Genomic DNA, 103,575 nt, shown 5'->3' on the forward strand with positions numbered 1-103,575 from the left:
GAATGTCAATGGTACAAACAAAACCTTTTTGCAATTCGGCTTATAACTTTTGTAAAGTTAAATCTTGTGTAATTGAAAACTTTCCCCCACAACATCCGCTGGTGTGTCGATGCATTAAACACTCTGAAACAACTTGATTATTGTTTTTTTAATCTCAGTTTATCTCAGTGGATAAAGAGTTGACGATTTCCAGTCAGTAATTTAACTCTGGTTTCCATTCCGGGATGTTTTATATCCAGCTCCTCCTCCTCCTGCTCAGTTTCATTCTGAGTTGCTCACCTGTACTTTCCAGGTTAGCTTCGATATGGAAACATGTTTGCTGCCTCGGCATGTTTACCATTAAACAAAGTAACCGCACAGGGAGAGGAAGAATATCTCGCACTGGAATCGCTTCGCCCAGGATCGAAAGGTACTTTGGAAGGGTTTAGATTTGGATTGAGCAAAGTTGCGTCCCGGGGGTCCAGATACTGCAACAACCCGATTTAACTCCAGGTAACAGAATGAAATGGGAATTGTTTCAGGTCAGTTCTTTTCCAGGGATCCACACCTTAAATATATTCGGCTCTTGACGAAATATCATCTGCCTGGAACGTGGCTGCTGTCTGATCTGCTGGATATTGGAGTGTTAAAAGTTACTGGGGCGGCTTCGCTTTATTTATGGAGAGCAAAGTTCGTGTTTGTCGATTTCTGCTCCTGAAGTCTGCCGGCTTTCTGCAGAGAATCCCCGACAGGGCAGGAGACCATTCGGCCCGTCGACTCTCTACCGACCCTCTGAAAGAGCACCCACGCTATCTCCATAACCCCACCTAACCTGCACACTAAGGCCAATTTAGCCTGGCCAATCCACCTGACCTGCACCATCTTTGTGGGAGGAAACCGGAGCGCCCGGAGGAAATCCACACAGACACGGGGAGAACGTGCAGACTCCGCACAGTCACCCAAGGTCGGGACCAAACCCGGGTCCCTGGCGCTACAAGGCAGCGGTGCTAACCACTGTGCCACCCATTCTCCAGTATATTGTATTTTCATGAAATTCTTGTTTTCAAATCCAATCATACTGGAATTCAGTACGCCCTCCCCCTCCCTCCCCCAGCACTGTTTCCTCTGGAATTCCCCCAAGGGTCTATTCTCCCCCCCCCACCCTAGTTCTGACCGCGGCACCCAGTTCTACCTCAAACATCTTTCAACCCAGGGTAGCGCGGTGGCAGTGGTTAGCACTGCTGCGTCACGGCGCTGAGGTCCCATGTTCAATCCCGGCTCTGGGTCACTGTCCGTGTGGAGTTTGCACATTCTCCCCGTGTCTGCGTGGGTCCCACCCCTACAACCAAAAGATGCGCAGGGTAGGAGGATTGTCCACGCTAAATTGCCCCTTAATTGGAAAAAATGAATTGGGTACTCTAAATTTATACAAAAAAAAAATCTATCAACCCTCCCGTGGAATCCGATCTGTCACGTTGCTTTTCCCGCATCCAGTTTTGAATGATCAGGAATATCCTCCCTCTTGTGAAGACCTAACCTGTTATGTCCTGACTCTGCTACAGGCCCCATTCTCCAATATCAATTACATCACTCTCCCTCTGGGGCTGAAGAACCAGTCTGTTGGCAACCTCAGCTTTCGAATTGTCCTTGAGCTGTGGAAACTTGTGTGACCTGTACCCAAAACCGTGTGCGGCGCACCCCGGGATTCTCCGTCTCGCCAGCCGGCCAATGGGGAAATCCCTGGGCTGCCGGCGCAACGGAGAATCCCGACAGCAGAGAATCCAGTTCATTACCCTTGCTTCTCTCTTCTTGCTGACTGCCTGACCTACTGAGTCTTTGCAACATGTTGTTTTTGTTTCAGTTTTCCAGCACCTACCTGCAGTGTTTTGCTTGGGCGTCAATAGAAAACAAATGTTTATTTCTGAGACGAGATGGATAGGATAAACTGACCTGAACTTAATTCTGTGGATAATATTGCATTCTGAGACTCCTGTTTGCTATAATGGTGCAGGGTTTGGGGGAGACCGCATCTGGATCACTGTGTGTAGTTTTGGTGCCCACATTTAAGAAAGGATATGCTTGCACTGGGAGGTGGTACAGTGAAGGTTCACGAGGTTGGTCTCTGGAATAATGGGAACAGCTTGTGATGAGAGGCTTAGTAAATTGGGTTTATGGTCTCTTGGGCTCAGAAGAATGAGAGGCAATCTCATTGAGACCCTCATAATTCGGACCCACATAATTTGGAAGGGGGTTTGATAGGGTGGGCGCTGAGAGATTGTTTCCGCTGGTCAGGGAATCTAAAACAAGGGGGGGGGGATCAGTCCTAAGATAAGCTTCGATTCCCCGCTGAGTCACTGCCTCTGCGGAGTCTGCACAAATCTGCTTGGGTTTCCTCCGGGTGCTCCGGTTTCCTCCCACAGTCCAAAGACGTGCAGGTTAGGTGGATTGGCCATGATAAATTGCCCTTAGTGACCAAAAAGGATGCGCCCATGTTGGGACTGAGATGGGAAATGACGTCAAAGGGCTGTGAATCTTTGGGATACTCTACTCCCAGAAGGTTGTGAATGCTCAATCATTGAACATATTTAAGGCTGGGATCACACTGATTTTTAATACCTCAGGGAATTAAGGGGAGATGGCAGGAAAGTGGAGTCGATCAGCTATAATCGTATTGAATGGCGAAGTAGGCTCAATGGGCCTTGTGCTCTACTCCTGCTATTTCCTGTTCTTATGTTACACACAGTAGAAGGTGCCAGTATTAATCCACTTATATTTTTTGTTCCTCAATCAATTCCTCTAAATGGAACTATAGGCGAGTTTGATGATGGATCCGACCTTGGCATTTCTGAGTGGCATGGGATCCCATGTCTCCCCCCGTGTCAGGAACTGGCTGGCTTTACTCTTCATCATGCGTCTCTTTGCCATTATCATCACTGCAGAAACCATCTGGGAAGATGACATGCAGGACCTCAGCTGTAATTCCACCCAGGTGGGCTGTCGCCAGCAATGTTACACCGAACTTTCACCTCTGTCACCCTTCACCTTGTTCACACTGCAAATCGTGTTCCTTTTCACCCTGTCGACGACAAACTTTTTGTACAACAGACACAGCCTGAGGCAGGCGCAAGATAACTTTATTCAAGCAGCTAACAAGACCAGTTGGAAAATCAGATTCCTCAATATGCTTGCCAAAGTACTGACGGAAGGAATCTTCCTTTTTTTGCAGCACATGCTGTACCCAGGTTTACTGAGACAGCACGAGTTTAGATGTGATATAACTCCCTGTGAGGAGGCAGTGGTCTGCATTATGCTGAAAAGCCAGCAGAAAGATGCCTTTGTGATTTTTATGTACACTTGTTCGTTTGCTTCTGTGTTGATCGAGGTAATAGAGATCTATTCTTCAGTAGGAAAAGTTGGACTTTTTAAAGATGCATATGAAATATAGTGTGTGTATTATTTTTTAAATTACTTTATACAATTGCATGCTGTCTACAGATTTTATATTTGAATAGTGAGCATAATTTATAGAAATGCTGTACATAAGAGCCACTGAAATCTGCTACGAACAGCTTTTTAAAGTTAATTCAAGGCTTAAATTCTCATAGGTATCAAGTCGATTGAGACAATGATTTAACTAAAAACAGTTCAATACAATCTGATAGCTAAGTTGCCTGTTGCTGATGTTTTACCAGATAAGAAGTCTGGGAAGTGTGTTTAGTTGGAACTTAATGAGAATTCAGATAATTCTCGGCCCAGGCTGTGTCATAGAATTTACAGTAAGAAGTCTTACAACACCAGGTTAAAGTCCAACAGGTTTGTTTCGATGTCACTAGCATTCGGAGCGCTGCTCCTTCCTCAGGTGAATGAAGAGGTATGTTCCAGAAACACATATATAGACAGATTCAAAGATGCCAGACAATGCTCCCGAAAATACACAAGGCCAACAAACCAGGCCGTCCTATCGTTTCAGGCAATGGGACCCTGTGTGAGAACCTCTCTGGCTACATCGAGGGCATCTTGAAACCCATCGTACAAGGCACGCCCAGCTTCTGTCGCGACACGACGGACTTCCTACAGAAACTCAGCACCCATGGACCAGTTGAACCAGGAACATTCGTCGTCACAATGGACATCTCGGCACTCTATACCAGCATCCCCCATGACGACGGCATTGCTGCAACAGCCTCAGTACTCAACACCGGCAACTGCCAATCTCCAGACGCAATTCTGCAACTCATCCGCTTCATTCTGGATCACAACGTTTTCACCTTCGACAACAAGTTCTTCATCCAGACGCACGGAACTGCCATGGGGACCAAATTCGCACCCCAATATGCCAACATCTTCATGCACAAGTTTGAACAAGACCTACTCACCGCACAGGACCTTCAACCGACATTATACACCAGATACATCGATGACATTTTTTTCCTTTGGACCCACGGCGAAGAATCACTGAAACGACTACACGATGACATCAATAAGTTCCATCCAACCATCAGACTCACCATGGACTACTCTCCAAAATCAGTTGCATTCTTGGACACACTTGTCTCCATCAAGGACGGTCACCTCAGCACTTCGCTTTACCGCAAACCCACGGATAACCTCACGATGCTCCACTTCTCCAGCTTCCACCCTAAACACATTAAAGAAGCCATCCCCTATGGACAAGCTCTCTGTATATACAGGATCTGCACCGACAAGGAGGAGCGTGACAGACATCTACAGACGTTGAAAGATGCTCTCGTACGAACGGGATATGGCGCTCGACTCATCGATCGACAGTTCCAACGCGCCACAGCAAAAAACCGCACCGACCTCCTCAGAAGACAAACATGGGACACAACTGACAGAGTACCCTTCGTCGTCCAGTACTTTCCCGGAGCGGAGAAACTACGACATCTTCTTCACAGCCTTCAACACGTCATCGATGAAGATGAACATCTTGCCAAGGTCATCCCCACACTCCCACTACTTGCCTTCAAACAACCGCGCAACCTCAAACAAACCATTGTTTGCAGCAAACTACCCAGCCTTCAGAACAGTGACCACGACACCACACAACCCTGCCATCGCAATCTCTGAAAGACGTGCCAGATCATCGACATGGATACCACCATTACACGTGAGAACACCACCCACCAGGTACGCGGTACATACTCGTGCGACTCGGCCAACGTTGTCTACCTCATACGCTGCAGGAAAGGATGTCCCGAAGCGTGGTACATTGGCGAGACCATGCAGACGCTGCGACAACAAATGAACGGACATCGCGCGACAATCACCAGGCAGGAATGTTCCCTTCCAGTCGGGGAACACTTCAGCAGTCAAGGGCATTCAGCCTCTGATCTCCGGGTAAGCGTTCTCCAAGGCGGCCTTCAGGACGCACGACAACGCAGAATCGCCGAGCAGAAACTTATAGCCAAGTTCCGCACACATGAGTGCGGCCTCAACCGGGACCTGGGATTCATGTTGCATTACATTCATCCCCCACCATCTGGCCTGCGAAATCCTACCAACTGTCCCGGCTTGACACAATTCACACCTCTTTACCCTGAGGTTACCCCATCTCTGGATCTGTAAAGATTTAATCACCTGCTAATGCTCACATTCCAAGCATTGTCTGGCATCTTTGAATCTGTCTATATATATGTTTCTGGAACATACCTCTTCATTCACCTGAGGAAGGAGCAGCGCTACGAAAGCTAGTGACATCGAAACAAACCTGTTGGACTTTAACCTGGTGTTGTAAGACTTCTTACTGTGCTCACCCCAGTCCAACGCCGGCATCTCCACATCATAGAATTTACAGTGCAGAAGGAGGCCATTCGGCCCATCGAGTCTGCACTGGCCCTTGGAAAGAGCATCACACCTAATATATTTGGACGCCAAGGGCCATGACAGTTAATTGCATGTGAAGGATTCAGATTGGGTAGTGTATTAGGGTAGAATCTTGTACTTAGAAATAATGGTTGCAGTAATTGGTGGCAATGAATGGAAAAGCGATTGGTGGAATGATCAGCCAGTAGGATAACAGCTATGGCAGCAATAAAAGCTGACAAAGGGTACAAAAGTGACAGGGGTCCATTCATTGAAATGATGCACAATTTCTCTGCCGTATCACCATATTTCGTATTGTTCCTTTCAAACACCCATCCAGTCTCCTGCAAAAGAACTGTCTCTCAATTTTCACTTTTGATAAATTTGATGTTTTACTAAACGTGTGTGTGCATAGATATAATACTTTTATCACAGCAAAGCAGCTCCACAAGCTTCAGAGTATTATCTATTAAAAGTTAGCGCCTAACCACATAAAAGGAAATAGGACATACTAACATCTGGGGGGCGGGGGGGGCAAAGTTGGGAGAGCTGTCCCACAGACTAGTTAAGCAGCAGCCAAACGGTCATATTCACAGAATCATATCTTACAATGTCCCAGAGACCACCAACACCATCCCCAGGTCTGTCCTGTCCCTGCCCTCAGCCAGGACAGACGCAGCACAGGTGGCAGCAGTGGTATATGGTCGGGAGGGAGTTGCCCTCTAAGTCCTCAGCATTGATCCCGGACCCTATGAAGTCTCTTGGCAGCAGGTCAAACATGGGCGAGGAAACCTCCTGCTGATTACCATGTACCACTGCCCACCCCCATCACCTCCGCTGATGAATCGGTACTTCTCCGTGATGAACACCAATTGGAGGAAGCATTGAGAGTGCAAGAATGTACTCTGGTTCGATCCCGGCTCTGGGTCACTGTCAGTGTGGAGTTTGCACATTCTCCCCGTGTTTGCGTGGGTTTCGCCCCCACAACCCAAAGATGTGCAGGCTAGGTGGATTGGCCACGCTAAATTGCCCCTTAATTGGAAAAAATGAATTGGGTGCTCTAAATTTTTTAAAACTCAAGACGGCATCCATGAGGTGCTGTGGGCCATTAGCAGTTGAATAATTGCGCTCAACCACAACCTCTAACCTCATGGACTGGTATATCCCCAACTCTATCATTATCACCAAGCCAGGGGGTCAATGAAGGGTGCAGGAAAGCAGACCAGGAGCACCAGGCATACCTAAAGGATGTGCTCACTTGGTGGAGCTTGAAAATTGCGTGCCAAACATTATAAGCAGCACGTGATGGACAGAGCTAAGCGATCCCACAACCAACGGATCAGATCTAGTACCACACACATCCAGCCGTGAATGGTGGCTGAAAATTGGAAGAGGCTCCACAAATATCCCGGCTCTGGGTCACTGTCCGTGTGGAGTTTGCACATTCTCCCCGTGTTTGCGTGGGTTTCGCCCCCTCAACCCAAAGATGTGCAGGGTAGGTGGATTGGCCACGCTAAATTGCCCCTTAATTGGAAAAAATGAATTGAGTACTCGGAACACTTGAACCAGAGGGGCACCAATATCCTGGGAGGAAATTTGCTACAGCTCTTCGGGGGGGGTTTAAACTAATTGGGCAGGGGGATGGGAACTGATTTGTAGTCCAGGAGATAGTGTTGCTGGAGTTCAGGAAGTTGATGGTAGTGCAGTACTGAGGTTGGTACCAAGGTCACAAGAGTGGACCTGCAGACATGAAGGTGGTTTGAAGTGTGTCTACTTCAATGCGAGGAACATCTGGGGCGGGATTCTCCGGCCCCCCTCCGGGTCTGAGAATCGCCCGGGGGGGGGGGGGGGGGGGGCGGCGTGAATCCCGCCCCCGCCGACATCTCCGGCACCGAAAATTCGGCAGCGGCGGGAATCGCACCGCGCTGATTGGCGGGCCCCGCCCCCGGCGATTCTCCGGTCCCCGATGGGCCGAAGTCCCGCTGCTGTTATGCCAGTCCCGCCGGCGTGAATCAAACCACCTACCTTCCCGGCGGGGCTGCCGGGGTCCTGGGGGGGGGAGGAGCGCAGGGCGATCTGGCCCTGGGGGTGCCCCCACAGTGGCCTGGCCCCTGATCGGGGCCCACCGATCCGCGGGCGGGCCTGTGCCGCGGGGGCACTCTTTTCCTTCCACCTCGGCCACAGCCTCCGTGATGGCCGAGGCGGAAGTGACACCCCCCCCCCCTGCGCATGCGTGGGGATGACGTCAGCAGCCGCTGACGCTCCCGCTCATGCGCGGACTTCCGCCGCCCGGCGTAGTCCCTTCGGCCCTGGCGCCAAAGGCATTTCCCACCGTCCGGCGACGCGCCAACCACTCTGGCGCGGGCCTAGCCCCTCAAGGTGAAGGCTTGGCCCCTAAAGGTGCAGAGAAATCCACACCTTTGGGGCGGCCCGACGCCGGAGTGGTTTCTGCCACTCCATCCCGCCGGGACCCCCCGCCCCGCCGGGTAGGTGAGAATCCCGGCCCAGGAATAATGTTGGTGAGCTTGAAGCATGGATTGGTACCTGGGAGTACGATGTTGTGGCCATTACGGAGGCGTGGATAGTGTTGCTCTTTTTAACCTTAGTCTATTTGCTCTGTTTACGTCACCTTTGCTCATGAGTCGCCAGGTATCTTTATGATACCGCCACGTGGTTCAAGTTCAGGTTATGATTAATAATACAGCACACCGCTTAGTAAGGATTAAAACGACGGTCATTTATTATATGCAAGAAGCAATATTAATACACTAATAATACTTTCTATATAATAAACCTATCACTACCGGCCAATACTTAACTTAGGAAGAGCCCACCAGGTCAGGGAAACGAATGGCTTGTCCAATCAAATCTGGCCCGCGGGATTCAAAAGGTTGCTACAGGTCGGTGGCTAGGTGTCTCTACCGGATAGCGATCGTTGGATTCAAACTTACACTTGCCGGTGGCTGGTCTTGCGAAGGTCTCGAGCAGGCGAAGAGGAGAGAGAGAGCGATCTGAACTTGGACCTTTACTTTTATAGGGCCCAGGGGCTTCCCGCCTCCCGTGGCGGCCCTTGACCCTGAGTCCCAAGTGATTGGATTCTGTCCCCAATCTCTGGGGTCGATGTGTCCAATGGTGAGGCGATTCCTCGATCGGGGGGTGGTCGCTCACCTGTCTTTGTTTCGGCCACTGCAGGCGCCGACAGGTCTGGCCCGGTATTCAATTGCTAATATGTTGCAATTGTTCCCGGGGATGGCCGATTTCACTGTGGATGTCTGAGTAGATTAGGTGTAAACAGTCCTGAATGCAACTGCGGATACCTGGGTTGATGGGCTGTTGATAGCCCTGAGTATCGATCTGGGCTACGTTCCCAGAGCTGAATATGCAAACCTGTCTGCAGCTGCCTGCTTGTGTCTTCTTGGCTGCTTTTCCCAGCAGTCTTTCGGGTTAGCCATTTTAAACTGGGTTTTGGCCAGATTAATCGGAACGCAGCCATTTTACATGGCTACAATAGCACAGGGGCAGGAATGGTTGTTGGAGGTTCCGGGGTTTAGATGTTTCAGTAAGATTAGGGAAGATGGTAAAAGAGGTGGAGGAGTAGCATTGTTAATCAAGGATAGTATAATGGCTGCAGAAAGGCAGTTTAAGGAGGATCTGTCTACTGAGGTTGTGTGGGCTGAAGTTAGAAATAGGAAAGGAGCGGTCACTTTGTTAGGAGTTTTCTATAGGCCCCCAAACAGTAACAGAGATGTGGAGGAAAAGATTGCAATGCAGATTTTGGATAGGTGCGGTAGTCACAGGGTAGGGTGACTTTAACTTTCCAAATATTGATTGGAACCGCTATAATTCGAATAGTTTGGATGGGGCTGTTTTTATCCAGTGTGTGCAGTAGGGTTTCCTCACACAATATGTGGATAGACCGACAAGCGGCGGGACCACATTGGATTTGGTACTGGGTAATGAACCGGGCCAAGTGTTAGATTTGGTTGTGGGAGAGCACTTTGGAGATAGTGACCACAATTCGGTGACTTTTACTATAGCAATGGAGAGGGATAGGAACATACGGCAGGGCAAGGTTTATAACTGGGGGAAGGGTAATTAAGATGCAATGTGTTAGAAATTTTGAGAAGCCTGAGGAAAGACAAGTCCCTTGGTCCTATTGCTATATCCTGATGGGACATATCCTTGGATTCTTTGGGAGGCGAGGGATGAGATTGCAGAGCCTTTGGCTTTGATCTTCATGTCCTCACTGTCTACTGGAATAGTGCCAGAAGACCGGAGAGAGGCGAATGTTGTTCCCTTGTTCAAGAAAGGGAATAGGTATAACCCTGGGAATTATAGGCCGTTTAGTCTCACTTTGGTCATGGGTAAATTATTGGAAAGGCTCCTGAGGGATAGGGTTTATGATCATTTGGAAAGAAACAGCTTAATCCAGGATAGTAAGCACGGATTTCTATGGGGTAGGTCTTGCCTCACAAGTTTGATTGTATTCTTTGAGGAGGTAACTAAGTACATAGATGAAGGTAGAGCAGTTGATGTTGTATACATGGATTTTAGTAAAGTGTTTGATAAGGTGCCCCATGGTCGGCTCATGCAGAAAGGAGCATGGCATAGTAACTGGCTATCACATAGAAGACAGAGGGTGGTGGTAAATTTTCATCCTGAAGCCCAGTCACCAGCAGTGTACCACAGGGATCAGTGCTGGGTCCTCTGCTATTTGTGATTTTTATCAATGACTTGGATGATGGAGTTGGAAGGTTGGGTTAGTAAATTTGCTGATAACACCAAGATTGGTGGAGTAGTGGATAATGTGGAGGGCTGTTGTAGGCTGCCAAGACATTGATAGGATGCAGAGCTGGGCTGAAAAGTGGCAGATGGAGTTTAACCCTGGTAAGTCTGAAGTGATTCATTTTGGTAGGACAAATTTGAATGCGGATTACAGGGTTAACGGCAGGGTTCTGAAGAAGGTGGAGGAGCAGAGATATCTCGGAGTTCATGTCCATAGATCTCTGAAAGTTGCCACCCAAGTGGATAGTCGTGAAGAAAGCCTAGTGTGTTAGCATTTATTAACAGGGAGATTGAGTTTAAGAGCAGTGAGGTTATGCTGCAACTGTACAAGACCTTGGTTGGACCACATTTGGAGTATTGTGTGCAGTTCTGGTCACCTCATTATAGGAAGAATGTGGAAGCATTGGGAAGAGTGCAAAGGAGGTTTACCAGGATGCTGCCTGGATTGGAGTGTAGGTCTTATGAGGAAAGATTGAGGGAGCTAGGGCTTTTCTCATTGGAGCGAAGGAGGATGAGAGGTGACTTAATTAAGGTGTATAAAATGATGAGGGAAAGATAGAGTGGACGTTCAGCGACTTTTTCCTCGGGTGGATGTAGCTGTTACAAGGGGGCATAACTAGAAGGTTCATGGTGGAAGATATAGGAGGGATGTCAGAGGTAGGTTCTTTCCTCAGAGTGATTGGGGCGTGGAACGCACTCCCAGCTATGGTAGTGGAGTCAGACGCTTTAGGAACTTTCAAGCGGTTATTGGATAGGCATATGGAGTCACTAGAATGATTGGGAGTAGGTTGATTTGATCTTAGTTTCAGACTAGTTCAGCACATTGTGGGCCGAGGGCCTGTACAGTACAGTTCTATGAACATCGTTAATGTCGAAACTGGTGTTGGAAAGCCAAGAGTTCAAATTTATAAATGTTGCCAGTGTACCGTCGCAAAGTCTTGGACTGTCAGTGAACCATGGCTAATTCAGACAATTCTGGAAAGGGTTTAGAGAGAGAAGGATCCAAGAGGCCACCAGTATATGTTTCTACTTTTATTTATCAGAATATCAGCTGCAGGAGTACGATGGTAAAGGCAGTTCAGGAAATGTATCATCCCAACTTCTCACCTAAAGTAGAAAAATGGTGATATGAAGAATAGGCACATTTGCCCCAACTCCACCCCCCCCCCCCAAAGAAAAAGATATTCACATCCACTCTTGGGAATGTCATCAACCTTTGGGGTATCTAAGTTAATGTCCCTTCTGGAAAAAGTTGCAAGAAGTTTTTAAAAAGTTGGAAAAAAGAAAATACCATTTAGCACACACTTCACCCAACTGTTTAGGTCTATGCTCAGCCTACTGCTGTCACATTGAGACCTCCCTTGATGCAGAGCCCTTTTGTACATTGCTTTTCAATCGCTCTCAATTTTCCCCTACTCAAGCCAAATGTCGATATGCAGGAGGCAGGAATTCTGACGCTGATGTCAGCACACCCACCCAATCAAAATCCAACCGCTACTGATGTGGTCCCTAAAGCTGGACAGAATTGGTCTACTGCTCAACACACCCACAGTGAAGCAGAGAGATCATCCACCTGATCCACTTTGTACATATGCCCAAAATGACCGATATGGACATAAATCAGGCCACACGGCCCCTCAATCCTGTTCCACGATTCCATAAGATAATGACTGATCTGATTGAGATCCCAACTCCACATTGCTGCCTGCTCCCTGTACCTTTGACTCCCTTGCCTGTCAAGAATTTCATGTAGCCTTAAAGACATTAAATGACCTTGCTTCCACCACGCTGGGGAAGAAAATTCCAACACGGACAAAAAATAATTCTCCTCATCTGTCTTAAACTGCGACTCCAAGTTCAAGTCTCTCTCCCACAAGGGAAAAGATCCTCTCAGCATGCACCCTGTCAAGTCCCCTCAGAATCACCTCTCCCTCTTCCGAACTCTGAATGGACACAAAGCCCAACCTTTCCTCACCAGTTAACCCTCTCATTCCAGGAATCAGTCGAGCGAACCTTCTCTAAACTGCTTGAAATGCAATTATGTCCTTTCAGAAATATGGAGACTAAAGAATTGCTTCACAGCTCCTGGGTCCCAGGTTCGATTCCGGCTTGGGTCACTGTCTGTGCGGAGTCTGCACATCCCCCCCGTGTGTGCGTGGGTTTCCTCCGGGTGCTCCGGTTTCCTCCCACAGTCCAAAGATGTGCAGGTTAGGTGGATTAGCCATGATAAATTGCCCTTAGTGTCGGGTGGGGTTACTGAGTTATGGGGATAGGGTGGAGGTGTTGACCTGGGGTAGGGTGCTCTTTCCAAGAGCCGGTACACTCGATGGGTCGAATGGCCTCCTTCTGCACTGTAAATTCTATGATGAAGCGCTACACTGTGCTTGATGTGGCCTCAGCAATACCCTATACAACTGGAGCAAAACTTCTCTTTTACATTCCATTCCCCTTGCAATAAATGACGATTGATTGATATTTATTGTCACATATACCAAAGTACAGTTCCATTTGCTTTCCTAATCACTTGCTGTACCTGCACACTCACCTTTTATAATTCACTTACCAGGACACCCAGATCCCTCTGCAATCTCTTCCTATTTAAATATTAAGCGGCTTTTCTAATCTTCTTGGGAAGGTGGACGAGTTCACATTTTCTCACTTGTTTAACCTATCTATTTCCCTTTGCCCTCTTCACAACTTACTTTCCTACCTAGGTCATCAGCAAATATAGCAGCCCTGGATGACAGGATCAAATGTTATCATTTAAGACACACATGTAGGCAGGAATGTGTGAAGAGGACATAAGAAGTCTGCAAAGGGATATAGATAGTTTTCTTAAATTGACAGCACCCAATTCATTTTTTCCAATTAAGGGACAACTTAGCAGAACCAATCCACTTACCCTGCACATTTTTGGGTTGTGGGGGCAAAACCCATACAAACACGGGGAGAATATGCAAACTCCGCATGGACAGTAACCCTATGCTGGGATTGAACCAAGGACGCGAGGCAGCAGTGCTATCCACTGCGCCACCGTTCTGGCCTGGGGGGGGGGGGGGGGGGGGGGTGGGGGGGGGGGGGGGAGATAGTTAAGTGAGTGGGCATAAATTTGGGAGATGGAACATGGTAAATTATGAAATTGAAAGGTGTTTCAGAACAAGTTAAATATTGCAAGTTGCCCTGAAGTTCTCAAATAAGGATCTAAAAGTTCAAGACAAAACGTACATATTATCTGAATTATTGCAACAAATCGATGCAGAGGGCAATCTTGGCAATGCATGATAAATAGATTCATACATAAAACCTTCAGCCTCTTGCACAATTTTGCAAGAGAACTGGGAAAGCTAATAAATTGTTTATAAGCAGAGTCAAATTGTACTGGAACCAATTTTATTTACACATTTCAATTGTAAACGGTCTACTTCAGAGGGATGAACCTGGAGGAGTGAGTGGCACCGATACCAGGTCTGCCGTGTTTGACAGGCTTGTAGGTGATGGAGAATTCCCCAAGGTAATGGCCAATCATTTCAGGCTGAAAAAGAAAAGTCATAAAATTAACCAAAGAATTCCATGCATGGTGAATTAATCTCTGCAATTCTAACAGGGAGTGCAAGATGCAGCAGGACCGACATAACATTCAACGTTCTTTCCGTTAAAAAGGGGTCAATCCGGACAAGGGGAAAACTGGTTCATTAATGTACTAAATAATAGTTGTGATTTGCAAACATTCCTTTACCTCGTCAATATCCAACAAACCCAAATTAAACTGTTGCTCATGATCTCCCCCACTTTCCTGGAGAATACCCAAGTTATAATTACATCAACTTCAGAAATAAGATGGCAGGCTCCATGAGCTAGACACTGGATAGAAATGTAAAAACTAGTCAATACGTTAGTCATTTGTGACAAATATAAAGCCACACAAATTAGGTAAAGAATTACAGTCATAATTAGGCAGTGTTTAGTTAGGTGACTGCAACAAACCTCTGCTGGACTAATGAAGGTGGAACTTGCTTTACAGCCCACCTGCTCTGCCTGACATTTTACCAGTTGTGAAACTTTCCCTTTAACTATTACCTGTAGTACAGGAGAAATTGCTTTCAGCACAGGGTGCATTTTACACTGGAACATAAATATTCCTTTGCCAATAAAGGAATTGGGTCTTTTGTTCAGCACCCCAGATGCTGGCCAATATCACTCAATCCATATCAGCTTAAAATTGTTCAAGATACTCAGCGATTAAAATAAACCGCCAGTGACTAGCTTTAAAATTCGAGTGGGGCTGCAAATTTAAATGAAATGACGACAATGTCATGCCACCTTCACTTCCAATAAACACAACATGGGCCTCACTCACCAGTTCCTAAACCTACTGCACAACTGAGGTTTGCGTGGAGTTTTATATCTTTGTGACAATTAAACTGTCCTATTTTCAGCTGTAAAACACACATTGCTTTACTAAATCGCTACCCAGCAGGCTGCTTTACCACCCAAATGAGTCATGAGGAAAAGTTTTATTCTGTAATACCCATCGCTGGTGTTAAAAGCCACTTATTCGCACTCCACACTAATTGCAACTGGCGAAGATGTAACTGGCAAAGATCAAGGGGGATTCAATTCCTATTTTTTTTTGTAGGCAAGATGCAACTCCTACACATTGCATGACCCAGTGGCTGAGTGGAGAAGTACACCAGTAACAGCTCTACAGTGGTAACTTTGCCCATGCTGCAACTCTGCAAAAATGGTCAGTTCCATCTAAGGACCTCTCCCCGTCACAGCAAAAGAATACTAAATCACAGAAACAGGGCAGCCATCTTGTCAAGCATGCATCTATGATTGTTCTCACCAAGACACTCGCCATACTTTATTACCACCAATTATTTTTTTTCCCCCTTTTAAAGCACATGTTATAATAATGGCTTGTGCATTCTGACATTGGTCAGATTTGTCTTTCCATGATCAGATTTCTATATTTGTGCGATATTTCTACTGGTTCATACCAATAAAAATATGTTTCACGTGAATGCTCTGTCACTTTTCTTTAATGAGATGCATGGTCAAAGCTATGCAGAAATCTCCACAGCTTCCATTGGCTCTGAAACATTTTCATGTGGTATATGACACTTTTTTGAAAACACTCGGGTAGGCGGACGAGTGCCTTGGGTAAAGTCAGGCACGGCATCTACAAACAATAATTGGTTCGAGAGACTCGCAAGGACAACATTTATTTGCCCATTCAGAGTTATCCTTCACCGTGAATCGCAGCAGCTTAAAGATTCTTCCATCGTGAGTTCCAGGATTTTGACCGGGCAATAATCAAGGAACTGTAACCCAAGCCTGCAAAGTGACCAATGGGGTGACGATGGTGCTCCCATGTGTCTGCACTGCTGTCCTTGTCCTTCTGGGCGGCAGAGACAGACAATACACAGTGTAGCCAGTCCACCAGCAGTGGGAGGGAATGAGTGTTTAGATACATTTTGGCATAGGCATATTAGAGATTTTGACATTAGAAATGTCTAATTTGATCTGCTTCAATTTACGCAGGCAGCCATTTTGTGGGATCAGAGTTCCTCAACCTAATAATTTAGTCTTGCTGTAATATTGGGTGAAGTGCACAAGGTGGCCAGAGTTTAGTAGCCAAGTATCTTAAATGAACTGCAACCATTTTCAGGCTCCTTGAGGAACCATTTGTGCTGAAGGTTATCGAGGATACACAATACCTGAGCCAACTATAAATGGCGGCCACAGAGGGAGCAAATTGATTGGCCAGTTTAAAAAAAAAAAATCAACCACATTGGAAAATGGAAATATCAATTCAGAAATCTTAGTACAAAATATTTTTGGCGCTGTGGGTATTTTTCAGTTTCTGGTGCCAGTAATCAGGAGTGTGCAGCAAGAACCTTAGGCTTCAGGCTATGGCTCTCTGCTGTCATCAGAAGACCTGAAGGTTAAGTGGATTGGCCATGTTAAATTGCCCTTAGTGTCCAAAACGGTTAGCAGGGGTTATTGGGTTAGGATGGAAGCGAGGGCTTAAGTGGGTCGGCGCAGACTCGATGGGCCGAATGGCCTCCTTCTGCACTGTATGCTTTATGTTCACGTCAACAAAGCAAACATTTACTTCCCTCCCCTACCCCCACTATTTTATGCGATGTGGATACCACCGGCAAGGCCAGCATATGTTGCCCATCCCCAACTGGTACAACTGATTGCTTGACAGGCCTGTTCAGAGGCCAAGTAACAGGTAATCACATTGCTGTGGATGTGGAGTCATGTGTGGGCCAGACCAAGCAAGGACAGGAGATTTCTTTCCCTAAAAGAACATTAATGACCCAAATGGGCTTTGATAACAAATGACGATGGTTTTATGGTCACCACTGCTGTAATTAGCCTTCAATTCCAGATCTTTATTAACTAATCTACTGTATGAATTGTACCAGATACCATGGTGGAATTCAAACCGATTTCCCAAAGCATAATCCCAGACCTCTGACATTACCATTATGTCACTATCACCACATTTGCCACCTCAAGTAACCACTGCAAGTCTGTACATAATTCCGGCATCATTGCCACATTGTTTATATGGCCAGGAAATACAGGAACATATTCAGTTGTTTTCTACGCTAGGCTGCTCATCCTCCCATTTCAATAACTAGCCAATAGGGTATATTTAATATCACAGGTAGACTCTGGATTTGATGAGTGCTTCCTTTTTGTGCATCTTTGTGGCGTTTTCTGATCTCACCTCAAGTAGCTTCCCAGAAGGCTTCACCGTTTGGAGAAATACTTGAAATTGTGGAAAAAGGGCATGGTATGAATTGGATAGCTCCCCAAGGAAGTGGCAATGGTTTGATGGACCAAATGACCTCGAAGGCACAGGCACCAAAGGCCAAACAACCTCATTCTGTGCTGGAGCACTCCATGATTACAACATCCTCCCCCAGTGGCAATGCCCAAGGTTAAATTCTATGATGATCTATGATGTTACAACTGCACATCCCCAATTATTGGTACCAGAAGCTGAAATACACCCACATCATATTCTTAAAAAGTCATGGAAGAGATGCATGCCGACAAAGTTTTTTTTCTTGCACTCACCAGGTCAAACTAACAATAACTTGTCAACCAAGCAGCACCCTTTTCTCCTGTAGTGTAAATTGGCGTGATCATTTGAAATTTGATATTCTTGCATTTGTCCCAAGTGAAAGTCAAAAATCTTCGATTTCTCTTTTCAGCAAGTAAAACATTCTCACTCTGAGATTTCTGAGTGGGTGCTTTCATCTTCCAATACAATGTCAATTAATGCAGCACAAGATCATATGAATATTAAAAAAGTTACTCATCACAGGCAAATCCACGTACCTTGATTTCAACCTGGTTAAAGGCTTTGCCATTGTACACACCAACCATGCTGCCAACCATCTCTGGAAGGATAACCATATCCCGAAGGTGAGTTTTGACAACTTCTGGTTTCTCCATTGGCGGAGCTTCCTTTTTGGCCTTGCGCAGCCTCTTCAGGAGAGACTGCTGTTTGCGACGCAGGCCTCTGTTCACGCGCCTGCGCTGGCGGGCACAATACAACTGCATCAGCTGTTCGCTGCAAACAAGAACAGAAGTTCAGACTGTCGCAATTGCAGACTATAGGCTCACTAAAACAGAACGGGGGCTCCGTGTAATTTGCAATTGGATTAGGCACTTCTGGTTACTTCATCATTTTAAAATTCACTAACACCAAACTAAATAACACCTTCGTATTAAATATATGTTATGCTTCTAACCGAGAGCCAAGATCAGATGGCAGCATTAATTGGAAAGAAATAAAATTGTTGGTTCAAGCCCCAGTTCAGAGAATGTGATCTCAACACTTCAGTGCAGTACTGAGGAACTGTTTTGATGGGAGTCAGCATCAATTGTTTATTCTATTAATCCCCAGTCTTTGAGAGAAAAAAGTTCCCATGGTGCTGTCTCAAAGAGGAGCTGGGGTGCTTTCCCCAGTAACCTGGCCACTATTTATCCCTCAATCAACATCAACATCTGCATCAATGGTGCTGAGGTGGAGATGGTTGACAGCTTCAAGTTCCTAGTTGTGCACATCCCCAACCATCTATCCACGTCCACCCATTTCAACACTACCACCAACAAAGCACAATAGTGCTTGTACTTCCTCAGGAAACTAAGGCATGTCCACATTGACTGTTATCAATTTTCACAATACATCATAGAAAGCATCCTATCTGGCTTCTTCACAATCTGGTATGGCAACTGCTCGGCCCAAGACCGCAAGAAACTACAGAGAGCCATGAACACAACCCAGTCCATCACACAAAATTGCCTCCCAACCATTGACTCAGTCTACACCTCCCGTTGCCTTGGGAAAGCGGGCAGCATAATCAAACACTCCTCCCACCCAGGTTATTCTCACTTCCATTGGGCACAAGATACAAAAGTCTGAGAACCCGGGTCACTGGCAGTGGAGTATGTATATTCTCCATGCTTACAACCCAAAGATGTGCAGGGTCAGTGAATTGGCCACACTATGATGCTCCTTAATTGGAAAAAAAGAACTTTAAAAAGTCCCAAACCAAATTTTCAAACCAGCAAAAAAAAAAATCACAGCCCATTCTGAACACCAAAAACAGGGAACATTGCATGGCCAGAGGTCACTCTACATAAATCTGGCACAACAGAAATAACTTATTTAACACTTACTAGGACATATCCAGGAGCTGATCTAGGTCAACACCTCTGTAGGTAAATTTCCTGAAAGTCCTCTTCTTCTTCTGCTCTACTTGGTCAGCCTGTGTTTAGAAAATATAAAATTTCAACATAGAGCAACCACGACTAAGGAAACTTACAGAGGTCTCACCCTAATTTAAGGGAACATGTATTGGTGGATCATTGAATAAGTAAATGGCGAATGAAGCCTTGTTAATAAAAAAAAGTGATCAAACTATCAGCTTTCACATTTTTCTGTTGAAAATTCTTGATGCTCCATCACAGCAGCACAGTAGTTAGCACTGTTGCCTCACAGCACCTGGTCCCAGGTCCGATTCACCACTGGGTCACTGTCTGTGCGGAGTCTGCACGTTTTACCCACATCTGCATGGGTTTCCTCCAGTGTCCTCTCACAGTCCAGGGACGTGCAGGTTAGGTGGGGATAGGGCGGGGGAGCGGCCTAGGCAGGGTGTTCGCTCAGAGGGCCAGTGCAGACTCAATGGGCTGAATGGCCTCATTCTGCACTGTGGGGATTCTGTGGAAAGACAGCTCCTTGTGTAAAGAGGTCTTACAATCAGTTCTAATTTGTTGGCAATTCTCTGAGGTTGGCAACTAGGTCTGACATCAAAGTCAGTGCAAGCACCAACCCTAGCCTTCCCCCCTCGCCGGGTATGAAGGCAGCCGGACCCATTTTTAAAATAAGCCTCTTCCTGAAGTCAGGGAGTGACCGCTGCAGCCGCACATCACACATTGATTAATACGCCTGAGGCCCGCCCACACCGGCAGCCGGCCCCATTGATGCAAAACTGAAAGTTAAAAAGACAATAATCAGTGAAGATGGCCACTGAGACTCCGGTCTGCAGGATCATCGGCTACAGGGCAGCCCTGAGGTTATTATCAGACCGGATGGCCAATGATTGTCCTGGACTCTCCCCGCGCCGCCATCGACAAACACTCACCATCTTGAGGCGCTCTCACCGGAAAGGACCGATCGGCACTTCCGCTGCGCCAAATATCGCGGGATTTGGCCCTGGAGAGGGGGAGGGGGCACTACGCATGAGCGCACTCACTGGCCCAGGACCAAGACTCTCAACGCCCCCTCCCCCCCCAACACACACACACACACACAAATGGAGCAGTGACAATCAGGGCTGCCAACTGTCATTAAATGTGTTCCTCCTTCTGCACTGTAAATTCTATGACTTGCCACGAGTCGGCCAACACCTCGATCCCACTGGCACACAACCATCCTGCCAATTGGAAAGCAAAAAGACTCATTACCCAATTGCACCATGCTCAATTGTTGGACGCATTGACTTCCCAGCCCAACGCCCCAACACCACCATCACCCCCCCCGCCCCCCCCCCAGCCCACAACCACCATAGCCCCACACATAGCCACCACCCCCACCCCCCCCAGCCCACCACCACCAACCCCTGCCCATCACCCCCCCACCCATCACCATCACCCCCCGCCCATCACACCCCGCCCACCACCACCAACCCCTGCCTATCACCCCCCGCCCATCACCATCACCCCCGCTCACCACCACCACATCCACCCCCCAGCCCACCACCACCATAGCCCCACCCACCACCACCCCCAACCCCTGCCCACCACCCCCCGCCCACCACCACCCCCCCACCCATCACCCCCGCCCACCACCACCACATCCCCCCCAGCCCACCACCACCATAGCCCCACCCACCACCACCAACCCCTGCCCATCACCCCCGCACCCATCACCATCACCCCCCGCCCATCACCCCCCACCCATCACCCCCCGCCCATCACCGTCACCCCCTGCACACCACCATCACCCCCGCCCATCACCCCCCGCCCATCACCATCACCCCCCGCCCACCACCACCATCCCCGCCCATCACCCCCCGCCCACCACCATCACGCCCCCGCCCACCACCACCATCCCCGCCCATCACCCCCCCGCCCATCACAATCACCCCCCGCCCACCACCATCACCCCCCGCCCACCACCACCATCCCCAGTGCACCACCACCGTTCCCCACCACCCCCCGCCCACCACCATCACCCCCCCGCCCACCACCATCACCCCGCCCACCACCACCAACCCCTGCCCACCAACACCACCACCCCCCCGCCCATCACCACCATCACCCCCCCCGCCCACCACCACCACCCCCAGTGCACCACCACCGTTCCCCCCCACCGTTCCCCACCACCCCCCGCCCACCACCATCACCCCCCCGCCCACCACCATCACCCCGCCCACCACCACCAACCCCTGCCCACCAACACCACCACCCCCCCGCCCATCACCACCATCACCCCCCCCGCCCACCACCACCACCCCCAGTGCACCACCACCGTTCCCCCCCACCCACCACCACCACCCCCCGCCCACCACCATCACCCCCCCACCCACCACCATCACCCCGCCCACCACCACCAACCCCTGCCCACCAACACCATCACCCCCCCGCCCACCACCACCACCCCCCGTGCACCACCACCGTTCCCCCCCCCGCCCACCACTACCATAGGCCCGCCCACCACCATCAACCACAGCCCATCACCCCCCCACCCACCATCATCACCCCCCCACCCATCACCACCATCACCCCCCCCGCCCACCACCATCATCCCCCCTCGCCCACCACCACCGTTCCCCCCCCCCGCTCACCACCATCGCCCCTCCCCCGCTCACCACCACCGTCCTCCCTGCCATCCACTATCTCCGCTCCCCCCCCCCCCCCCCTCCCCCCCCCCCCCCCCCACCCGACTTTCAATATTTTCAAATATTTTTGTATCCAGGGTAGTGGGAGGCACATGGCATAATGGTTAGCATTGCTGCCTCACGGCGCTGAGGAACCGGGTTCGAATCCCGGCCCGGGGTCACTGTCCGTGTGGAGTTTGCACATTCCCCCCGTGTCTGCGTGGGTTTCACCCCCACAACCCAAAGATGTGCAGGTTAGGTGGATTGGCCACGCTAAATTGCTCCTTAATTGGAAAAATTTATAATTGGGTACTCTACATTTTTATTTTTAAAATTTGTATCAGAGTTCTTTCAATTTCACAAACAGCACAACAAATCCTCAAAACTGGTCCTGTGCAATATATGTGTGTATTTTTAAAGCATTTTTATTCAAAATTTTGAACGTTTTTACAATTTGAAAACACAAATCCTCCCAACACATTAAACCCCCCACCCCCTGATACCTCCCCCCTTCCTCCCTCCCCCCTGCCCCACCCTCAGCAGTCAACGGTAACAAACTCTTCAAAATGCAAAATAAACAAACCCCAACTATTGTAGAACCCAGCCCCCCCACCCCCGCTGAGTGCAAATTTCACTTTCTCCAGGGCGAAGCTCCCCCCCGCCATGCCAAGGCACAGCATGGAGCAGCTGACCTCCACTCCAACAAGACCATCCTGCGAGCAATCAGCGAGAAGGCTAAAACATCTGTCCCTGTACCCGCCTGCAGCTCTGGCCGGTCCGACACCCCAAATATGGCTTCCAGGAGACATCAACATTCAGAACCCCCGAGATTGTGCTGAAAACTGTCCTCCAAAACCTTTCCAGCTTCAGGCAGGACCAAAGCATCTTCAAGCTCACAAACCGCCATCCCAGAAACAGATCCTTCATCTCCGTAATCCCTTTCTCTTCCCATCCCCGGAACCCACATCCATCCTCCCGGGCTCAAACCAGTGATTTCCATTGCCCGGCATCCCCCCCCCCCCCCCCACCCCCCCCCCACCCCCGCCCCCGGCCCCGCTCCCAGCCACCACCACCGGACTCACCGAATACTTCCCGCCCGCAAAGATCGATGGGAAATTTGGCCAAGCCTGAGCACAGACAGGCTGCAGCCTGCAAATATACAAAAGCTGCAGCTCAGACTTATGCAGAAACTAACACAGGAGAAATGCCATTGATAGGTCTTCCCGGGACAATGGGCTCCAGGTAGAAACTGACAATAAGTGGCAGACTCAGCGGCGCCCGCTTTCCTTATTTGGGAAGGCCGACGTGCCTCGGACAGACCGGGACCCGCCCGTCCATCAAGGTGCCCGCCCCAACTGGTCAAGATCGATCAGGGTAATGGTATGGACCACAGCCCCACCACCGGGGTGGTCACAGTCATTGTGATCCTCATCGCCATAGCGGCTCTCGGTGCCTTGATCCTGGGCTGCTGGTGCTACCTGCGGCTGCAACGAATAGGCCAGTCGGAAGACGAGGAGAGCATTGTGGGAGAGGGCGAGACCAAAGAACCGTTTCTGCTGGTGCAGTACTCTGCGAAAGGGCCGCGGGTGGAGCGGAAAGCCAAGCTGACCGCTAACGGGACGGAAGGCCATGGCTAACTCTCAGTTACCATTCCCCATTCCAGCTTCTGTCATTTGGACTTTAAAAAAAAAGAGACATATGTAGGATAATCATTCATACTGTGAAGGGTCTCTGTTCAAGCTGCTTATTAAAAAGAAATAGCAAAATTAGCAGAAGAGGACACGGACTAGCCAGCAGTCTGTTGATCTGCAACTGCATGTTATCACGGAAGATCAAGACTAGCCATTCCAAATTCTTGTTTATTTTGCAGCATTTCCTACTTGAATTCTAATCCCTTTTAAATGAGCCTATATTGATGATGGAGCACCGACTGTACGTATCATCCCTACTGAACCTGTGGATCTCTGGAACAAAATGTGCATAGAGCAGTATGAAATTTTAGTTTTCTGCATTGTACGGGATAGTATTACATACTAAAGTGCAAAATGAACTGCTGTAAATGTTTATCTTTTTAGTGCTATTCTATTGTTGAGTCTAGGTTGCAATGTTGGGGGGGGGGGGGAGGAAAGAGAGATACGGAACTACGGTAGAAAGTTTTTCTTGTAAAAATTATAGTCTGACACTACTGTCGCTGATCATTTATCTAATGACACAGCTATTTCAACTGGCTATTTATCTGAAGTTACGTCGCCTCAAATTAAATCCTGCGTTAGCTTTTTAAAAAACAAAACCGTAAGGGCTAAGGAATTAAAAAAAAAAAAATTTAAAAAAAAAAGGGCAGCATGGTCGGCACGGGCTTGGAGGGCCGAAGGGCCTGTTCCTGTGCTGTACATTTCTTTGTTCTTTGTTGTTCTTTGTAATCGAGACCTGATCGATCCATTGGACCTTCACCTGGGACCGCCCAAAAGAGCGCGAAAGCTCAAGGGATAAAAGGTGCGGCATAGCCCACCACCCGCTCTCTCGACTGCAGCCTTCCAGACGACAGCTTCTCGCAGCCAACAACAGTGAATCCATCACCAGCCAAGAAGAGAACCATCCACGCCATCCACAGAGGCACCAGAACAGAGGACACAGACAACCAGCTACAAGAACTCCAGCACTGCCAGACTACCAGATCCCAGATGAGGCCATATCTGCTCTGTACTTGCCATTCACCTGGAAGTTAAGTTAAGGTCGTTTTAGTGTATTAGTTTACAGTCCAATGTGCATGAACATCTGATTGATTAGTATTAACCTTGTGTGTGTATTAATGAACTATTATTGGAGGTGCACAAGGCACTCCACAAGAAATGGCAGGAATGGTTCAAGGAGATGGAGAATCGGTCGAGGCGGAAGAATCTGCGGATCCTGGGACTCCCGGAGGGGCTGGCGGGGTCGGACGTGGGGGCCTATGTGGTCACCATGTTAAACTCGCTGATGGGAGCGGGGTCCTTCCAGGGGCCTCCGGAGCTGGAAGGGGCCCATAGAGTGCTGGCGAGGAGGCCCAAGGCTAACGTGCCGCCGCGGGCGGTGCTGGTGCGGTTTCATCGGTTCGCTGATCGGGAGTGCATGCTCAGATGGGCCAAGGTGGGTTGCTGCTGGTATGGTCAAGGGGGAGCTGGAGCGAGTAGAGGGGGTTGGGAATGGGTCTGCTGCCGTGGGGAACGGTCCGGGCATGGGGTGCGGGCGCGTGGCTGGCTGAGGAAGGGTTTTGGCTAGTCGGCGGGGGAGAGGGGCGGGTAGCCCCCTGATCCGGCTGATAACCTGGAATGTAAGGGGACTGAACGGGCCGGTCAAGCGGGCCCGGGTGTTCGCGCACCTGAAGGGGCTGAAGGCGGATGTGGTCATGCTCCAGGAGACACACCTGAAGGTGGCAGACCAGGTAAGATTGAGGAAGGGGTGGGTAAGTCAGGTGTTTCATTTGGGGCTGGATGTCAACAATCAGGGGGTGGCGATCTTGGTGGGAAAGAGGGTGACGTTTGAGGCGTCGAGCATTGTGACAGACAATGGCGGCAGGTACGTAATGGTAAGTGGTAAGCTGCAAGGGGAGAGGGTGGTGCTGGTCAATGTGTATGCTCCGAACTGGGACGATGCGGGTTTTATGCGGCGCATGTTGGGTCGGATCCCGGACTTGGAAGTAGGGGGCCTGATAATGGGGGGGGGGGACTTTAACACGGTGTTGGATCCGGCACTGGATCGCTCCAGGTATAGGACGGGTAGGAAGCCGGCGGCGGCCAAAGTGCTGAGGGGGTTTATGGACCAGCTGGGAGGGGTGGACCCTTGGACATTTGCAAGGCCGGGGGCGAGGGAATTTTCATTCTTCTCACATGTTCATAAGGCCTATTCCCGCATCGACTTTTTTATTATGAGCAGGACACTGATAGCGAGAGTAGAGGATACCGAGTACTCGGCGAAAGCCATTTCGGATCACGCCCTGCATTGGGTCGACCTAGAGCTGGGGGAGGAGAGAGACCAGCGCCCGTTGTGGCGCTTGGAGGAGGGGCAGTTGGCGGACGAGGAGGTGAGCGAGCGGGTCCGAGGAAGCATAGAGAGATATCTGGAGGCCAACAATAACGGGGAGGTCCGAGTGGGGATGGTCTGGGAGGCGTTGAAGGCGGTGGTTAGGGGGGAGCTGATCTCCATTAGGGCCCACAAGGAAAGGAGAGAGCAGAAAGAGAGGGAGAGGCTGGTGGGGGAGATGGTGAGGGTAGAAAGGAGGTATGCGGAGGTGCCTGAGGAGCGACTGTTGAGGGAGAGGCGTAGCCTCTAGGCCGAATTCAACCTGTTGACCACCAGGAAGACGCAGTGGAGGAAGGCCCAGGGGGCGATTTATGAATATGGGGAAAAGGCAAGTCGGATGCTGGCGCATCAGCTTCGGAAGCGGGCGCAGCTAGGGAGATTGAGTGAGTTAAGGATAGGGGAGGGAGTGTGGTGCGGAGTGGGGTTGGCATCAATGGGGTCTTCAGGGACTTTTATGAGGAACTGTATCGGTCCGAGCCCCCACTGGAGGAGGGAGGGATGGGCCTCTTTCTGGACCAATTGAGGTTCCCGAAGGGGAGGAGGAACTGGTGGTAGGATTAGGGGCCCCGATTGGGCTGGAGGAGCTGGTCAAAGGGATAGGGAGCATGCAGGTGGGGAAGGCTCAACATGGGGAAGAGGGGAGAGGCTACCCTCAAAATTTGGGGGCAGTGGAAGTAGCACAGGAAGGAATGGGGGCCTCAGTGTGGACTTCAATACAGGGGAACCACCGGTTTGTCCCAGGGAGAATAGATGGAGGGTTTTCGGGGTGGCACAGGGTAGGGATAAGAAGGTTGGGGGACCTGTTTGTGGATGGGAAGTTCGCGAGCCTGGGTGAGCTGGAGAAGAAGTATGGGCTCCCCCCTGGGGAACACCTTTAGCTATCTACAGGTAAGGGCGTTTGCCAGGCGGCAAGTGGTGGAATTCCCGCTGCTGCTGTCACGCATGGTACAGGACAGGGTGCTCTCGGGGGGGTGGGTTGGAGAGGGGAAGATCTCAGCAACTTACCAGGTGATGCAGGAGGAGGAGGAGGCCTCAGTGGTAGAGTTGAAAGGTAAGTGGGAGGAGGAGTTGGGGGAGGAGATCGAGGAGGGGATGTGGGCAGATGCCCTTGGGAGGGTGAACTCTTCATCTCCGTGCGCGAGGCTCAGCCTCAGACAGTTTAAGGTGCTGCACAGGGCACATATGACCGGGACAAGGATGAGCCGGTTTTTTGGGGGTGAGGACATGGGGGGGTGTCAGGTGCTAAGGGAGCCCAGCAAACCACACCCATATGTTCTGGGCATGCCCAGTGCTGGAGGAGCTTTGGAAGGGCGTAGCAAGGACGGTGTCGAGGGTGGAAGGATCCAGGGTCAAACCGGGCTGGGGGCTCACAATATTTGGGGTCGCAGAGGAGCCGGGAGTCCAGGAGGCTAAAGAGGCCGGCATTCTGGCCTTTGCGTCCCTGGTAGCCCGGCGAAGGATTCTTCTTCAGTGGAAGGATGCGAGGTCCCCAACCGTGGAATCCTGGATCAACGATATGGCGGGGTTTATTAAATTGGAGAGGGTGAAATTTGCCTTAGTGGGATCGGTGCAAGGGTTTTTCAGGCGGTGGCAACCGTTCTTGGACTTCCTGGCAGAACGGTAGACAATGGTCAGCAGCAGCAGCAACCCGGGAGGGGGCTCTATTTTATGTTTGTTTGGCCTGACTGGGGGATCTGAGGGGGTGTATATATTTGCTATGTGCTAATTCGGGGTGTTAATTTATTATTTATGTATAGGGGGGAGGGGGGCGCGGGGTTGTTTTATTTTGCTCTGTATTTAATTCTATTGGGTTCCTTTTTCATTGTGTTGTTGATATGAAAACGTCAATAAAAATTATTTTTAAAAATTAAATAAAATAAACTATTATTGTATTTAACAACTTGTGTTTTCATCTGTCCACCGTATACAGGTTAAGCACACACTGTGGTTTGGAAGGCACAACACCCACAAAGCCCCCACCTCCCTATTCCATCCCTGAACCTTCTCTGCCTTCATCGCCCAATAATAATACATCAGATTCGGGAAGCCTAACACCTTCCCCGCCTGCCAGCCCCTCTGCAGTATCACTTTCCTTATTCTCGCATACAGTGCAATATAAAGTGCTTCTGCGTACACGATTACGGAAAAAGCCAGGAGAATGCCAACATAGTTGGTTCCGCTTAATCATTAAACCCGGTGCCTCCAAAGATCCAATAAAAATAAACAACAAACGGATAAGGCCAGAGGATGGGGCAAAACAGGACAAGGCCCATGTAAACATTGTAATATAATGCACACCACCACACATAGCGAGTTGAAGAGGGCGCGCATGGAAAATGCTGCAGGAGCAAGTCAAACATGACAGAACCTATAAATTTGAGATAAGGGCGGCACGGCAGCACAGTGGTTAGCACTGTTGCTTCACTGTGCCAGGCACCCCGGGTTCGATTTCCGACTTTGGTTAGCACTGCTGCCCCACAGCTCCAGGAACCCGGATTCAATTCCCGCCTCGGGTGACTGTCTGTGTGGAGTTTGCACTTTCTCCCCGTGTCTGAGTGGGTTTCCTCCGGGTGCCCCAGTTTCCTCCCAGTCTAAAGATGTGCAGGTTAGGTGGATTGGTGTGCTAAATTGCTCCTTAGTGTCCAAAAGGTTAGGTGGGGTTACTGCATTATGGGGATAGGGTAGAGGTCTGGACTTACATAGAGTGCTCTAAGGGCTGATGCAGACTCGATGGGCTGAATGGCCTCCTTCTACACTATGATTGTGACTAATAAAGATTATTATTATTATTATGCTTTTTGGATTTAGAACGGAGTTAGGAACTCCATACGTTCCATGATAATGTTATGCTAATTCTGAATTGAAGGATATTTATCACTAATCCAGGAGCAAAGGATGTTCTTCCGTGCCAATAAAGTTAGGATATTGTACAACCAGTTTTTCATTAGCACCAATAACTCTCCTATCTGAGAGTACCAGAATTAGGAATAAAGAGTCAAATTCTAAGGCAGTGCCGAATATCTCCTCAAGCTCTTTAAGTGCACCAGACCATTAGAATTTAATTTTGACTCAGGACCACACAGAGGGTATGTAGTCTCCCTCGACCCCGTTGCACATTTGGCACAAGTTAAAAGGAGGGTCAAACCTGTGTCTCAAGCTTGGTATCATAGAATCCTGACAGTGTAGAAGAAGACCACCGAGTCGGCACCGACCCTCTGAAAGAGCACCACACCTAGGCCCACTCCCCCACCCTATCCCTGTAACCCCACCTAATCTTTATTTCATAGAATTTACAGTGCAGAAGGAGGCCATTCGGCCCATCGAGTCTGCACCGGCTCTTGGAAAGAGCACCCTACCCAAGGTCAACACCTCCAACCTATCCCCCATAACCCAGTAGCCCCACCCAACACTAAGGGCAATTTTGGACACTAAGGGCAATTTATCACGGCCAATTCACCTAACCTGCACATCTTTGGACTGTGGGAGGAAACCGGAGCATCCGGAGGAAGCCCACGCACACACGGGGAGGATGTGCAGACTCCGCAGAGACAGTGACCCAAGCCGGAATCGAACTTTGGACCCTGGAGCTGCGAAGCAATTGTGCTAGCCACAATGCTACCGTGCTGCCCACAAATCCCTGGACGCCAAGGGATAATTTAGCACGGCCTACCCACCAAACCTGCACATCTTTGGGCTGTGGGAGGAAACCGGAGCACCCGGGGGAAACCCATGCATATAAAGGGAGGATGTGCAAACTCCACACAGACAGTGACCCAAGGCCGGAATTGTACCCGGGTCTCTGGTGCTGTGAGGCAGCAGTGCTAACCACTGTGCTGCCCTATTACATGTAGACAGTATGACAGCGTAATATTTTGAACTGAGTCTCCTTTGTTCTATTACAGACTGAATGTTTATTGGCATTTTCCTATATTAGCCCAGATCTCCACATCAATACTGACTGAAAAATCCTTTTCCCCAGACTGCAGTGTTTTTAACATACTCACACAGGATCGAGAACACAAAGTGTCCTAAAACATGCTGATTAATTGCTTAGGTTCCGCAGAGATCAGGATCTTTTCCACCAGGGAGACAGAAGCGTTAAGGTGCATAGTTGTCTTATTAAGGATGAAGTCTCTAAGTTGCAGATATTTTTTAAAGGAGTATCTCGTGATATCAAATTGTTTTCTGAAACGTTAGACACTTTGAGCAGTTTATACGGAAACCCGTTTACCCAAGAACTCTTACTCATGAGATGAACAAAGGACACGAGTGGATTCGTGCTTCAATCTGATTTTATTGCAGAATCTTATTATCCAAATTCTATTAACAAAAACAACTCTTCATCTTCAATAGAACCTTTCAGCACTGTACTGTCGATCTGAGACCCTGATACTACCTGTGCAGTTGAGCTTGGCCAGTCTGGCCCCGCTGGATTTGGCTTTGTCCCCACTGAGCTCTGCCTATTCTGATAACCTTGCCTCTGAATTCCTTCGCGAAGGTTGGTCTCACCATCTTCCATCATCGGCGTGTCTTCTCTAGGTGGGTCGAGCCCTCGCGGAGGTGGAGTCTTCGCCAGGGGTGGTCTCCAGATGTGCCTTCTTTGATATACCCTCTCCTCTCTTTCGTCCCCTTCTGGAAAGTTCTTTGGCTGCCAGCCAATAAGGTTGTTGGAAAGGGGGGGGGAAAGGGGGGGAAAGGGGGGTCACAGTACCCAACGGGACTGGCAATTCCATATCTGGAAGACGGCAGGAACTCCCTAGGGATCCATCCTCAGCTGCACGGACTACATGTAGCCCATTCCATATATGGTAACTGAGGTGCCGATGAGTCTGATACCGGCAAATAGATCAAATAATGTCCTTATTTGGTCACGGTCAAGCACCTCCGATCCCTCTGAGGGGCTTTGACAAAGGGTCATCTGGACTCAAAACGTTAACTCTTTTCTCTGCCTACAGTTGCTGCCAGACCTGCTGAGATTTTCCAGCATTTCCCCATTCGGATCTGATCCCTGCTTCCAAGACAAATCCAGACCTGCCCTTGCTGACCTCTGACCAGTGTCTGTGTTCACTTGGCCTGTCCAAATTCCCATCAGGCTTGGCAGCTCAAGCTATTGGCTGCTGTTTAATTTAGATTGTCCAATTCTGTATCTGGCCTAGCTTTCCAGGCCATTGGCCACTTGACCTCCTCTTGATCCAATGAGCATCAGCGAATAGGATCACACAACCGTGACCAAGCTCCCCTGCAGGCCAATGCCGGGGTCCCAGGCAGACCGTCTAAATCCCTAACATTGCACTACTGCACTTAATGCCCGTAATACTGACATAAAACTGTAAAACATTCCCTCACCTTAAGTACAAAAATACATGATCAAAATACAAAAGAAACCAAGCCGTACAAAATTTTCAAAATACATTACCAATTACAAAAATAACCAATCCATAGAAAATTCCAACACATTTAAATACAAAATTAATTTTAGTAAATAAATACATAGCCAAAGTAAGGTTATTTCTATGCCTTAATAGTCCCTTCAGTTCTGGCCTACTTAGCATTGTTTCCATGTTTAATTGTTGAGTGAGTTTAACTGTGAATATGGTTAGATAAATTAAGGTGAATAGGATGAATAGAGCTCGGTGTGAAAGGCTGCGGTATATCCATACATTCATGCCCCAGTTCCAGAACTCCTCCCACTAAGTGGTGACTTTGATCTCTTCAATTTTATTTCCCTAGTCTGCTGTACTACCTTGGTGAGAGTTCTGTGGACGTTGGCTAACTGTGTCTGGATTTTTTGTAGCTTCTCCGGTAGGGGTTTAATGCCAGCGTCGTATTTCTGAAAACCTTCTCCTAGGGTCTTCTGGAGTTTATCACTCGCATTAACAAGTGTCTGTTCCCTCCTATGTATGTCAATCAATCCAATCAGGCCTATCCTGGCTGGTAGCACAAGTGGATGGCACTGTGGCTACCCAGCGCCAGGGTCCCAGGTTCGATTCCCGGCGTGGGTCACTGTCTGTGCCGAGTCTGCACATTCTCCCCGTGTCTGCGTGGGTTTCCTCCGGGTGCTCCGGTTTCCTCTCACAGACCAAAGACATGCAGGTTAGGTGGATTGGCCATGATAAAATTGCCCTTAGTGGCCAAAAAGGTTAGGAGGGGCTATTGGGTTACGGGGATAGGGTGGAAGTGAGGGCTTAAGTGGGTCGGTGCAGACTCGATGGGGTAAATGGCCTCCTCCTTCTGCACTGTATGTTCTATGTATGTGAGGCCTATTGCCTCACAACAAGATGATGTTGGTAACATTGCATGTTGACGCCCGGTACTGATATTCAATAATAACAATCAATAATTATTAGTGTCACAAGTAGGCTTAGTTTGCACCATCAAAGAAGGTATAGGGGTCTTTAGCTGGTTCAAAGATAGGGATCTTTTTGGCTATCTCTGCCAATTGTGCTACAGTGAACGGGGTGGTCTATGTGATGTTGCCGTTATTCTGACCATCTCAACGGCTGGTGGTGAATGGATTCATTGGGGCGGGAGAAGGTTTGGGGCGGGGGGGGGGGGTTGCCAGGAAGGGAGTGGAGGGTCCCCACTCATCATCGCGCTGGCCTGTCTATGGGCTTTCTCCTCTATGTCTTCCCAGTGATCACCATCCCCTCCTGCTTCTATTGTACCCAAGGCACACATTTTCTGAATGGAAAGTTGGAATTGAAGTTTATCAATCTCGCACTGGCACTCTGAGTGATCTACAGCACGGGCCATAATCTCTTTACCTACCTGCTGCAGGACCATAGACCACTACTTGCAGATTACTACACTTCCCAATAAGCTTGGCCAGTTTCCTGAGCTGCGTCACAATCCCAGATCGCACGCTGTTCCTGCCGGTATATTTTCTCGCATAGGGCTTGGGACATCCACATGTGCAGCAGGCTCGCCGGGCTCATCTGTTATATCATATTTCTCGTTATTTTCTCTATCGCCTCTCTTACGCTCTTATCCCTCGCGTTTTAAATTCTCTGCTTCTTTTCCTCTTAATTGTTCCATGCAATAGTTGTCACGATAGCGCTTACCTCATTCTTTGTGCACCTTTTCCCAACATTTATAGATTCATTGAATTTACAATGCAGGAGGCCATTCGGCCCATCGAGTCTGCACCGGCCCTTGGAAGTAGTAGTACTGGCTGAGTGCAGTATTCAACCCACTTAGGCCACTTCTTTTTTAAGTATTTCCTCAGGGTTTCCACCCATTTTGGGCAACTTGCCTATTTTTTTCTTCTCGGGATCGACCAATGGGTACGGGAAGTAACCGGGTTAGGGGTCCGGCTTGCGCTGAATTCCCGCCCAGTCCCTCCGAGCCAGTGCACAAGGGGTATGCAAGAACCCCTCAGGGCTGACTCGCAGTGTTTTAAAGTCATTGAGTCTCAAATATCAAATAAAGACAGATTCTGAGAACGAGGTGCCTGTACAGTTCCACCATGGCTGACTCATTGTTCGTGGCAGCATCGGTTTAATGCCAATCAGGCACAGAGCGAGCTCCTTTTGCAAAGATGGTTTCCTATTAGGGGCTGGTTTAGCTCACTGGGCTAAATCGCTGGCTTTTAAAGCAGACCAAGGCAGGCCAGCAGCACGGTTCAATTCCCGAACCAGCCTCCCCGAACAGGCGTCGGAATGTGGCGACTAGGGGCTTTTCACAGTAACTTCATTTGAAGCCGACTTGTGACAATAAGCGATTTTCATTTCATTTCATTTTCATTTCGTGCCAGGCAGCCACTCATTGGCCATCCGTTGAATATGCTGGGCAGAATTGCTCCATGGCCCTGCCAGCAAGCAGGGGACCATGATCTTCAGCTGGTGCCCGCCATAATGGATCAGGAAACCTGCTGCAGGCCGGCTTGAAACTGATTTGCGTCCCGCGCACGGCATGCAGGTGAAGGCCCGACTGCAGTCTCCCACCTCCGCCCGGTTTTCTGCGGTGCCAGCGGTAGAACACGCCGGCCCAGGACATGGCGCCCAGAAGTCAGGATTCACCTGAACAATGCCCGGGGCTGCCTCCAGAGTTCAGGATGAGGGTCATCAGCATTCCTGGACCCCGGAACACCACAGGAGTTTGGGGGGGCAGCATCAACAGGCGGATCTGCATTGAGGTGGTCCATCGTCCAGCCTCAGAGTGTTCCTGGAGGTGCATCTTCCTTCTTCAATGGTGGGTCAGTGAAGTTGGGCACCCTCTGCAGCCCTGCCGAGTCCGACACCCCAAAAATGGCCACCAATGGACAAGGCTCCAGATCAGTGCTAAGAATCGCTGACATAGTGCTGAAGAGAGCGACCCAAAGGTTTGCCATCCACAGACACGACCAGAACATGTGGGTGTAATTAGAGGGCCCATGGGAACACCGCGCACGCCCATCCTCCACTTCATCAAAGAATCCCTTCAGCCGAGCCTCAGTTAGCTGAGCCCTGTGTACCACCTTAAACTGGATCGGACTGAGCCGTGCGCAGGAGATGGAATGCACCCTACAAAGGGCCACATTCCACACATCCTCATCCAGAATGGGCTCCAGCTCCTCCTCCCACTTCACCCTCACCCAGTCCAGCAGCGTAGCTTTCATTGACATGATCTGGCCATAAATATTTGAAATGCGCCCCCCGCCCCCCCCTCAGACCATGCCAACAATAGGACTCGTGCCGGCAGAGAGGGTTGCGGCACTACGGGAAATGTAGGACAAGCCTTACGGACAAAATCATGTAACTGATAATATCGGAATAAGTGTGCCCCTGACAAGTTGAAATTTCGCCAAGAACCTCTCCCAACTGGCAAACCATCCGTCCATGAGCAGGCCCCCAAAGGACCCAGGCCCTTTCCTCCCCACTACTTAAACCCATCACATCCAACCCCAACAGCACAAACAAATGGTTACTGTATATGGGGGCCAGCAACGATATGGTGCTTAGCTTTTAATGCTGCTTAAGCTGCCTCCATCCCTTTTTTAAAATAATGTTGTTTTCCAATTAAGGGGCAATTTTAGCGTGGCCAATCCACCTGCCCTGCACATCTTTGGGTTGTGGGAGTGAAAACTCCACACGGACAGTGACAAGGGTCCTCGGCGCTGTGAGGCAGCCGTGCTAATCACTGTCCCATTACGTAGAGATCAACACTGGGTTCGTGGAATACCTCGTTGGCAGAACAGGAGTGAAGCCTTAACCAAAACCCTCAAACTCAAACCTTTACATGAGCTCACCTCCACCACCCACTGCACCCCCACTATAGAGTCTGACTTCCCCCCCCCCCCCCCCCCCCCCCCCACCACACCCGCAGTGCCTTCTCAATATTGGCCACCCAAGGGGATTTCCGGTTGCGGCTATGCCTAGGTAGGTCGCATGGTCGGCAGCTCCCACCGATAATGGACTTTTGGGCCCTTTTAAGGAGCTCCAGCGGCACTTGGACGACGATTCCCGGTGTGGGAAGGAAACGGTGAGCGGTCCCCCAGCGCTGTATGGGGTAGACCAGAAGTGGGGCGGTCAAAAAAGTGGCTTTAGAGAAGAGAGGAGAACGGGCGCGAAAAAACAAGATGGCGGCGGGCGGGGATCAGGCGGCGTGGGCCCAGTGGTCCCGGGAGCAGCATGAGTTTTTAAGAAGCTGCTTTGCGGAATTGAAGGCTGAGATGTTGGCCGCTATGAAGGCGGCGATTGAAAGGCTGTTGGAGACCCAGAAGATGCAGGGGACGGCGATCAAGGAGGTGCAGCAGAAGGCCTCTGATAATGAGGACGAGATTCTGGGCCTGGCGGTCAGAGTGGAAGCGCAGCACAAAAAATGGCAGAAGCTGGCGGACCAGGAGAATAGGTCGAGGAGGAAGAACCTGCGGATTCTGGGTCTCCCTGAAGGCGTGGAGGAGTCAGATGCTGGGGCATATGTGACCACGATGCTGGGTACGCTGATGGGCGCCAGGGCCTTCCCGAGGCCCCTGGAGCTGGATGGGGCGCACAGAGTCCTGGCAAGGAGGCCGAGGGCGAACGAGCCGCCGAGGGCTATGGTGGTGAGGTTCCACCGCTTCACCGACAGGGAGTGTGTCCTGCGATGGGCGAAGGAGCGGCGCAGCAGGTGGGAGAACACCAAGATCCGGATTTATCAGGACCGGAGTGCAGAGCTGGCCGGCGAGGCTGTGGGTCACATACCCTGGACCGACAGGGGGTGGGGAGGGAGCGCGGTTTTTTCCCGCGAAATGGTGGGGGCGGTACCTGAAGCGGGGCGTGGTACTGTGTTCGATGTCCACATTGGATAATACGGGGTGTAGGCGGGGGGGGGGGGGGGGGCTTTCTCTACCCCACTTAGGTGGGGGGAAGACTGGAGATTTGGATGGAGAATCCACAGGGGGATTGGAGGTAGAGGCGGGAGTGGCTGGGGTCAGCATGAGTCAGCTGACTTACGGGAGTGCAATGGGAGGGGGCAGGGGGGTTAAGCAGTTGCTTGGCCGGGGGAGGGGGGGGGGGGGGTACTGGGTTGCTGCTGTGCTGACTGAGGGGGAATTGATGGTAAGAGGGAGAGTCGGGGCGGGGAGCCTCTGCCTGGGGGGCTGGAGGCGCGGGCACGTGGCTGGCCTAAAATAGGAGATGGCTAGTTGGCGGGGGCCGATCCGGCTGATCACGTGGAACGTGAGAGGCCTGAATGGGCCGGTCAAGAGGGCCCGGGTGTTTTCACACTTAAAGGGGCTAAAGGCAGACGTAGCCATGGTACAGGAAACACACGCGGATCAAACCAGGCTGAGGAAGGGATGGGTGGGACAGGTTTTTCACTCAGGGCTGGATCTTGGTGAGTAAAGGGGTGGCATTTGAGGCGGTGGGTATTGTGGCAGATAAGGGGGGCCGTTATGCTATGGTGAGTGACAGGCTGCAGGGGGCCCGGGTGGTGTCAGTGAATGTGTATGCTCCGAACTGGGACGATGCAGGGTTCATGAAACAGATGCTGAGCCGGATTCCGGATCTGGAGTCATGTAGTTTGGTAATGGAGGGGGGGGTACGTTAATACGGTCCTGGACCCGACATTGGATCGGGTAAGAGGCCGGCAGCGGCCAAGGTCCTGAGGGGGTTCATGGACCAGATGGGCGGAGTGGATCCATGGAGATTTGCCAGGCCAAGGACGAAGGAGTTTTCCTTCTTCGCCCATGCACACAAGGCTTACTCGCGGATAGACTTTTTTGTGGTGAGCAGGGAGCTAATCCCGAGAGTGGAGGGGGCGGAGTACTCGGCCATTGCGATCTCGGACCATGCCCCGCATTGGGTGGATCTGGGGAAGGGGGAGGAGAGAGGCCAACGCCCTCTGTGGAGAATGGACGTGGGACTGCTGGCGGACAAGGAGGTCTGTGGGTGGGTTCGGGGGTGCATCCAAAGATATGTGGAGGCCAATGATAATGGGGAGGTTTCGGTGAGTGTGGTCTGGGAGGCGCTGAAGGCAGTGGTCAGGGGGGAGCTAATCTCAATCAGGGTCCACAGGGAGAAGAGGGAGAGGGAGAGGTTGGTGGGGGAGATACTGAGGGTGGATATGAGGTATGCGGAATCCCCCGAGGAGGGGTTGTTGAAGGAGCGCCGGAGCCTTCAAACGGAGTTTGACTTGCTAACCACAGGTAAGGCTGAGGCCCAGTTGAGGAAGGTACAGGGAGCAGTGTATGAGTATGGGGAGAATTCATAGAATTTACAGTGCAGAAGGAGGCCATTCGGCCCATCGAGTCTGCACCGGCTCTTGGAAAGAGCACCCTACCCAAGGTCAACACCTCCACCCTATCCCCATAACCCAGTAACCCCACCCAACACTAAGGGCAATTTTGGACACTAAGGGCAATTTATGGGCACTAAGGGCAATTTGGACACTAAGGGCCCTTAGTGTTGGGGTGGGGTTACTGGGTTATGGGGAGACCTGCAGCACCTGCTAAAATGTTAGGGAGACTGGTGGAGGTGTTGACCAAGGGTGGGGTGCTCTTTCCAAGAGCCGGTGCAGACTCGATGGGCCGAATGGCCTCCTTCTGCACTGTAAATTCTAATTCTAATTATCATGGCCAATCCACCTAAACTGCACATCTTTGGACTGTGGGAGGAAACCGGAGCACCCGGAGGAAACCCACGCACACACGGGGAAGACGTGCAGACTCCGCACAGACAGTGGCCCAAGCCGGAATCGAACCTGGGACCCTGGAGCTGTGAAGCAATTGTGCTATCCACAATGCTACCGTGCTGCCCAATGGCTTTTTGTCACAAGTAGGCTTCAAACAAAGTTACTGTGCAAAGCCCCTAGTCGCCACATTCCGGCGCCTGTTCGGGGAGGCTGGTACGGGAATTGAACCGTGCTGCTGGCCTGCCATGGTCTGCTTTCAAAGCCAGCGATTTAGCCCAGTGTGCTAAACCAACCCCTATGGAGAAGGCAAGTCGGATGCTGGCGCATCAGCTGCGGAAGAGGGAGGCGACTAGGGAGATTGGGGGAATTAGAAATGGTGGGGGGGGGGGGAACATGGTTCTGAGCTCAGCTAAGATAAACGAGGTTTTTAAGGACTTTTATGGTCAATTATACGAGTCAGGACCCCCGGAGAGGGGTGGGGGGGATGAGGTAGTTCCTGGACCAACTGAGGTTTCCAAAGGTAAAGGGCGGGTAGAGGGATTGGGGGCTCCGATTGAGATGGAGGAACTAATTAAGGGGTTGGGGAGTATGCAGGCGGGCAAGGCCCCGGGGCCGGATGGGTTTCCCGTAGAGTTCTATAGGGAATTCTCGGAGCTGTTGGGCCCGTTGCTGTTGAGAAGTTTTAACGAGGCTAAGGAAAAGGGAATCCTTCCCCGACAATGTCGCAGGCTCTGATCTCGCTTATCCTCAAGCGTGATAAGGACCCGCTGCAATGTGGCTCCGATAGGCCGATTTCGCTCCTTAATGTGGATGCTAAGCTGTTGGCCAAGATCTTGGCTACTAGGATTGAGGAGTGTGTCCCAGGAGTGATTCACGAGGATTGGACAGGGTTTGTGAAGGGCAGGCAGCTGAATACGAATATGCGGAGGCTTCTGAATGTGATCATGATGCCCTCGGAGGGTTGAGATGCAGAAGTGGTAGCAGCAATGGACGCGGAGAAAGCCTTTGACCGGGTGGAGTGGGAGTACCTGTGGGAGGTGTTAGGCAGATTTGGGTTTGGGGAGGAATTCATAAGGTGGGTCAAATGATTGTATCAGGCCCCGGTAGCGAGTGTTTCGACAAACCGGCGGCGGTCGGGATACTTTAGACTATATCGTGGAAAGAGGCAGGGGTACCCCTTGTCCCCCCTGCTGTTTGCCCTGGCAATTGAGCCGCTGGCCATGGCGTTGAGGGAGTCCAGAAACTGGGGGGGGGTTGGTGCACCGTGTTTCACTATATGCGGATGACCTGCTTCTGTACATTGCGGATGCGGTGGAGGGGATGGGGGAGGTCATGCGGATACTTAGGGAGTTTGGGAACTTCTCGGGACACAAGCTAAATGTGGGAAAAAGCTAGCTTTTTGTGGTGCATGCGAGGGGCCAGGAAAAGAAGTTGGGGGAGCTACCGCTCAAGATGGTGGAGAAGAGCTTTCGGTACTTGGGCATCCAGGTGGCCAAGAGCTGGGGGGTCTTGCACAAGCTCAACTTAGCACGGCTGGTGGGTCAGATGGAGGAGGACTTTAGGAGGTGGGATATGCTGCCACTCTCCCTGGCGGGCAGGGTGCAGTCCGTAAAGATGACGGTCCTCCCTAGGTTCTTGTTAGTCTTCCAGTGCCTGCCCATTCTCATCCCCAAGTCCATTTTCAAACGGGTAAATAGTATTATGGGATTTGGGTGGGCAAAAAAGGCCCCGCGGGTTAAGAGCGCAGTTTTTGGAGCGCAGTCCGGGGGGGGGAGTGACGTCCTGTACGGGTACTAGCCTGGGGGCACTGGTGACGGCACCGTTGCCGCTTCCGACGAAACGGTATACCACGAGCCCGGTGGTGGCGGCGGCACTGAGGATTTGGGGGCAGTGGAGACGGCACAGAGGGAGGTAGGGACCTCAGTTTGGACCCCGATACGGAACAACCACAGGTTCGTTCCAGGTAGGATAGACGGCGGGTTCCTAAGCTGGCACAGGGCGAGAATCAAAAGGATGGGGGACTTGTTCATTGATGGGACGTTTGCCAGTCTGAGGGCGCTGGAGAAATTTGGGTTGCCCCCAGGGAACACTTTTAGGTACATGCAGGTTCGGGCGTTTGTGAAAAAGGTGGGGGAAATTCCCGCTGCTACCTGCCCGGAGGATACAGGACAGGGTAGTCTCGGGGGTGTGGGTGGGGGATGGCAAAGTATCGGACATATACCAGGAGCTGCAGGAGGCGGAGGAAGCCTCGGTGGAGGAGCTGATTGGCAAGTGGGAGGAGGAGCCGGGTGAGGAGCTGGATGAGGGCCTGTGGGCTGACGCCCTGGGCAGGGTTAATTCCTCCTCATCTTGCGCCAGGCTGAGCCTGATTCAGTTTAAGGTGGTGCACCGGGCACATGACAGGGGCGAGAATGAGTAAGTTCTTTGGGGTGGACAGGTGTGTGAGGTGTCCAGGGAGCCCAGCAAATCATGTCCATATGTTTTGGACATGCCCAGCACTTACGGAATTTTGGAAAGGCTTTGCAAAGGCTATGTCCAAGGTTGATTTCATTTTATTTTTAAGGGGCAAATGCCCCACCTTGTTTTGTTTGTTAAATAGTTAATTTGTTAGAGGGTTAAGTTGTTTTTGTTGGCATATTGTTTTGTTCTCTTTGCTTTATATTTTCTTTTGTAGTGGTTTGTGGAAATTATTGAAACATTTTGAATAAAAACATTTTTAAAAATATATATATATTGGCCACCAATAATAAAGAGGAAAATTGGATGTCAGGCCCCCATGCTGCCGGTCCCTCTGAATGTACCCTCTCTATGAATTCTTGGTGACTTACCTGCTCAAACAAAAGTCACCAACTTATTCACCTGGGCAAAAAACTGGGCATTGGAACAGAAATAGGAACCTTGGTAGAACATTCATCTTAATTGTCTGGACCCTGCCCACCAGAGGCAGCAGAAGGGTATCCCACCTCTCTAAATCAGACCTCACCCTACTCACCAACCTTGTATAATGTAACCCATGAAGCATGGGCCAATTATGTGTCACTCAGCTACCCAGATACCGGAATCTACCTCTGGCAAGATTAAAAGGCAATACCCATTGGCTCCCCGCCCTGGGGAGGGAGTTAACCGGAAAATATTCACTCTTTTCCAGGTTCAACCTGTGGCCTGAAAAGGAGCCAAAAGCTCCTCAGTAACTTCATAATTCTGTCCGTAGAGGAGACTGGGTCCGTAACATACAAGGGCAGGTCATCTGCATATAGGCACACCCTATGCTCCCTCCTCCCCGTTCATTTGTCCGGAGACCTCAGCACTATAGCTAAGGGTTCTACTGTTAGTGTGAACTGGAGCAGCGATAATGGGCACCCCTACCTTTTACCCCTATTCACTAGAAATTACTCCAAACTCAACACATTAGGGCGTACGCTGGCCATAGGGGCTTTATACACCGCCAAACCCACAAGATAAACTTCTGCCCAAATCCGAATCTCCAGGGACCTCAAAAAGGTGCACCCAATCCACCCTGTTGAATGCTTTCTCAGCATCCATAGCCATTATCACCTCTGGTTCTGGGCTGGGGAAGTGGACAGGACAACATTCAGGATCCAGCATTTATTAGCCGATAGCTGTCGACCATTCTGTCATGAGAATGTCACTTTAGAAATGTTTGTCTGCTCAAGTTACTGCACTGATGTCAGAGTGTGGGTGGAGCTGAGCTCTGGGTCTGCTTTTTAGTTTCACCTTGAGAAAAGCTTGGGTGTGTCTGTGTTTTTTGGTTTCGTTTTAGTGTTGGAGCTGCAGCCATCCAAAGGTGTAATGTTGTTCTCTCTGCCATGTAAAGACTATCTCTTGATCATTTGGTGAATTCAGGGTGTTAACTGTTCTCAGTAGTGAATTTAAACCTGATGTGCTTCTGTTAAAAGTTTTTTTTAATGTCTTATGGATGTTAAAGGAAAGTAAGGATTACTTAGTGTTGTATTCTTTGGGGTTGTATTTGAATTGATGGTTGCTAAGATGTTCACGGTGTTTTAAAAGGGTTAACTTGAGTTCATAGAATAAACATTGTTTTGCGTTAAAAATTACTGTTAGATGTCTGCTGCACCACACCTGTAGAGTGGGCCGTGTGCTCCCTTTGCCACTATCTAGTAAAAATCGTGGGTCAGGTGAACTCCATGATACACTTTGGGGTTCTCTAAACCCTGGCCAATAACAATTCACAAAGCCTGTCTGGCACCCAGCAATTACCTCTGGGACATAGGTACCAGAGGTATCTGGAACCTTACATTCACGTTCTAAAGAGAGATGGGCCTATATTCCTACGAAAGTGTATCAGGCAATGAGAGACATTGAACATATCCACTATCATTGAAACCCACTGGTCTATAGATTTCTGATAAAACTCGACAGGAAACCCATCAGGGCGAGGGGCCTTCACTATTTGCATCAGCCCAATGCCGCTCAGCTTCCATCTTCTTCCTACTTTCTGCATCACTAAGAAGGGCAACTTTGCCTTGTCCGAACCATACCCCAGGGGCTCTGACCTATAATGATCCCTATAGAAAGCGCCAAACGCCACATTAACCTCCCACGGAGCGGAAGCTGCTGCTTCCTAGTTGCCAGCAACTCTGGACTAGCGCCCTCCGAATAACGGTGATCCGTTTCCAATATCGTCCCCAATCAGTCGTGCCGATCCGCTCGCATTGGTCCGATTTATAAGAGATTACCTTCCCTCTTACCACCAATTTAAGGGCCTCCTAGTGGGAAGGAGAGACCGAGTTGTTCCTGTCAAACCCAATATAGTCCTTGATCAGACATGCGCTCACAGAACACCTTTTCCACTAGTAGTGCCACAGCTAACCTCCATTACAAGTGCTGAATGGGATCAGTCTCCAGAACCAAGTCCACAAAATGTGGAGCATGGTCAGATTACAATCGCCAAATATCCCGCACTTTAAACTCACGGATGCAGGAATCCCTCCAATATAAAAAAGTCAACCCTTGAGCATATTTCATGCTCATGGGAAAAACACGACTACTCCATACTGCTTGGGTGTAAAAATATCCACTGCTCCGGCCCCCCACTCCATCTGCACCACAGCATTCATGTGAAGAGGGCTAAAATACAACACCAGGGATGTACTTCTGACGCTGTATAAGGTTCTGGATTTGGAGTATTATGAACAGTTTTGGGTCCCGTATCCAAGGAAGGATGTGCTGGCCTTGGAAAGGGTCTAGAGGGTCACAAGAATGATCCCTGGAATGAACAGCTTGTCGTATGAGGAACGGTTGAGGACTCTGGGTCTATACTCATTGGAGTTTAGAAGGATGAGGGGGTGTCTTTTTGAAACTTACAGGATACAGCGAGGCCTGGATAGAGTGGATGTGGAGAGGATGTTTCCACAAAGGAAATGCTAGAACCAGAGGACACCATCTCAGACTAAAGGGACGATCCTTTAAAAGAGAGATGAAGAAGAATTTATTCAGCCAGAGGGTGGTGAATCTGTGGAACACTTTGTCGCAGAAAGCTGTGGAGGCCACATCATTGTCTTTAAGACAGAGATAGATAGGTTCTTGATTAATAAAGGGGATCGGGGGTTACGGGGAGACGGCAGGAGAATGGGGATGTGAAAAATATCAGGCATGATTGAATGGCGGAGCAGACTCAATGAGCCGAGTAGCCTAATTCTGCTCCTATGCCTTATGGTCTTATAAAGGCCGAGAGGCCTTCGCCACCCAAGAGAGCCAGACGTGGATCTAGATCGGTCCATTTTGAACTTCAGTAACACAATTGACGTCCCCTCCCAGAACCTACATGTCTAGATCAGGGATAGAAGCCAGCATTTTTCTACTAAACACATCATCACAGGTGGGGGCATAGTCATTAACCAGAACGACACATGTACCTGCCAGAGACCCACTAACCACCACATACCTGCCATTTGCATGCACCATGACCGTTGTGCCGACAGGGGAATCTGTTCGTTAACTAAGATTGCCACACCTGGGGGGCAGCACGGTGGCTCAATGGTTAGCACTGCTGCCTCACGGTGCCAAGGAGCATGGTTCGATCGCGGCCCCAGGTCACTGTCCATGTGGAATTTTCACATTCTCCCCATGTCTACATGGGTCTCACCCCCAATGCCAATCCTCATATCCCAATTTCCAACCAAATGGAATTTCCAACAGGAGTCCTATATCGACCCAGCCCATCTTCCATCCATCAGCTCCCCCCTCCAACAAACATACCCCTTTCATCATAAAAAATACCCCATCAACCCCACAAAGAGAAACTAATTTTATCAACAAATATCAACAGCTATATACACACACAAGATATCCCAACAACCAACACACAGAAATCAAAAAACCCATACAGTCTTCAACTAGACCCAAGACCGTGGTTTTTACATCCACTTCCTCCAGTGCCTTGAATAGTCCTTGGACTGTTACCCGCAACCTCACTGGGTACATAAGGAAAACTCCCTTATACAGAATGGCCGTAACCTTATTAAAGGTCACCCTTTAAAACAAACTCACTTAAAATCGCAACAAAGGGGCAGCACGGTGGCTAGCACTGCAGTCTCAAGGCCCCAGGTTAGATCCCGGCCCTGGGACACTCTTCGTGTGGAGTTTGCACATTCTCCCTGTGTTTGCGTGGGTCTCGCCTCCACAACCCAAAGATGTGCAGGATAGGTGAATTGAACACGCTAAATTGCCCCTTAATTGGAAAAAATGAATTGGGTACTCTTAATTTAAAAATAAAACGCAACAAAAATAAATAAATATTTTTTTAAAATTAAAGGTTCCTCCCAATTCAGCCCTTGCGTCCTGATAAATCCTCACCTTCCCACTTCGATTCACCGCACTCTGGCCAACTTTAGGACCCTCTCCTTCTCCCGAAAGCTGTGGAATCGAATGGTTGCTTGGTGTTTAATTTGGCCGAGGCATCTTTACCGCCTAGACAGTATCACCAGGTTTCACCCAGACAGGGGCAGTGATTCCTTCATTGATTTACGCACTCTCCGACACCAACTTCCAATGCTTGTTGAAATGCTTTTCAAACTCCTTTTGTGAGCACTCCCAAGAGCATGTCTGCTGTTGGCAGGGCGGCCGAAGTTGGCAACGCTGCTGTTGCCCTTTCCTCTGCCGAGGAGCTGCGCGAAGCCCCCCCGGGTCCGCTGAAGAATTGTTCATTGTGGGTTTCTTGCTTCCATTCCCCTTTGGCATGTATTAGGTGCGGGAAACCTGTTGTACCGATCCAGAGTGCTTTCCTGCAAAAATCGCCCAAAAAGCAGTAAAAAAAAACGCAGACCTGGGCAGAGCTACCTAATGAGCGATCTTTCCCTCACATGCAGCTGCAACGAGATGGAGGCATTCAGGGAAGCAATTGCAAAATTTGGGGGTCTATACATTTGGTGGTATGGCCACCAATGATGAAGTGAATGGAATCACAAAAGCACAGCTGGAGGAACGGGTTTCGTCAAATCAAAGCAGTCAGGCCAGGAGACACTACAGATTATCACTCCACAGGGTTGAGTAAACTGGACTTGAATCTGGTGCACAAATTAAGGTTTCAGAAGATAATTTGAAACAGGGACAAAGACAGGGAATACTTGAGATGGTCCTGAACCAGAAAGCCGAGGCTGCCAATAGCTTGACAATGGCCAGGGAGAACACTAGAAGCACTGTTTGACAGTAATATCTTTGGCCCTCCCACTAAAAGGAGGAAATGCAGCTAATCCAAGATTGGAAGTCGAACAAGCAGTCTGAAAATAGTGGAGCTGAAAAGTGATGAGAATATACAGATTTAATCAATGTCTTTCATAACCTCAAAGACCAAATACTTTACAGTCATTGCTTCTTTTGACAGCAATATCGTACGGTAGGAGACAAACCAGGCACACAGCTAACTCCCATAAATAATGTGATGACCAGATAGTCAGTTTCAGTATTGATGGTGTGGCCACTCCTGTTCTTCAAAGCAGTGACATTGGACATTTTATGGCCACTTGAGAAGGCAGGAAGGGGCCAACATGTGATCCTTGCAGCATTAGCCCAGGCATTTTCCAGCAGGCGTCAATCACCCGGTCCAAATTTTCCCTCATATCAACCCCTGGGAATTAAACATTCAAGTTGTGGCAATGTTTCATTATAGGTGAAATTACAGCGAGTAGGGAGTATTAATGAGGTTCAACTGTCCCATACATGATCTAGCTTTGTGGCATGCTATTGGGTTGCACGGTGGCACAGTGGTTAGCACTACTGCCTTACAGCTCCAGTGACCTGGGTTCAATTCCGGCCTCAGATGACGGTGTGTGGAGTTTGCACTTTCTCCCCGTGTCTGCGTGGGTTTCCTCCAGGTGCTCTGGTTTCCTCCCACAGTAGGGTGCTCTTTCCAAGGGCCAGTGCAAACTCGATGGGCTGAATGGCCCTCTTCTGCACTGTAAATTATACGATTCTATGCATTCCTTAAACAGCACCACCTAAAAACAGGCAAGATAAAAGGGTTTGAGATTCTAAAACTGTACTTTGCTGTACAATAATGGAATGATATGCTCAATGCAGAACAGCAGCTACACCTTCAAAAGTAATGCACTGACTGAAGCATGTTGGGACAGGTGTCCCACAAGAGCAGGTTTTTCACTTTACTCAGCATTTAATTTAATTTTTGTGGGCAACAAGGAGGCGCAGTGGTTAGTACTGCTGCCTCACAGCACCGAGGTCCCAGGTTCAAACTCTGCTTTGCGTCACTGTCCGTGTGGAGTTTGCACATCCTACCCACGATTGCATGGGTTTTGCCCCCACAACCCAAAGATGTGCAGGCAGGCTAGGTGGATTGGCCACGCTAAATTGACCCTTAATTGGAAAAAAATGAATTGGGCACTCAAGATTTTAAAAAATATATCATGTGGATAATATGGCATTCTCAGATTCCTGTTTGCTATAATGGTACAGGGTTTTCGTGAGGCCGCATCTGGATCAGTGTGTGCAATTTAGGTGCCCACATTTAAGAAAGGATATGCTTGCACTGGGAGGCGGTAATAGTGAAGGTTCACAAGGTTGGTCTCGTGAATAATGGGAACAGCTTGTGGAGAGGCTGAGTAAATTGGGTTTATATTCTCTTAGGCTCAGAAGAATGAGAGACAATCTCATTGAGACCCTCATAATTTGGAAGGGGATTTGATAGGGTGGATGCTGAGAGATGGGCGACACAGTAACACAGTGGTTAGCACTGTTTCTTCACAACACCAGGGTCCCAGGTTCGATTTCTGGCTTGGGTCACTGTGCAAACTCCGCACATTCTCCCCGTGTTTGTGTGGGTTTCGTCCCCACAACCCAAAGATGTTCAGGGTAGGTGGATTGGCCACGCTAAATTGCCCCTTAATAGGAAGAAATTAATTGGGTACTCTAAAGGTATAAACATTTTAAAAAGAGAAAAAAATTTGATTTTTGTATGGGTGGCATGGCGGTGCAGTGGTTAGCACTGTCGCCTCACATCACCGAGGACCCGGCTTCGATCACAGCCCTGGGTCGCTGTCCGTGGAGTTTGCACATTCTCCCCGTCTGCGTGAGCAGAATTTGGATCATACAGCAACTCCAGCTGGAGTACCACACCCAAGGATAGAATGAGACCATACTAACTGCCAATACCCAAAGTCAAGGCCAACACAGTAATAGCTACTTTATGAAAGAACCAACATCCATAAACTTATTCCCATCTTGGAATTAATGCATTCGCTGGACAAAGCCACTGGTTCACAACAACTTAAGTAAAAGCTTCAGAACAAAACCAAAAACAGATACAGGGTCAGGTGGGCTCTGTTGACAAGCCATGTCCTTATTTCTATTGAGCTCAGATACAGTAATTTAAATATCATAAAATCAAGCACTTGAACTATTTGCAGCTACATATCACACATAGGATCATTATTGAAAGACGCACATGAATCAGTCAGAGACGAGATCATTTAAACGAAATGTGCTCTCTTTATTTAAACCAGGGGTCATCTGTCTTTATTTTGCAGTTTATTCTACAGCCATTCTCAAGGGAAATCTACATCTTAAATTAAAAAATAAGTCAGATGTAAATAGTACAAAATTTCTCCTAAAAATTGCAACGTCTGTGTTCAAATGTTTCAATTTTAAACATAAAAGTATACTAGGGTAAAACAAAGGCTCAGAGTAAGGAACAAATAAAAAAAACGAAATCAAGAGTTATATGGTACAGCAGAGTATTTCTCCTAAACCTTGCAACACTCGGAGCACAAAGAGGTAATTTGTGCTGTTGGGAAGGAGAATAAATTCAAAAAAAATGCAGTCCAAAGCCCACAGCGTATCCTTCAAACTCCTTTTAAATTTTTTTTGTTGTTTTTGTTATTTAATCAAGTGATTGTCACAAAAGAGTCACAAAATTAAGGAATTTCTGGCCAAGTTTACACCAGAATATACTCCTTTATTTTTTTTCCCTGCCATGGTTTTAACGCCTGTAAGGGTGGAACCCCTGAGCATTGTGGTTCTGACCGCGGGCAAATCCACCCGGTGCGGATGGCGGAGCCCCCGGAGGTGCTGGTGCTGAGGGTCCTCCATATGAGGGAGCTGGCTGATTTGGATCCGAGAAACCTGGGGCTTGGCCAAAACCACTCATATCTTGCCCATAACCTATTGAACAAATAGAACAGAAAAGTTATGACTGTTCAAGGCAAAAATGCAAAAGTCACCATTAACTTTACAGAAAGCAACTTGTGAAAAATCAAATTTAGTTTTGCAAAATTAGATCATCCTTGTACCAGCACAACAAATGCTCAACTGATTTAGCACTATTCTCCCATTTAAAAAAAAACTAAGTGAGCAAGGACTACATCCTATTTAAGCTACTCATCTTTGTTGAAGCAAGGCAGTTCAAAGTCTATGCAACACCTACCTGCTGCACTATATCCCTGCTCAGCCTGACCGTAAGTCTGAGAAGGACGCGTGGGTCCGTAGCCTGAAGAATCCTGAGGATAGTTACCCATGCCTATTAGGGAGATGAGGAAACCAGGATGACTACCCCAGTAAGCCTGAGCCTGCTTCAATCCACGGCATAGATGCATCAGGTCACCAGTGGTATATGGATGCACAGAAATGCCAGTGAAATAGAAATACATTTAAGCAGATGTTTGGTCAATTTGTTATTCTATATCGGTAAATTGTGGCAACAAACTATCAATATATAAAATTAAAACAAACTGTCTACATTAGGAATAGGGATTGTGCCCATGGACAAGTACCGTGAATATCGTACAGCCTGTAGAAAAGGTACTGAGCTGCACAGTGTATTTGGGTTTCGGGAGATACACATGCACCCTATAACATTGATTAAATGAGCAGAGATCATTTTAGTGAATTACATGCTACTTCCAAATGAGAAAAAAAATAAAATCTGAATGCACCACCAGATAAAGCAAATACTACAGCATCTTTTTTTCAAGGACTCAAATTATATAAATTTTTAAAATTCATGCTTTTAAAACTCAACATTACTACCAAATATAACCAAAGTTGACAACTGAATATTGTCATTTGTAATTGCCAATTTAACGGAGTCTTTTTCACAAGATTGAAGCCCTTGATAATATTGCCACTTGTAATTGCCAATTTAACATGGAGTCTTTTCCATAAGGTTGTAACCATTTTTTTTTTTAATGGCCCAAGTTTCAATTCATCCAGATCCTGGAAATCTTACAGCAGTTTTCCACCTCAAAAATGAAATCTGGCTGAAGTAGTCACTCTGCTTACTCGGAGACTAGAAGTCAGATTTTACATCTGGAACAAAAAGCATAGAGCTGCATTTAGGCAGGCAGGCATGAGAGGAAGCAGATGGACCCAGGGTAAGATTTAGATCAAGAACAGTAGAGATCAACAGCTGGGTTAGAAACTCTGACGTTCAAAGTTGCAACTTTTAAGAGGGTGGCAAAGGGAAGAAGATGAAAGTAAATATCAGGAGACATGACATTGAAAACTACGACACTGCTCTGATGCTTTAAAAAAAAAAAGTGAATGGCATACTTGATGTAAGGTTGTGCTTTTTGCTAGTAATCTGCACTTTGTATGCTATGTCCCCTGCTATGTCCCTAATTGTAGATTTTATATCCATGAACAGTTATAAAATGCTAGAGAAGGATGATCTAATTCAACCCACCATTCTTTACCTCCTTGTCTTCTGGTATTCACGTACACCTGCTGGAAATACAAGCAGGTTGAGGGGCTTCTGACTTCAAGAAGTCATATGCACCGAAGGGGGGGTTTGTATTCTTTTCTAATCCTACAGCACCTCAAATCCTACACTACCTGTTACCTACCATACTGGTTGTACCCAGGGAATTCGGGCTGTCCAGCAGGTGGCTTGCTCATATCCTGAGGTGTCTGTGTTGTTGGTGGGTAGCCCATCTGTCCTGCTCCTGGTGTGGCAGGGGGTGCTGGTATTCCAGGTGGGCCAAACTGGTCAGCTGGAGGTGCGCCAAATCCTCCATAGCCTGAATAGCAACAAGAATTAGCTCAGGTCAGACAGGTGATAGATGGCTTAAATTTTTTTAAATATAGGGGTGGGTGGGGTATCATCGTTTAAATATTCGTCACAATGGGACAATAACATTAACGATTATGAAAACTAAAAACGCCACTAAAAATGGCCAGGAACAAAAACTTTTTGGGCACCTGCCATACTGAGGTGTACAAAATGTGTGTGTATAATGAATGCATGGATTCCACTGTGCTACACTGGACCCAGCTGTTTTACTCTTGACTGATTCGACTTCAGCCACAAACAAATTCAGCACTGCGCTGTTCATTCTGTTCTCTCTGCTTTAAAATAAAAAGGCATGTTTAGGACCATTTGAGGATTGAGGTTACTGACTTTGATTAACAAAACAGACTGCAACATTCACATGGTCAAATAAAATAGGCCATCAGTTAAAAGCAAACCAAGGACAACGATAGGTTCAAAGAACAGTTCAGCTGGTAGACTGTAAAAACAAAGAGCAACCAAGCTTGGCGCTCAACAGACCCGTTCAGCAAGAGCAGCAATGCAGAAACCACGCAAGACATTTTGACAGAGGTACTTAATTTTTCAGGAGGAAATTTTTTGGGGGGTAATGTACATTTTGAAGATATGAAAGCAAGGCTTCTACAGGCTGCACTGTTGGGGCACAAAATGCCTGACTAAAAAGCAATGAAGTAACAAATTCAGAACGGTCAAAAATTTCAGATCTAAAGATATGTTGAATAAAAATGTCATAATACCTACCTCATCATCTCTTAATAGCTTACACCGCAGATGAAAAGTAAGTTGGTTGATATGGGCATCATATTCTAATCAGTTATTTTGTACATGGTGTCACTTATTATAATATAATGTCCCTCTTCGCACTATCATAAAACAGTTCTCGGTCTCGATGTCAGATTGCTTTATCAAGGTTAAAAACCGATGGCTTCATTGCTGCGTCAACACTATCTTTCATGCTAAAGACATCGGAGCAGATACTGCACACCTATTACCTTAAAGCTACAATTTTGCTGAAAAATTAAACATATATAGATACGTGAATTTCTTTACAACACAGTTTAATGTATTATCTAAATTTAATCAAAAACACAGCTTTGATCGGACACCCCAAAGTTTGTCCTGTTTGCAATGGGACTGGCAAATTTTTCCCTCCATATTTCTAACTCAAAATCCGACAACACATTAGTCGAAGATGTGCTTATTTTTCCTTGTTCTGTGGAAACATACCATATTGTGGCGGTGCACCAAAACCCTGTCCAAATCCCTGAGGTGGTGCGAATCCTCCTGGAGGCGGCTGCGGAACTACATAGGGATTAAAGTGGGGAGGCTGCGGAGGGGCACCCCTCCCTCCTGGAGGAGGAGGTGGCCCATACCCACCTGAAAAAAAAATGCCAAAAATGTAAACAGTTTGTTTTCCCCTTGTGATACCAAGCATTATTCACATTGGCTTTAAAAAATTAAAAACTTACCCATTGGTTGACCAGGTGTCATCCACATACCTGAAAAACATACAACAGTTAAACTAAGCCTGCCTTCAATTACTATAATTAATCCTCAATTGTGAAGAAACATAGTTATAACGCACTGAACATAAAATAATCTAAATTTAAACTAGTTTAATTAGTTTGTTCAAATTTATAAACACCCATTTAGACAATCCAATGATATTCTAAAGTTACTGTTTCAGCTGAATCGCAATATCCCGAAGTACGGCCACAACAGGATGCATGGAACAGCTCAAGTTATTTTATGCCTTTTTTGACACCTCACTCATCTATATAAAAGAATTGTGGGCAACACAAAAGGCAACACTCTTCCTTTCTCATCAGCTATGCAATGATAACTTCGTCAAAATTGATGGTTAGCATCCAACATTGAAGCAGCAGCGTCAGCTAATTTCCACTGATTAAGCAAATGCAACATATTTTCTCGATTGGTTAACACTGAACACAGACACTGAACATCTTGGATGACAGGAGAGACAAGAAAAAAAAGTCAGAATGAATGGACCTGATGACTTTGCATTTCACACTTCCTAATCATTTCATTTGAGGAATTATCACGCAATTAAAAATAATTCTAACATCCCAACCCCTCCAATGCTGTTTACTGAGGCAATCAGCCTCTTTCAGTTAAAAGTTCAACCTCCACATGCAAAAAGGTATTTCTTACATCCCTTGGTAAACAGCATCCAGCTGTTCGCCAAGAATCCAAACATCATTCAACCTATCACTCTCTCCCTTAAACATACTCATTGACTAAGCTTGCACGGACCTCTGGGGTAGGGAATTCCAAAGATTGGCATTGCTTTGTGCAAAGAAATGTATCCTTACCTTGGTCTAAAGTGGTTCCTTCCTTATTTGGAAATGGCACCCCTGGTTCTAGACTCCCCAACTAAGGGAAACATCTTACCTGCAACTCTGTCTATTCCTTTAAGTATTCAAAGAGGGGCAGCACGGTGGCGCAGTGGGTTAGCCCTGCTGCCTCACGACGCTGAGGTCCCAGGTTCGATCCCGGCTCTGGGTCACTGTCCGTGTGGAGTTTGCACATTCTCCCCATGTTTGCGTGGGTTTTGCCCCCACAACCCAAAGATGTGCAGGCTAGGTGAATTGGCCATGCTAAATTTCCCCTTAATTGGAAAAAATGAATTGGGTATTCTAAATTGATTTTAAAAGTATTCAAAGAGAAAGGCTTCAATGAGATTACCTCTCAAAAAAACTCTAGAGAATACAAGCTGTTTGTCCGATCTCTATTCATAAGACAGTTCCACCATCCCTGGAATAAGTCTGTTGAATCTTCACTGCACTCCCTCTATGACAATATCCTTTCTGGGTTCCAAGAATAGAGCATCTGAGCCAAAGGGGGTCTTCAGCAACGTAATAGATTATACAGAGGTGCATTTTTCAACAGGATGGCTATATAAAAGAATCCCCACTGGTGATCAGTTTACAAATAGCATCTGAAGCATCGAGGTATAAACTGCAATTACATACACTGCAATAACAGACCTATGAACCCAAGACAAATTCAACAAAGACAATCATATTCCATTAAAATTATGCTCTAGTGTACATACAAGCTTTTAAGCCAGCAAACCAGAGTTCGATCCCAGCCCTGGGTCCGTGTGGAGTTTGCACATTCTTCCTGTGCCTGCGTGGGTCTCACCCCTACAACCCAAAGATGTGCAGGGTAGGTGAATTGGCCACGTTAAATTGCCCCTTAATTGGGAAAAAACTGATTGGGTACTCTAAAAATGTTTTTACTTTTAAAAATAATAAAATCACAGGCGCTCCAGAATGTCATGTGTACACATGTGGGTGCCTGTTGCATGGCACTGGGCTCAAGTGAACAATTTTTGTATGTGGAGGTTACATCAATTGAATATCTAATTTTGCTAAAATCGATATTACCGTTGATAAATCCTAATGGAAAACATTTCAGCAATGTTTTTGTTTAAAATTTTTCCAATATTTAAATCAGCTGGTTTTTTTAAACTACCCATTCTAAATTTATGAAGAACAATTATAGATCTCTCCCCATTTGAGAAAGGCTTACATGGCACATTAAATACAAATCCACCAGATTCACCGTAATCACATTCTTGGTTATTTCTGTGAATTATTAACCCATTTACCTTGTGGACTACCATAACTCTGTTGCTGCCAGCCTTGTGAGGGCTGACCTCCCCAGCCATTAGCTGCATTTGGCAAGCTTCTGCCCCACTGTGGTGCTCCTGGCTGGCCAGGCCCTGGGCCTTTACTGTCACGAGGCTCTGCACGTTTCACTTCAACCTAATTAGGATAACAGAGGGAAGGATAAAAAAGCCACTCTACTTTCCTTCCATACCCCTCTCCCCTGACACACCCATATCTATTAAAACTTAACATTACCACTTACATCTTATAACTTATAACTACATTAAATAGCTTAAATAGGCCAATATATATATATAAATATATGTAAATATAAATACATATATGTTTCTCAAGTATAAATCAACTGCTTTACACTACTGTTCATTTTATGACAGATAGGTGTATTTCAAATTTAAAATATTTAAATTTTGTAATCAATTCATTTGAAATTAACAAGATCAAAGTCTAGTTTAACTGAAATCAGTCTAACCATCACCATTTTTACAGATCCACATTACCTGAGAAACATAGTCTTCAGATTGCTGTGGCCTTACTTAAAAATGTTATTTAAACATCTAATGGAAGATAATGACTTACCTTCCCCAGGCTATGCATAAAGAATCTCAATTAATTACTTGAAACAAAATGTCAGAAGGGAATGGATGAGCTAATCGAGTCTTAAATTACATCTTTAACAGAAAAAGGAAATACATGCAGATAAAAATGGACAATTGAATAAATTAGAAGCAAATCTTCATACTGTGTTTGAATAAATTACACATCCCCACCACCACTTAGCTAACAGCACTTGAAGTTAGTCAAAAGTAGTGTCATTTTTAGGGAATATACAAGCTAACTTCATACGGAAGTGTCAAAAACAACACAATTAACCCTTGAGACGGATGATGAAATAGTAAGGCTAATAATTCCCACTGCTTAGTACAGTGCTATATTCAATACATGACCATATTTTTGGCTACTAAGATTGATTGGACAAGGAACAAAAGTATTTTGATACTACTTCAAAACCTACAAAGTCATTACATTGAAAAGGCTTTGCATAGGCAGGAAGAACCAGGATGTCAATTGGATAATACCATTAAGTCATTAAAAACTGAAGACTTCCATTCGGAACAGTTTGATAAAAATAGATTAATAGTCTAAATCTCACAAAGTGATACAAAAGATGCTGCTGAATTGAATGATTTGATTTTTCATCTAGCAAGCCAAAATGTTAATACTGGCCTTCACGGAATGGGAATTGTATCCGGTTAATGCAACGAGTTCTGTTTGAAGAATTAGTTCAGAATCCTCATTTCGTTTTTCTTCAAAAATGCAATTATGCTTTTATTATGTCAAAATTAAACCCATCTGAGATTTATCTGACTGTGAAAGACAGTATAAACGTTACTCATTTTCAGGCTATGACCTCATTTTACGCAATGGTTAAAATACTGTTTGGCACAATATTCCTGCACTTGATATTTTCAATGCTCATTATTATGCAAACAAGCTGTGCGCTAGTCAGTTCTAGCACTGTTAAGTACGTGCATGTAAAGCTTAGTTTTGTCACTAATCCAAAAATAACCTACTTCCCATCAGTTTTAAAAATTACTATTCTCTTTATAACACTGCTAATTGCACTGTAACCAAAAGGTATAATATTGGAAGGTTCTATGAGTGGGTTGGTGGAAAAAGTAGGGAGGAGCACTCAAGAATACCATTAAAATTATAGCATCTTGGCCTTGGAACAGCACAGATGTACTCAAATTTGAGACAGCACTCTGGGCAAAAGTTGAAACTACAAAATGATATCTCGATAAAGCATCATAAAAATCAACCCCCAATTATCATTCCAAGGCAGAATCTACAGCAAAGTCAACCTCCATCATTTCACTGCCCCATGTAGAAGAACCAAAATGGAATACACTTGTATTAACAAGGCACATCAATGCCAAGTGTTGGGGCATGAATTAAAATACAGCAATAATTTCCTTCACATCGAAGTGACAAAAGAACATGAATTATTCAATGGGGATTAAACCAGAAATTAAGGTGAACTGATTTGAAAAATGTATTGTGCTCAGATGGTACCCTACCCATTTTAGTCAATAAGTACCCCAAGTCAGATATAGAACAGGCAGGTACAAAGTAAAGCTCCCTCCACAGTGCACCTTTAGCTCAACATTGAGTAACCCTTCTGCATCAATGCAGCATTTCCTATTTCCAAAAATCTCCCTTCAGGCACCAGTTGTATATTAGTACATTAAGAACATATTTGTGCCCACTGGGGACTGGTTTCAGAATGCCCAGACTCCTAGCGAAGGACTCTTACAGACAGCAGATTTTCATCCTATGGTCTGCATTCAAACCCGTAGCAAAGGTAGCAAAAGGCTGTCCTCTTGGCAGAATCAGCGGGGAAAGAAGACCCTGTTGAGCTTCTGCATCGGCTATTTATCAAAAATTGCGTTCAACACTGGATGGTTATACTTAAGTTACAAAATAAACGGATCTCTTACGAAAACCTAGAAATGCATTCACTCTTCAATAAATCTTGCAGCGTGATTTATCAAGTTTGGATTTTGGGACTGGCAGACTAATTTTAAACATGCCTGGAAATGCCTCTCAGGAATACAACAGCGATGAACAATCAGCAACTGGGTCACTGCAGTGCTGTTATATGGCACAAGTAGACTGAATACTATGGCAGTTTCAAACTCTGACAAATGGTCAATAGAATCTTTAGAAGTTTTCAATGCTCTCATTGGTGACTGCCAAGTTGAGACAATGGCATTTTAAAAACCCTCTTTTGCCCAAAGTACTGAACGCATGCAAGGTTCAATATCTTTTGGAAACTGATTTACAAAATAACCCCACATTTTAAACTCAAATTGTGTTACAAGACCTGTGCCACACAGCTCATGTAAAACAAAACTAACACCAAAACATATCACCCATTTCCAAGTTAAGCAGCTTAATTTGCTGCTTTCCTATACATAAGAGTAAACACACATGTTGCGTTACAACACAGTATGAAGATCAAGCAAATGAGGCCACTTAACTGGGTTTTTACATTAAAGCAGGTTATTACTGACTAAAGTATACAGCAAGTGACCTCTGACAAAACAAAATAAAATTGACCACCAGTCCTTCAGCATGTCGACACAGATATGACTCTTAATATGAACACTACCAGTTTTCGCAACTCAAAAAAAAACTTGGTCACAAATTCTGTCCTTAAAAACATATCTGAAGGAGTGGTTTCTTAAACGGAGACTTAAATGATTAATACAGATTTCACCGGTCTTCTGATGAAAGCTAACTAATACAGCTAATTAAAACTAACGTGCAAGTAGCTAATAAATTCTGCTTAAATGCATGCAGACTCATTTCTTATATATGGGCATAATTAATTTAACTAAGTTCCACTGTTTTTGAAAAGTGATTTTGTACATATAATTATCAAAAGCATATAAGCATAAAATACAACTGATTTATTGCTTCTTCCACAGTAAATAGGATTAAAATCTGGATCCTTCTAAGAGTTAAGTTACCTCTTAACAGGATTCACTTCAATGCAGAGACCACACACTAACCCCAGTGAAATCTCCAGTCACCTAAGCCTCGGTTCAGTCTAAGGGTAAAATAAAACTACAACTACACACTTTTTTGCCCATGATGTCGTGATAATGCATGTTGACAGCCTGGTCCACTGATTGCTCGTCCTCGAAAGTAATAAATCCAAAACCTATCCAACGACGAAGAGTGAATCAAGGTAGCAGGGTGTAGTGACACAAAACAGGATGATGCACAGTATTAGGGCGGGGTAATTTACAGGATATCCCAGGGTTTCAGATAATTGGAAGCCTCTTCTGTGTTCAATCACTAACAAGGAGGACAAGTTTCAGCCAGTCAGGATTTCACCTACATTGAAGTACAGTAATTTACCAGTGGTAACTACTTATGGACCACAAAAATCCACAAACCACTTAATGATCCACATCGTTTCAAAGGAATTTTGGGGGTAGGGGAGGTTAACACCAAGTTGAGCTCCTGCTGTTCCATGAACATACTAAAGACCATTAAGATTTTTATTTTATTTTTTAAACTGCAATATAGTCTTGACCAACCATGAGCGCCAAAGGAAACTGACAAGACAAGTGAACATATGTTCTTGCTTCTCATCTCATTGTGCATATTTAAATACAAATCTATTTGCGATAGTGCGGCATCAGGTAAAAGTGATTTGTAAATACTGAGAATGCTTAAATCAATATTGAACCCGATTACATCCCTAGCAGCTGTGGGGGAGATTCTAAACAAAGGGTCCATGCGTCTTCCAGCAGAAAGTAGAGATTTCCAAGGAAGAGTTCTCCATGGGCAGGGTCCCATGTACCCCCTACCACCATACTGAGCTTATCAACAAACTCAGCTTCAGGTTTTTAATGATTATTTTCAGAAAGATCAAACACACCCATTTTTGTTAGCAAACTGGATTCATGAAACTACTTTAGCTAGCGTCCCTAGGTATATTTTGGCCATTAAATCTTAATGCAAGCTATTGGCCCTCATACATAAAAAAGGGATTCCTATGTCACAACAGGGTTAGTTACAGAATTTGATATTTTAACTATGTACGGGGATTCTAAATCAACACTGCACCGTAATAGGTCACCAACATAAGTAGCTTAGAACCTTTTAACATCAAATAATTGTCATACGTGAGGAGACTGGGACTATACTCATTGGAACTTAGAAGAACGAGGGAGGATCTTATAGAAACATAAGTGGCACAGTGGTTAGCACTGGGACTGTGGCGCTGAGGACCTGGGTTCGAATCCCGGCCCTGAATCACTGTCCTTGTGGAGTTTTCACATTCTCCCCATGTCTGCGTGGGTTTCACCCCCACAACCCAAAGATGTGTTGGTTAGGTGGATTGGCCACACTTAATTGGAAAATAAAAATAATTGGCTACTCTAAATTTATTTTAAAAAACATAAAATTATGAAGGGAATAGATAAGATAGAGGCAAGGAGGTTGTTTCCAGTGGCGAGTGAAACTAGAACTAGGGGGCATAGCCTCAAAATAAGGGGGAACTGACTTGGACTGAGTTGAGGAAGAACGTGTTCACCCAAAGGGTTGTGAATCAGTGGAATTCCCTGCCCAGTGAAGCAGTTGAGGCTACTTCGTTGAGGCAAAGATAATCTAAGGGTTACGGTGAGCGGGCGGGTAAGTGGAGCTGAGTCCACAAAAAGATCAGCCATGGTCTTATTGAATGGCGGAGCAGGCTCGAGGGGCCAGATGGCCTACTCCTGCTCCTAATTCTTATATCAAGCTACTATGTAGTGGAACAAGACTAAATGAACAGTACCTCCAAAAAACTAAAAATATGGACCTTGTTTGGCAGAAAAACATGCAGGACCTATGAAAAAATACTATACAATTAGCTAATGTTAATCATCAACTTGTAATATTATTTGGCATTCTTTAAAAAGGTGTAAACTAGATATACCCAGTCAGTACAAAATAAAAGGGGAATTGATGGAAGCACATGGCTTCAACAACATGGCTAAAATGTAGTGCAAGACGCATGGTCTGATACATTACCATTTTGTAATTGCCTGTGGTCCTCAACTATTTGACCATCTGGATACCATAACAGTTTAGTTAAAAGCCAAAAGAAAATAAGGAGGCCAGGGATAACAATAATACAAGTTTTAAAATTTAAAAGAAACTAATAGTGATGTTAAAATATAATTTTTAAATCATTTTCTGTTTTCAATTGACTTCTAGAAAATCACTGGTGAAACAACGATATAATTTTGGGGCCAACCAGTTTTATCTGAAACCCTGCGTTTTTCCTCTTGGTAGGCACATTGCTTTGCAGCTAGTGCTGACAGCAGCAACATAGTGCTTTAGCTTTATAAACCAAAACTAAAATATATACTACAGAAAGCACCCTCAAAGCTTATCCAACTGTGTTGGTCAGCCCAGAGAAGCTCTATTTAAAAACATTTGTTACACAAAGATACAGGCCAAAATGGTTTGCAGCAGGAAATTCTGCTGTCAGCAACAAGAGCAAATGATCAAAGATTGCAGTTCCCAGACAGACATATCCCATCCCTCCTGTGTAGAACTGGCCTGTACCTGTGTGATACAACTTATCACAAACCTAGAGAAGAAAATCTAAAGAGATAAGTTAATTACATTGAACCAAGGCACATTCATGTTTCTTAACATTACTGTACTTAAATTTGGCTAAATACATATGTAAATTATGATACTTAAGTAACAAAGTAAAGAAACTAAGACTGAAGACTAATTAACTTACGTATATATTCGACATAAATATCTTGAAAATGAGTATCCAAAATAAATGAATGGATTCAGATGACAAACCAGTGACAGAATTTACTACTGTGAAGACCATTGTACTGTCTTTAGATTAGATTTTAAAAGTGGTCAGCAAACAAAAATAATAGTTGACAGAACAAATTTTAACCATTGATTGGTCAATTACCATATCCATCTTGGTCAAAAATGAAGTTGGAGAACGTGATCCCCTTCGGTAAAATTTAAAAAGTACTCAATTCATTAGAACATTGAAAAATATGCTCAATGATGCATGGTGCTCATAAACTTGGAACCTATCATTTTAGCAAGCACATTTAACTGGTATGGAATGTTTTGCACATGCAGATCCTTCAAAAAAAGGCTCTCATAAATGTCAAATGGACTCTTAGCAATTTACAGTTCAATAGGTAACTAAAAGCAAGCTCACCCTACATAACATTTCAAAGAATTTACAGCTTAAAGGCTTTAAGCTGCTGCAATTTACCTGATCATACGCAGTCAGCTAATTTCTGAACCACACCAGCTTTGGGTGTTTCCACTCAACTTAATTTACCAATGTCTTTTTCAGCCGATAATCAAACCATTGAAGTTTCACAGACGACACACTTACCACATGGCTGGATACTATTTCCTTCCAATGAGATAGCTTGGACTTAATTAATTGTGGCGTTGCATTGTAACATCCAAGAATATTCAGCACAGGAATATACTAGGAGTGGGCGCGGGGGGGGGGGGGGGGGGGGGGGGGGGGCACACCATAGCAATCCATCTGATCATATAGAAAATATATTCCATGACTCAAATTATCCCTCCAACTACTTATCTAGCTCTTGAATTTACTCATGCAATCAGTCCTCAATGCCCGACCTGAAAGCTCATGTTGTCCATTTACGGCCGCCATAGATAGTCACCAATATTGGTTTACTTTCTCCCCTTCAGGGTACCATTTCCCTTCAATGTACTAATGTTTGATATTGCCAAGATGGCGCTGCTACCACTATGCTTTCATATTTAGCCACTTCAATTATACAATATTTGGTTAAAATCCCAGCTTGCTAAAGGTTAGTACTGTGTTCAGTCAAGTCACTGGCCACAACATGGAAATGGAGGGGTGGTGCCTTGGTCAGAAGGGAAGGACAGACACCATCATTGTGGCACCTCAAATGTAAAAACCGCAGAGATAACACAATATCCTGGTTACCAAAATCATACAAATGTGAAAAATTGACTTGCATATTCGGCTGTGACCTTTTGAACATTAGTATTTTCTTTAGCTGGAGCACACCACTTGCGCTGTAGACATGACAACAGTCCCCATTATGGGCTTGGAGGTGAGGAGAACAGCACATAAATCCACTACAAAGTATTTCATCCAACAGCATGGCTAAGAACTTGCACTTCAAATGGCGAGTAATACTGAATCAGGGTTCAAGCTCAGGCATTCCAAAATAATAAATATTCTGCAACCCAAACCACTGCCTGCCCATTATATTATAATGAAATAGCTCTGAGCCAATCAAATTTAAAAAAGACCCTCATAAAACCTCATATGAAGAAGTGAAACCTTATGAATGTAATGGGATTGAGCATGGAAAAACAGTGGAATAGTCCTGACTACAAGAAACAAACTCAAAGGACAAAATGTTCCATATATATTAGAAGAACGAATGTACATTTATAACACATTTCACTATTTCAACAAATAAAACACTTTTGGAGTGTGGTCACTACGAGGAAACATGGCAACCAAATTGCACAGTGCAAGGTCCCACAAGCCACAGTAAGATAAACTGTTTCAGTGATATTGGTGGAGGGATAAATGTTGAGTCAAGACACTGGGGGAAATTCCCTGCTCTTCTGTGGGATCATCTACGTTCACCGAAGGGACAGATGGGGGCCTCAGTTAAAAGCCACATCCAGCTTCCAAAACTCCTTCAAACCCGCACTCGCACTAAGTGTCAGCTTGAATTGTGTTTGGGTCTCTTGGGCTGAGGCATGACTCCATTATATGCATAAAATCACAATAGGGAAGCTCATTTCTGTAGGCTAATTCACAACTTTACTGGTTTAAGATGTCACACTCTTTGTTTAAAACCGTACAACTATTTACTTTGTTTCCACAGATCACTTGCCCAAAATTAAATTGCACAATAATCTGGCAAACAAATTTTAATACTCAGGTCATACAAGGAGCAACATTTCACAAAGTTCAATAGGATGCAGGAGTCTTCCAGAGGCATATTAAATCTCTGATGAAGAGTTTACTTAATTCAGGATTTTATTCCACAGCAACAAACCGTTACTGGGAAAGGGGGAAAATTGGCAGTCTGCTCAAGAAACTATTGTAATATCGTGTTACAATTGACGTTTCTAATAGTGCTTTATGAAACGCATGTTTTTGCCAGGTAACTGACTTAACATGCTAACCTTCCTCCAATGGCTAAAATTTAAATATTTCTCATTTTTGTTTGTCAAATGAAATTAACAATGGCTTTTAAGAGAAAAGGATTGGAAAATAGAGTCATATAAACATTTCTGAGAACCCATATTGAAAAGTACTGTATGGCTTAAGGGACAGTTTGTCATCTGAATTTGATAGATGGATTAAATCAACAACAAAGTGGATCAGCCTTTACCTCGGGGCCTCTGCTTCTCGGCATCATAGATCATTACCACTTCAGAGACCTAAAAGAAACAATCAAAATATCAAAAGCAGCAAGACAGACAGGTAATGCAGACACATGGACAGAAGACAAAGTCGAGAAATTTCCATTTGGACAAAATCAGTTAACTCATTCCCTTTTATGGTTTTTTGTTATATTCCTCAATCAAGGTGTATTAATCAAATAGAAACAAATGTTACTTATTTTCCCCTCAAACCAAAAATGGAATCACTGCTCCATTCAATAGCAATGGGGGAAGTAACTCCAGTATATACAGAAACATTAGGAAAACTAAACACTAAAAGTAAACAGCACAAGACATGGAACTGCTCTGTGGATCTATCTGCAAGCTGCCAAACCAGACAGAGCATCATAGTTGATTATGGCCCTCTGTCAGTCCACATTCTGTTATCATAGATTGAGGATTGGTCCATGGACACTGAACAGAGAGCCGGAATAAATATGACATTTTTGGGTTGCAGAGCACCTCATGGGTCAGTGATAGCGCATCACAGCTATTTACCACCCATGACAGATGAGGGGATTAGGTGTAATGTATCCAGGTTTGCTGGCGATACGTTAGGTGGGAAAGAAAGCAGTGAGGAAGGTTACAAGGGCATCTATACAGGTTGAGCAAGGATAAACGGGCATTTTCAAATTACAGGCTGTGCCATGAGGCACAGATAAGAGACCGGTAAACAATGACGTCAAAGGGAAGCAGATACGATGGTGACTTTTAAGGGGTGCCTTGACAAATACATGAATAGGAGGGAATAGAGGGATATGGTCCCCGGAAGGGTTAAGACAGGCAGCATGGTCAGCGCAGGCTTGGAAGGCCAAAGAGCCTGTTCCTGTACTGTAATTTCTTTGTTCTTAAAAATATCATTTTGAATAGGGACAAGTGTGAACATGACAAATTACTCACCACTCCAAACCTTTTGAAGTAATCCCTGAGCTCTGTCTCACTGCAGTTGTGAGGAATTCCACCAACAAATACCTTCTTTGATTTATTGCTGCTCTGGTTTTGTGAACCCTTCTGCAACAGACAAAAAACATTTAGAAAATGGCAACAATAACTGTTCGTACTTTGAAAAAAATAATTAATGATATGATCGTCGCTGACCAGGCCAGCATTTATTGCCCATCCCTAGTTGTCCCCAAGAAGGTGGCGGCGAGCTGCCTTCTTAAAGGACTACAATACCGGAGGTGTAGGGTACACCCACAATGCTGTTAAGGAGGGAGTTCCAGGATTTGGGCCTGGCAACAGTGGAGGAACAGTGATATATTTCCAAGTCAGGATGATGAGTAACTGGTGGGGAACTTGTCCTAGATGGTAGTGGTCACAGGTTTCGAAGATGCCCAAGGAGCCTTGGTGAGTTCCTGCAGTGCAACATGTAGATGGCATTCGGTGGTGTAGGGATAGAATGTTTGTGGAAGGGGTACCAATCAAGCAGGCTACTTTGTCCTGGATGGTGTTGAGCTAGAGTGCTGTAGTGACTCAGATAAATATTTAAAACATTCAGAAAATGTGATGGTTTACGAGCAACCTGAAAGTAATCAGTCCTCGAGTCATGACCATCAGTCCTGCAGCTGATATTTCATTCCCTGACACCATGAATGAAGCTGGAAATTTTCATTAAAATTAGGCAACAGAATATTCAAAGTAAAGCATTTCAATGCATATTTGTGGAGGACAAAACTATGAATTGCTGTAGGTTTACCACAATTATAAGGTTTCCCAAATCTGTTCCGAGGCATCTCGCATTCTGGGAATGCAAGCACAGGGAGAACACTTGGTTCACGACGCAAAGGCGTTTGTGGGAGGTGCACTTTTTGATATTACTTTTTTGGGTATACCTTTGCCCTTGTCCAATGGATCGCTTCGAGTTGAAATGGTGTGAAAAATCAAGTGCAAAATCAAAACTGCAGGAGCAGCCAAAAAAGAAAAATCGATGATGGCGAATGGTATACAAGAGTTGGGATCTGCATTATTTTGTGACTGAACAGAAACAAAGACCATTACTTCCAGCAGCAGCCATGGAGTGAATGGTCGCACACAAGGCAGCTCCAGCTCAAAAGGGTTGAATAGAGCTCTTTTTAACCCGAAAGTGGGGAATTGAGACAGGAAAGTGTAGCTGGTGAAGTTACACCCAGGAGTGGCATGTCTGGTGGATATCAGACCCAGCAGAAGGTTAAAGACCTGGCCAAGGAACTGGAGGAGACCTATGGCACACTAGCAATTGGGTAGATGGTGGAGAGGGAAGGACTGTCGCAATTTGAAAAACCCCAGATGGAGCAGTTGATGCCATTCAATAGAGAAGAGTTCAGCGAGCAGCGAAAGGAGATGCAGGAAGATCAGGACATTGGAGCGGAACTGGTGAAAAGGCGCACCGGGTTCAACAAGGCCAAAACGGTTCGTTACCGAAGGCAAATCTGGTGTGGGGTACTGTACCCAGCACAACCGTGGGTGACTTTTGAAAGACAGGGATACTACTTTGAACCCCCAGAGGTGGTCAATGACTTCATCAGAGACCATAAACTGGGGGAGAACTGAATGTCAATAGGCGATGGAGGAACTGGAACAACAGAGATCGGAAGATGTGGGTAGTGTGGGGGTGGATAATTTTGTGGTTGTGAGTGTTTGCTAAGATGCATCTCCGGGTGAAGGATAGGTTGAAAAAGAAATGGGTAAGTCAAGTATTTTGGGGTTTGATTCAAAGTAGCGGGGTTTGCCATCCTGCTGAGCAAAAGGACGGGGTTTTAGGTGCCAAAGAAGTGCGGGGGGTGGGGGAAGAGAGGAGGACGTGATACTGAACGGGGTGTATAGCTGGTGGTGCTAGTGAATGTCTACGCGCCGAATTGGGACGTGGGGGTTGTGGTAGGTTTGTTGGAAGCGGCTCCAGACCTGGACACGCATCAGTTGATTATGGGTGGTGATTTTAATTGCGTGCCGGAACCAAGGGTGGACAGGTCAAGCCCCAAGTCAATGGGGAGGTTGAGGATGGTGAAGGAGCGAATAGGGTTTATGGAAATGATGGGAATGGTGGACCCGGAGATTTAAGAACCTGGGGGAGAGGGAGTACTCTTTCTTGCATGTATACAAGGTATACTCCAGAATTGACTTTTCTGTAGTGAGCCGAATGGTGTTGGTGGGGGCAGAGGAAGCGGGAATGGCGATCTCAGATCATGCACCGCACTGGCTGGAGGTTAGACTTAGCTGAAGGTTGGATTGACCATGCTAAATTGCCTCAGCGTTCAAAAGGTGAGGTGGGGTTGCGGGGATAGGGCAGGGATGGTGTGCTCCTTCGGAGGGTTGGTGCCGACTCGATGGGCCGAATGGCTGCCTCTGCATTGTAGGGATTCTGTAGCAGGTTATGAAATATTTGGTGCATATTAATGTATTTAATCGTATTTGTGTGGCCATAGTTTGTGCGAATGCCCAATTTCAGTCTTGCAGCCAACTAAGATTAAGGAGGGCCACATCACTAGCCTAGGTTACCGATCACTGCCCTTTGTAGTGTCTCCAAGGTGATTTCCTCTTAATTGCAAATACTAAGTTCCTTCTCATTCCCTGCAAGTTACCCACGATAACTGAAACCGAGGACGTGAGCAGTACACAGTAATGTCTCCACTCTGTGGCATGATGGACTGGGCCGCCAACCCTTGCTACAGCAGTAAAAAGTTTTAAAACAAGGTTTACACATGAATAAACACAAACTGATCCTTTTTCTTTCCAAAAGCGAGTGGGGATTATATATAATTGAGACAATTTACTGAATTCACGTTTCTACGATACCTACAATCTAGCACAGAGTACAGAATCCTTCGGTACACTCAGAGCAAGCAGTTTCAGTGTGGTCAACACCATAAAGTCGAAGGCTTAGCACTTTCTGCCCAATACTTACTCCCCATCCACCACCTTCTTTTGGTTTTGGTTTTTCTTGCTGCATGGAACGAGGTGTACATGGCTTTGGATCAATCTACAAAAACAAAATAAAAACATACAAATGTACCAAAACCCCGCTGATTTATAAGTACAAGTAAAACCAGGAACAAACTCAATGGTATTTTTAAATTGTTTTGGGGGGGGGGGGGGGAGGAGGAAAGAGAGAGAGAAGAAGAAGAAGAGAGAGAGAAGTCCTAGAGTTCAATCCTGAAGCCTCACTTCCTTCCTTTAAAGCCTACTTCTTTTGGGAAAGCCTTTGGCCATCTGACCCAATATCACCTTGTGCGGCTGTTTCAAATTTTACTTTATAACGCTATGAAGCCTCTTTGGACTCAAGTTGTTGTTGCCGAACTGTGATTTTCACGGTTATTTCAATAGATCTTAACCTATGCATCTTAACCCATAAACATTAATCTACTTCATACTACATTAAAAGCATCTACTTAAAAGCAAATTAGCATTCAGGATGCTGCATTAGAGGTACATTTGATGTTGATACAACTATTATTTCAAAAGAGAGCAATTACATCAGCTAACAAAAAACAGACTCTGCAAACCTTTCCTAAATTTGGTCACAAATGCACTTGCACTGAGTTTTACTACATGGTAGTTACTATACTTCAAAGCTATGAACCAAATGTCCAATACTTTCAACCATTAAGGCTTAAATAATATCTTATAGCTACAATGTGGCTATAAATTTGTATCTCACAATTGTGCTTTATTTTTGTACATCATGAAATCTAACATTACCCAAACTGCTAATCTAAAATATCTATATAAAAATTGACATGTATAGCTCCAGTGCTACAAAAGGATGGTCTAATCAGCCAGTAGTCGTTGCAGATCTGCCCTCATGATTATCCCAAGCAGACTAGTCTGAACCAGCCCAAAAAATGTAATTTTGGAACTTCCAAGACACAGGACTGGCATCATACAAATCATTTGAATTGATGAGGAGTTTATTGTAGCAAGATTTTAATTTCAAGACACAATGCTATATGCCGGGGACGGGGAGACGACAACACGAGTGTGAAACCGCCAAGCTAATTAGCAGAGTATATGAATAATTTTAGGAATATGATTAAATAGCAAGTGAAAGGTAACAAGGTCAAATACTCACCAGAAAATCAGTTTTTTTTACTATTTTGTATGTGGATAGTTCAAGTTCTAGGATACTTTCAAATAGCAATTTAAATCCTACTTAACCATTGAAAAATATTAATTAGAAATTTTAAAAAAAAAAAATCAACTTACTGTTCTTCCATCAAGATTATGAGGTCTGCTGGCTAGTACTATGCCCACGCAATTTGGATCCTTGAACTTCACAAATCCAAAACCTCGAGACTGATTTGTCATCTTATCTTTCATTATTACACAATCAACCACCTCCCCATATTGGGAAAAGTAGTCACGGAGAGTCTCTGTTAAAATATTAAAAATTGAGTCATAAATTCAGCTTTTCTTCACTTTGAACAGCTACCACAGCCAGCAAAAGCGTTTCCCAATCCAAAAATTGGTATAATAGGAAGATATTAAGTAAAAACAATTTAGACAGTTGGTTTCATGTTGCCCACTTCACATCTTCAAGTTCTGAGATCCAAACACAGGACTACAAAATTCAAGTTCCTGAATACGCAGTACAATTCTCTGGCATTCAAACTATTCAGTGTCACAGCTCAAAGATTGAGATCCCTAGATATGCGCGGTCTGAAAACGTAAATTGAAAGATTCACTTTGAGCATTCAACGTTGGCTTATGGCATTATTTCACTTGCATACAGCTTGGAATCGTTACTAATCGAAGTTGGCTAAGCCCTCCCCACTAGACAACAAAAGAAATCAACGGTGCTAATGTTTCATGACCACACCACGTTAAAAGTAACCTAACTTCAATCATGGGGGCAGCACAGTGTTTAGCACTGCTGCCTCATAGCGCCAGGGATCTGGGTTCAATTCCGGCCTCTGCTGACCTGTGCGGAGTTTCCACTTTCTCCCCTTGTCTGAGTTTCCTCCGGGTACTACGGTTTCCTCCTACAGTCCAAAGATGTGCAGGTTAGGTGAATTGGCCGTGCTAAATTGTCCCTTAGGTGTCCAAAAGATTAAGTCAGGAACTGGGCTATGGGAATAGGGTGGGGCGGTGCTCTTTCAAAGGGTCGGGCGAGACTCGATGGGCCAAATGGCCTCCTTCTGCACTGCAGGGATTCTATGATTAGCAAAGCTATTAGCACAAGTAGGAAAACAGCAACCTACCCTGTGTAGTGTTCCAGTCAAGACCACCCACAAACAGCTTCCTGAAATATAAAATACCAGTGTTAGCATTTTCCTCGATCTTGACATGTCTATTCAATATTCATAATAGAAATGATACGCAATAGGATGTTAGAACAAGAATAAGACCATGACTATTAACATTGGTGCACAAATGCAAGATGAACACTCTAACTTTACATGTTCAAGTTAGTTTAATTTTATTGCCAATCCAACAGGTTTGCAAAGAAATTACAACAGAAAATAGGCCAATGAGCCCAACCATTCTGTGGTTACCTATCATAAATGGGTTTTAATCCCATGAATCTTCAATATACACTAAATGAATAAAAATGAAATGAAAATCGCTTGTCACAAGTAGGCTTCAAATGAAGTTATTGTGAAAAGCCCCTAGCCGCCACATTCCGGCGGATGTTCGGGGAGGCTGGTACAGGATTTGAACCGTGCTGCTGGCCTGTCTTGGTCTGCTTTAAATGCCAGCTCTTTAGCCCTGTGCTAAACCAGCCCCTAGTCTGCAATTAGAGGTCTAAACAAATACCTATCAAGGAAATTTTCCCCCAAAAGCATCAAATTAAACTATAATTAATTTTATTCAGGATGACAATAAGCTAACAAAACATTAAATGACAACCCTAGTTGTTCCGCATTTATCTAAGGTGCCAGCCATTAGTTATATCTATTTTACATTCTAAAATTACCTATTATACAAGTATCCTAGGAAAATAATTATTAGAATTTGCCCAAATCCTACAGCTAATCCTACATCTGGATGAGGTTATCAGAATTTGCATGCATTATCAGTTACTGGCCAGAACCAGTGTGGAAACTACATTCTCACAACAGTATCAGGTATTTGTCACAACAAAGGAAATACCCAAGCAGTATCACTTAACTACTTGAGATTGTCTACATCTTCCTGTTTCTTTTGTAATTTTAACTGCATAACAGTTAAATCAGACAGCCATTCGGACAGTCTGGAGGTTGGGCGAAAAGGAACTCGCTTTAATATACATTCTGGGTATCATGTGATATAACTCTCAAAAAAACGTATCCGAAATATCAGGGAACAGCCCTTCTAAGGTTAGAACTCACAAGGACAGTCGGAAGTCCAACATCTACAGAGGCCAAGTTTGATCACCTTGGGTCTGCAAGAAACCAGGTTGTATGAATCAATTGTATAACCGTAATAGTTATTACACCACTGCTGTCAGAGAAATAAACTTGCGTTTGGACAACATACATGGACCTGAATCAAGATGAATTAATTATTTAACTGTTTAAGATTTCCCAACAATGTTGAATTTAAATGACATAACTACGTTAACCAATCTTGTTTTGGGGGATCTAATTACATGCTACTATTTCAAGTAGATATATCAGAAAAATGCCTGCTCCCAAGCAACCAGCATGACTGGTTTTAATAGCAACATGAAAACAAATCACAATCCATGTTGGCAGACTTGGTCAGAGGTAAACCTTGGTCAGGAGACAAAACATTTTCCTTTCCTCAAATGGGGCCACAGCATGTTTTACCTCCCTGTGAGCGTACAGGTGTTGAGGCCTTGGTTTCAGATCTCATCAGAAACACAGCACTGCCAACAATGTAGCATATTTTTAAAGGACTGTGCCAAATGGCAGTCTTGTACACACATGTCTACTCACTAGGTCCCGCTAACATATCACTCACATGCTTGCTAATCCACAGGAAGGAAGATTTAAAATTCAACGATGCATTTAATGAAATCCCTCAATTGTCTCGTAATTTGTTTTTTAAACCTCCACCAGCCACTGCCTTCACCTCCCTGCCAAACTATCCAAGCCACCTTCATCTCTCTCCCTGGCAGCCAATGCAAAGCATGGTGGCTCTTCTCAACCTCATGACCTCACAGCACCACGAACCAGGGTTCTGTTCCGACCTTGGGTGACTGCGTGGAGCTTGCGTGTTCTCCCCCAGGTACTCCTGTAGCCTCCTATAGTCCAAAGATGTGCAGGTTAGGTGGATTGATCGATGCGCAGTGGATAGGGCAGGGGTATGGGCCTAGGTAGTGTTCTTTCAGAGGGTCAACAGCCTCATTCTGCCCTATCGGGATTCTAAATCTTCCAACCACGTATCTGTTCCAAGGCCATCTATTTCTAAAACTAACACTGCCAAACGCCACTCACGCTTCAGGCCATCCACTGCTGAACCCCCACTCAAACCTGTGATTCTGGAATTGACATCTCCCACATTCTATCTTCTGTAAACTCTTTTTTTCCCTGTCCCAACAATACTAAATTCTAATCATCCAAATTCACTGACCCATTAAGCAACACCTCAAATTAAAAATTCCCACCTGCATTTCCATGACCCCCCACCCCTACAAGATATGGGGCTGGTTTAGCAGTGGGCTAAACAGCTGGCTTGCAATGCAGAACAATGCCAGCGGCGCGGGTTCAATTCCCGTACTGGCCTCCCCGAACAGGCGACGGAATGTGGCGACTAGGGGCTTTTCACAGTAACTTCAGTGAAGCCTACTTGTGACAATGAGCAATTAATATTATTGATGCTCCTCTGGCCTTTCGCGCCACCTCGATTTAAACACCTGACCGCTGTGCCTTCAGCTGCCAAGGCCCTGGGAGCTGGAACTTACACTCAAAACCTGTCCTTGCCTCTTCTTTGAGACACTCCTTAAGCCCTACCTCCTTGATCATTCATATACATTATACGGCTCCAAAGTGTTGCATTTTTTAAAATTTTGAATCTAGAATACCAAATTCTTTTTTCCCCCAATCAAGGGGCAATTTAGCACGGCCAATCCACCTAGTCTGCACATCTTTGGGTTATGGAGGCGAGACCCATGCAGACATGGGAAGAGTGCAAACTCCATGCGGACAGTGACACGGGGCCCGAATCGAACCTGGATCCTCTGCAGCAGTGCTAACCACTGCGCCACCGTGCTGCATTCTGTCTGTTAACACCCCTGATGCGGGTGGCACAGTGGTCGGCACTGCTGACTCACAGCACCGACCTGGGATCGATCCCAGCCCCTGTCCGTGCGGAGTTTGCACATTATCCCCGTGTTTGTGTGACTGCAGGATAGGTGGATTGGCCACATTAAATTTGCCCCTTAATTGGGTACTCTAAATTTGTTTTTAAAAAGATAACACTCCTGTGAATTAAGTACCTTAGGAGGTACTTTACCTCTACTGGTCTGTATGTTACCTCCCCCAAAACTAGTTGCCCAGGTGATATTTTGAGATGATTCTCTCATCACTGGAAAGGTCTACACAAACTCATTTTGGACATTCACAATAATACTTTGTGGAGTTCTTCCTTCAAGTCAGGTGGAATGTCAAATCAAAACCACCTTGTGTAATGTAAGAATTAAACCTTGCTCTTACAGAGAACAATTAAGAGTCTTTTGCATATTCACTTGAGCTCTAGGCAACAAAAACATTTTTACAGCCATTTAACAAATCTCAGCAAACTGGATAAACAAATACTTTTAAAAATATACAATTCATCACACCAGTATTTCCTCATTGTTGCAGGACATTCAGTTCCCAAAGCAACTGCCATTCACTTCCATTCACACCTGCTGCAGGCCCAACTTTTGTTTGTTTAATTGTTCCATCACCGCCCCCTTGTCTTGCACCATCATCCCTTTTGTCATTTAATCTCCTGCTTTTCAGCCTATCTGTTTCCCTCCCCTGCATTTGTACTTGCTTAAAGCCTGTTACATCATTAACTTTTTGAAAGGTCACTGGCTTGAAACATTAACTTTGTTTCTTTCTAGATTCTGCCTGACCTGCTCACCAGCAATATGTTCCTATTTCTAATTTCCAGCACCCACGGTATTTCCCCTTTTGTAACTTGCACATGAATGAAATGAATGAAAATCGCTTATTGTCACAAGCACACTTCAAATGAAGTTACTGTGAAAAGCCCCTAGTCGCCACATTCCGGCGCCTGTTCGGGGAGGCTGTTACGGGAATTGAACCGTGCTACTGGCCTGCCTTGGTCTGCTTTCAAAGCCAGCGATTTAGCCCTGTGCTACACAGCCCCTATGTCACCCAAATCGTGCTCCTCTCGCTCAATCAACAACCCAACAAAATATATTTCATTGCATGCTAAGGAAACTAGGCATGAACACAAATGGCTCGTATTTCCCTCGTCTCAACAAAAAAAAAAAAAGAGCTGTTCAAAGTACCATTCTCATCTGGACACTCTCAAAAGCGTGGAATAATCCCGGAGGGCACACCAGGCAATCACTCAAAAGCAAAACGCTGGGGGGAGAATAAAGACTCAGGTGTGGCAGCATCTGTGGAGGAGTGGCGTTGGACCCGAGATGCCAACCGTTTCGCTGCCCACAGAGGCCGTCAAACCCGGCCGAGCCTCTCCAGCGTTTTCTGTTTTCCACGCCACATTGCTCATTTTCGTGCAGCACCACAGGCGAACACCCCTGCACCATAGCATGCAAGACCGAGCATTTCACAACCGGCAAAATCACACTCGAGGTTCAGTGAATAATTTAACACGAGGTGGGGAGGGAGATGACGTTTAAATTGCGAAACAGTTCAAGCGGTACAAGAGAGCACAGCTCTGAAATACAATTACCTACACACGTTATATATGATCGCATATCACCAAGGTTTAATTGTGTCAGGCGTTTGACACTTCCACCGGGAGAGCAGACTTGAAATTCGCCCCCCCGAAGGTTACATCCACATGGCAGAACACGTGGCGGGGGCAGCATTTTAAACATGTCCTAATTACACGACTAAAACCTTTAGCAAATATCGGGTACTTATTGGGGAGGGGACAAGAGAACAGAAGGAAAAGGGGGATGATATAAAGGTTATAACTGATGTGGGTCTCATTTGTTGCTGGTTGGGCTGCACGTGTGGGGGGTAGACTTGTGCCCCCGGCCATGTTTCTCTTTCTCTCCCCACATCGTGCTTCAAATTGAGCATCAATATTCACAAAAATCAAAGAGAGATTGGGGGTTGTGAGTGAGAGAGATGGGGGGGGGGGGGGGGGGTTGTGAGTGAGAGAGATGGGGGGGGGGTTGTGAGTGAGAGAGATGGGGGGGGGGTTCTGAGTGAAAGAGATGGGGGGGGGGGTTCTGAGTGAGAGAGATGGGGGGGGGGGGTTCTGAGTGAGAGATGGGGGGGGTTCTGAGTGAGAGAGATGGGGGGTTCTGAGTGAGAGGGGGGGGGGTTCTGAGTGAGAGGGGGGGGTTCTGAGTGAGAGGGGGGGGGGTTCTGAGTGAGAGGGGGGGGGGTTCTGAGTGAGGGGGGTTCTGAGTGAGGGGGGGGGGGTTCTGAGTGAGAGGGGGGGGGTTCTGAGTGAGAGGGGGGGGGTTCTGAGTGAGAGGGGGGGGTTCTGAGTGAGAGGGGGGGGTTCTGAGTGAGAGGGGGGGGTTCTGAGTGAGAGGGGGGGTTCTGAGTGAGAGGGGGGGGTTCTGAGTGAGAGGGGGGGTTCTGAGTGAGAGGGGGGGGTTCTGAGTGAGAGGGGGGGGTTCTGAGTGAGAGGGGGGGTTCTGAGTGAGAGGGGGGGGTTCTGAGTGAGAGGGGGGGTTCTGAGTGAGAGGGGGGGTTCTGAGTGAGGGGGGGGAGGGGGGGTTCTGAGTGAGGGGGGGGAGGGGGGGTTCTGAGTGAGGGGGGGGGAGGGGGGGTTCTGAGTGAGGGGGGGGAGGGGGGGTTCTGAGTGAGGGGGGGGAGGGGGGGTTCTGAGTGAGGGGGGGGAGGGGGGGTTCTGAGTGAGGGGGGGGAGGGGGGGTTCTGAGTGAGGGGGGGGAGGGGGGGTTCTGAGTGAGGGGGGGGAGGGGGGGTTCTGAGTGAGGGGGGGGAGGGGGGGTTCTGAGTGAGGGGGGGGAGGGGGGGTTCTGAGTGAGGGGGGGGAGGGGGGGTTCTGAGTGAGGGGGGGGAGGGGGGGTTCTGAGTGAGGGGGGGAGGGGGGTTCTGAGTGAGGGGGGGGGAGGGGGAGAGGGGGAGGGGGGGGAGGGGGAGAGGGGGAGAGGGGGGAGGGGGGAGGGGGAGGGGGAGGGGGAGGGGGAGGGGGAGGGGGGGGGGAGGGGGGGGTAAGAGGCGACCCCGAGAGACGGCGACATCGCCCGAAAAAATAAACTCTTGAGTCCCGGGAGAAAGCCCCCGGTTTTAATCAGAAGAAATTAATAAAATCCCGCTCCTGCCTCCCTCTTTGACCTTCACAAGGCGCCATTACCGCCCCCCCCCCCGCGGCGTCAATAATGGGGGGGGGGGGGTAAACAAACACCTCGGTATTTACCGGGGGGGGGGGGGGGTCCGCTCTTAACGGCTGCCCGCGCACGAGGGAGCGAGAGGGGGGAAACTTTGAGGGTCTCCAAACTCAAGCGGAGGCTTCGGGGCCTAGTCCCCGGCGCTTACCCGATCTCGTCGCCGCCCTGGTTGTTCATGGCGGCGGCTGGGGATGAAACGGGGCTGTCGGCGCGGCTCGACGGCAAATCGGCTTCTCGGTGTGGGTCAGCCGTTTTCTCCGATTTTGTTTTAATTTCTCCTCCTGTCTGTTTCTATCTCTCTCGCGGCTCCGGGCTCGGATCGATCAAGGGCTCGTCCTCCTGTTGGCTGCCTGGCGCCTGCGCTTCGCCGACAGAGAGAGAGGCGTGGGGGAGGGGGGGGGTGGGGAGGGCGGTGGGGGCGGGGCGAGGGGGAGGGGGAAAAAACCAACCGACGCTGAAAGTGCGCAACAACCGCAGCGCCACGGGGTTTCCCGCCCGCAACGTCAGTGTCGCCATGGCAACTCTCCATCCGGGCACCGCCGCCTGGCGGGACTGCGCCGCGCTGCCCGCTGGGAGCTGTAGTTCCTCTCACTCGCTCCGGACCGCCATTCCTGTCAAGACAGTCGAAGCCCTTCGAGGAGCCAAAGGGGAAATATTCCAATTTCTACTCGCGGACCCAGGAGGTTTTTTATTAATGTATATATTTCATGCGCCACCAAGGGCAATGGCCCCCCTTACGCAATGTAGAAATGCAGTGGCCCATCCGTGCACAGAAAGCTCCCACACAACCAAAGTAGATTTGCATTCCTATAGCGCCTGGCACGACCTCTGGTCCCTCAGAGTTTAATTACAGCTAATTAAGAACTTTTCAAGTGTAGCTTGTAATGTAGGAAATGCAGTTGCCCATTCGTGCACAGAATGCTCTCTCTCCCCCCCCCCCCCCCCCCCCAACACACACGCAACAAAAGTAATTAGCATTTATATTGCATCTTTCATGACTGAAGTGTTGGGTACTCTGACACACAGACGAACCAACACGGTTGTGAATGGTACAACGCAGTTTTATTTCATTGAACTATAAACATAGTAAACTCTGGTATTCAGCACATGGTGAACCTCTGAGTGGCTGGCAATGAGGTCTGTGCCCTGAGCTCTCTCCTGCTCGAGTGCCCAGGAAGTGTTGTGTTCCCTGCTTTGTACTGTGTATGCTCTTGTCAGTGATTGGCTGTCGTGTTGTGTGTGTTGATTGGTCCGTTGATCTGTCCATCATCATGTGTGTATGTATGTGCTGTGATGTTCACCTGAATATCATGACATCCCCCTTTTTTAGAGGATTATGTGCACACGTGGTTATAAATAGAGATGTGCACTGAGTGTAGTTAAATGTGTGTGTGCAATATTTACAGCATGTACATGGGGTTTAACTATATACAAGGGGCGATGTCGGGTTTGACAGAACAACGAGGTTGTACCATGAACAAAGAACGGGGAAATGTTGAACGATAAAGCGAATTCCAGTAACGATAAGAACATAAACATATTAACAAAGTGGTTGCATGAGTTCAATGTATAAACAGTCTCATAAGTCCAGTCTAGTAGGTGGGCGACGAATTCGGGTTGACCGCCTCAAGGGTGGGTCTGGAACCACCGGCTGAGGAACGGGCCTGGCCACGGGCGACGACGGAAGGGGCATGGTAGCAGGCAGCTCCACGAAGTTGAAATCAGGAACAACAGGAGGGCACGGTGTCAGTGTATGGTCTCGTAGCGAGCGTGGAAGCAGGCGAAGAGCCTGGCGATTGCGCCGACGAACGGATCCATCAGGCATGCGAACCAGGAACGAGCGGGGAGCCACGCGTCGGAGAACTTCGGCAGGTGCTGACCAGCCACCTTCTGGTAGATGGATGCGGACTTCGTCTCCAGGGGCCAGGGCGGGAAGATCAGTTGCCCGTGTATCATATGACCTCTTCTGGCGACCACGCTGCAGTTGCATCCTGTGCAGTACCGGAGCATGGTCGATCGTGGGCGCCAGAATGGAAGGTACAGCGACCCATCAGCAGCTGGGCTGGTGAGAGACCAGGGCCGAGTGATAGGCCAGCAGGGCGAGGCAGAAATCCGATCCGGCAGCAGCAGCCTTACAGAGGAGCCGCTTGACAATGTGAACGCCCTTCTCCGCCTTTCCGTTGGACTGGTGGTGCAGAGGGCTGGACGTCACGTGTGTGAAGCCATACGAGGCAGCAAACGATGACCATTCCTGGCTGGCGAAACAGGGCCCATTGTCCGACATGACAGTCACCGGAATGCCGTGGCGAGCGAAGGTGTCTTTGCAGGCCCTTATGACAGCGGACGACATCAAATCGTGCAGGCATATGACCTCTGGGTAGTTGGAGAAGTAGTCAACGACGATGACATAGTCCCTGCCGAGCGCATGAAAGAGGTCCACACCCACCTTCGCCCATGGGGACGTCACCAGCTCATGGGGCAGAAGCGTTCCAGGAGGTTGCGCCGGCTGAAACCTTTGGCAGGTTGGGCAGTTGAGCACCATATTGGCAATATCGTCACTGATGCCCAGCCAGTATACCGCCTCTCGGGCCCTCCTTCTGCACTTCTCGACCCCCAGGTGGCCTTCGTGTAGTTGGTCGAGAACCAGCTTGTGCATGCTGTGCGGAATCACAATGCGGTCCAGCTTCAGAAGGACACCATCAATGACGGCCAAGTCGTCTCGGACATTGTAGAACTGCGGGCACTGCCCTTTGAGCCACCCTCCCGTCATGTGGTGCATCACATGTTGTAGAAGGGGGGTCGGCCGCAGTCTCTCGGCGAATATGGGCCAGACTGGAGTCGTCAGCTGGCAGATTTGTCGATGTGAAGGCCACCTGTGCCTCAACCTGACATACAAACCCCTCCGAATCTGGCGGTGTGCTCACTGCTCTCGATAGGGCATCGGCAATGATAAGGTCCTTCCCTGGGGTGTAGACCAGTTGGAAGTCATACCTCCTGAGTTTAAGTAGGATGCGCTGGAGGCGAGGGGTCATCTCGTTCAGGTCCTTGTTTATGATGCTGACCAGGGGGCGGTGGTCAATTTCAACAGTGAACCAGGGAAGACCATACACATAATCATGGAACTTGTCTAAACCGGTTAGCAAGCCCAGGTACTCCTTTTCGATCTGCGCGTAGCGCTGCTCTGTGGGGGTCATGGCCCGCGAGGCATAGGCGACCGGGCCTATGACGCAGTGTCATCCCGCTGCAGGAGCACTGCCCCAATGCCGGACTGGCTGGTAAATGGAGTTAGAACATAGAACATAGAACGATACAGCGCAGTACAGGCTCTTCGGCCCACGGTGTTGCACCGAAACAAAAGCCATCTAACCTACACTATGCCATTATCATCCATATGCTTATCCAATAAACTTTTAAATGCCCTCAATTGAAATCAGCCATGATTGAATGGTGGAGTGGACTCGATGGGCCGAATGGCCTTACTTCCGCTCCTATGTCTTATGGTCTTATGTGAGCGCCATCACAGCCATGCCGCAGCCGGCAGACAAGAAAGCAGTAGTACGCTCTTATAATGTAGGAAATGTGGCTGCCAATTTACACGCAGCCAGTTCCCAAAAACTAATCTGATCATGACAAGATCATCAGTTTTTCTTAATGTTGATTGAGGGATAAATATTGAGCAGCACACCCAGGATTAATAACTCCCTTTCTATTCTTCAAAATAGTGGGTTCTTATTGTTACATCTCATCTGAAAGATAGCATTTCCGAGAGTGCAGTTCCCCCTTCAGTAATGCATTGGAATATCATCTTTGAATTGTATGCTTAAATCATAGAATTTACAGTGCAGAAGGAGGCCATTCGGCCCATCGAGTCTGCACCGGCTCTTGGAAAGAGCACCCCACCCAAGCCCACACCCCATCACCATAACCCAGTAACCCCATCCAACACTAAGGGCAATTTTGGACACTAAGGGCCTAACCTGCACATCTTTGGACTGTGGGAGGAAACCGGAGCACCCGGAGGAAACCCACGCAGACACGGGGAGAACGTGCAGACTCCGCACAGGAGGAGGATCCTGGAGTAGGCCTTGGAATTATTTTCGGGTCCAATCAACTTTACAGAAACAAACTCAGGGACAAATTAAAAAGGGCCGCTCCTGGTAGGGGCAATGCCCAATCAAAACAAAGAGCAACAGAAACTTATCAAATCAAAATGTGATTAAAGGGGTTGATAAAGCAATCCAACCCCTGCAGTACCCACCGGGCACAGAAGGCCTCGATGGTGTCCAAATATACCACATGTTCCCGCTTCAAACATAGCTGCGGAAGAGGTGCATGGAGTGGCACTTGACCCCAAAAGAGTGCTAGCATTTGCACCCTTTTAATTGACTTCTGTTTTTATTGTTAATCCCCCTTATTGATTCTTTATTGAGGCCACAATATCAGCCTGATTAGCAATTAAAGAAATTCAGAAGGAGTGGACCATGGTGCCTCCATCCCTTCACCGTAGTCTACTTTTAATTCCTCTTTTCAGTTCCCTTTTGAAGCTTACCTGCCTCTGCTCCCTTTCAGGCAGTGCATTCCTGATCATAATAACTCACTGGCGAGGCCCTCGACCCCACTAGCTCTCTCATCTCTCCTTTAAGATGTACCAAAAACCCACCTCTTCGACCAAACCTTTGGTCATCTGCTCTGATATCTTATGTGATTTCATGTCAAATATTATTTGATAACATTCTCCCCGTCTCTGCATGGATTTCACCCACACAACCCAAAGATGTGCAGGGTAGGTGGATTGGCTACGCTAAATTGCCTCCTAATTGGAAAAAAAAATGATTGGGTACTCTAAATCTAAAAAAAATATTGTTTGGTAATCATAGAATCCCTACAGTGCAGAAGGAGGCCATTTGATCCATCGAGTCTACAATGATCCACGTCCCACCCTATCCCTGCAACCCATATCCTAACCTTCACATCCCTGGACACGAAGGGGCAAGTTAGGATGACCAATCCACCTACCCTATACATCTTTGGACTGTGGGAGGAAAAAGGAGCACCCGGAGGAAACCCACGCAGACACGGGGAGAACGTACAAACTCCACATAGACAGTGACCCAAGGCTGGAATTGTACCCGGGCCCCTGGTGCTGTGAGGCAGCAGTGCGAACCACTGTGCTACTGTGCCGCCCCAAATGCTGTGGTGAAGCACTTTGGGATGTTTTACTCCCACAGTGTTTCGTTCTTGACAAGTGTGGCAATCCCGAATGAACAGTACACAATAACTACATTAAATGTGCAACGTAATTGCAGCCTGTTGTCATTCGTGTGGTTTAGGCCCCAAATGCGGCATGTCTGATTGGAAAAAAGGCAACTGACAAAAGGCTGATTTAGAACTACTATCAGGATGTGTTTGATGTTGTGAACATGACCAATTTGGAGCAAGCTCAGGTGAGTGATAAACCATTACAGCCAGGAGGGAGATGAGAATTCGCGACCCAGGAGTGAGGGTGCGTTAGTCCTTTGCAAATCCCCAGCCTGGAGGAAGCCATCCAGTGCGTGTGGCTGTTGCTGAAGAACAAGACAGAGAGATTTCTTCGTTGCTGGAGGTATATCCGCAGGGCAGGGAAGGAACTCATTTACTCTCTTGTATTTTTTTGCAGGAATTTGTAAAGAGAGGGGTTGAGAATGAGAGTTAAATTTGCAAGTAAGGATAATAAGCCAGCTCCTAGCTCTTTTAATATTGCTTCTTAGAATACCGTAACTTCAAAATTAGAATATCTACTTTCTTGCTTTGTTACTGGACAAATTAGATAAGAACTAGGAGCAGGAGTCGGCCATCTGGCTCCTCGAGCCTGCTCCGCCATTCAATAAGATCATGGCTGATCTTTTTGTCGACTCAGCTCCACTTACCCGCCCGTTCACCATAATCTTTTAATCTTTTATTGTTCAAAAACCTATGCCTTAAAAACATTTAACGAGGGAGCCTCAATGCCGCCCTGGCCCCAGCCGACCCAACAGCTGTATGGGCTTGCTCCAACGCAACCAGTGCCATCTTTTTGGCTGGGATGAGTGTGTGTGGGGAGTGTAATGTATATGTGCGGCTGCAGCTTGTCAGCCTCCCGAGTGTCAATCACGGACCCGGCGAATCCCAAACCATTTTTCAGTGGAATCGAATGTGTTCCACGTGGTGCCGGTGCTAGCCCCTACGCGGTAGCGGAATCGGTCCAGGGGTGCCGCCGGTTTTCCTATTGTAAAAGTTCACGGATTCTCCGTTGGCGTCGGCACTTAGTCTCTGAAACGGAGAATCCAGCCCCTTGATTCTCATTTGCAAATTGTCTTTTGAGAGCTAAAATTAAAGCATCCGATGGCTGTGACTCCACATTTTCTAAATGCCTATTTCTCCTCCGGAAGAAAACCTTTTTTTCTGAAGGAGGCGTGAGACCGTCTGCCCGCGCACGGCCAACGTGACCACGGTGATGGCGGATGGGGACAATGAGGACCGTATGCCAGCTTCGGGGCTCCAGATGCAGGTGGAAGAAGCCCTGGGTTGTAGGAGGTGGCTGAGGCCTCTCCCACCCAATGACAGTTATGAAAAAGGTGTAAGAAGATCTCAAAGCTGCGACAGAAAGTTGAAAGCCGAAAGGAGGTGTAGCACAATCAATCACTCACGAGGCGAGATGAGAAGGAGTCGAACGATGGCTTTATTACGCAGACTTGTTCACCAGCAGCACAGTTACAGAATGCGGCTGCTGGGCGAACCCGGGCTCTTATACTCTGCCTTGCTGGGTGGAGCCAGCAGGCGGCTGATCCAATTGGGATCCAGTGTCTATCTACCAATAGCCTCTCGGCATCCCAGGGTACCTTAATACCCCTAATACCACCACAGGAGGGGAGGACAATCCTGTGCCAGAAGATTGAGGATGAGAGAGCAGCCCTGCATCAGAAGTTGGAGTAGCTTGAGGCTCAGAATATAAAGCTTCAGAATGCACTCTTAGAATCAGGTAACTCAGTTATTTGTATTTTGCTCACAAGCAGCATCAGATGGGTAAATAGATGCGTAGATTTACATTGGCCCAGTAACCACACAGAATGGCACTAATGATTTTCCATCATTGCATAAGGAGTGCAGCAGCTGCGGGAGTCCCAATGACATCAGAGCAGAATTAATCCCATATGCTTCCAATCCTTCAAGACACAGCCTGAAAACTACACAGCAATTGATGTTCAGAGTATCACCTAAATTGTGGCATTCAGCACAATTGCATGTAGAGGTAGAGCAATATGACAGTACTGACTGCCTGGTGCCAATTCACTGGTCCTGAACCGTACTCAATTGAAGTAGGCGATATTTGTGTAGCATTTTAGATGTTAAGGCCCTGGCTGTTGGCACCTGGGGCTCTGAGACGCTTCAGGAGAGGTCAGTCTGTGGGAGAGCCTGCCCACACTTTGGGAACAGTGGGGCTGCTACGAAGCCAGCACTTTCACCACTAAAGTTGAATGCTGTCAAAGGTATCATCTCAAGTGCACATCTTAATGTCATCATTGTCTTCTTTGATCCATCCCTCTGATCTTTTATCTCTCACTTGCCTGTTGTCGGATGTCCATTTTGTGCTGTGACTAAAGGCTTAAATAAATCCATGCTTAATCCTTTTACTCTTGGGGCTGGTTTAGCACAGGGCTAAATAGCTTGCTTTGAAAGCAGACCAAGGCAGGCCAGCAGCACGGTTCAATTCCCGTACCAGCCTCCCCGAACAGGCGGTGGAATGTGGCGACTAGGGGCTTTTTGCAGTAACTTCATTTGAAGCCTACTTGTGACAATAAGCGATTTTCATTTCATTTCACTTCCTCTCTACCCAGGAGCATTCTTCTTCGGCCGCCTCCCCAACCAAGGGCTGAATGCAGAGGGTGTGACAAATGAAGTGAGGAAGATGAATAACCATATTTCAGATAAATTCAGGACCTCAACAAAAAATGATCCTTTGAGATCAATTTAGCTGAAAATAAAGTATTTATTAATTAACATCAATTTGAATTGTGTTTTCCTTTGAAACTTACATAGAACATACAGTGCCATTCGCCCCATCAAGTCTGCACCGACCCACTTAAGCCCTCACTTCCACCCTATCCCCGTAACCCAATAACCCCTTTTGACTTTTTGGTCACTAAGGGCAATTTATCATGGCCAATCCACCTAACCTGCATGTCTTTGCTGTGGGAGGAAACCGGAGCACCCAGAGGAAACCCACACAGACACGGGGAGAACGTGCAGACTCCGCACAGACAGTGACCCTGCAGGGAATCGAACCTGGGACCCTGGCGCTGTGAAGACACAGTGCTAGCCACTTGTGCTACCGTGCTGCCCAATTTTACAACTCTAGCCAATGTAATGTCTCTGAGTCTCTTCACTGGTTTTCCACAATTGAACATACCATGCTGATGCACTAGACCATAATTTGTTGGCAATGGATTTGTTATATATTTCCCTTCCATAAGTTGGGCTCAACTGGGATAAGAAAAAAAACAACAAGTGACAACTGGAAGATGCAAAGCCAACTGGTGTCGACTGGTTGGCAACTGTAAGAGAGCTTTGACAAAGAGTCATTGGACTCAAAACTTTCGCTCTTTTCTCTCCCTACAGATGCTGCCAAACCTGCTGAGATTTTCCAGCATTTTCTCTTTCATTTCAGATTCCAGCATCCGCAGTCATTTGCTTTTATTAACTGTAAGTACCTGCTGTGATTCGCTCTTGGGGATGGGGTACTGGGTTTTAGAAAATGATTTCAATGCACAATGAGGAGCTATGTGAGCATGATGCTCTTACATAATAATAATCTTTATTAGTGTCACAGGTAGTCTTACATTAACACTGCAATGAAATCACTGTGAAAATCCCCTAGTTGCCACACTCCAGCGCCTGTTCGGGTACACTGAGGGAGAATTCAGGATGTACAATTCACCTAACAAGCACGTTTTTCGGGGCTTGTGGGAGGAAACCGGAGCACCCGGAGGAAACCCACGCAGACACAGGGGGAACGTGCAGACTCCGCACAGACAATGACCCAAGCGGGAATCGAACCTGGGACGCTGGCGCTGTGAAGCAACAGTGCTAACCACTGTGCTGCCCAGCGTAGACTATTTTATTCGTCAATAACTTGCATTTGTAAAGCACCTTTAATACAGAAAATTGTCCCCAGACACTGTACAGAATATGACCATACAGCATTAACACAAGCAGAAGATGACTAAAAACATGTTCTTTCCGAACCGTATTCATATTTTGATTGTTAACATACTTTGAAGGAGAGCACTTTATTGTGTACTGCTATTTTGTTTTTGATTTAAAAAAAATATATATATTTTTCCAATTAAGTGTCAATTTTGATGGCCAATCCACCTAACCCGCACGTCTTTGGGTTGTGCAGTTGAGACCCACGCAGACACGGGGAGAATGTGCCAACTCCACACGGACAGTGACCCGGGGCTGGGTTCGAACCTGGTTCTTCAGCGCCGTGAGGCCGCAGTGCTAACGACAGTGCCATCATGCCACCCTCTTTTGTAAAGCTATTAATTGATATTTTACAAGTTTGGTATTTGAGCTTTAACAGAAGAAGGTCACACGTTAAAAAGAAATACCAAAAGCCTCTGCAATTCTCCAGTGAGTTAATTGGGGAGAGAAGAAATTAGTTCACGAATACAGAAGTGGAGGATAAATTCATCAGCAATCAGAAATGGAGGACACTTGTGTTACTGACGAAAGCAACTGTTTCAGCGTACACGTTTCTGCATACCACAGTGAAATGAATGGGAGCTGTTTTGTGTATCAAGATAAGACAAAGCTAAAAATACACAGGAAAAGTGTGTGCATTTGTACAGTATTCTATATAGTCATGAGCAGTCAAAATTGAAGGAACAATATTTATAAATCCTAAATAGTGAGATGGATTTCATTAAGTTTAACCCAGACTTGGTTTTGAATGTTGTGCATCAATATAAAGCTGCAACTGTGAACGATGAGTGACATTTGACAGTCTTAATTTGGAGACCAGCTGTGGAACTTTATCTCCTGCCCTACCCCCCCCCTGCCAAGATGGGTGTCAGGGGTTAGATTGGGAAACCCAATAGAGTGCCCCCACGGCACTGGCCCGTCCGCGAATTGGTGGGACCAGATCGCGGGCCAGGCCAACATGAGGGCACCTCCTGGGGCCAGATCCCCCCCCCCCCCCCCCCCCCGGAGGACCCCGGAGGCCGCCCGCGCCGCCAGGTCCCACCGGTAAGTACCTACTCTAATTTACATCGGCGGGACCAGCAAAAAACGGGCAGCCACTCGGCCCATCGCGGGCCGAAGAATCGCCGGGGGGGGCGCTGCCAGCCGCTGCCAACTGGCGCGGTGCGATTCCCACCCCCGCCAAATCCCCGGCGACGGAGAATTCGGCAGCCGGCAGGGGCAGGATTCACGTCGCCCCCCGGCGATTCTCTGACCCAGCGGGGGGTTGGAGAATCCTGCCCAATTATGTATTCTGTTTCTGGTAGGATTTTGTATATCCTAACAATGTGTTGTGGGGATGAAACCCATGCAAACACGGGGAGAATGTGCAAAATCCATACAGTCAGCGACCCAGAGCCAGGACCGAACCTGGGATCTCGGCGCCGTGAGACTGCAGGACTAACCCACTGCGCCACCGTGCTGCCCTTTTGTTCCAGATTTATAATCAATGGTCTCGGGCGGCACGGTGGAGCAGTGGTTAGCACTGCTGCCTCACGGCGCCTAGGTCCCAGGTTCAATCCTGGAATTGGTACACTGTCCATGTAGAGTTTGCACATATTCCCCGTGTCTGCGTGGGTTTCACCCCCACAACCCAAAGATGGATTGGCCACGCTAAGTTGCACTTTAATTGGAAAAAAAAAAGAATTTGATACTTTAAAATTTAAAAAAAACAATGGTCTCTGCAGACTGTTAGACTTGGATGTGGGCTCCTCCACTATCAAATAACCGCCAGGACTCACTGTAAAGACTTTCTTGTTGAAAGTTGGGTGCTTGGATGAAGTATTGGAGGCGCTTCTCTGCTTGGGAACTATTCCCCAAAATGTGTCACTAACAGAACAGAGACCTACTACCGGTACTGCAGCACAATGGTTATAAGTTGCCGGTTGTGGCTCCGTGTAACACTCTTGCTCCTGCATTAAGAGGTTGCGGGTTCAAGACTCATTTCAGAACTTCAGGACCAAATCTAGGCTAATACTGAACTGCAGTACTGAGGATGTGGCTGCACTGTTGGAGGTGCTGTCTTTCAGATGAAATGTTTAACTGAAGCCCTATCTGCACACTCGGGTACATGTGAAAAATACCACGGTAGCATTTGAAGAAGTGCGGGGGTGTTGTTCCTGATGCCCTAGCCATAATCTAACTCTCAACCGACATATCTTGAAAACCCCCCAGATTTTCTGGATATTGTTGGTGCACAAGTTAGGCACTGTCTTTCCTACATTGCAACAGTGGATTCAAATGTACTTCATTCAATGTGAACACATTCAGACATCCTGCGGTCATGAAAGGCATTCCGTGGAATCTCTACAGTGCAGAAGGAGACCATTTCGTCCATTGAGTCTGCACCGACTCTCAAAGAGCACCCCGTCTAGCCACACTCCCCTGCCCTATCTCTGTAACCCCATCTAACCTGCACATCTTTGGACTGTGGGAGGGAACTGGAGCACCCGGAGGAAACCCATGCAGACACAGGGAGAACGTGCAGACTCCACCCAGACTGCCACCCAAGGTCATAAGCAAACCCAGGACCCTGGCGCTGTGAGGCAGCAATGCTTTTTTTTTTAAATTTAGAGTACCCAATCATTTTTTATCCACTTGAGGGGCAATTTAGCGTGGCAATCCACCTAACTTGCACATCTTTGGGTTGTGGGGGTGAAACCCACGCAGACGTGACAGAATGTGCAAACTTCACACGGACAGTGACCCAGGCCGGGATTCGAACCCGGGTCCTCAGCGCCGTAGGCTGCAGTGCTAACCATTATGCCCTTGAGGCAGCAATGCTAACCACTGTGCCTCCTTTTAAAAAAAATTAGATTTAGAGTACCCAATTCCTTTTTTCAAATCAAGGGGCAATTTAGCGTGGCCAATCCTGCACATCTTTTGGGGCTGTGGGGGTGAGACCCACACAGACATAGGAAGTATGTGCAAACTCCACACGGTCAGTGACCCGGCACCGTGAGGCAGCAGTGCTAAGCAATACACCACCGTGCCGCCCACCACTGTACGTCCTATAATGATTCATATATCACACTGCTACCCAGAAATTTAGTCCTCGTATGTTTCTGAGTTTAAATCTGCACCTTCAAGGCAATATTTGCTATGGCTATTGATGCTTTGCGTTACACACAAGGGTACCAGTAGTGAGCCTGAGGAGGCAAGAGGATCTGTTACAAAAGCATATATCTGTACAGGATCAAATACTGGGCTTGGAGTGAGGTCACAGTGTTTGTGTGACAGTTTCGCCAGCCACAGATGCGTCAATGGTGTTGCTAACTTTTGGTTGGCTCTTAAATGCTGCCCGTTGTATCTTTACTTAATTTGCTCTGTTTGTCGCCAGGTATCTTTATGATACCGGCACGAGGTTCAAGTTCAAGTACTGATCAATAACTCAACACACCAATTAGTAAGATTCAAATCAAAACACATTTATTATACACAGTAAATCACTACTCATGCATAAACTCTACTTTCTAGACTATTTTCTATCACTAAAAGGCCTATACTTAGCTTTGGAATTGGCCCACCAGGTCAGGGGAACAAATGGCCTTTCGTTTGATCTGAGTCTGCATGATTCAAAAGCTGATATGGACTGGTAGCTAGGAGCGCCTATCTCGTAGCGTGCGTTGACTGGAGACTGACTTGGTTGATGCGGCAGCTTGGACAGTTCACTCAAGGATTGATTCGCTGCTGAGTGACCCTGCCAAGAAGGACGATTTGAACTTGGGGACTCTACTTTATAGTCCCCAGGGGCTTCCCACCGTTCGGGGCGGAGCCCGTACCTGGTTCCAAGTGATTGGACTACGTTCCGATCACTTGGATCGATTTCTCCAATACTGGAGTTGTTCCCTGATCGCTGGGCGGTCCCTGAGTGTCCGTTGGCCTCCCTTTGTCTTGGCTCCTGCTGGCGCCGAGGAGTCTGGCTTGGCCTTATTCACCTTAAATGTTTTGATTGTTCCCGGGGATCGCTCATTAGTATGAAGATGGCTGTGAGTTTCAGTGCTGTCTGGGCTTTTGCAAGTTCTAATACACAGGATTTATGCACTTGCTAATTTTTGCCTGTGTTGGCTGAATTTCCCTGCGGCCTTTGCGGACCTCCATTTTAAGCCGGGAAGTGGCCAACCCAGGTGGCTACAATGGCATCTGCCAAGTTCTCCAAAGAACCTTAAATCCCAGTCCTCAATGAACCCATTAACACCAGTCCCCAGTGAAGGTCAATGCAGAATTGGTTTCTGAGCCATTGACTTTTGGTATTGCACTATCAATAAAGCCTATTTCATTTAAGTGCCAAGAGATTTTTTAAACTCCGACATGAATGTGATTATAGGCATATAGGAACACAGGATTTAAGAACATTCCAAAGACTCACTGAAATGCAGTATTGTTAGCAATGCATAAAGAGGTTTTGATTAAAGACGGATGAACTCATAATTTTGTAAGCTCTCTTGATGCAGTGTTACCGATATAGGTTTTAAAACTAGGACATTTAAATATAGCAGAAAGTCACCCCGACAAGTGTCACTAGTGGAAGTAAAACAGAAAATGCTGGCTGGTCATGCAGCAGTTGTGGAGAATGTAATTAATGTAAGAAATTGTTATATATATTGTCTTTTATAATTGTTTCAGTAAGGTTTTAAAAGCCTGGGTTAAAGTACATATTTGTTGCAATAATATTATTAAAGAACCTAGGTTAAGGTATCCAGAAGGTGTGTCTGTTAAAGCTGTAATTAAGGAGTTGTAAATGGTGAGGTCATAATTGATTCCTCCCCCTTACTTGGATACAGATAATGGGCTAATGGGATATTGTTATGATTGCTGGAGATTCCCTGAAGAGTAGATAATTTATGAGGGGTTGTATTTAATCATTGCTAAGCAGGTCATGTGACATCTTAGTGGGATAGCGATGATCAGGCTAGGTAGATTGGCTATGCTAAATTGCACCTTAGGGTCCAAAGATGTGCAGGTTAAGTGGGGTTACAGGGATAGATGGGGGAGTGGGCTGAGTTGGGGTGCTCTTTCCGAGAGTCGGTGCAGGCTTGAAGGGCTAAATGGCCGCCTTCTGCACTGTAGGGATTCTATGGATATGGGAGGAGCCATGGCAGCACGGTGGCGCAGTAGTTAACATTGCTGCCTCACGGCGCCGAGGTCCCAGGTTCGATCCCAGCTCTGGGTCACTGTTCGTGTGGAGTTTGCACAATCTCCCCGTGTTTGCGTGGGTTTCACCCCCACAACCCAAAGATGTGCAGGGTAGGTTGATTGGCCACGTTAAATTGCCCTTTAATTGGAAAAAAATGAACTGGGTATTCTAAATTTTTTTTTTTTAAATTTTTTAATTAATGGGAGGAGCCAGGTATGTCTGTAGTTTTGCAGTTTGCCATCGGTTTGAGTCTGACAAGACAGAAGGATTTTAAATTGAACAACAGTTTTACCAAATGCTGCTAGGTTCAGCAGGAACTTTCTCCAAAAGTCTACACAACTAAGCAAACAATCGGTTTGATAACTTTAATTGTAAGTGGCATTTGAACTGTATTGGGTTGCTTAATTGTAGTTAGTAACAGGTATAGATAATAAGTTAAAGTTTTTCCTTTGGTTTAAGAACTGTTTAACTAATAATTATAAAGCTACTTTCTTTGAAGATAATGCGACTAATTCTGTGTTTAAATTAAAGTTTGGTTTAACATAAAAGATATCTGTCGGTCAAATTCAGCCCTCCTGGGCGCAAGTAACCTTCCTCATAGTTTTGCAAATTAAAAGAAAATTGGTTGGGGTTCTTGCCCAGTATCCTAACAAATGTTGGGGTCTGGCCCGGTATCCTAACATCACTGGGGGCTCTTTACTGGGATTAAAAAATATAATTACTGGTTTATTTTAAGATTATTAAATTCGTAGACAGTGAGTGTGTGAGGAACTGGTGCTTTCTTTCAGGTGTTGATTCTCTTGTCAGTTTAAACAGGGAGTGGCTGGTAAAATGGCTCTTTCAGTGGCTAAGAGTTTCCTGGGTGTGGAAGGAGTCACTTTGGTTGCTTTACAAAGGGTGGTTAAAACAAAGTTTGGGGATTTGGCGGTCAAGTTGCAGTTGACTTTACCTGAAGGGGTGAGGAAGATGGAGATAATTCAAGCGATAGCTCTGCATTTAACTCTGACAGAAACACAGTCTGAAATATTAGAATTAGCTAAAATTCAATTAGAAATGAAGCAATTAGAAATGCAGGGAAAAGAGAAAGCAATAGAACTGAGATAGCTCGAATTGGAATTAAAAGCAAAGGAAAAAGATAGAGAGAGAGCGGCAATGGCAGAAGGAAAGGAAAGAGAGAGTGGCAATGGCAGAAGCAAAGGAAAAAGAAAGGAAATTTGACTTCGGAAAATGGAGCTGCAAAGAAATTATAAACTTAAAATATTGGCGTTAAAGGCGGAGGTTGAGGAAAGTTCAGGGGGAGGAGTAACCCCTCTTAGTCAAAAGCCTAGAGCAGAGCCCGGCGGAGGATCCTACTAATGTGGAGAGATGCAAAGCCCCCGAGCGTGGAAGCTTGGATCAATGACATGGCAGGGTTCATTAAGTTGGAGAGGATAAAGTTTGCCTTGCGAGGGTCTGTGCAGGGGTTCTCCAGGCGGTGGCAACCGTTCCTAGACTTTCTCGCAGAACGCTAGGTGGAGGTCGAAACAGGGGGTTTGGTTTATGTTTTTATGATACATAAAACATAAAACATTTTCCCCACTTTTGTATTTATTGGTTAAATGGGGTTAATGTATCCTTGTTTGGTTTCCTGTGTACAATTTTGTTTTTCTTTCATTTTTTCTGGAGTGTTTGGTTGAAAATTGTTGAAAATTTTGAATAAACATATATATTTTTTTAAAAGCACTGCCAAGGTTTGACGGGAAAGATGTGAAGCCTTTTTTAAATCTCATTTGAGAAAGTAGCTGAACAATTGAGTTGGCCAAAACCATGTGGTTATTGTTGGTTCAAATGAAGTTGGTAGGTACACCTAATGAAGCGTTTGCCTCATTATCAGAGTAGTGAAGTAGTGGTAGGAGTAGTAGAGAAAATATCTTTTTCAGTGGTGCAGTTTATCAGGGGTAATGATATAGCTAGTTCACAGGTGGGAGTGATGCCTACTGTGGCTGAAAAGCCAGTGAAAAGTCAAACAACCGACGTGTTGCAAGAAGCATATCCTAGGGTGTTTGCAGATTGTGTGGTAGCAAGTTCACAAATTTACAGGTTGAGGCAGGAGGAGGAGAAATTATGGAGTGAATATTGGGAGGCTGAGGTTCAGTTATTAGAAACAATCTTTGACCAGATGGTTGATAAAGAACAAGAGCAGGTGGAGGACGAAGTGGATATCTTTATTTCATGAAAATTACAATAAAAGGATTCAAAGATAAAGCGGTTATATCAGAAAGCATATACAGAAATAGAATCTGAGGGGCGGCATGTGGCACAGTGGTTAGCACTTGGACTGCGGCGCTGAAGACCCGGGTTCAAATCCCGGCCCTGGGTCACTGTCCGTGTGGAGTTTGCACATTCTTCCCGTGTCTGCGTGGGTTTCACAACCACAACCCAAAGATGTGCAGGGTAGGTGGATTGGCCATGCTAAATTGTCCCTTTATTGGAAAAGAAAAATTATTGGCTAATCTAAATTTATTTTTAAAAAGAAATAGAATCTGAGTGTATACCAGAGTGTTGTGACATTAGAAGTAATGTATTAATGAAGAAGTGGAGACCTTTACATATTCAGGCAGATAAGAAATGGGCAGAAATTCATCAAGTTGTATTACCGGTGGGTTATAGAAAGGAGGCCTTGTGTTTTGTCGCACATATTTGAGGTTCTTGTCCAGTATCTTTTTTTTAATTTTAGAGTACCCAATTCATTTTCTCCAATTAAGGGGCAATTTAGCGTGGCCAATCCACCTAGCTTGCACATTTTGTGGGGTTGTGGGGGCAAAACCCATGCAGACACGGGGAGAATGTGCAAACTCCACACGGACAGTGACCCAGAGCCGGGATTGAACCTAGGACCTCAGCGCGTGAGGCCGCAGTGCTAACCACTGCGCCACAGCGCTGCCCTCGTGTCCAGTATCCTAACAAATGTTGGGGACTGCTCCGGTATCCTGACAAGATAAAAAATGCTTTAATGTTTCAGGGCAGTGATCTTTTATTGGAACTGGAAGGTGTTTAAAACAAACGGCTTTTAAGCAAATCCAAAGTCAAATACGAGCAAAAAAGGTGTCAGACAGGAGTGATTAAATTACGACAGTGATGATGATGAAAGCCAAAAGGAAGTGATAAAGAAACAAATATCAAAACATATCTGATGAAATGTCATCCACCTGGAACATTAACTCTGTTTCTGGGTATTTAGGCATGCAAAATGTAGCTAAGATTAGTCAGTTTACCTGGTCTGGGAATGTGCTGCAAGAAATGATCCTGCGGGATAGAGGCTACCCACTGACAAGTGACCCCTCACCATGCATCATAACCCCTCCACATCCTGCGACTCTGGTGCAAGCATCCTTCATCACGATTGAATCTATGATACATTCATGTCTGTCAAATTGTACAATAAAAGGATGTCACAATGTGCTTTTAAGTAAATGCCCTCAATGTAACTCACTTTGGTTTTAATTGAAGTTACCTTATGCCGGTGTTTGATACCTAGGAATTCTGCAGCCAAGGAACCTTACAAAGCCATGATTTTCTTGAACCATAAGCAGAAATGTAGCTCATGAACTATTGGAATGAAGAGAGCCAAAGCTGTTCTCTTTAACTGACAGCCATGGGAAGAGTGTCTTAGAGTTCCTAATTTGCTTGTTTGCACAAGTTGCTTGTTGGGGTTACTGCTTAATTAAAGCATGTAACTGCTACCTTATAATTCCAAAATTATCTATATACAGATATAAATATTTAATATTACCTTTGTTTAAGACCGAAGGGACCCTTATGCCTTCAGATGTGGATGACATTAGGCAAAAGGGGATTGAAAGGGAGGCATGAAGTGCATGTTTTAGGGTGGCACGGTGGCGCAGTGGGTTAGCCCTGCTGCCTCACGGCGCCGAGGTCCCAGGTTCGATCCCGGCTCGGGGTCACTGTCTGTGTGGAGTTTGCACATTCTCCCCGTGTTTGCGTGGGTTTCGCCCCCACAACCCAAAGATGTGCAGGGTAGGTGGATTGGCCACGCTAAATTGCCCCTTAATTGGAAAAAATGAATTGGATACTCTAAAACTTTTTTTTTAAATGAAGTGCATGTTTTATGAGGAACACAAAGTACATTTTGTTCCCATAAAAAGGCAAAAGGTAACTGCAGCAGGGAATAAATGGAACTCGGTGGGTCTATGTGCCTTGGTCTGGCAGATCTAAAAACTGAAATGAAAAGTTTTGTCCTACCTTTTCTATGACTTCTCTCTAACTTGTGTTCTTTGATTCCATGTGACCAACTAGTCTTGTGATTTATTGTCTCTGGGGCTATTCCCTCAAATGCGTTTGAAGTCACACATCCATCAAATGACAATCCAGCATGGCACACTTGACAATTGTATTCATAGGAAAATCTATTCATTTACACGCTATGAATCAATTGTTGTCACTCAGCCCGACTATGCAATTACCAATTGTTTAAAAGTATTTTGCTTGCTTAATTTTAAGTAATTTCAGTGGACTTTTGTGCCTCATATGCTGTGCAAAAGTTGTTTGATATTTTCTTAATTTTCCTCTCCACCCCAACTGCTGTCATGGGACAAGGTGTCCTTCAGCAACCCTTTTGTGCGATTTGTGAATCTTAACGTCCTTTCTGATCTGTGTGGCTGAGCTAGTCACTGGATAAATTTGATTACACCATCACGCCTTGGAGAAGAGTCACAGTAACAAGTGCCTATACCACCTGACCCAAACCCCTGATCTGTCTACTTGGTGTCTCTTGTCTGCACCATCTGGCGTCCAGGGCATTGTCAGATGGCAAAAAGAAATATTCCCCAGATAGATAAAGAAAGTTTGGCAGTCATTTACCCCACTAAATATTGCATCAATATGTTAATAACCACCACTTCACCATCATCTTGGACCATGAACCATTACTGGACATTTTCCGTGAAGATAAACCGGTTCCACCGAAAGCATCGGCCAGAGTGCAAAAAACTGTTAGCCGCATATTCTTCCACCTTTCAACACAGACCGGGTACACAGATCTCAAATGCTGGTGCTTTGAGCTGCCTTCCACTTCCACAGATGATATCTAAGCTCCCCCCACTCCACAGCAGATCACTTTGGCTCTGAATTCTCTCGACACTCTACCTATTTTGTCAGGCCTTATCAAGACTTGGACTAACAGAGACATGCTTTTTGTGGAAGGTAAAAAGGATGGTTCTCACTGGCTGGCATTTTGATAAGTGAGAACAAATCAGGCCCTAACTGGAGTGTAGGGATGGAATTACCTTTGAAGACGGGATTATTCAGCGGGGAGGCAGAGTGATAAGGCCATCTCCGGAGAAACAGCCACTTCTCCAAGTACTGCACAGTGGGCATCTGGGTCAGTCCAAGATGAGGATCTACGTTTGGTGGCCAGGGATCGACAAGGGGATTGAGAATGCAGTCAGCCATTGTGAGCATTGCCCGACTCAACTGACCCACCCGTAGCTAAATTACACCCTTGGGATTGGCTGGGGCGACCTTGGACAAGGCGCCACATCGATTTTGTGGGTCCTTGCATGAGACTTATGTTTTTAATTGTTGTAGATGCCCACTCAAATTGGTTGAATGTCCAGCTCATGCGTTCGACGACTGCGGCAGCCACTGCCAACAAGCTGCGCCTAATGTTTGCCATACCTGGCCTACTGGAGGTGTTCGTTTCAGACACTAATGCCCTTTTCACAGCGGTGGAGTTTAAACACTTCATTAAGTTCAAGGGGGTCCAGCACGTGCGTACGGTCCCCTACCATCCCACTTCAAATGGGCTGGCTGAAAGAGCGGTACAAACTTTTAAAGCTATGAGAAAACAGTCGAACCGGCCATCGCTGCTTCGTTTTCGCAGACGTTTTGCTGTCGCATAATACAATCCCACTCGCCACCACTGGAGTTACCCCGGCCGAGTTGTTAATGGGCCGGCTCCTGAGAACCCAGCTCGACCTCGTTTTTTCCAAATTTGTCGGGGAGGATAGAGGCTAAGCAAAGCTCACAGAAAGGCTATCATGACTCAGCCAAGGGGGACAGGTCGTTTGAAGTTGAGGGTTTAGTTTACATGCAAAGCTTTGGAGGAGGACCAGTTTGGGTTCCCAGGAGGATTATCGCAAGGACTGGCCCAGTAACGTATTGGGAGTCGATGGAACTAGACCTGTGTTGGAGTTGTGCTGATCTGTACTATAAAGTTCTTCCTATGTGAATAAATCACCTCTGTGATTTTTTAATTTAAAAAAAATTAAAAAATTTTATTAACGTTTTCACAGAATATCAATAACAAAATGAAAAAGGAACCCAACAGGGTTAAATACAAAACAGTCAAAAAGAAAACCCTCCATACCCCCCTCCCCCCCTGTCCATAAATAATAAATTAACACCCCAACTTAACACAAAGCCAACATAGCAAATATATACACCCCCTCAGATCCCCCAGTGTAAATAAACATAAATAAAGTAGACCCCCACCCCCCCCGAGTTGCTGCTGCCATTGACCAATGTCTACCGTTCTGCCAGGAAGTCTAAGAACGGTTGCCACAGCCTGAAGAACCCTTGTACCGACCCTCTCAAGGCAAATTTCACCCTCTCCACCTTAATAAATCCCGCCATATCGTTGATCCAGGATTCCACGCTTGGGGGCTTTGCGTCCTTCCACTGAAGAAAAATCCTCCGCTGGGCTACCAGGGACGCAAAGGCCAGAATGCCAGCCTCTTTCACCTCCTGCACTACCGGCTCCTCTGCCACCCCAAATATTGCGAGCCCCCAGCCCGGTTTGACCCTGGATCCTACCACCCTCGACACCGTCCTCGCTACGCCCTTCCAAAATTCCTCCAGCGCTGGGCATGCCCAGAACATATGGGTGTGATTTGCTGGGCTCCCTGAGCACCTAACACACCTGTCCTCACCCCCCAAAATCCGACTCATCCTTGTCCCGGGGTCATGTGTGCCCTGTGCAGCACCTTAAACCGTATGAGGCTGAGCCTCGCGCACGAAGATGAAGAGTTCACCCTTCCTAGGGCATCTGCCCACGTCCCTTCCTCGATCTCCTCTCCCAACTCCTCCTCCCACTTACCTTTCACTCCACCACCGAGGCCTCCTCCTCCTCCTGCATCACCTGGTAAGTTTCCGAGATCTTCCCCACTCCCGCCCACCCCCCCGAGAGCACCCTGTCCTGTACTGTGCGTGGCAGCAGCCACGGGAATTCTGCCACCTGGCAAATGCCCTTACCTGTAAGTACCTGAAGGTGTTCCTCAGGGGGAGCCCATACCTCTCCTCCAACTCACCCAGGCTCGCAAACTTCCCGTCCACAAACAGGTCTCCCAACCTTTGTATCCCTGCCCTGTGCCACCCCGAAAACCCTCCATCTGTCCTCCCTGGGATGAACCGGTGGATCCCTCGTATTGGGGTCCACACCGAGGCCCCAACTCCCCCCTCTGCCGCCTCCACTGCCCCCAGATTTTGAGGGCAGCCGCCATTACCGGGCTCGTGGTATACCTCCTTGGAGGGAGCGGCAGCGGCCCCCACCCCCCAGGAACACTCTTCACACCCTCGGAGTCCCTCGTGCCCACACAAACCCCATTATGCTCCTGTTGACCCGCCTAAAAAAGGCCTTCGGGATAAACACGGGGAGGCACTGGAACAGGAACAAAAACCTTGGGAGCATCGTCATTTTGACTGACTGAACCCTACCTGCCAATGACAGCGGCAACGCGTCCCACCTCTTGAATTCCTCCTCCATTTGCTCTACAGCCTTGTGAAATTAAGCCTATGCAAAGCCCCCCAGCTCCTGGCCACCTGGACCCCAAATGTCTGAAGCTCCTCTCCACCCTTTTTAGTGGGAGCTCGCCAATCCCTCTCTCCTGGTCCCCTGGGTGAACCACGAACAGCTCGCTCTTCCCCATGTTGAGCTTATACCCCGAGAAATCCCCGAATTCCCTGAGGATCCTCATTACCTCCGGCATTCCCCCCACCAGGTCCACCACATATAACAGCAAGTCGTCTGCATAGAGCGACACCCTATGCTCCTCCCCACCCCGCACCAACCCCCTCCAATTCCTCGACTCCCTCAGTGCCATAGCCAGGGGTTCAACCGCCAGTGCGAAGAGCAGGGGGGACAGGGGACACCCGTGCCTCGTTCCCCGGTTCAACCGAAAGTACTCAGACCTCCTCCTGTTCGTGGCCACACTCGCCATCAGGACCTCATACAACAGCCTGACCCACCTGACAGACCCCTCCCCAAACCCAAACCTCTTCAGCATCTCCCACAGGTACCCCCACTCTACCCTATCGAAGGCTTTCTCAGCGTCCATCGTCACCACGATCTCCGCCTCCCCCTCCCTTGCCGGCATCATGATAACGTTCAGAAGTCTCCACACATTCGCGTTCAACTGCCTCCCCTTCACGAACCCCATCTTCACGAACCCCGTCTGGTCTTCGTGGATGACCTGCGGCACACAATCCTCAATCCTCGTGGCTAAGACCTTCGCCAGCACCTTGGCACCTACGTTTAGCAACAAAATCGGCCTGTAAGACCCACACTGCAGGGGATCCTTGTCCCGCTTCAGGTTCAAGAAGATCAGTGCCCGGGACATCGTCTGGGGCAAAGCCCCCCCCCTCCTTTGCCTCATTAAAGGTCCTATCTAGCAACGGGCCCAACAGGTCCATATATTTTTGATAGAATTCGACCTGGAAACCATCCGGCCCCGGTGCCTTCCCCGCCTGCATGCTCCATATCCCTTTGGTCAGCTCCTCCAGCCCAATTGGGGCCCCCAATCCCGCCACCAGTCCCTCCCCCACCTTTGGAAACCTCAATTGGTCCAGAAAGCGGCACATCCCGCCCTCCTCCAGTGGGGCCTCGGACCGATACAATTCCTCATAAAAGTCCCTGAAGACCCCATTGATGCCATCCCCACTCCGCACCAGTCTTCCTCCCCTGTCCTTAACTCCCCCGATCTCCCTATCTGCGTCCCACTTCCGAAGCTAATGCGCCAGCATCTGGCTTGCCTTTTCCCCATACTCATAAATCGCCCCCTGGGCCTTCCTCCACTGCACGTCCGTCTTCCTGGTAGTCATCAGGTCAAATTCGGCCTGGAGGCTGCGCCTCTTCCCCAACAGTCCTTCCTCGGGCACCTCCGCATATCTCCTGTCTACCCTGACCATCTCCCCCACCAGCCTCTCCCCCTCCCTCTGCTCCCTCCTCTCCTTGTGGGCCCTAATGGAGATCAGCTCTCCCCTAACCACCGCCTTCAGCGCCTCCCAGACCATCCCCACTCAGACCTCCCCGTTATCGTTGGTCTCCAGGTACCTCTCTATGCTTCCTCGGACCCGCTCACTCACCTCCTCGTCCGCCAACAGCCCCACCTCCAAATGCCACAACGGGCGCTGGACCCTCTCCACCCCCAGCTCTAAGTCCACCAAATGTGGGGCGTGATCCGAAACGGCTATCGCCGAGTACTCAGTATCCTCTACTCTCGCTATCAGCGCCCTGCTCAAAATAAAAAAGTCGATCCGGGAATAAGCCTTATGGACATATGAGAAGAATGAAAATTCCCTAGCCCCCGGCCTTGCAAATCTCCAAGGGACCACCCCTCCCATCTGGTCCATAAACTCCCTCAGCACCTTAGCCGCCGCCGGCTTCCTACCTGTCCTAGACCTGGAGCGATCCAATGCCGGATCCAACACTGTGTTAAAGTCTCCCCCCATTATCAGGCCCCCCACTTCCATATCTGGGATCCGACCCAACATGCGCCGCATAAAACCCGCATCGTGCCAGTTCGGGGCATACACATTGACCAGCACCACCCTCTCTCCCTGAAGCTTACCACTAACCATTACGTACCTACCTCCATTGTCTGCCACAATGCTCGACGCCTCGAACGACACCTTCTTTCCCACCAAGATCATCACCCCTCGATTTTTGGCATCCAGCCCCGAATGAAAAACCTGACCTACCCACCCTTTCCTCAATTTGACCTGGTCTGCCACCTTCAGGTGTGTCTCCTGGAGCATGACCACATCCGCCTGCAGCCCCTTCAGGTGCGTGAACACGCGGGCCCCCTTGATCGGCCCGTTCAGTCCCCTTGCATTCCAGGTTATCAGCTGGATCAGGGGGCTACCCGCCCCCCCTCCCCCGCCGACTAGCCATAACCCCTCCTCGGCCAGCCACGCGCCCGCACCCCACTCCCGGCCCGTTCCCCACGGCGGCAGACCCCGGTCTCGACCCCCCCCCCCACTCGCTCCAGCTCCCCCTTGACCATAGCAGCAGCAACTCGATTCCCCCCACCCCCACCCCCGGCTAGGACTCCTCCTAGCTGCTTTACTCCCCCCCTTGCACTTCAGCAAGTCAGCTGACTCCTGCTGACCCCGGCCACTCCCACCTCTCCTTCGACTCCTCCCATTGTGTGACACACCCTCCTCTTCCACTCCCCATCCGCAGGCTCTCCACCTCCCCCTTCCATCCCAAGTGCGGGAAATAACCCTCGCTTCCCCGCCCCATCCAGTCTTCAGCGCGTGAAAAAGCCCGCGCTTACCACCTACCCGGCCCCGCCACCTCTGACGCAGCTCCCCTGACCCGGGCCTCCCCCTCCCCCGCGGGGCCCCGTCACACTGCAGGCCATCCACCCCTGTTCCATTTGCTTACCCCCCTCCAAGAGCCCCCCGACCAACCCAACCAAAACAATGCCCAACCTGCCCTAACCACCCTGACCAAACCAGAAAGAAAAAAACAAGAGCAAAGGACCCCCCCCCTCAAAAAGTAACATATCAACCGCAATCCCCAAACGCCCATCCCGACCCCCAATCTGAGTCCAACTTCTCGGCCTGAACAAAGGCCCACACCTCCTCCGGAGACTCAAAATAATGGTGCCGGTCCTTGTAGGTGACCTACAGTCGCGCCGGCTGCAACATGCCAAACTTCACCCCTTCCTGTGCAGCACCGCCTTCGCTCGATTGTACCCGGCCCTCTTCGCCACCTCCGCACTCCAGTCATGGTATATTCGAACCTCCGCGTTCTCCCATCTGCTGCTCCTCTCCTTCTTGGCCCACCTGAGCACACACTGCCGATCAGCGAACCGATGAAACCGCACCAGCACCGCCCGCGGAGGCTCGTTAGCCTTGGGCCTCCTAGCCAGCACTCTATGGGCCCCTTCCATTTGTTGTGGAGCGACTTGTGCACCTCCACCTTTACCGCAAGGCCTAAGATCTCGTCCTCGTTGTCGGAAATCTCTTGTCGGGCCCCGCGGATCGCCACCCCCTGGGCCGTCTGTGTCTCCAGCAGCTTATCAATAAAAGCCTTCATCGGCTCAAGTAGGTCCCCTTTAATCTCCCTAAAGCAGTGCTGGATAACTTCCTGTTGCTCTTGCGCCCACTGCATCCACGCTGCCTGGCCCCCACCCGCCGCCATTTTGTTCTTCCCTCGCACCTTCTTCAGGTCCACAACCACTTTTTTAGTCGCCCCGCTCCTGGAAAAAGCCATATACTGTCGGGGAACTATTGTACTCTCCTTCCCACAGCGGGAAACGTCGAAAAAATTCCGTTGGGGGGCCCTGAAAAGAGCCCAAAAGTCCGTTTTTTTTCGGGAGCTGCCGAATGTGCGACTTAGCTCCGCATAGCCGCAACCAGAAGTCCAATCACCGCTGTGAGTTAACATGGCCTTGTTGCATTAACTTGCACTACAACAGTTCTATATTGGGCCTGAGACTAGGTTATGTTGGGTTGCGTGATATATATGCAACACCCTTTTCGAACTGGGGTTCTCATATTTTTTTTGTATGTTTCCTTTTTTTTTAAGGGTGGGTATAAAGGATCCGTGATTCATTCATGCATGGGTGCAGACAGATCTGGTATCCAAGGAGAGGAGGTGGAAGTGTGTCATTAATGCCTTGGGCACTGCTGGAATTGAGGGAGCCGTGTATTGGTGCGAGCCCGAACATGGCGTGAGTCATTTATCCTGAACCATTGTGGCAATTGTGAACATCGCTGTGTGGGAAGGTGTGCACCATTTTACCATGTTTTGATGGACTTATCCTGTTCCTCCCTTATTCCATAGAGGGCCATATAGAAACATCAAATATGTCTCATCATTGTATCAAGCTCATTATACTGTTGCTCTCCCGTTCCCCTCTTAATCCATGTGTGTTGAGCCTTATTTTGCTTACTGTCCTGGATCATTCTTGTATTTTTTTCGGGTTGTTTGTCAAAATGTAAAATCTTGATAAACGTACTTTAAAAAAAAAAAGTAGGCCTGGACTTTTAGGATGGCGGGGCAGATGACACCCCACCGACTCCAGCAGCCCTGAGGCCATAGAACACACTAACGTGCATTGGTTGGCATAAGGTGGAACTTGCGCACTCTTTTGGATGGTAGTCCTGCCTTGGAGAGCTGTCAGCTAATCAGATTGGCCAGCAGGCCTCCAGTCCCTCCAGGAATGGCACTCCAGAAGAGGCACTGCAGGAAATTGCCTGGAACTATGTCCCAGGACCCAGAGGACAGGTAAGGCAGGGGCCTGAGAGCGTGGGGAACACTTGTGGGTTGGTGAGGGGGGGTGATAGGGGTCTCGAGGGAAAGGCCGATGGAGGTCTTAAGAGCAGGGCACCCCAGGTTATAGGGGGCCTTCTGATGGAGGCGTCCCTTCCCTCCCGAGATTAATTTTGTTCTTGTCTGGCATTTCCCTCTGAACTGACATCCAATTGCCAGTCTAAAAGTTGAGGTTGGGCAGGAAAAGGCCCTTAAGTGGCCCCTTGATTGGGGCAAGAGCTGACTCCCTGGGCGTGATTCTTCGAAAACCGACGGGGCGGGCAACTCCGGCGCGAAGGAGGTGGCATGAATCACTCCGGCGTCGGGCCGCCCCAAAGGTGCGGATTCCTCCGCACCTTCAGGGGCTAGGCCGGCGGCAGAGTGGTTTGCGCTGCGCCGGCTGGCGCAGAAGGGGCTTGGCGCCACGCCAACCGGTGCCGAAGGGCCTCCGCCCATGCGCAGCACACGCTGGCGCATGCGCAGCACACGCTGGCGTCATCCCAGCGCAGACGCAGGGGGGTTCATCTCTGCGCCAGCCTTCGCAGACTGTTAAGCGACCGACGCGGAGGAATAGAGTGCCCCCACGGTACAGGCCTGCCCGCGGATCGGTGGGCTCCAATTGCGGGCCAGGCCACCATGGGGGCACCCCCCCAGGGCCAGATCCCCTGCGCCCCCACCCCACCCACCCCCGAGGACCCCGGAGGCCGCCCGCGGAGCCAGGTCCCGCCAGTAAGTACCTGTCATAACATACGCCAGTGGGACCGGCCGAAAACAGGCGGCCACTCGGCCCATCGCAGGCCGGAGAATCGCCGGGGGTGCGGCCACTGCCAGCGGCCGCCGATTAGCGCGGCGC

The 103,575-nt window shown here is 47.5% G+C and overlaps 4 protein-coding genes, 1 long non-coding RNA gene and 1 other non-coding gene across 10 annotated transcripts; 3 read left to right on the forward strand and 3 right to left on the reverse strand.

The window, feature by feature from the left end:
- Positions 1–270: 270 nt before the first annotated feature.
- LOC140394937 (gap junction beta-1 protein-like) lies at positions 271–6,202 on the forward strand. 2 transcript variants are annotated; one of them, XM_072482143.1, is made up of 2 exons: positions 271–492; positions 2,792–6,202. In XM_072482143.1, exon 2 carries the CDS (start codon positions 2,801–2,803, stop codon positions 3,422–3,424), a length of 624 nt encoding a protein of 207 aa, XP_072338244.1. In that variant the 5' UTR covers positions 271–492; positions 2,792–2,800; the 3' UTR covers positions 3,425–6,202. The 2 variants fall into 2 exon arrangements, with proteins under 2 accessions (XP_072338244.1, XP_072338243.1); XM_072482142.1 differs by having other exon boundaries at positions 271–409.
- A 7,758-nt stretch (positions 6,203–13,960) lies between these two features.
- Positions 13,961–20,347, reverse strand: rps15 (ribosomal protein S15). The gene is made up of 4 exons (XM_072482144.1): positions 20,262–20,347; positions 19,297–19,385; positions 17,950–18,184; positions 13,961–14,119 (listed from the first exon to the last, which is right to left on the reverse strand). The coding sequence occupies exons 1-4, from the start codon at positions 20,262–20,264 to the stop codon at positions 14,006–14,008; spliced, it is 441 nt and encodes a 146-aa protein (XP_072338245.1). The 5' UTR covers positions 20,265–20,347; the 3' UTR covers positions 13,961–14,005.
- A 3,033-nt stretch (positions 20,348–23,380) lies between these two features.
- Positions 23,381–24,297, forward strand: LOC140394773 (stannin). Its single transcript, XM_072481978.1, has one exon. The coding sequence runs from the start codon at positions 23,381–23,383 to the stop codon at positions 23,633–23,635; it is 255 nt and encodes an 84-aa protein (XP_072338079.1). The 3' UTR covers positions 23,636–24,297.
- Positions 24,298–48,108: 23,811 nt separating this feature from the next.
- On the reverse strand, positions 48,109–76,177 carry dazap1 (DAZ associated protein 1). 4 transcript variants are annotated; one of them, XM_072482146.1, is made up of 13 exons: positions 75,938–76,177; positions 69,533–69,573; positions 68,538–68,704; positions 67,240–67,314; positions 64,260–64,370; positions 63,308–63,356; positions 57,983–58,065; positions 54,317–54,473; positions 52,152–52,181; positions 51,910–52,059; positions 50,480–50,653; positions 49,063–49,155; positions 48,109–48,800 (listed from the first exon to the last, which is right to left on the reverse strand). In XM_072482146.1, the coding sequence occupies exons 1-13, from the start codon at positions 75,964–75,966 to the stop codon at positions 48,619–48,621; spliced, it is 1,341 nt and encodes a 446-aa protein (XP_072338247.1). In that variant the 5' UTR covers positions 75,967–76,177; the 3' UTR covers positions 48,109–48,618. The 4 variants fall into 4 exon arrangements, with proteins under 4 accessions (XP_072338247.1, XP_072338249.1, XP_072338248.1 ...); XM_072482148.1 differs by lacking the exon at positions 50,480–50,653 and having other exon boundaries at positions 75,938–76,176; XM_072482147.1 differs by lacking the exon at positions 49,063–49,155 and having other exon boundaries at positions 75,938–76,176.
- LOC140395812 (small nucleolar RNA SNORA13) lies at positions 52,359–52,490 on the reverse strand. Its single transcript, XR_011936323.1, has one exon. It is a non-coding gene; the product is annotated as a small nucleolar RNA SNORA13 (small nucleolar RNA).
- Positions 76,178–76,344: 167 nt separating the features above from the next.
- Positions 76,345–83,807, forward strand: LOC140394775 (uncharacterized). The gene is made up of 2 exons (XR_011935996.1): positions 76,345–76,472; positions 83,643–83,807. It is a non-coding gene; the product is annotated as an uncharacterized lncRNA (long non-coding RNA).
- Positions 83,808–103,575: the final 19,768 nt, after the last annotated feature.

Source organism: Scyliorhinus torazame, chromosome 18 (genome assembly GCF_047496885.1).
Source record: "Scyliorhinus torazame isolate Kashiwa2021f chromosome 18, sScyTor2.1, whole genome shotgun sequence".
Taxonomy (NCBI): Eukaryota; Metazoa; Chordata; class Chondrichthyes; order Carcharhiniformes; family Scyliorhinidae; genus Scyliorhinus; species Scyliorhinus torazame.

What these genes read in the sequence shown, in the direction of transcription:
- LOC140394937 (XM_072482143.1), top strand. Translation starts at nt 2,801, where the DNA reads ATGATGGATCCGACCTTGGCATTTCTGAGTGGCATGGGATCCCATGTC.
- rps15 (XM_072482144.1), bottom strand. An exon ending in CAGCTCCTGGATATGTCCTA is followed by an intron (nt 18,185 to 19,296) that starts GTAAGTGTTAAA and finishes TCTTGTTTGCAG; the next exon opens with CGAACAGCTGATGCAGTTGT. An exon ending in TTAACCAGGTTGAAATCAAG is followed by an intron (nt 14,120 to 17,949) that starts GTACGTGGATTT and finishes TTTCTTTTTCAG; the next exon opens with CCTGAAATGATTGGCCATTA.
- LOC140394773 (XM_072481978.1), top strand. Translation starts at nt 23,381, where the DNA reads ATGGACCACAGCCCCACCACCGGGGTGGTCACAGTCATTGTGATCCTC.
- dazap1 (XM_072482146.1), bottom strand. Translation starts at nt 75,966, where the DNA reads ATGAACAACCAGGGCGGCGACGAGATCGG. An exon ending in TGACTGGAACACTACACAGG is followed by an intron (nt 68,705 to 69,532) that starts GTAGGTTGCTGT and finishes ATATTTTAACAG; the next exon opens with AGACTCTCCGTGACTACTTT. An exon ending in CCCTGGGTACAACCAGTATG is followed by an intron (nt 49,156 to 50,479) that starts GTAGGTAACAGG and finishes TCTCCCTAATAG; the next exon opens with GCATGGGTAACTATCCTCAG.